The sequence below is a fragment of the Electrona antarctica genome, assembly GCF_951216825.1.
Source record: "Electrona antarctica genome assembly, chromosome: 14".
Lineage (NCBI taxonomy): Eukaryota > Metazoa > Chordata > Actinopteri > Myctophiformes > Myctophidae > Electrona > Electrona antarctica.
The window spans coordinates 25,044,165-25,160,482 of record NC_136795.1 but is presented as its reverse complement, the minus strand read 5'-3'; the positions used below and the strand labels follow the sequence as shown (position 1 = coordinate 25,160,482).

At 42.9% G+C, this 116,318-nt stretch overlaps 5 protein-coding genes across 7 annotated transcripts; 4 read left to right on the top strand and 1 right to left on the bottom strand.

The window, feature by feature from the left end:
* Window positions 1-1,780: 1,780 nt before the first annotated feature.
* On the top strand, window positions 1,781-2,828 carry LOC306936707 (hemoglobin embryonic subunit alpha-like). The gene is made up of 3 exons (XM_079520319.1): window positions 1,781-1,941; window positions 2,192-2,399; window positions 2,592-2,828. Exons 1-3 carry the CDS (start codon window positions 1,847-1,849, stop codon window positions 2,718-2,720), a joined length of 432 nt encoding a protein of 143 aa, XP_079376445.1. The 5' UTR covers window positions 1,781-1,846; the 3' UTR covers window positions 2,721-2,828.
* Window positions 2,829-6,441: 3,613 nt separating this feature from the next.
* nprl3 (NPR3-like, GATOR1 complex subunit) lies at window positions 6,442-29,351 on the top strand. Its single transcript, XM_079520469.1, has 13 exons — window positions 6,442-6,966; window positions 12,440-12,509; window positions 18,228-18,360; window positions 19,019-19,093; window positions 20,913-21,066; window positions 21,767-21,854; window positions 21,951-22,088; window positions 22,755-22,911; window positions 23,683-23,789; window positions 24,446-24,575; window positions 25,662-25,848; window positions 27,404-27,596; window positions 28,690-29,351. Exons 1-13 carry the CDS (start codon window positions 6,756-6,758, stop codon window positions 28,853-28,855), a joined length of 1,809 nt encoding a protein of 602 aa, XP_079376595.1. The 5' UTR covers window positions 6,442-6,755; the 3' UTR covers window positions 28,856-29,351.
* A 297-nt stretch (window positions 29,352-29,648) lies between these two features.
* On the bottom strand, window positions 29,649-32,347 carry mpg (N-methylpurine DNA glycosylase). Of its 2 annotated transcripts, none has more exons than XM_079520471.1 (4): window positions 32,196-32,347; window positions 31,813-32,035; window positions 31,285-31,489; window positions 29,649-30,475 (listed from the first exon to the last, which is right to left on the bottom strand). In XM_079520471.1, the coding sequence occupies exons 2-4, from the start codon at window positions 32,023-32,025 to the stop codon at window positions 30,069-30,071; spliced, it is 825 nt and encodes a 274-aa protein (XP_079376597.1). In that variant the 5' UTR covers window positions 32,026-32,035; window positions 32,196-32,347; the 3' UTR covers window positions 29,649-30,068. The 2 variants fall into 2 exon arrangements, with proteins under 2 accessions (XP_079376597.1, XP_079376596.1); XM_079520470.1 differs by having other exon boundaries at window positions 29,653-30,475; window positions 32,171-32,347.
* A 14,289-nt stretch (window positions 32,348-46,636) lies between these two features.
* On the top strand, window positions 46,637-114,875 carry rhbdf1a (rhomboid 5 homolog 1a). 2 transcript variants are annotated; one of them, XM_079520993.1, is made up of 19 exons: window positions 46,637-46,944; window positions 92,995-93,139; window positions 93,748-93,890; window positions 94,934-95,041; window positions 99,330-99,543; window positions 100,889-101,095; window positions 102,114-102,239; window positions 103,090-103,259; window positions 103,786-104,037; window positions 104,845-104,956; window positions 105,087-105,161; window positions 105,341-105,502; window positions 105,617-105,717; window positions 108,237-108,300; window positions 108,411-108,505; window positions 108,958-109,033; window positions 109,478-109,578; window positions 110,958-111,111; window positions 113,264-114,875. In XM_079520993.1, the coding sequence occupies exons 2-19, from the start codon at window positions 93,023-93,025 to the stop codon at window positions 113,681-113,683; spliced, it is 2,697 nt and encodes an 898-aa protein (XP_079377119.1). In that variant the 5' UTR covers window positions 46,637-46,944; window positions 92,995-93,022; the 3' UTR covers window positions 113,684-114,875. The 2 variants fall into 2 exon arrangements, with proteins under 2 accessions (XP_079377119.1, XP_079377120.1); XM_079520994.1 differs by lacking the exon at window positions 94,934-95,041.
* LOC306937116 (glycerophosphocholine phosphodiesterase GPCPD1-like) lies at window positions 53,775-55,799 on the top strand (the record flags this gene model as incomplete). Its single annotated transcript, XM_079520783.1, has 1 exon — window positions 53,775-55,799. Exon 1 carries the CDS (start codon window positions 53,778-53,780, stop codon window positions 55,797-55,799), a length of 2,022 nt encoding a protein of 673 aa, XP_079376909.1. The 5' UTR covers window positions 53,775-53,777.
* Window positions 114,876-116,318: the final 1,443 nt, after the last annotated feature.

Below are 116,318 nucleotides of genomic sequence, written 5' to 3'. Positions count from 1 at the left end.
GGTTTTTCCACAACTACTTTATCTAATCGCACAAGTTTTTGTTTTTATGTTTGTTTTATTAAGCTTTGTGTAAAATCCCAGATTGTTTTCATCCTATTTTCTGCTTGTGCATTTTGGAAGAAAATTCAATAAATCTGGACAGCACTGCTTTTACAGCTACTATATCTGTGTGTGTAAGTATAAGGTGGATCATGTGGTACTATAATTACTATTGGCATATTCAATATAACGAAGTTTGGTGAACATTTGTAAGTCCACCAGAGGGCACTGTAACGTCATTTTGTTTTACCTTGAGGCTTGAGTTGCGCACCTGCCGAAGGTAGACAAAAATATGGGCCGCCAACCACTTGTTTTGTGCATTATAATAGCCTACCAATGTTTTGTACATTATAATAATACAATAAAATGATCCAATCTCTCTAACCTCAATAATCTAAAAGGAATCAAAGAAACATTCATACAAACTTGCCATTCAAAACAATTACAAAGGATATCTTACAGCATATGTTGTGTGTTCTATCTAGATAGTAATTGCAAAACAATTATAAAAGCATGAAACATTGCTATACACTGTGGCCGTGAGTGGTCTGTTGCTGCTCTCATTTCCTTCTGCTTATTGGTTTGGTAGCATTTCATGTCTTGCCCATCATCAGCTTGAGTGCCATGGGCGGAGGTACTGTAGTTTAAAGATAAGCATTACGTTTATCGATTAGCATTAGTCCAAATATTGGGACTCGATGTCAATTAAATGATCACAGTCAGCAAGTTGGTTTTATTTCACCTGCATGATGAACCCAATAAACGTTTATGATGAGGATACTTTAATGATTAAAGTATATTATTATTGATATTGATTATCCTCATTTCTATCAATTTCTTCACCATTTCTGTTTGTGAAATCAAATTTGACGAATAGTGAATTAATTAATTAACAGTGAAATTAGGCTGTGTTCTTATACTGTGTTTATACTGTGTTCTTGGGTATATATTTATTTATTTCCCTTTTTTGCGGATAAAGAATAATTTCGTTTGTTTAGGCCTATAGTTATAATAATGACTCAACTGAAAAGCAGGCCTAATTGTTTGCAGTGCACTACTTTTTCTAACTCAGACTGTAGCCATGGAAATAATATTTCTAGCTATATCTCTTGTATTCGATATTTACAGAGAGAGAGAGAGAGAGAGAGAGAGATGGTTAAAGTTACTAAACACTACAGTGTAGTTTTTTGTCTCAAGGAGAGCTGCATGGGCCGTATACATAACAGCACAGTATTAGGGCTACACCTATATACCTACAGCCACAGGTCTGGAATTTTATAATTTTAGGGTTATGGCTAATTGGCTGTTGGTGTTATTAATTGTTTGACTCAGTTTGAGTCAATTCAAACAATGCAAATAATGAATTTACCGTACAGGCTATATGAATACAAACTCCTCGGTTAAAGTTAATTCTGACAAGAAAGAGGCAAAGGAGAAAACTGTGAAATTGTGGGGCATCAAGGCCACTAGTGTAGCCTCAGGGCATATCCGTTTTTGAAGGGCATAGGGCCAACCCTTCATTATGGCCTCCATGAAATCAGATCTACAAGCTCGTGCTGTGAGCTTGTAGATCGGCTATGATGTACAAGTCAAGTGTATGTAACACCTACGAATTTGGCCATGCACCAAATGGATATTTTTTTAGACGCCGAGGGGCCAGAGATAAGCGAAAGCCAATAGCACAGCAACGTCTGGGTGGGGTCTCCAAAGGGCATTGGCTGCTGCGGACAGGACGGCAACATATAAAGCATCGCGCACACGTTTAGCGAGTGCAAGACGTGAAGCAGACCCCCTGTAAACAAGCAACATGAGTCTCAACTCCAAGGATAAAGAGATCGTGAAGATCTTCTTCACCAAGATTGGCGCCAGGGGTGGTGATATTGGTGCTGAAGCCCTTGCCAGGTAAGAGAATTTAGAGCGAATAAAGTAGGCCTATATTGTGCTATCAAAGTTGTATGAAACTAGATTTTTCATTACACAGTCAAATCCTAAATGTTAGTTAATCTATATCCGTTTGTAAGAGTGTACACGTGTAACCATAATGGCCCCAACACTGATGCGTAATTTGCGCAATTACGCATTGTAATTCGCACCAATGTTATGTAATTGCAGTCTATATAATACATAATAAGTGTACCTGTTGTTCTCTTAGGACACTCATGGTCTACCCCCAGACCAAGACCTACTTTTCCCACTGGAGTGATCTGAGCATGACCTCCCCCCATGTCAGGAAACATGGTGGTGTCATCTTCAACGGCGTCATGGATGCTGTGTCCAAAATGAGCGACCTTAAAGCCGGCTTGCTCAATCTCAGCGAGCTGCATGCTTTCATGTTGCGTGTAGATCCGGCCAATTTCAGGGTAGGTGGTGTTCATGTATATTTTTAATATATGTATATCTTTACCCAAATGCATGCAGTAGGGTAATAACTAAACGTGAGCCCAATCCAAACGAAATATGAAGTCAAAGATTAGATGAATTATGTTAACATAGTGGTGGAAAGATGTGTATACCCAATACATAACAATATAACATATTTTATTTATTCACAGCTCTTCATCAACAACGTCCACATCGTTCTGGCTATCACATTCGCCGCTGATTACAACCCTGAAATCCACGTGAGTGTGGACAAGTTCCTAAACAGGGTGGCCCTGGCCCTGTCTGAGAAGTACCGGTGAACACAGCATTCAGAGCTTTGCACTATGATGACTGTTTGTGTTATCTTATCCACCTAATAGGCTGCCTATTAACACAATAAATCAATAAATGGAATTGTTTCACTCTGACTTTCGCATTGTTGGGACTTTTTTCCCCCTTCTTCAGTTTGATTGTTTCTATTGTCCACTTTATAATTCAGTTTGTGACTTTTTACTTGTGCTTCAATGTAGACTATATGGATTTTCAGTATATAGAAAGATCTTCTGCCTATATATTCATCTGGGACACACATAGTCTACACAAATGTATTTTATGTATAAACATGTATGGAATATATTCTAAGCCGGATATTCGCAAATAATGTATCCCACAATTGCGCTTATCTTTTCTTGATTTGTCACTAGACAAACTGCAAAAGTATGGTTGGCATGTCTGTTGGGGATATGTTTGGCATACGTGGTTGGTACAAATGGTACTATAACTTCACACTGCCTGTGAGACAGTGAGAGTCATAGCGCCTTCAACAACATCCAGAAGCTCTGTATTGGTAGGATTACAGACTGCCAGACAGTACGTCAGACTGCAGGGAAGCCCATGTCACAGACTACAGTAGGCTATATTACTTCTCAAAGTTTGAATTACAACTAAGGACCCCATAACTCTAGGAGTGCACTGCAATCAAATGCAACCAAATAGACCATTACTGGTCCATTTTGTTCCATTCTGTGCACTCTCAGTTACAGAGTTATCATGAGGAGTGGTGCATGTGAGCTGGATGCTATCCTGATGAACCCCTCCCAATCTATGTGATGAGTTGGTGGGATGAAGAGCACAGTCATCCACAGACTCCTCTTCCCCTCGGCTGTGCAACAAAGTCCCGTGATCAACGCACAGAATGCAGCCTACTGAGATCTAGAGTAGTAGTATTCAATGATTACACGTGACTGTGTCCATTTGTTTCAATGCATTGATAGCATTCGAAGCGGGTTCTTGGATTAATGACTCCATCTTGACTGGCTGGCATCTGACATGTTCACACATAGGTGTAGCCTGCTCTACCGCAGTTTCTCAAACGTTTTAATTCAAGGACCCCCCAGTTTGTATGCATTATTAGATCACACATGCACGGGCCCCATAATAGTCTAGTTGCCAGCCCATAGAGCCCCATTGTAAACCCGGACATGTTGAGTACACCACAGTTTGATGTTAGAAATGTTGATTATGGGTCCCCAGCATGTAGAAACTGCCGGATGCTAACTTGCATATGTTGAGCAATTTTCATAATTGGCATAATATGTGACCATACCATTAACAACCTATAGAAGGCAAACAATTCCAAATTTCATCATGCTTTATATGTAGTATGTGACATGTCAAACTAGGGGGTTTTCATGATGCTGAATCCATTCCAAGCATTCGTTTTGCAAAAAAACACTCCTTGGGCTATAAACGGCCATAGCTAGGCTACTTGTGTGTATTTTGTGCAAAACTAATGCTTGGAATGGGATTCAGCATCATGAAAAGTTGAAAACGCCCTAGTTTGACATGTCACGCTACATAAAGCATGATGACATTTTGATTTTTCCTTCCTTATATAGGTTGTTAATGGTATGGTATGGTCAGATATTATGCCAATTATGAAAATTGCTCAACATATGCAAGTTAGCATCCGGCAGTTTCTACATGCTGGGGACCCATACTAAACATTTCTAACATAAAACGTTGGTGTACTCAACATGTCCGGGTTCACATCTGCAGGCGAATACTGGACAGTCTTCACTTTCTGACATATTATTGTAGAAATTGTTGTTGTTGTTGTAAAGTTCTGAAAATAGACTACTTCAATATCCAATAGGAACTATGTCACCATTAGTTCAGTAAAGTATATAAAAGAGCTCAAAGGCTACATATTCAGTCAGACAACTCACCCCGAAAGTGAAGACAACTCACCCCGAAAGTGGCCGAAAGTGAAGACATCTCACCCCCGAAAGTGAAGACATCTCACCCCTGGTGAGTTGTCCGGACGTTCGGGGTGAGTTGTCCTGACACAACTCACCAAAAGTGGCAAAAGGGGTGAGTTGTCTTGTTACCCTGCAGGCTACTATACTATAACTCTGAGATTCTCAGACTGAGAGTGTGGCTAAATATAACCATATGGACCAACAAAGGTCTATTTGGTTACATTCATACACTCGAAGGCACATGAGAGCGAGCCAGCGCACGCATGCACACACGCACACGCACACGCGCGCACACACACACACACACACACACACACACACACACACACACACACACACACACAGGATAGAAAAAAGGTAAACATCAAAAGTTTAGAAAAACATCAGTTTGTACAGAAAAAAATTAAACTAAAAAAGTTGTGCTGTGTGCAGTGCAGTGTGCAGTGTGCTGTCCCATTTTGGTCAAAAGTTGTGCTAAAGTTGTGCTGTGTGCAGTGCAGTGTGCTCATCTCCACACTGGGGAATTCACTTCAGAAGCAATCGTTCGGTAAGGTCACTTTTCTCACATGCTAATGTAACTAGCAGTAGCCATATCATCATCGATATTGCTTTGCTATTCAGATGTAATTCAGTCAGTATAGGCCTATTAGATATGGCTACTGCTAGTTACATTAGCATGTGAGAAAAGTGACCTTACCGAACGATCTGACCATCATGGACACGCTAACGATTGCTTCTGAAGTGAATGCCCCAGTGTGGAGATGAGCACACTGCACTGCACACAGCACAACTTTAGCACAACTTTTGACCAAAATGGGACAGCACACTGCACACTGCACTGCACACAGCACAACTTTTTTCTTCTATCACTGAAACAGTGTTTTTGTAGATATGACAACTTTTTAGTGTTTTTGTAGAAAACTGATGTTTTTAGATATGACAACTTTTTACTAGATTTTTTAGTTTAAATTTTTTCTATACTTAACTTTTTTCTATATTTTTTTGTACAAACTGATGTTTTTCTAAACTTTTGATGTTTACCTTTTTTCTATATTTTTTGTACAAACTGCTGTTTGAACTTTGTTTACAATGTTTCTATATTTAAATAAACTACATTACATTTGACCGTACATTTGACTCTTGTGTTATATTCTTGTGAAATATTCAGTAAAGTATAGCCCAAAGGCTACATATTCAGTCAGACTTTTGGTGAGAACGTGAAGACAACTCACCCCGAAAGTGGCCAAAAGTGAAGACATCTCACCCCGGAAAGTGAAGACATCTCACCCCTGGTGAGTTGTCTTCACGTTTAGGGGTGAGTTGTCAGGACAACTCACCAAAAGTGGCAAAAGGGGTGAGTTGTCTTGTTACCCACACACACACGGCGTTGTGGCTGCCTGTCGACGGGAGCGGGCATGCATTTTCTGCACCAGGCCCTGCCAATTACAAAGTATAATTAGGCTAATTCTACGTATGCTTTGTAATTCTGTAGAAACCACACACTCACTGTTGTAATCTCTTCCTGCACTTGACATGAAAATATCCACGTTGATTGATCTACAATGTGATCCATGCATGGATTGGTTCAGATTTCAGAACCATGGTCAGCGCGCAGCGGCAGGCCAGCAGGGATCACAGCGGAAATCTTTACATTATAGGCTACATTCAGCCCTACATTCACTCCCTTCACATCCTTCGATGCACATGACAACATATTAAGACACAATTAATACATGGATAAAAAAAAAGGAAATAATTAGAATTAGAATAAGGTTAATATTTCAGGACAGATTTATAAAAGATTGCCTGTATTTATTTATTTAACATTTTATTTCATTCATTAATTCAATGGGTTCCTAGATTGGAATAATGTTGACACATCGTGTTGACAAAACAAGGAGACGGAACCTTGTAGACGAGGTCGCGTTTCAGTCGGAACACGTTTCACTGTGACACTGCAATGGTGGCTGTGTTGTTGAGTTGAGTTCTACACATTATGCTCCATGGTCTGTTGTACACTCATAAACATATGCAACCATTTCATAACAATAGCTGTGTAGCGGAGTAGCTACTCGACTGTCTTGCTACTTATGTATGCACGACGTTAGCAAGCATGCTAACATGATGTTCAGCCCTTCATCTGAGCTTAATGGGGACCGAAAGTCAATGTACAAACAGTCGCAAAACATCGGCGAAAAGACCAGCCCCATAAGCGTCATATTGGTTAGTTCTGGCAGCAGAGGCAACAAGTTGCTGTTCCGATACCCTTTCCAAAGAGTTGCTGAATGTCCATCATCTCTGACGGGTAAGTGCCATAATATTACCTACCGCGCCTAACCGCAATGCAACTTAGATCAGTTGTCAATTGTTTACATTTTCTGTATTTGGGGACGGTAAGGTAAACAATAGTCCCGAAAGGGGCTAGGTACCAGGGTTGGTAACAGGGGTCCTTGTGAGTTCCAGGGGGTCCCCAGCTAAATGATAGGAACCAAATGTACCCTTATGGTTCTGTAACTCGGAGGCCTCTTTTCTACGGGAGCGTACACAAGTTCCCTCAGTCCTATGTTCCTTCCTCAGCCCTATCTATGTTCCCTAAACCCTATGTTCTCTCATCACAAAATAGACCTTATGTTCTGTCAACCCTATGTTCCCTCATCCCAAAATAGATCCTATGTTCCCTTAGCCCTTTTCGGGACCCTTGGTTACCTTTTCTGAATTTTGTACGGCAGTACCCTAGGGTCCCTGATCGGTTATTCCACTCTCCATAGGACGCAGATTTACATACTCTCTGTTCACGGAGAGCCGCACCGCTGCTTGAGTGTTGGTGAGATGTTTCAAAGATGCATAACACAGCTATAGGAGACAACAGAAATGTGTGCGAAAGAGCGGTAATCGGAGTTGCCATAGTTTTTTTTTTTTAAATTTTGCTTCGCTGAACTTCTCTCTCTTCCTTGACTTCCTTATTGACTTCCCATTGTACCGCCTCCTGCACCGAGACTGGCTAGCTGCGCGTCCTAGTTACTGCCTCTGATTGGCCGACCGCGTGTATGCAGGATGTTTATAATGCTGTTGTGTCGTGGGAGGCGGGACATGGGAAGTGAGGAAGAGAGAATTTCAGAGAAGCCAAAACTTTAAAAAAAAAAGCAGCTTTGAAACATCTCACCAACACTCAAACGGCGGCTCTCCGTGAACAGAGAGTATGTAAATATGCGTCCTATGGAGAGTGGAATAACCGATCAGGGACCCTAGGGTACCGCCGTACAAAATTCAGAAAAGGTAACCGAGGGTCCCGAAAGGGGCTAATGTTCCCTCAGCCCTATGTAATGTTTTGACTCTTGTCTGTCTTCTGTCTTGTCAGATATCTTGTGTGTGAGTTGGTCATAGGCTAAGGAGGAACTGATTCAATTGTATAAGCCAATTAGGTAAAGTAACTTCTAAACAAATTCACACAGCACCACAAAAACTTGGCCACGGCAAGGAACAAATTATTAATTTAATTAAGTTGAAGATGACCAAATTCAGTTGGGCCAATATGGTATGGTGGTGAGCATGGTACTACAACATTTTGTGAACAGGCTGCATTTTGATATGGCTGTGCACTATTGAACACATTTTCTATTTCTAAATGGTCCCAACCCAACATTGTATGACGTTTTTAGTTATTCTAAAACTCAATACCTTGTCATAACCACTAACGTATTCGATCAAATAATAATTTGGCGATCAGTTATCTGAAATTGACAGTGCCTATGCATATAAAGGAAACCTTTTTGTGTAATGTGGAATCATGATCATCTCTCTCTTTCGCTCTCTCTCTCTCTGAAAATTAATTGGTACAGAACCCTAAAATTGGTTTGGAGCTAGAACCAAAAAATGGCCACCGGTTCCGTGGAAGCACCAAGGTTCCAAGAATGTAGAATGGAACCAGTTCTAGAACAAATGTTTTTTTGTAAAAAAAATTGGGGCCGGAGAGTAACAGGTCCATTTGGTTCCATGTTGTACACTCTCAGTGTTAAATTGATTACATTGATTTTACAATATAATTGTGGTCCCAGTCCCAGAGATAGAAATGCCATTAAAACTCAATGGTCGCCAAGGACTTATTTAACTTCTTTTTCATGATGTCCTGGAGCGCCAAGGACGTGTTTTTCGTGTTTTATAACATGGTAAAAAAAAGAAAAAAGAAAATGGGGGTCAGATAACTAATTGTGGTCCCAGTCCCAGAGATAGAAATGCCATTAAATGGGGGTCAGGCCTAATGCATGTGAACCTTTAGGTATCATGGTTCATGAATGCGCTGTCAAGTGTTGGTATCGTAACTTAGATGCAGATAGCATTATAGCATCTAAGGTGCTTACACACACAGTATACTGTTATCTTGTCATTTTCTCAAATAAAACAACCTGAAATTAAAGTTAACAAAACCCTTTTGCACTGTGTGCACTGCTGCAACATTCTACACTCACAAATCACTGCATTGTCAAGTAAAAGGTGTATAAAAAGGGTGAATTGTTATTAGGGATGTCAATTATCGATTAATTCAATAATTGATAACCTTATCGATTAACCGGTTAGTTGATAAGCTGTGTTTTTTTGTACATTTTATTAAAACATTTTTTTTAATCTAATTTCCCTCAATGACTAACATACAAATCTACATTTTGATCATATACAGAAAGAATACAAAAGGCATATTATATTCCTTAATTAAATATTTATTTGACCATTTGTATTAGGAATAAAATGAAATGAAAAGTGCACTGTCTTGTCTGTCACATCACATGCAAAAGCAGAGAAGTTTCTGTGGCTATCAAGGTGGGGACGGACTTTTTTTAACCGGCCCACTTGTGCGTTCCTCGGACAGCATTACATCCACAGAAAACCACACCCAATGATAGAACTGCAGAATTTTCTATTAATTGTTAACTGTTAGTTTAATTGAAGAATTTCTTAACGGTTGATTAATCGATTAACTATTTACATCCCTAATTGTTATTGTTTTCTCTTTGATGTACGGAACATATTATGATCATTATACTTGGACTAACCTTGAGTCACCAGGCTTAACTACAAACAAGACTCAAATAAACAGAACCCCCACAGAATGAACTACTGTAGGTAGGACTGCATCTATTGATACATTTCCTCATTACTGATTATTCATATTACTTTTAATCAAATAATCGAGAAGCATATTTATATAAAACAAATTATATACCAACAAATCGATACATTATCCACTTACAGGACGACTTCACCCATTTTAAATAATTAATCATATAATTGGACCTTAGTATGGTAAAAAGAAATAGTCTGCTCGGTAACATCATCGTTAGGCAGGTTTTCTTTTTTTCCTAAACAAGATTAGCTTTTTATTTAGATTTTTATTAATGCAAAAACCATTGTAGCATGCTAACTTTCCAGGAATAGAAAGCCTGCAGTTTTCTATTAGCTTAGATTCCCCATCAATGATGTCATTTGTAGGCAGGTGTCTGAACTGTCTACACCCCTCCTCTGAGACACAGATTAGGGATGGGAATTATCTAATAAATCATTAATTGATACATTTCGATAACCTTATCGATCAATTAACCAGTTAATCAGTTAGTTGATAAGCGCAGTTTATTTTTATTTCTATCCTAGAATCTTAATTTTCCTCAATGTCTAAATAAAAATCTACACTTTGCTGATATAAAGAAAGAATACAAAAGGCATATTATATTCCTTAATCAAATATTTATGTGACCATTTGCGATACAGGGCCAGGCAATGGCATATTTTATGAGGAATAAAATGAAATAAAGTGCATTGTTTTGTCTGTCACATCACATGCAAAAGCAGAGACGTTTCTGTGGCTACCAAGGTGGGGGAGACCTTTTTTACCGGCTCACATGTGCGTTCCTCGGCCATGCGCACGCAGACCGCATTACATTCATAGAAAATCACCCAATGATACAGTAGAACCGCAGAAGTTCAATTGATTAATTTCTTAACGGTGATTAATCGATTAAAACGATTAACTCTTAACATGATAACATCCCTAACACAGATTGACAAAATTGTACCATATTATCATGAGCATTAGTGAGGAGGACCAATTATACGAAGATACGAAGATAGATGGGTGAAGTCGTCCTTTAAGCTTTACTTTTAAACTTTGTCACACAACAGTGTCGTACAAAAACTGTGAAAACAGCAGATTTACAAGCTCTCGAGTCTCAATGCATCGATCACGTACTGTATCGCATTGCGTTGTGTGCTTGTAGATCGCAATTCTTAATCGGGACTCAGGGGGTCAGGCAATTATGACATAATTATCACATAATACATGTTGTGTTGTTTGTTTTCATTTCATTATTGTTGTCATTTCATCCTACGCCCTCGCCACCAAACACAAACTAATTGGTTCACCCCAAAATGTCCTATCTAAACTGTACACCCTGTCAGTAATCAGGAAGGCCACTCTGATTACACGGGACCCTCTCACCCCCACCACCAATCCTTCCAGTTAGGCCTACTGCCATCAGTTTGACGCTACAAAGCCATACTGGCTCTAAAAATATCGACAAAAATGTTGTGTTCACTCGGCGAGGATCACTTTGAATACATAAGTTGTACCAGGATCTGTGTTCTAACCTTTTCTTTTAGCACTGTTTTTAAGTGTGCGTGCGTGCGTGCGTGCGTGCGTGCGTGCGTGCGTGCGTGCGTGCGTGCGTGCGTGTTATCTAAACGTGTTTTAGATGGGCATTGCCTTGTCTATGACAGACAATGAAGTTATCTTGATTCTTGACACTTTTAACTGACACTGGGCCTAGTTTTGATTGATTGATTTGTATTAACAGTTTGTGAAATATGCACAGTTCGAGGAAAGCACAGTTAGCAGTCTGCTAAGAGGACTGAGATACCCAGAATCAGAACATTTAATGACATACAAATATACAGTACTATGCAAAATAAAATCTAAAGAAAAAAATATGTACAGTAGGGTTGGGGGGGGGTTCACATAAGTGCGTTTCAACTCTGCACACACAGTACATATTGTTTGAAGTATAATAATCTCCCCCACTGCAGGAGTGTAAATGCTAGAAACTATATGGTAGGAGCACTAGCCCCTCATCGTACGTCATAGGCCAGCCAAGTCTATGGTCTTTAATGTTTGTTTATGACAGTAAAATACAACATAAAATGTAATTTGGCTGATATAAATAAATACTGCCCTCGCTGCGCCCCTCCCTTCACACAAGTGTGATTTTCTTCTTTGGTTTAACCACATGAACCCTAGTCTCCCTTTTCTGGGGGTGAACATTCTGTGAAAATATCAGATCTTACAGTGAGATCAGGTATTTTCTGCCAAGATATTTTGTGTAGAGTGAAAACAGGAGAGGGCCTAATATAGACCTCTGGGGGACTCCAGTCAACATAGTAGTATACGGTACTTAAATTGAATTAATTCCCATTCATTCTGAAAGACCGTTCTCACATGGACCATGGACTCATCTTAAAATATTTTGTTCCAGGGAGGGACCCCCCCAAAAGCAAACATTTGATTTGTCTTTTAAAGGCAGCAAACAAGCGCAAACTGACACGATGAGAGCTTGTATATCTGCTTGTGCTACATTTTAATAGCTAAAGTATAAAATGACACAACTTTCCCGGTTTTAATAGGTTAAGTCTAAGCTTGCTCAAAAAGTAGTATTTCCACTAACTGACTTAAATTATCTCAATTTAACATCTCTGAAAAGTTGTATTTGTTTGTTCCTTTTCCTTTTGTCTCAAAGCAAAACAACGAAGTCCATATGCATTGAACACAACAGGAGATGTTCTCGAGGACCAGGATGGTGATTCAAGGTACTGTTAGATTCTCTTCACATAATGCTGTCGTGTGTGTGTGTGTGTGTGTGTGTGTGTGTGTGTGTGTGTGTGTGTGTGTGTGTGTGTGTGTGTGTGTGTGTGTGTGTGTGTGTGTGTGTGTGTGTGTGTGTGTGTGTGTGTGTGTGTGTGTGTGTGTGTGGGGGTGGGGGTGACCATTTCAACGGTTCGACTGATATAATTACTTTTGTTAATGTTTGAGATAATTGCTTTATGACTTTCTGTAACAACAAAACATTAACAGTACATTTTGTCAGCCTTGAGAGATGTTTCCTGCCATTATAGTTGACCCAGTCGCAGTTTATTTGCAAGCATCAAAACAAGTTAAGTATCACAAAAGAGAATTGAGTCTGCACATTGGTGATGCTGAAAAAGCTCTGCTCGTTTCCATCCATTCAGATCTTCATCAGGACGTTGACGACGCAATCCAGCAGAATTCTCTTTTGTAATACTTTTACATTTAGCCCTCTGCAGTAAACTGAAGTGCTCGACCCGGACCAATGATGACTACCCATCGCAGTATTTGCTCCGAGTTCTGCTTTGCTAACATAATATACTCCATCATCAATGCAGAGATTCCAATTTAAGTATTCCATCACCATGGAGGTGTCATTCCTGATGTTGGTGTGGCAGCAATATTCTGCAGTCAGTGTGTGTGACTAATGTGCCGGCGGCCATGACAGCCACAATTGGCCAACAAATCCTACGTCCTGCCTCCACTCTACAGATCAGAAATTACAAAAATAATGAAATATCATTCAAACGTTGCACACTTTGCACAGTAGGTAATACATTTTCAACGTAACATTGATGTGGCCTTTGAAAGGGTCAAAGGGTTAAAAAGGGCAGACGTGGTGCTAATTTGCATCAAGTGTTACGGAAATCCACCCATCTGTTCTAGATTTTGACCTGGACTGTGACCTTGAGTTGACGTGACCTTTTCAAGCTAAAAGTCAATGAAGTTTGGGTTGTGATGCTACGTGAGGGACACGGAGGGTCCCGGGTTCGCTCCCCAGCCCCAGTCTATGTGTTGCTGAGAAAGACACTATTAAAATCCTACCTAACTGCTCCCTGGGTGTCTAGCCGACTAGGAGTCTATGAAAGTGTCTGTCTCTGTGTCTGGAGCTAATCTTAAACCACTGCACCGATCAGCGTAAAATCTCTTCTGCACACTGCCAGTAGACCACAGAAGTAGATACTACAGACACAATTCTTTCACATGTTTTAAAGTTATTTAAATACTGTATTTAACATCAAAAATGTAAAATACATAATCAACAAATTATAACATAACAGATTAGCAACAATAGCAGGTCTACAGGTTTACGTGTCGCAAACCTGATTTTCTGTTCATCCTACGATGAATATATACTGTGGGCTATCTAGGGCCTAAGTGGTTAAGACACACCATCTGTTCTGTATATGAATTGAGATCTGTGCTTCACCCATGCAATTCATGCAAAGGGCTGTTTTCCTTTTTAACCCAGCTGACCATAGCAGTAGCAGGTGTACTAATCCCACATTAAGTCTGTAAAAACCCTTTGACGTTTGTCAGAACATTCACCCCTGCTTGTGTATCATCTCTTCGACTACTATGTTTTTCTCATTTATTTATTTATTAGATTTCAGGGCCCCAGCTTGCAGCATCCTCATATAATTAGGACCTGATATTGCATTTGTCAGCACCATACGGATCCTCCTCACTGGTCGATGCACGATGGTCTTCGTAGTTTTTATGGCTTATAGAGTATTTATTTATCTTTTTTTTTTAGACCTTGCTACTTAAATTCCAAACAATCGTATTTCTGCTCTTTAGTTCGGAGGCCTTGTTCTTGTCACAAGGTACACTAATTCCGCGTATGCTTTGGGCCATGGGCTTTAAGCTCATGGCTTTTAAAGGTTTTATGAGTTTTATTAAGTTGTAGTCTGACAGTGTGCCACTGAAATCTGATATCAGATATGATATGTAAGAATTGGACAAATCTCATTTCTTCATTGCTACAATTGATGTACAACACAAATGAAATGAAATGAAATATTTTTAACAAGCTTTTAAGGCTGTATGCATGCTGGGATCAACGCTGGCAGGGCATCCCTTCTTTAGATGTCATATTCAACTTTCTTCATGATTTGTGAATAGTTTATCCTGGCAATTGCTGAGATTAAAGCACACACTCCATATACAGAATGTGATATTGATTGTGGTGTTACTCTCACGAGGAAGCTATAGACAGTATGGACATGCATTAGTGTCAATTTTGAGTCCTGACAAAGAACCAAAGCTCTTTGTGAAGTGAGATATATGGTTTCAGAGCCTGGAGTTCTCAGAATTACACCACTGACAACAAGCACATCCTTGGTCACAACACTTGTCCAAAATAGCTTTATTTAAAAAAAAAAATGTACTGCTAACTTCTTTGTTCATTCTGCTTTCATGCCTTGGATTTAAGCACAGGTTAAATTGCAGAACAGTAAATATTTTCTGTATTATTGTTAACATTACATTCAGTGACGCATTTTCTTTTTTAAGTGTCACTTAATTTGACATCTCGGCTTATATTAGTCTTGACACACTTGCTTCTAAATAAGAGACTGCTTTGGACACAAGCCTATGAGCGAGTGTCATAACTCGTCTGTCATTATGTTCTACTTACCCATGTATTCTGTGTATTTCTCCACAAAATGCAGAAATATCAGTGACATGAAACGTCATTGTGCATTTTTTGGAGTACACAGAATACATAAGGTATTTTTATTGGGCTACCCCATAGCCAATGGTTAGGACACATGCTAAATGGGTGCAATGCTCTGATCAGCCAGTCCCTGGTTCGCTTCCTGGCTAGGCAGAATGTCACTCCCCTACTACTATTTCTCCTCCGCATTTCCTGTTTCTCTCCTCTGTCATAGTCAGTAAACACAAATAAAGGCCCAACAATATCTAAAAATAAGTACATAATACATATTTTATTTTGACACACTAAACATCTTCTCACATCAGGACAATGGGATTTAGCTTCGAAATTAGTGTAAAGTGTCCCTTTAACTACGTTGCTTTTTTAACTAACCCATTAAGACTGTCATTTTAGATTTCTTTCGCTATTCAAAAAAAGTGACAATTTGTGCAAGTCTTTGAATACATACATTTTTAAAGTGAACATTTTTGCCTCAAATCTGTGCTTCTGTGGGGTCCTTGGAAGAACACATTTTGAGATGGGGGTCTGCAGCAAAATACATATCATTTTGGGGGTAGAATTTAATTAAAATGTTATACAAGATTTTGGCACATTGGTAATTCACTTTAAAGTAAGCGCATGTTCAGCACGCAGGGCAGCAATGTCACATTGCCTCAGACAAACATGTTCAGCACAGAGCAGTATTGTCACATTGACTCAGACAAACATGTTCAGCACAGAGCAGCATTGTCACATTGACTCAGACAAACATGTTCAGCACAGAGCAGTATTGTCACATTGACTCAGACAAACATGTTCAGCACGCAGAGCAGCATTGTCACATTGACTCAGACAAACATGTTCAGCACAGAGCAGTATTGTCACATTGACTCAGACAAACATGTTCAGCACAGAGCAGTATTGTCACATTGACTCAGACAAACATGTTCAGCACAGAGCAGTATTGTCACATTGACTCAGACAAACATGTTCAGCACAGAGCAGTATTGTCACATTGACTCAGACAAACATGTTCAGCACAGAGCAGTATTGTCACATTGCCTCAGACAAACATGTTCAGCACGCAGAGCAGCATTGTCACATTGAATCAGACAAACATGTTCAGCACAGAGCAGTATTGTCACATTGACTCAGACAAACATGTTCAGCACAGAGCAGTATTGTCACATTGACTCAGACAAACATGTTCAGCACAGAGCAGTATTGTCACATTGACTCAGACAAACATGTTCAGCACGCAGAGCAGCATTGTCACATTGACTCAGACAAACATGTTCAGCACAGAGCAGTATTGTCACATTGCCTCAGACAAACATGTTCAGCACGAAGAGCAGCATTGTCACATTGACTCAGACAAACATGTTCAGCACGCAGATCAGCATTGTCACATTGACTCAGACAAACATGTTCAGCACAGAGCAGTATTGTCACATTGACTCAGACAAACATGTTCAGCACAGAGCAGTATTGTCACATTGACTCAGACAAACATGTTCAGCACAGAGCAGTATTGTCACATTGACTCAGACAAACATGTTCAGCACAGAGCAGCATTGTCACATTGACTCAGACAAACATGTTCAGCACAGAGCAGTATTGTCACATTGACTCAGACAAACCTGTTCAGCACAGAGCAGTATTGTCACATTGACTCAGACAAACATGTTCAGCACAGAGCAGTATTGTCACATTGACTCAGACAAACATGTTCAGCACAGAGCAGCATTGTCACAGTGACTCAGACAAACATGTTCAGCATGCAGAGCAGCATTGTCACATTGACTCAGACAAACATGTTCAGCATGCAGAGCAGCATTGTCACATTGACTCAGACAAACATGTTCAGCACAGAGCAGTATTGTCACATTGACTCAGACAAACATGTTCAGCACAGAGCAGCATTGTCACATTGACTCAGACAAACATGTTCAGCACAGAGCAGCATTGTCACATTGACTCAGACACGCAGAGCATCATTGTCACATTGACTCAGACAATAGCAGAGCAGCATTGTCACATTGACTCAGACAATAGCATAATGCTTGTTTGTTTTTTGTTTTTTTTATGTCCGTGTATGCATTTAGTCCAACTGTGTGTTGCATTTTCCCTTTTGTTTGTTTTTTTCTTCTTTTTATGGCCCAATTCCCATTTCAGAGAACAAACTCCACTAACTGATGAACAGTTGGTAGCAGGGTAAGACCAAATCATTCTAAACCACCTTTCCTACGTTTAGATCACCCCTGTCTTTTTTTTACCCTTTTCTTTCCTGTTTTGTGTCCTATGTGAACCCCAACCTCAATCTCAGAAAATGCTAGTAAATTACAGATGCAGATCCAAGAATAAATCAGTGCTTTGGGTATAGTAGTCTGTACAGTTGTGCCTTGTTTCCTGCTACATGCTTTGTTTGTTGACAATTCAAGGGTTGAAAGTTGTAATTCAAGTATTAATTATAATTTGTACTTCCTTAGTAGTGGTAGTTAGTAGAAGTTACTAAACCAAATACAACCCTAATGCAAACCAAATGTGAATCGAAAAAGAGCTGCTAATTAGTAATTACCACTTTTTGTCAAAAGGGAAACGTGCTTGGTGGGGTAAGTCTACGTGTTTTCGTTTCTTTGGAGGTTAACATCTTGATTTGTGTCCCCTTTGATCTGGCTTGCAGCATGAGCTACTTCAGTAAACCAGCATGAGTCTGTCACATTCCCTTTTACAGAGACTTCACTTCTTCTACAACGGGGCCTGTTCATCCTTTTCACCTCTCAAATAGTCATACGAGTTTAATTTAAAATTGATCAGTCGATCAAATCCCGGGCGGATCAATCTGATTAACTCAACCTGTCCTCTCATAGACGGGAATGTTTAAAAAAAAAACAATCCAACAGAGCTAAGTTGAATTTTCTCACTTGTCCCTTTTTTTCTACCCTCCACCTTCTCTTGCCACGCACCACAGTTTTATTTTTTTGGGTGAGGCTTTATTTAAGGAATGTTTTCCTCCTCCCTGCAGGTTCTCTGACATCATCCTTGCCACTATCCTGGCCACCAAGTCTGATATGTGCGGGAAGAAGTTTGAGTTGAAGATTGACAATGTGCGTTTTGTGGGTCACCCGACCCTGCTTCAGCATCCCCACATCACTCAGGTAAACAAGTACAAGTAACAGCAGCAAACATCTAAATGTTACCACATTTACAACTTGTGTTGAACCCTAGCTGCTAGAGTTCAACACAAGTAGTAAATGTGGTAACATTGAGGCTAGCAAACTTATTCTAGCCAGTGGTCACGTCATAATAGTGAACATTCAGCCTAAATCGGTGAACATCCACCCATAGCGGATCTACTAGCTGCTCTACAAGCTCACAGCGCGTTGCAACACGTTGCAACACGAGCTTGTAGATCGGCTATATTTGAGTGAAATTTGGTGTTGAGGGAAAAAGGAGGGGGCCATGTATACTTTTGTTGACCCCAGTCAACAGAAGTATATGGGATTTCACTGGTTAAATGTGGCACCGCCATGAATGTTCAACTACTTTATTCCTTTTGCACTATGCTAAATATGACCGTCAGACGGATCATTAGCTGGGTGAACCTCCATTGGCATTTTTGCCATGTTGGATCTCGACACCAGTGATTGAAAACCACACCTACAGAAGGCCTCATAAGATGGCTACACAAGTACACATAATGACTATTGGCCTAAATAGCTATTGGTAAAGTTTGCTCTGTGTATCTGTGGTTTAGTGTTTTGACACCATCATCTCATTCGTTTTTATTGTAACATTTGTTTTATTTCTGTGCAGGTTTCTAAAACAGATCCTTCACCTAAGAGGGAGATGCCCACCATGATCTTGTTCAGTGTGGTGTTTGCACTGAGGGTATGGAACAACTTTTATATTTCACTTAGGCCAGACTGTCTTTATAATCCTAATTGGTTACACAAGCGCCTTTGTGCTCCATAGATTACTCTACTGTAGAGTTTCCCAAACAATGGGCCCGGACTTAATTGTGGGTTGCGAGTAAATGTAACACATTTTCCAAGACAGTTGTGATGCGTTGGGAGCTTGTAGATTGGCTATTTGGCTGTAAAATAGGGCGAATAATTCATAATAAAGGTATGTACATTTGGGTCCCGGGGAGACACAAAATGTATCTTTTGGGTCTCGAGCTAATGCATTTGGGAACCGCTGCTGTACTGTATTTGGTATATAAAGTCTCACCTTCTGTAAATAATACCCATTTTATGATGAGCTGATTACATGAGACAAGTCAGCTGTGTTTGGGTGGGAGATGGGGTTATGCGAGGTCTCACGTTTCTGTCAGAGGGAGTGGTATTTCTTTGGCCTATATCTTTGAGAGTTAAGAAAGGCATGGCACTGCCCATCCCTGCCCAGCTTCAACTGGGTGACGCAGTCTCACCGCGTGCTGAGTCACCGTCCCCACCATGTGAAAGTGCTCTGTCATGCTCGATCACTGATATCTTGCCCAAAAACCTTTTCTCTGACGTGATACTGTCTACTCTCTGAGTAAAAATGTCATTCGTACAGCATTTGTACCACATACAAATGTTTTTGATATTGTAGGAATATAGCGCTTATTTTCCCAAATTGTGTGGGTCGCGGACGAATTTGTATGGGTCGCGAGTATACCCCTTTATTTTTTGTTTTCTACATTTTGTTTTTATTTATTATTTCAAAAGATTTTCCCCCAAATCTCAATTTTAGTTAAAAATTAAAAAAAATAAGAATTTCATAAAAAGAAAATAGCCTCAAGCTCACAACACAACTAAACAGTATTTTTCGCAAATAGAATGATGAATGTCAAGACAATGCATGATGATGACAATTTAAATTATCGAAAGCTGAAATGTTATTCATAAACTTACTATATTCAAATTAATTACATGTATAGCTCTCAAGTTACACATTTTAAGATATTCCCACTACAAAAATGTCAAATTAGATCTTTATGGTGAACATTTTCACAACTCAAAGGAATCGCAATTTTTTTTAACTGAAATGCACACAAATATTTTGGTTTTTAAAATAAATGATTTACAATAGTCGTAAAGTCGTTGGGTAGATGTCCATATCTCTAAAAACAATGTTTTTTGTTGTGGCTTTCGACTTTATTTTATATTTTTTATGGAGGGACAGACAGTAGGCTGACAGGAAATGGGGAGAGAGATGGGGGGATGACATGCAGTAAAGGCCATCGGGATCGGGAGTCGAACCCGCGGCACACTGCCAGACTGGATTACCAGCCAAGGTGCCTGGACCGCTGAGCCACGGCCCAGGCCTTATCTCAACTTTTAATTTATGTTTTCATAAAGTGATGCCCTACTTCGTCTTACAAGAATGTCACGCAAAAGTACAAAACATAGCTGATCTACAAACTCACAATGCTTTGCGGTGCATGCCGTTGAGCTTATAGATCTCCTATATGTTTTGCAATTTCAGAAAAAAAGTGAATGTAAAATGTGTTAAATGTGTCTGTGGGTTTTATAAACATTGAACCAATAAAAGGCATGAACAAGAGCTTGTGACTAAATAATAACCATCAATTGAAACACAGGTTATTTTTGTGAATTTCACGAAAAAGTAACAGTTTTGGACATAACAAGGTTTCCACCTGACAGTGACCATTACTTAAGTTACTTTAAAAACGTTATTGAAATGCTTTGGTCGCCCCCTACAGGCCAACGCTGACCCTTCGGTCATCAACTGCATGCACAACCTGTCCAGACGTATTGCCATAGCCCTGCAGCACGAGGAGAGACGCTGCCAGTACCTGACCCGCGAGGCCAAGCTGATGCTGGCTGTCCAGGATGAGATCACCACCATGACTGAAAGTGAGACACGTCGACAAAATATGTCTTATCTTATCTTAATATGTTTGTCGGCTACTTTTTCACACTGAGGAAAACTGAATAAAAACTACCGTAAATAAAAACTAAGCCATGATGAGTAAAACAGTTTCGTCAATAAATAATAACTAGACTAAAATGTTAGGGAGGGACTAGTGGAGAAGAGATAGAACTAAACGATAAGTCATTTTATGCTTGGTTGCATTTGTGAGCTGCCTTGTAGATCTGCTATTTTCAGCATGTAACCAAGTGTAAAATCAGCCATTACGATGCCATCATGGCCTGCCAGAATACATTTTAGTTGACCAAATCAACTGTAGATTTAGTCGACTACACACCTCCTGCCGAATGATTGCCTTGTATGACAAAAAATAAATAAATGAAAAATTAGTGTAAATCAGTTATAAAGCACAATGACACTTTGGTAGATGTTTGGGTTGTGTAGTGTAGTTAACTTGCTATTTGCTTCATATTGTAATGCATAATGTATGATTGATCTTATAATAGGAACAGTTAAAATTCTTGGGACTATATTTTTGAGTATACAAATTAGTGCTGCACGATTCTTGCTCAAATTTAGAAATTAAATCGCATAGGTGTCTGAATCTAGATCTCGATTTTTTTTGATTCATTGTGCAGCACTAATACAAATGTATGGCTGTCATTTATGTTACTATGATGCCAGCGAATGGAAGTGGAAGCCCTCAGTCCCCGTTCAGACAGATTCTTCCAAAATGTAAGCTGGCCAGGGACCTGAAGGAGGCTTATGACAGGTTGGTGTTGAAACATATTTTCTCTTCTGTCCATCATGCTCATGTACTTTTTCCTTGCAGTCATTCTGTACAACTAACTATCGTTTGCATTCTCAGTCTCTGTACGACAGGTGTGGTCCGCATCCACATTAACAATTGGCTGGAGGTGAGCTTTTGTTTACCTCACAAGATCCATCGGATTGGAGGCAACTATATCCCCCCTGAAGCATTGGAGCGCAGTTTAAAGGCAATAAGGTGAGCTTTAGCTTAATATAGAGGTTCTTCATCCACTGTCAGCTAGTAGTTTTAAGGTACAGGTTATGTGGTTTTCAGACCCTTTCGAAACTTGGTTACCTCAACCTAAGCCTGATTCCAAATTAGCTGACGGCAATGATGCATGTCCAAGTATAAATAAGGGATTACTTGTACAGCACAAATCTATGACAAATACAAACGTGGCTGCAAATGCTATGGTATAGTGCTTAAAGTTGCAGCACTATACCCCCCCGCCCAACCCTTTAACCTTTTAACCATGATGAGAAACAAGCAGTCTGGTTTCACTGAGGATTCTTTTCTGTGGCTTTGCCGCCACCTATTGTTATCTTTCAACATTACATGTAAAATATTTGCATTCCTGATTCTGAAGGGACTATAAAGTTTCAAGTTAACCACATCTCCTTGACTATGCTTGTAGATCAGCTATTTTCAAAAGATTTGTATACATTTGAAAACTTATGAGATGGGACATTCTGCACAATGAGTACTTTCCACTTTTGGTACATTTAGATACCAATACTTTCGTACTTTCACTCAAGTACATTTTTGATTAGCAGACCTTTACTTGTAACGGAGTGTTTCTACATTGCAGTATTGGTTTACTTACGTAACAAATGTGAGTACTTTTTCCACCACTGCCTCTAGGCCGTATCATGCGCTGCTGTTGCTGGACAGTGAGAAGGCTCTGCTCAGCCAGCTTCCTCTGGACTGCTCCCCAGCAATGGTACGGCTCATCAAGACCTGCTCGGCTGTCAAAAACCTACAACAGCTCGCCCAGGATGCAGACCTGGCCCTCCTTCAGGTACAAAGCAATACGTGGTCAAAGTATGTTTGATAGCACTCAGAGGAAGACCTGTTAGGTTAGTTCTCAAACTCTGCCCGAACCCGACCCGAAGTTATTGTTCTGTTCTGTTCTGTGTATTTAAGATGGTGCTAACTGGTGTTTCACTTTTACTCTGTGTAGAGTTTGCAAATTCTGCCCAAACCCGGGCCTCGGGCCAGATCAGTTAGGGCCGGGCCTTAATTTTCAGGCCGGTTGTGAACTTTAGTTGAAATGCGTCTGATGCTCTGTCTGAGAGGTAAATAAAGCTATGTGAAAAAGTACATTAATTGTGTGTTGGCTGTATTCTTAATACTGTTGAGCCATCTTCTAGTGCTTTCTCTTAATCTGCAGTATGTACATACTACGGTAGCTATACTACAGACCGCTATTAGGAAGTATGGTGAACGTGCAACGCTAATATAACTATCATGGAACTGATATTCAGAATTATTTAGTTGATATGTTCAGTCTGTGTGCTCAAAGTGTTCTTAGTGGCCTAGATAAAGGAAAAAAATAAATGTAACAGAAATTATTTGGCAGCTTACATTACCATAATGAGTGGTATCACACTGCCTAGTCTATTTGGCTATTTTAGCATTTATCTGCAATGGGTTTCTGGATAAATGTGTAGCAGCACTAGGTTTAAATATAAATATCATTTATTAATAGTTTTCAGTGTCATACAAATATAACAATATTGCTGTAAAATCTTTGCTTAGTTTTCACATTCTTCATTTTGTCTTCTTTCAGATCTTCCAAATCGCTGCTCATTTGGTATACTGGGGCAAAGCCATTATTGTCTACCCGCTGTGCGAGAACAATGTGTACATGCTGTCACCTCATGCCAATATCAGCCTGTGAGTTTGTGAGCAGCAGTCTGTCTACTCCTTCCCATTTTCTTCTCTGCCATGGCTCATTAGCTCTGCCAGCGCTGACAAATGACAGCTAATGAACCTAACAGAGTGCCTGCCCGTGGCTGTGCCTCTTATAGGTGCCATCAGTGTGTGTTTGATAATAGTAAATCATTTCCCCTCCCCTTTTCCTTGACAAATTGCCCTACAAAAGCTCATCAGTTAATCGTGATATTGGCTACTAAACACGCCCAGTGGTGTGATTTATTTGGACAAATTCAGGTTGGGCCACTGACACAATTTAGCAAATTTTCCAATGTTTACAAAGAACATAGTCATAGACCTTGCTGCTCAAATGTTGTGAAAAACAAAATGTGTTAACACATTAAAACCCGGGAAAGCATCTGTGATGCTTTTTCTGTGATGCTTTTAGATTTTTGCGTTGGCTATTCAAAAATGGCAGATGTACAAGCTCAGTGTGTCACTTTGTGGCGCACTGCAAACTTGTGCAACTGCTATTTTGGAACATTTTTAAAAAATCTTGAAAGTGTGAGAACTACTGATTTAGAAGGCTTATTTGTAGAATCGGCCTCAGGATTTTAGATGTTAATGGTAAACGAGTCTGTGTTGTTGCATAATGTGAGCCCCTTTTCCCTGTGTAGGTACTCACCTCTGGCTGAGCTGTTTGCCAAGCAGTTTCCCGGCCATGATCTTCCCTCAATGTTAGCCAAGTTCTCACTGCCTGTCTCACTGGCTGAGTTTAGAAACCCCCTGGAGGCTCCTGTGCAGGAGGTAGGATTATAAGAGAGCATCGATCAAACGCCACAAGATAAGCCATAGTTCTTGATTGGTTCTACCAGTATCTACCAGGCTAATTACTACATTTTGTCAGCACTGATATATGTGCCTAAGATCCTTTTGAATTAGGCAGTGTTCCTTGAGCAAAGATGATAAATTATGGATGACATAGTGAACAGCAGCTTCAGCCAACAGCCAACATTTTTCATTGGGGAAAAAATACCAGAGCAGTGATTCTCAAACATTTTAATTTCAAGGACTCCTAGAACTCTTGAGATTGTACAAATGTAACCAAATGGAGGTCTATTTAGAGAACCACTCTGTACTAGAGCAATGTCTTTTTCGTAGCATTGGAGGTCTTGCAGACTTCTGACTGGGTTGTGTTGAACATATGGAGAAGTTGTATCCTATTCTCTTTATTCAGACCGCAGCCATCTTGCCAGCAAGGTGATACCTACGTGACACTTCCTTCATCCAAACAGAAAAGTCCTCTCTAATTATATTAAACAACGTCAAAATCACCAACATTGCAGCTGTAGGGAAAGCTTGAATTATCCTCTTTCAATCTGTAAAGTGTTTGTTTCATAGAAGTCCACCGTGGACATTTTATGAGCTACTTCCTGTCAAGAAATTCCTTGCAGATGATTATTTTCTAAGTATCAGAGTATGGAAGCGCTCGTTATCAATAAAGCAACCTCCTGCTGCCTCCTGCATTATGTGCTCATTCAAAACGGGTGGTACGCATGGGCCGTTGAGTGATAGTCGAAGAGCACTTCCAAACTCCAGCACTTAGAAAAAAATCATCTGCAAGGAATTTCTTGACAGGAAGTAGCTCATAAAATGTCTACGGTGGATTTTTATGAAACAAACACTTTACAGATTGAAAGAGGATAATTCAAGCTTTCCCTACAGCTGCAATGTTGGTGATTTTGACGTTGTTTAATATAATTAGAGAGGACTTTTCTGTTTGGATGAATGGGCTGTCTATGGGAAGTGTCACCTAGGTATCACCTTGCTGGCAAGATGGCTGCGGTCTGAATAAAGAGAATTGCCTTGACTGTGATGATGACCTGCACTCAGGCCCAGTTGATCCAGATGGTGGTGTGGATGCTCCAGCGACGACTGCTTATCCAGCTGCACACCTATGTCTGCCTGCTGGTGCCCCCCAGCGAGGAGGAGCCGGGCCCAAACGAAGAGCCCCCCCTGGCTGCACGGGTAGGGGGCCGCAGTCTCAGCACGCCTGGCGCCCTCAGCTTTGGTTCCCCAAGTACGTACCCTTTCCAGTAATAGGTTATAGTACTACAAATATGATATTAAAGCACCACACCGCTTTCAATACAATATTGTGCACAGCTTCGGTCATATAGCATACATACTGTCTGTACCATATGTAGATCATTTTTCTGTTTATGCTTTACATTTTCTTTAAAGTCTTTAAACTTACCTGAATAATTGAGTTGATGTTTTTGGCTAAACATCATTGCACGTTTATAAATCCAGGACATTCAGATTTAATTTGTAAATCAAGCTTTGCTCCAGAGGCTTCTTTTAGCTGTATTCAAATCGATGCTAATTTTGACAAATAAGAAAACTTTAAACTTTAAACAATACAATTGACACTGGAAACCCAAATACACACTAGTTATGTAATTTAGGGTATCAAGTACATAAGAATCTAAAAAGTGTTAAATTAGTTCAAATCAAAACAATCTAGATCCAATTATGGTGGTTATGCTCAGATGGGTTTTTTTAACGAAAACTACGCAGTTCATTCTGCAAACCAATCATAAAAGCCTCTGCTCCGCTCTGCCTGTATGCGATAGTTGAGAGATTGTTTAACATAGCTTAGTTCAACGAAGCCATGGAGGTGTCAATCATAACTAGGAAGATGTCAATCAAAATGTGATCTTCCATGCCAACAGACCTTTTTTATGATTTCAAGTCACGTTTCCACTGAGGCTTTAATACTGTACAGTATGTTGGATTTTTTTTGTGGCTTTCGCCTTTTTTATTTTATATATCCGTCGGGATGGGGAGTCGAGCCCGCAGCACACTGCCAGGCTGGGTTGCCAGCCAAGGTGCCTGGACCACTGAGCCATGGCCCAGGCCTTGGATTACATATCTCAAGCAAATGTCTCAAAAAAGTCTCTTCAAAGTGATTCTAATATCCTTAGTGATGGTCAATGGTCTAACAGGCTTTGTTGTCTATTACTCAACATACATATTTCTATCCACTGTTGTGGTCTAGGGTTTTTCGGAGGGTATACCATAATTATTCCCTCCCACACGCACATCGCGCGCAGGTATCACGTGAGGTCACCAAATACTCTATTGCTACAGTAAGTTAATGTGTGAATTACGTCGAAACTCCCAATGGCCAGCAGTCATTATATCATCTCAAGACAATAGTTACACATCACCTCGGATGCCACATTATGATTGACTGATTGATTGAAAAATGTTATTCACAGTTTGTAGAATGGGTACATTTCAAACACACAAGTCAATACAAAAACTGCTACGAAGATAAAACCATGAAAAGCACTAAGACTTGTTATATACACTTCTATGAAAAAAAGGAAATCATCATATATACAGTTAAAGAAAGTAATTCTATGTAATGATAATATGATATTGATTCAATATCATATCAATCACATTAAGAACGCTATTTGAACTGAGGTCTACATTATTTCTGTCCCCATGGAGTCCCTTCTCCTACGTATCAGATACGCTTCTGATTTTTTTGGACGGTGTACCAGTATATAGTGTAACATGGTAGAACCCACCACTGAGTATGTGTGTTCACTGTTTGTATGTAGCCAGCAGTGATGACATGACACTGACCAGTCCCAGTATGGACAACTCCAGTGCGGAGCTCCTGCAGGGGGGAGACTCTCCTCTCAACAAGAGGATGACCGAGACACTTCTGGCCAGTCTGAGTGAGCACGAGAGGCAGGTCATCCTGAACATCCCTGCTGCACAGAACCCTGAGGACCTGCGCATGTTTGCCAGGTAGGGGGGTGTAGTCACCCAATACTTTTTTCTATTAATTAGACACCCCACGAAGCCTTGAATTCATGGAGATTTTTTAGTTTGAGCCAATAATTTGATGACCGTCTCCATAAATTCACGGCATTTTTGGGTGCATACTTAGTTTAGACTAGTCATTGGTTAGACATGGGTTAAGGTTAGGTTTAGGTGTGCTGTTTTGAGATAGGTTGTAGTTGTAGGACTAATGACTGGTCTAACCAATGACTAGTCTAAACCAAAAACTGTCTAAACTAAGTACTGCACCCATTTTTATGAGCTGAATATCAGTGTAGTTTTTTTTTTTAAACGATATTTCTTATGGCTTTTTTGCCTTTATTGATGGGGCATTTATTGATTGACATTGGCAGCAAAGGCCGACGGGCTCGGGACTCGAACGCAGCACGCCGTCAGGCTGGATTACTGGCTTAAGTGCCTGGACCGCTCAGCCACGGCCCAGGCCAGTGTATTTTGTTGTAGTTATTTTTTTAGGGGAAATTACCAGTAAATAGTTTTGGGAAAACAAACCATTTGTCAAGTCCCTTTAACAGCATGACTTACAGCATGAATTAAAATTTAAGAATGGCTTTAGAGTGTAATTGTGAGATCATATACGAGTTGTGAAGAGCAGGGGGGGGGGGGGGGGGGAACAATGCTTCAGCATTAAATAATGTGATTAGCGCCTTAGATGTGGACCAGTCAGTGGCCTTGTGGTTAGTGTCCGCCCTGAAACTGGGAGGTCGGGGTTCGATCCCCAGCCGGGTCATACCAAAGACTGTAAAAATGGGACCCAATGCCTCCCTGCTTGGCACTCAGCATCAATGGGTTGGATTGGGGGGTCAAATCAACTAATCAAATGATTCCCGAGCGCGGCACAGCTGCAGCTCACCGCTCCTTGGCTGCGGCTCACCGCTCCAAGAGATGGGTCAAATGCGGAGAACAAATTTCACTGCGGTAACGTGTGACAAATCGTATGACTTTGACATCAGTCTTATGGTAGATTTAAGGAGTTAATGATTCAGTGGAAAACACCCGTTCCAACCTTGTTGTTCTGCCTGTTTTTGTTGACTGTTCCCAGACTGCTGCACTACTTTCGAGGACACCACCACCTGGAAGAGATTATGTACAATGAGAACATGCGGCGGTCCCAGCTCAAGACGCTGTTCGACAAATTCCGCTATGTTCTCGTGGTGACCAACCATGAAGACCCCATCATCTCCCTCTTCCAGTCACCGATGGAGTAGGGCAGTGGTTCTCAAACATTTGCCAAATTGTCCAATAAAATATGAAAGAGACAAACATTGTAAACATAGCCTAACTACAAGCTCAGTTGTAGGCGTCAACCTATGAGCTGTAGATCGGGCTATTTTCACAACATTTATATGTGGAACCGAGTCAAAGGAAATGGAATGCCTCTCAACTCCTACAATTCCAAGTGCTTATCAGGGGGGGGTGTCCCCAGTTCAAATATGATTATTTTGGGGGGTGTCCCCAGTTAAATATGATTATTTTGGGGGTCACAGGCTCACGGCCTGAAAAGGTTGAGAACCACTGGAATAGGGTGACTGGCTCGAACGATGCAACCTACTGAGAAACATTTCAGAGCTAATACAGTACTATGTCATGGTCACAGCTAACTACTGTAGCTCAACAATCTTCTGTTATTTTGACCACGCCATCATTCTATGAGCTACGATGCAATGTGTATACAGTGTGAAACAAAGTATTTCTTAAGAGTCAATGTTTTTGTTTATATTAATAAATTATTTTATATGTACAAAACGCCTTGAACGTGGCTCCCATGTCATTTTCCCTGTCTCGGATGTGGTTGTGATTTCTACCCAAAAGAGGGGTGCACATTCTGTAATGATCATTCCAGGCCTCTAGCAAGCTCCCCAAAGGAATCCCCAGAGGTAAAGGTGAAAGACGGCAAGAAAGACTCCTGACATCAGACGAGCTGTTTTGGCTTTGAGGTAAGCAGAGTCCTCAGAGCATCTGTGAATTCAATGAGTCGGTGAGGAGAGGATTTCTCCAGAAAGAATGTTTATTAAAAAACACAGGTGGAAAACTGCACTAGCAAGTTGAAAATGCTCCTGTTTAGAACTCAACTTCATGTCATTACACCAGCTTCAAACATCTAGTTCACAGAAAATTAGCAACTACACAATGTGACATTGTGTATATTGAGCAATTTCTTCAACTTCCCAAAATCACATGTATGCTTCCATGTGTACAGTATGAGCCTGTGAGGACAAGGTATAAAAACTGCAAAAAATAAATATATGCAAAAGAAATTGCATTCAAACAAATCTTAAGACATTCTCCCATTTCCTTTCTTACTTGAGACGTTTCAGAAATCATTTCATTGGAACATTTTATTTACACTATTTTAGAATGTCAGTTTTTATTTGACATTTGTATGAACGCGAATAGGAGGCAGCAAGATTTCAAGAAGGTTCATTTTCCTGTGCCGTGTGACTGCAGATTTGAGTCCATTTGTCTTTCAGCATCTTTATTCACTACACTAACACATGGGTGCCCACAAAGGTAGAAACGCAAGGGTTTGGTAGCCCATTCCCCATGGGACTCGATACCAATGCGCGGTGCCGACACCAGCCCTGGGGAATCTGGTGGGTCGGTTTGGGGGTCTTCCTCCAGCCACACCTCCGGGTCTGAGGCTAGATCTTGACGGTCAAAGCTGCGGGGTATGTCCAGAGCCTGGCACAGTTTGGAGGGTCCATTGCACAGTTCCTTGTCCTTCAGCTGCCTTGCTCCCTCTCTGCGCTTGGCTGCCCGCAGCTGCCTCATGAGATGCTGGCCCTGCAGGGGCTCCAGAGAGCGCAGAAGCACAGCAGCACCTTCCCCTAGACAACATACAATATCGTCGCTGTGAAACATTGTACTTGTATGTCCAAAACTGTTACTTTTCAGGATTCGTTAAAAAATAGATATGCTAAGAATTTAAAAAGTGTTGTTTTGAGCTTGTAAATCTGCTAAGGTTGCTACTTTTGTGTAACACTGTAGACTAGTATGACGAAGCAGGGCATTACATTCCTCCCAAAAATCAAAAAGTTAAAATATAGAGATATGAGGTTTTCTCCCGACAGCAACAATATCCATTAGTCACCATGGCTCCAGTCAGTCTACTTCCTTTTGCCCTTTCTACATGAGGATACAAAAAAGAAACTACAATGGTTAGAGAGGAAAACATATAAAAACCTGCAATGCCTTTAATGTGACACTGCAACAATCCTTTTTCTGTATGATCTCATCTACATGAAACGTGGAGTTTGTTTTAACAGCCTTGCCTCAGTATGCCTAACAGACTACCTATTTTCAGTGGAAATGCATTGCACACCACACTGAATGTTGATGTCAAGAAGTTTAAAACAGAAAAAGGAAGCGCTGCCTGGGTTCAATCACAGTGGCTCAAAACTGTTCTCAGTGGATCATACATAGAAGCAAAGGAACCCAAAGTTCTGCTCGCGTTTCAACAGGGTCAGATGCGTCGGTCAGCTGTTGCCTTGCTCATCTGTAAAATAAATGTGTGTGTGTGTGTGCGCGTGTGTGTGTGTATATATATATATATATAATTATATTATTATTATTTCACCTGAAGACAGAGCCTCAGTATTTCTTTCCCTGCAGTTTGCCTCACAATTAAGTGTTTTACCTTCACTGGATACATTCATGCAGAGGTAGATGCCATAGATTGGGTACACGTAGATTGTGCCTGGCTTCATGAACATTGCAGTGTTTCTCTCTGTGCGTTTTCCTCCAGCTGAGTGAGAAGCTTTGTCCTCTCCTCCAAGGTAGGCCTCTGTTTCCACTATTCTTCCGCGTAGCTCTGTACCATCTGCACACCGGCGGACCAACACCTAGCAGAGTTTAAATGGTTACATTTCAGGTCCCAATTGTCTTATGGTCAATAATGTCATTGGAATAATTACATTGAGCCAGCTAGCTGTACTGGATGAAATGCATTAGTGCTCTTATTGGTGCATGAAAGATTCATTAAGGCCCCTGGAAAGTTACCATGAACATATGAGGAACAAAATTAATCTTAATAAAACAAATGTCCTTGCAGAACACAGATGGCATGTAAAGAAGTGGGAAAGCTGCCTTTCAGACGAGGCTGTCTCCGTTTCTGATGCATCATTTAGAGACAAAAGTGGAATGGAATTTGAAATGATTTTGATACCTTGCCAAGAAATGCTTTGGCCAGACTAGTGCAAGGTTGGTTGAAAAACTCGTCTCTGAGCCTGTGCACTTGCTGATCCTTTATGAAGTAAGGGCTATGGTGAGCCATCTCATCAGCGGCTGCTCCCTGGGTTTCAGGACTGTTCGTGCATGTTCTTCTGGTTTTGTGGTTGACAGCTGCTCCCGAGTCAATCTTCCTCTTACGTCCTACCATATCTTAAACACTTAAAATGCATATAGACTATATTAGCACATGGTCATACATAAGGCATGATGATTCATTTACAATACTTAAATAATAAAATGGAAACATTATGGGCCTGCCTGTGCATGATACATTATAATTTATTATAACTTACAGTACATCCGAAGAATATCACCTACTGTAGTAGACCACTCAAAATGTTGCCAAGTTACAAATCCTAGCAAATTGTATAATTTGCAGAGGAAACAGTCTGTGTCTGGTAGTAAGCTCTAATAATAACATGTGTTGTGCTCTGCTCAATGGTAGTAAACACAGTAACAATATGCTACGAGAGACGTCAACACAGGAAGTAAATCTTTGTTTTGAACGTCTTAAAGGGACCGCGTGACATTTTTCAATGACCCACTCTCTCCATGTTGATGGAGCTGATGGATGTTGCTCAGAAATGTACCAAATTCCGTGAATTACAATTTGTTGTCGAGTCTAATACATCTAGCCTATGTTTGTTTTTGTTTTGATTTATGTAGACAATAAAGTTGGTTTAATAATGGTTAACACAAAAAGGTCCTGGGGACTTGTTTTCATTGTGGTCCCTCCTATGTATTCAATTCATCATACAATTTCATCAACACATAGCCTATACTGTATAATATATGTACAAAGTAGAAATAAAACTGTAGGCAGTGAATGCCATCACCTTTCTATGGGAAAAGTGAGTTCACCTCCCCTTTTGGCCTCCTGAAAGATGGATTTTCAGGCTTAAACTTGAAGTTACCTGCTGCTAAACCCAACTCCTGCTTTGTAATAGCCTACTATACATACTACTATACATCAGTGGCTTTCAACCAGTGGTCGTTGAGGGGGTTGCTACAGTACATGATACATGCTATACAGTAAATGATAGAGAGTTGGTATAACCAAATGGGGTAAATACCAAAAATACCTTTCACTGCTTATACGTAGGCAATGTGTTGTCATCTGTTATCGTGGCAACAGGGCCCTTTATTAGATATGTTACTCTGAGAGCGTCGGCTACTGGCCTACTTGAGAACGATGCAACTTGGGAACCTAATAATACCCGTTGTCAACTTGTCATAGCACCCGTTTTAACTGTCTGTCTGTGTCCCACATGGAGATGGAGATCTCTGTATCTGCCTGTGTCTGAAGAGAAAATGTTATTTTGATTGTTTGCCTATCAATACAGCATTGAATTGTGCACAAAGTCCTATCCAACGACGACATATTCTTTAGTTTTGGGTCTGAGAGGCTAAATATCATGGTCTGTGGCTCAAATGCAGAATAAATAATTGTCCTTGATATGAAAAAGGTTGAAAACCACTGGCCTACTACATGCCCGGAGAAGGAGGAGGAAAGCCGGAGGAGACAGTTTCATTTTTGTGTGTTAATCTTTCGCCTATAATGACATGCCCAAAATATGGACACTATGCTTAAAGTGGTTAAATGGTCACTGCATGATATAGTGTTCCCAGTCTCTAATGGGATGCTGCTTCATGAAGATGAGCTGTCCCCATCAGTGTTTGATGCTTACTGTATGAGGACAGAGTTAGTTGAGCAAGACTACAACCCCCACAGCATTTGCCTTTTTCTGGTTCCTGGTCATGTCTTATCTTCTCAGTCTCATTAGAAAAACAGCCCACTCCATGAGGTTATAAATAGTGCTTTGTGTTCTCGTGCTTGCCCGTGCCCAGGAAGTGAATGGCGCCAGTTTGGCCCCAGGCAGATTTGGTCCGTGTACCATTCTGGAAGTATACCAGTGTGTATAATCAAACCTTTTAATTAATTGTCTGTTCTGGTCTTATTTTGTTTAAAATGTGCATCCCTCGACACAGGATTTGATAATCCCAGGCTCAAATTATTAGCCACCACCACCACCTGCAACCACCACCAATAATCATGATGGTATTAAAGAGCAGCTATCTGCACATACAAAAGGTGTTCACTGGAGCATTGGAACCCCTGTTTTGTTGTGGAGCATTTGCTGTAATGCTGTTTCTGCAGGGTGAACTATGGGTATAATGGATGTCTTAGACCCCCCCCCCACCCAAAATCACCACCAGCCGCTACTGGACATGACCTATACATACAACATGAGAAAGCTAACATGATGACTGATTCAAAACGATCCCCTCCTTTTATATCTCTGTTTATATCACCTTTTCACCGTGCAAATGGTATATAACTCGGTATAGGATCCTGTTCAAAATATGAAATGCAATTTCAAGCTGACTGTAACTTATGTGGCTCTGTTGACAGCCTTGGTTCCCAAAGGACCTCGGTCGACATGCCATGGTTTATGCTTATGTCATCAGAAGATTTGTTCCTATATAAAAATAGAAATGCGCTGCAGCAATGTAACTGGGTTATCTGTGAGCTTCTCTGTAGCATCTTCAAGGAAGCCTTTTACATTCCAAAGCCAGACTCCTTGGAGAAAAACAAATTGTACCTCATGAACCACTGACAGAGTTTGGTTATGTTGATGTGTGGGTCTCTGTCACATACAAGTCCAAGCCAGAATAGCAGGTTAAGATATGTAAAACAGAGTTGAGCTGAATCTCCATTTCATGACATAAAAATGCTTTACAGAACAAAATCCAAGCAAAAAATCTATAATAGCGTAAGCCAACATTAAAAAGAAAACAAATTTTTTTAAAGCATTGAAAAAAAGCCAAAAAAAAGTGAGTAGGCCTAAATGGATAGCAACAGAGATAATAACTTAAAAATGTCTACAGAGGCTGCCTGTCTAAAGTAGTTAAATTGTATCTGTAAAATACTGGTGTTTGTTGGTGTTACAGGTAGGCTACACCGCTACAGCCTCTGACATTGTATTTGTCTTGACCGTGCTTCTGCAGACGACCAGCAGTGATGGAGAAATCTGGGCCTTTCAGAATACCTTCAGCAGTGGTGTAGTCAATGCATCAATACTGCAATATAGAAATACTACTTACAAGTAAAAGTTCTGAATTTATTCAACATTTACTCTTGGTACTTTAAGTACCAAGAGTAAAAGTACTCATTGTGCAGAATGTCCCATCTTGTAATAATAATCAAAATCTACAAAGTAACTAACTAAAGTTCACAAATAAATGTAGTGGAGTAAAAGTAATTGTTTTGGATCTGAGATGTAGTGGAGTAGAAGTAAAAGTATTGGATATTGGAAATACTCAAGTATAGTAGAGATATAACATTGTACTCAAGTACTGTAAGGACTTAAGTAAATCTACTTAGTTACTTTCCACCACTGACTTTCAGTATAGTCACACTGCCACTGATCATCTGAGCAGCCACAGCTCGGCTGCATGGTTGCATGCTGGATTCCTTTCAACTCTGCCAAGAGCCGGAATAACGGTATACCTCTTAGCAGGGATGCCTGAGATTAATCTGTGTGTGTGTGCAGATGGAAAAACAGAATGCATCTTGAACTGCACTCTTGAACCTCATCCCCACAACACTGTGAGTCATAGATAGAATCCAACGATAAGAGAGCAGTTGAACTGCTAGAGATGATATAAACTCTAAGCTACAACATAGCCCCATGGAAGTAAATAACCATTATCTATTTATTGAATTTAACTATTTATTGTCGGTTTTACATGTGTTCTTTTGCATGATACATGATTTATTCGAATGCTAAATCATTCAATGTTATATATTTTTTTTAAACGTTCAAAACAGCTCTTTTAAACTTTTACAAGTTCTCTGTTGTTTAATATTTATATTCTTGTTCAAATTTGACTTATTTGAAGTTAAGCACAGAAAAGTGAAAATGTAGAGTTCAAGTTGCTGCTGCGAAGGTGTCTTTGTTCAAGTCCTATGAGTGGCATGCCCAGGTGTTCATCTGCATCGTCAGTGTTTGATGGCATGAATTATTAATTGGACCATCATTAATGTTTCATGTTGCGCTTTTCTTGTTTGCTGCAGAGGTGTCCTGTGTACTGCAGGTGACTGGGTAATCAGCAGGAGGGGGGGGGGGGGGGGGCAGATTATTCAATATTCAGTGTGATACAGTTCATAGTTTAGATACTATAAGAAGAAGCTTTTATTCTCTGGCTGAAATTGTGTGTGTGTGTGTGTGTGTGTGTGTGTGTGTGTGTGTGTGTGTGTGTGTGTGTGTGTGTGTGTGTGTGTGTGTGTGTGTGTGTGTGTGTGTGTGTGTGTGTGTGTGTGTGTGTGTGTGTGTGTGTGTGTGTGTGTGTCCTCTTTGTGGATAAGAGTTCCTCCTACGCTTGGTATTTAACGTTATTACAGTTCTATTCTGCATTCATTGCAAAACATCATAAATGTTGATGGGGGAATCCTGATCAAATCCATTTACTCTCAGTCAACACAGAATGCAGTAGTGAAACAACTGAAGAAGCTAAATTCCAAATTGTGAAATCTTAAAATGAATAAGTCAGTCACAGAATTTCTAAGTTCATACGATCAAAAAGGTACAGTCATTTGTTTCTCCCATTCGATTTATCAGTTGAGTTGTTATTGAAACAATCAACCCCATAGCCATGATGGTTCATGATCAAGAGGCTGATAAGACTTTTCCACATTTCAGCTCACACCTGTGACTCTCCTATTCAGGCTTCCTTCAGCCTTCTGCTGGTCTTATTACAAAAGGGAGTGGATGCCTGCTCAACAAATAGACTGTGACTGACCACATGCCGCCAAAGCTGTTTGACTTCTTCTCTGCTCTGGTACAGATATGGCAATAGACAGTAGTTTTACTGTTGCTCATAATGCTGATCTAAAGATCCCAATTTTGGGCCTGTCATTATAAATACTAGACCTGTACGTGCCCGTCGCAGTCGGCCACCGGCCTACTTGGGAACGATGCAACTTGGGAACCTAATGTTATACATTGTCATAGGACCCGTTTTAACTGCCAGCCGGTGTCCCACATGGAGATCTACATGTGTGTGTGAAGACTGCAAACTGAAAAGTGTACTTGGCAATCAATTCGGCCCACTGGCAGAGCCTGATTGGTTGAGCTTCAATTGGCTGAGGCAGAGGCTGGAAATTGCACAGGTGAAAGGAGTTGGCCTCATTAGGCCCACTGGCAGAGCCTGGCCCAGGTGAAAGGAGTTGGCCTCAGTAGGCCCACTGGCAGAGCCTGACCAGAGCCTTTTGTGGTGGTTCTGGAGAACCGTGGGTCCGACCGACTAGATACCTGTCACTGCACTCCCTGTGGGGGTGTGGAACGCGTGTGTCGAATGTGAAGTCGGTGGGTCAAACGGTTCTCGAGTTACGTGCATTACAACCGTACACACACGTACGCACACACATATGCACGCAGAGACGTGGCGCATTATAGTGTGTACCAAAATCTCCTGGAGGGGGCGTCAACATATGTGTCACGTGGTAGCGGCCGCCATGCTTGTCTGGTTTGTTTACATTGAGCGACTATCCGATGTGCTTGTATACGTTCTTTTTTTAAACTGACCTCACAATGGTGCAGACTTGCTAGTAAATAAGTGCCACAGCAGGTCACGTCGAGGGAATGAGCCAGAAAACTGAATTAGATTTTCAGCTTTCCACCATGGAGACAGCACCAAGGAACCCAGATTGATGAGTTTACAAAAAGACGTAGAATGGCTTGGATCTCGGCTGTACGGCGCTCGGGCGCAGAGACATAACGTTCAAGTATCTAAGCACAGCCGTGTTTGTTCACAACATTTTCCTTGTCCTTGTAATGTATTTGGGCCCGACGTTCTTTCTATCCATCCTGGTGTTGGTTCACTATGTTGTCGCCAAGAACGAGCTCAATATTTACAAAAACATACCACCATCACTCTATTCTGAGAATAGGGCCTAGCCCACGAGAGGGCCTAGCTTTTCAGACACCGCCCCCTCTTGGTGATGTACACGTTTTTAGAAACTATATAGTAGATAATATACACTGTATGTAAATATCCCCCAAATCCCAAACATTTTTGAGATATGAAGTGGTTGATTGATTGATTGATTGTATTGAAGTATTTATTAACAGATTGCAGAATTACAGTACATTTCAAGCACAACTCAATACAAAACTGTTAACTGTGGATGACACCATAAAGCATTACACTTGTTTACAATAGGGTCCACCATGTTCAATTCATCATAACATTTAGAGACGTTCAAATATACACTTCTATATAGCCAAAAACAGGAAATCATCATAGAGGAGGTAAAAAGGGGGGAGAAACATATACAGTGAGGGGGAAAAGGGGTGGGTGGGGGATTCAGATTTTACGAATTGCAGCCGTGCCCTTTGAAGGCGTCAAGGGATTTGCATGTCTTAATGACTATTGGTAGGGCATTCCACATTTTGGTGGCATCCTCTTCACACTGCACTGGCTCCCCGTTACAGCCAGGATCGACTACAAGGTCCTGCTGATCACATACAACTGCATAAATGGACACGCCCCTCCCTACCTACAGAAACTCATCAACCCTCCAAAAACAACCTCCACCCGCACCCTCAGATCTGCAAACAAATTTCTGCTCCAGGTTCCTGATACTAAACTGCGCACCATGGGGGACCGGGCCTTTTGCTCGGCACTGCAGTACCACACCTATGGAACAGCCTCCCCATGGACTTGAGAGTGTGGAATGTTTTAAAACAGGCCTGAAAACGTTCCTGTTTCGGAAGGCTTTTTCGTGTTGAACTGTCGCTTTGCACTTCTATGATTGATTATATGTTTTTAACCATGTAGCACTCTGGGATTCCCTGTGAATGAAAAGTGCAATACAAATATAATTAATTATTATTATTATTATTATTATTATTATTATTATTATTATTATTATTATTATTATTATAGGAGTGAAAGGCATTTAGTCCCTTGTTTGTGCCGAATCTGGGTTGCACATGGTTTGTCGAACTCCCCACCCATAACACTTATGGGTGTGGACTTCGTTGACATTAAGGAAGTATTCAGACAGGTACATGGGTATCTTTTTTGGGAAGTCTGGAGCTTTGTTTTAAGGGCCTTTGTGGTGCTATGGTACCAAGAGGCGCATGCATAGTCGAAGAAACCTTGTACGAGGGCTCCTGTTAGGGTCTTCAGGGTGTTTTTGTTGACCAGTGAGGAGATCCTGTATAGGAATCTTGTTCTTTGGTTGACATTTTTGATTACGTTGGTGGCCATTTTATCACTGGAAAGATTTGCCTCCAGGATGGAACCTAGGTAGGTCATTTCATCTTTTTGTGTGATAATATTGTCACCAACTCTAACCAAGAAGCCATCTGCTTTGCTGAGATTATTATTTGATCCAAAGAGAATGGATTCAGTTTTTCCCAGGTGTAAAGTTTGTTATCAGCGAGCCAGGTGCAGATTCTGCCGAGTTCAGAGCTGAGGGCCTTTTCAACATGCAGTTTGTTCCTGTCCGAGACCATCAGTGCAGAGTCATCTGCGAACAGGAACAAGTTGCAGTCACAAGCTGATGTCATGTCGTTTACATATATTAGGAACAGTAAAGGCCCTAGTATACTTCCTTGTGGAATGCCACTGGGAGGGGGGGGGTCAGTGTTCCGTTCACCTGCACCATCTGTTCTCTCCCCTCCAGGTAGGATTGCATCCAGCTCACTGATGTGCTATCAAAACCAATTGCTTTTAGCTTGTTAACCAGTATGGAGTGGTTCACGCTGGCAAAAGCCTTTTGGAGGTCCAGCATGACCATGCCACAGTATTTGCCAGCATCCACTTTTTGTTTGATGTGGTCGCTCAAATAGAGGAGGCATGTGTCAGTGGAGTGGGATGTTCTGAAGCCAGATTGGAATTTGTACATTAATTTTTTTGTGGCAAGATACTTTTCAACCTGGTTAATATTCCACAGGACATACTGTATATAGCAACAATTTGACCTTGGGTAAAGATACATCTCATTCGCATGATGGTAGAAGATGAGCAGCTTTTATTTATATTTCACCTTTATTTGAAATGAAATGAAATGATTACTATATTTACCCAGGGTATCTGGGCTAAGCTCAAGAACTTGTTTCCAGCCAGGCCCTGCTCATAGAACATTTCATCGTAGTGGTTCAATGCCTTGTTCAATGGCACTTCAGCGGTGGTAATTTTAACGTGTCGGACCGCTGATTCGAACTGGCGACCTTCCGGTATCAAGACCGCTCCGCAATCCGTTCGGCCACCGTTCGGCTAACTATAAGTCTCCAAGGGAGCACTGGGACACAACAAACAGCAGTGCAAATTAAAACAGGCAACACTAGAGATGCTAATAGAACAGAAAAACTGTTCTATCAAAGCTAAATGAACAGAAACAATAAACAGCTCAGAAATAAGATTGAAGTTTGGAATGTCTTTGATGGGGAAACTAAAAGCTTGATTCATACTTTGTCGTGTGGCGGAATATAAATTCAGTATAACCTACATGTCACACATGCATGAGCAATAACCACACCACTCTCTTAGCTGAAAAATGATCGCCGGCCCTCTATCTGGTTGGTTGACAAAAGAGGAAGTGGTTTATGTGCCGACTGACAGTGTTCTTTTGGTTAAACATCACCCTTGCAGTCAACCCTTTTATCTGGGCCTGATTGATGGTGCTTCAGGGGACCTTAAGTGCTCCTACAGGTTTGGTGTTGCTTCCTAATTGCTGTCTTTGCCCTGGTTCCACCCCACCTCTTTTTCTCAACCCCATGGGAGAGTTCACCATTAATTACTGCTACTTCATGGTATATCAATCAGGGACTCCCTGTTGGTCCCTGGCTGGTATTTACGTATGTTTTCATGCCTGTACATATGCAACGGATGAAGAAGTCTGAACAGCTCATTCCACTAGTAAAAATATCATCTTTTGCCTAATCTAGGACCATGCATTTGAATTTGTAAGGTTGTGATTTTTTTCATGCTGAGAGGAAACATTATGGGTCACCTTCTCAGAGTAAAATGAACACTCTCACTCATTTTGCAGTGTGTCTGATTGAGTTGGGAACCCAAGAGGAAGCTATATAGGCTTTGCTGGTATGAATGACACTATACTGTATGTAATGGTCATAAGAACATTTGCTAGATCTGTCTACTATTCATAGTGCCTTTGTAGAACGATTAGGTATTTTACTATCATTTAACTAAATATATTTAATAGTCACATTTAAAAGTTTAACAGTCAGTAGAAGATGTTGTTTATGACCGGGAAAGCATTTTTTTGTGTCAAAAAATTGGAGATACACAAGATCATATCGCATCACGAAAAATCATGACAACTTGGGAAAATCTTAATATAAATATATATTTTTAAGCAACATGTTTTTAACTCAAATATTTGCTTCTGGTGGTCCCTGGAACAAAATATTTGAGATTGGGGGTCAAATAGGGGGCTTATTGACATGAAAAAAGTTTTAGCAACAGGTTTTTCAGAAAACTGTTAGGATTTAGAAGACATTTGTAGAATTGGCCTCAGGTCTTAATGGTAGTAGTAGAGCAACCACAAAGAACAACAATACATTTTCCTTCCAACGGTTCTTAGTCATGAAAGGAGAGGCCCGTACTGTTCAGTGAAGAGGTGTTATAATATTTCAAAGGCATGCTTCTGACACCACCCATCTGTCTTCTGGTCAGTAGGCAGGCTCAGATAGCTTTGAGTCACACTGTACGGAGAATGATGACCTACCTGCTCTTAGCTATCAATACATTTTGACATCGGCTCTGGAGATTGTTTACGGGGTATTATATTAACCATTTTACAGTCCCTTTTCAGGCCCTGGAAGACGTTATGCCTCCCAAGACGCTACGGTTCATTGGACTGCAGGGCAATACCAGAAAGCTAACCGAATTAACCACTTGCATCCCTATTCCGAGGGAAACATTCGCTGAAAATACAAGCCGCTCTACAAGGTCACAACACGTTGTATTGCGAGGTGTTGTGAGCTTATAGAGCGACTATTTGGGGGACAAGGGAAAAATGAGTGGATAAAGTACAGAGCCAACCCCAGTCTTACTAATTATATTTAGGCATCAAAAGTTCACAAAGATTCTGCACACCCATGTAGCCTTTTGGAAAGTACTGTACGTCATAGAATATCACTATAAGAAAACAATAAAACATAGAAAACACTGCAATCCAAAAGAAACAAAAAACATTTTGCAACACTGTAATGTGCTATGTTCTTTGGCAGTGCAGTTTTGAATGGAGTTTTTTTTTAAACCACTCAAGCCCTATATACTTACAGCAGTTGACCGATGTCCCTCGGGGGTCTATACTTGGTGTGTACTATTGTACTATTGTACTATTTTCAGTGAGCGACACCGGCGTACAAAGTACAAACAAGTATAAATCACCCTTAAGGGACATTAACTGACAGATATACTGACTGTTATACGTTGTACTTTATAATGCACTTGTTTTGTATTCTGTTTTAACCTTGTACTTGTCCTACTTTCTGTGTTATCTTGTTTTTATTTTTCTATGTGTCAGGGTCGACTAAAGATGAAAATTTGCATTATGATTAACTCCTGTGTATTTACACTGCATTCTATCTGTACTATACATTACTGTGTTGTATTTTAATTCTCTGTTGATTAATGTACACCCTCCCTCCAAAATAAACCAATAAATGAAAGGAAAAAGATATAAGTTACATTCTGAACATTATTACACTGTACAGCTCTATTTGCACCTGCTCAGAGTTAAAGTAATACTCGGAACTTACTTAGCAGTGTTGTGTACACTTGTGAGGAGAGGACGATGTATCATGAGCAGAGGGTTGGATCCTGCAAGCAGACCTGAGGAGGTCGTTTTCAGTCTCAGAAGCAGCAGGTCCAAGAAGCTGGGCGGCTGGGCCTCTCTGGTGCCCAGCAACCATCTAAAGATTACAGTAAGTCCTGGCCTGTGGCCCCTGTCATCACATTGTTCCTCTCCTCATCCAGTGGTGCATGGAAGAAGTATACTCCCATCTTTTACTTGAGTAAAAGTATAGCAATACCACAATGTATAAATACTCAAAGCAAAGCAAAAGGCACATATTCAATGCGTTGCGAGCGATCTTGTGAGCTGGATCTTGTTTTCGAATAGAAAGTGGTCCAACATTCTCGATCCTTTCTTTCTCTCCTTTTCATTGCAGCATCTTCTCCTCTCTTTCTGGACTCGTCGTCGTTGTGCGGACGTGGCTGCATGCTGTCTTTATAGTTGTGACGAGGTGCATACGCCCGCTGTGCTGTGAATAACACTTAAAACTGGTGAGTGGTTACTGTGTGTGTTTTGTAATTATAATCTAAATCCACAAAGTAACTTGTAGCTAAAGTTCTCAAATACCTGTAGTGGAGTAAACAGTACAATATACTGTACCTCAGAGAAGTAGTGGAGTAGAAGTATATAAATTATAAAGCAAAGTATAGAACCTCAAAATTGTACTCAAATACAGTACTTTTATTTTACCACCAATGTAACCATGGGTCTCTGGTGCCCAGCAACCACATCTAAAGAGAACCCTGGCCTGGCCTGTGGCCCCTGTCATCACCTTCTTCTAAAGAGAACCCTGGCCTGGCCTGTGGCCCCTGTCATCACCTTCTTCTAAAGAGAACCCTGGCCTGGCCTGTGGCCCCTGTCATCACCTTGTTCTTCTAAAGAGAACCCTGGCCTGGCCTGTGGCCCCTGTCATCACCTTCTTCTAAAGAGAACCCTGGCCTGGCCTGTGGCCCCTGTCATCACCTTGTTCTAAAGAGAACCCTGGCCTGGCCTGTGGCCCCTGTCATCACCTTGTTCTAAAGAGAACCCTGGCCTGGCCTGTGGCCCCTGTCATCACCTTGTTCTTCTAAAGAGAACCCTGGCCTGGCCTGTGGCCCCTGTCATCACCTTGTTCTAAAGAGAACCCTGACCTGGCCTGTCGCCCCTGTCATCACCTTGTTCTTCTAAAGAGAACCCTGGCCTGGCCTGTGGCCCCTGTCATCACCTTGTTCTAAAGAGAACCCTGGCCTGACCTGTGGCCCCTGTCATCACCTTGTTCTTCTAAAGAGAACCCTGGCCTGGCCTGTGGCCCCTGTCATCACCTTCTTCTAAAGAGAACCCTGGCCTGTGGCCCGGCCCTGTCATCACCTTGTTCTTCTAAAGAGAACCCTGGCCTGGCCTGTGGCCCCTGTCATCACCTTGTTCTAAAGAGAACCCTGGCCTGGCCTGTGGCCCGGCCCTGTCATCACCTTGTTCTTCTAAAGAGAACCCTGGCCTGGCCTGTGGCCCCTGTCATCACCTTGTTCTAAAGAGAACCCTGGCCTGGCCTGTGGCCCGGCCCTGTCATCACCTTGTTCTTCTAAAGAGAACCCTGGCCTGTGGCCCCTGTCATCACCTTCTTCTAAAGAGAACCCTAGCCTGGCCTGTGGCCCCTGTCATCACCTTGTTCTTCTAAAGAGAACCCTAGCCTGGCCTGTGGCCCCTGTCATCACCTTGTTCTTCTAAAGAGAACCCTGGCCTGGCCTGTGGCTCGGCCCTGTCATCACCTTGTTCTTCTAAAGAGAACCCTGGCCTGGCCTGTGGCCCCTGTCATCACCTTGTTCTTCTAAAGAGAACCCTGGCCTGGCCTGTGGCCCCTGTCATCACCCTGTTCTTCTAAAGAGAACCCTGGCCTGGCCTGTGGCCCCTGTCATCACCTTGTTCTTCTAAAGAGAACCCTGGCCTGGCCTGTGGCCCCTGTCATCACCTTCTTCTAAAGAGAACCCTGGCCTGGCCTGTGGCCCCTGTCATCACCTTCTTCTAAAGAGAACCCTGGCCTGGCCTGTGGCCCCTGTCATCACCTTGTTCTTCTAAAGAGAACCCTGGCCTGTGGCCCCTGTCATCACCTTGTTCTTCTAAAGAGAACCCTGGCCTGGCCTGTGGCCCCTGTCATCACCTTGTTCTTCTAAAGAGAACCCTGGCCTGGCCTGTGGCCCCTGTCATCACCTTGTTCTAAAGAGAACCCTGGCCTGGCCTGTGGCCCCTGTCATCACCTTGTTCTAAAGAGAACCCTGGCCTGGCCTGTGGCCCCTGTCATCACCTTGTTCTAAAGAGAACCCTGGCCTGTGGCCCCTGTCATCACCTTGTTCTTCTAAAGAGAACCCTGGCCTGGCCTGTGGCCCCTGTCATCACCCTGTTCTTCTAAAGAGAACCCTGGCCTGGCCTGTGGCCCCTGTCATCACCCTGTTCTTCTAAAGAGAACCCTGGCCTGTGGCCCCTGTCATCACCTTGTTCTAAAGAGAACCCTGCCCTGGCCTGTGGCCCCTGTCATCACCTTGTTCTTCTAAAGAGAACCCTGGCCTGGCCTGTGGCCCCTGTCATCACCTTCTTCTAAAGAGAACCCTGGCCTGGCCTGTGGCCCCTGTCATCACCCTGTTCTTCTCCATATATTCCACTTCTCTCGAATCCTCCCAGGTGGTTGTGAACTCGCCAGTGCTGGAAATAGCAGATTTACAAGCTCACAATGTGCATTTGGAGCATATATCGATCGGCTATTTATAAAAAACATAATCTACATTAACCACTTCAGCTGAAGTGGTTAATGTAGATTATGTTTTGTGGGTTCCCACTGAGAACAGATTACATGGTCCATAGGCTACACCAAATCCTCAGTGTTAATGTATCCATTTGTAAGAGAGTACACGCTCAAGGTAAAATGAATACAGAAGAATCAAGAATCTACTGTGTGTATGAGTAATGCCATGGCTGGAAAATCCCTTAGTCGAAGTATGGGAGGAATCTTGGCTACAATGAAGTACAAATAATGGAATGCCACAGATTGTAAACATGATATCTTGGGCGTTGTGTCAGCATCTCTAAGGTACCAGTACAACAATGGTGATCCACTCACTGTTGAATTGATGAATTGTTACAAACTATATTAGTTTCTCAGGCATATTTATTTTGAAAACATCTATTTATCTCTGTGCTTAAAGGACCACTTCACCACTTTTCAGCCTATCTTCATATTTGGTCCTCACTAATGTTCATGACAAAAGGCAAATCCTGACTGAGTAGATGTTTTGTTTTGTATTTTATCATGGACATTAGTGAGGACCAATAATATGAAGATAGGTTGAAATGTGGTGAAGTGGTCCTTTAAGACCAGACCACTGACTCAAGTTTAAGAGTCACAATGGTTGATCTGTATTATCTCCTTCATTGTTAATCCATCATGGAAATGCAAGTAATGGTACATTCATTTCTCCACCTGTCTATTCATTTTGTTTAAGATAAGAAAAAAAAGATTTTTGACTTCTGACTTCAGACTTCTGCACTGCATTAAAATATTGTACAATAGCCTACAGTAAACCAGTGGTTCTCCCAGGGGTCCCCGCTATGATGTTTAATAGGAACCTAATAGACCCTGTAACGTGAGAGTGTACACATGGACGCTTCCATTTGGTTCTTGTATCGGAGTTATCTGGGGTCCATTAAATTAAAAAAAAACGTTTAAGAACCAGTGAGTGACCACTGCCTGCCTATAGATATTATTGCTTAGTCACACTGATTGACTGAGCTGCGACACCGCCCCCCAGGCCCCCACGTGCACCGATTGGCTGTTTGAGTTTGATTGACTCTCCTCTCGCTCGAACGTCTCCAGTGCAGGGCGGGGCTCGGGGTTTCCAGTGGAACTGAATTAAGGCTTACAACCGGCAGAAGGAAAACTTGCCCCGGTGCGGGTCCATGGAGTGCGCCGGGAATGCTCTGTCCATAGGCGGGGGGAAGACAACCGGACCGGCGTTTATATTTATACCGTATCCTCCTGGAATGTCTGCGCTGTCCCGGTCACTCATTACACAGTAAATCAGTAGATGTGTATTTTGTATCTGTTGGATTTATACATCTGATCTGCGATTTGGTTGGTTGGTAGAAGCAAATTATTCCTTGCTCCTGTCCAGGATGATGTGACAGCCACATCTCAGTGATTGGGGAGCGCCTTTAGAATTGGATTTACCTCGCCTGGCAACGTCCGAGCTGCTTATTTTAAGGGTAAGTTGTGTTATTTTATTAATGATTTGCATCGCCTTCATTGGAATATAAAACGTGAGAGGAGGAGGCTGGAGGCCAGTCGGTCGGTCGGTCCGGCACGAGTCACTCCTCACTCGCGTGCTTTCACTGTCGTAATCAGGCAGGGAGAAATATATCTTTGGTTTATGGTTGGTAGGTTGAATTAAACAGTCAGTTTATCAAGGAGGAAAACCAGCAGGGAACTGAATGGCATTATTTACCGGCATCAATTATGCGACAGGGTGTCAATTAAAGCTACTTATACTGAAGGCTGTTGTAGTCTGGCTGCTGTGTTATAATGTAATTGTAAAACACCTTGTAGTTGAATGTGTCTATATGTTGGTCCACAGGCGTTGGGATGGGAAATCACCTTAAAAGTATCCAGATCTAGCTATTGTGGAGGGGTTTAATAGAAAGAATGTGGTATGATAATTTAGCCAACCTTTCCTGTCTTCCTGAAACCAAGACCTGACTTTTAGCCAACTTGAATGCTCTGTCAGAGGAGAGGACTTTAATTAGTACCTTTATAAGGTTTTGTTGAACCACTAAACAATACAAATGCTTTGGCTGTAGACTGACAGGCAGAGGAACAAATATATACAAATGACTCTAGTCTAAACAATACAATGAAACCTATAGAGGCCAATTACCTAGTAATAACTGATGTAAGTTGTATAATCTTGTTTATTTGTTCTGCCGGGTCTGCCCCCCCCCCCCCCCCCCCCCATGACCATCAATCATAATGATATCATCATCATCATCATCATCAACAACAATGATGCTATTTATGTCTTCTATAGCGAACTGTTTCTCAACATAGGGTCCCATATCCATGCAATTCTGAGCATGTACAAAGAGGGGGGGATGGGGGCTGAACTTAATTATACTGGAACTATGCTCAGTGTTAATTTTACTCAGAGACCTTATTTCATGGGTCCATTTGGTTCCTTTTATTTTGTACAATCTCTGAGTTTTTACTGACCCGTAATTGTCCTTTCGGACCCCTGGTGGTCCACGGACCACCAGGGGTATATTGATTTTGGGGATTTTTATGCCTTTATTAATGATAGGACCGTAGGCTGACAGTGATAGTTGAGAGAGATGGGGAGTGACACGCACTGCAAAGGCGTCAGGATCAGGACTCGAACCCGCACCGCGCTGTCAGGCTACATTGTAGCCTAGGTGCTCTGACCGCTACGCCAGTGATACGTGCCGAGAACCAGTATTCTAGTGTTCAGTCTTGTGGTCCTTTTATTAGTGTGGCAATCAACACTATTGTTTTTGTTGACGTTTTATATAGTAGAGTAGAGTAGACTGTAGAGCAACCCCAAAACGTCTGGTAGAGACACATGATGGCAATGTAATACAATCAAAACATTTGAATGACACGTTGCGGGGCCTTTAACACAGGGTTCATCAATATGTCCACACACGTACACATGTGTCCGTGGAAAGACTTGTCGCCGTCTGTGGCACATTTTTGATTTAGCAACATTATGTTCTTATTTTGATCATACGACCAATTACTGAATGTCATTTGGAGTCCACCAATACAGTGGTTCTCAAACGTTTTATTTTCAAGGACCAACATTACTCTGAGAGTGTACAAATGGAAGCAAATGGACCGTAGGTTCCATTTGGTTCCATTTGTACACTCTCAGAGTTACCGACTTGCAATGGTCAATTTGGACCACCTTCAAGGAACCCTGAATGTCCCTCAACCCACTTTGAGGACCACAGCACGTATTAATTTAGGGCTAGCTCTGTTTCTGGTAATATTTGTAAGTCCATGGCAAAAATATTTTTTGGACAAAAATGTCTACCACAAGTCGGCATGGCGATGAACCCTGCTCTAACGCTATATTACCCTGGGAATTCGTTGGGCCAGAAGGACGGCCACAAAACACAGCTTGCGTCCAGGAAACCGCACTCACCAGAATTAGCACCTTTCTACTTTTATTTTATTCCAGCTAAACTCGTCGTTCAAACCATACCTGGGTTACTCTCAAAATGTGGAATTGAATTTGGAGAGAGATATGGAGAGAACAAATTAAACAAGATACAAAATATGAACAGAGCATGAAAGAGCACAGACTTCTCCTGTTAACCTCTTCACCTTCTGACCCTGGAACAACTTCAAAGAATGTTTTTTCCCTGTCAGAATTGTGGCTTTTATCTCACAGCAATGCCAATGACTCAAAATGTCTCATGACATGCTACACTAAACACCCGTTTCTTTTATTATACTCCAGTATAATAAATGGAGTTATGCTCCAGTTTTTGAGAAAAAGGGTTCTTTCAGTTTCCATCAAAGTGGTATTGTTTAGTATAACTTTGATCTCACTATTGCTCAGCATACGATGTCACCATTTCTATCTACTTGGTCTGTGTCTCAGAGGAGGGTTGTGGACAGTTCATAAACCTGCCTACGAGTGACATCGGAAGGCTGCAGACCTTTTATTGATAAAAGAACAATGGTGTCTATTTGGGGCGCATATGTTGGTCCAACGTACTAACAGTCCGACAACATGTGTGGCCGGTTAAGACTCACAAGTGGCTCCCCAAATGCGTTGCAGGATAAAACTCAACCGTGGCTTCCCTGTGAGGTTAGGGTTAGGTTAGGGTTTTGGGGTAGGGTGTCAGACTAATGCATGTAGGACTCTTAGTACGTCGGACCAAACACATGCATCCGTCTATTTTCAGCGTGATAACTTTTCAGGGCGAAAGTGCTGTAGTTTCTGCTTGGAAACCCAATTTGTGATGTCACTGGTAGGCAGGTTTCTGAACTGTCCACAGAGTGACAGAGACACAGGCACAGAGTGAGTAGATGAGAATTGTGCCATCTTATAATGAGCATTAGTGAGGACCAATTATCTGAAGATCAGGTTGAATATTATACTGTAGGTGAAGTGCTCCTTTAAAGGAGTAGTTCACCCAAAGAATTACATATTTTCTATCAATTCCACACCGCATGAAGTGTGATTGATAGAAAATACTGGTAAGTAATTTTTGGGGTGAACTACTCCTTTAACCTACTTGCATATTGTTGACATCTTAAAGGTCACATGACATTGTTCATTTTGTTACCATACCTGGCCACTCTAAACTGAACTGAGAGGCATTTTGTCTGCAGAGTTATTTTGGCAAACAGAGCATGGCAGCTCATGGCCCACTCTCTTGTGTGCCCAATGCCCCTGAAACATTATCTCACGGAGAGGGATCATGACAGGGGGTGATGTAATCACACCAATAAAGCTAGCGGTATGATGTGAGATGGTGATAGTCATACACACATCATATACTGTCTTTCCAGCTGGACTTAAGAAGGATTATTTCCACTGCGCATACTGTATATGTGTGCAGCTAAATGTTTGTGTACATGTGTGCACACATGTATATGTGATACATACAGTAGATGGAGACCGGCAGTCTTAGAAAAACACACACACACACACACGCGCACGCACACACACACACACACACACACACACACACACACACACACACACACACACACACACACACACACACACACACACACACACACACACACACACACACACACACACACGCACACCAGAGGGGGGTCTGGATCTATCCCTGGTGTAGGCAGGTGGATCAGCTATGCTGGCTGGCTCGTGTTGACTGGATGGTATGTGGGTGTTTCAGGGGACTGCTGAGGGGACACACTGAAGTCATGCCTACATGACTCATGGAGCAGTGTCTGTCTGTCTGTCTGTCTGTCTGTCTGTCTGTCTGTCTGTCTGTCTGTCTGTCTGTCTGTCTGTCTGTCTGTCTGTCTGTCTGTCTTTCTGGCCAAGTTCACAGTCCTGCACACAATTACTTGTTATGGCTAATTTGCAGTATACTATGTTTCACAACAATAATGGCATATTCTCAGCTGAAAAGATGCCAAACATACTGTACTGTCATTTTGGTCGTACGACAGGCTCAAGTGACATGGGATAAATTAAGCCATAGTGTTACGGTGAGTTGCAGAGTTGCAGAGCCGGTCACGTTATCAACCACTTTGCTATGACATATGTCTTTATTTTTAAACTGGTCTTTTTCAGTTCTTACCTTTTCTTTCACAGGCGTATTTGATTTCGAGTCCAACGGCTTGGAGCAAGGACTTTGTATGAGAGCGGTATGTTGATGTTTGTCATACGTGTAACTTAATCACTTCAAGATGGTGTGACTGTGTTCACAAGCAAGGACAGTCGTTTAACCAAGACCGGTCTCTCTTTGTAGAGTCGATGCTCCGGTGACAAGGCAATGCAACCTTTTTCTACAATTACACAAAGTAGTGGTACTGTATGCAAGTTCCTCGGAATTTCCTTCCTGTCAGGAGGAGACCTGTGTGTTTCTTTTTGAAATAGTTGGTTGCTTTCTTCTGTCTCTGTCTGGACAGAGCTGTTTCTGAGTTGTGCCGAAAACCAATGTGCTGAACAGTTCCATGTGTGCACTGCAGAGTGCAGACCACATGCTCCTCTAGATCAGCCACGGCTGCTTCTGCATCAAACACCAGTGTATCACATGCAACATTTTGAAAATGAGAATTAGGCCTGGGATGACCTGTCGTTCGCCATTCTATCGTCCTGCATATCATTTTGCTACAACTGTATAATAACTATGTTTACACAACATTTCACTACAGTCAGTAAGTTGTCAACATTTATCCTATAATATTTTTGGAATGTAATTGCATTTAAATTATTCAACATATTCATTAGTGTTTATATGGGCCTATGGTGATAAGGCTGTTATAAATAGACGGTAACCTTTCAAACTTCTTTGGTATCATTCATTGACGGCAGTGACAGATTAAGTGTAAAACTCCTCCACGGCTAAGATTCCAGTCGGTGTGTGTAGTCGTAAATCTAGGGCAAGGCAACAGTATCTCCTGCAGTCGAACATGCTAACCAACTTGTTCTGCTGCTCCAGAGACAATACGCGTGCTATGCCTGCTAAGTAGATCAGTTACAGCTGTTCCTACAACTGAAGACAACAAGGCTGCGCCTCTAAAGCATGTCAGGTATGACTTCACAGAGAGGAGTACAGTGATGCGAATGAGCGTTCAACCTCTGTTTCATTTTGGGTTGGGTTGATTGCTCAATCGGTATTACGCTCGACTTTGATGTGGCCGGAGTCGAGGGTTTTCACTGAGCTGTCAATTGTGGGAAAAGTGTTTTTTCCATGTCAACTGGAAATTACATGACAATGTCATTTCACAATGTTTTGAATGTCTGCAGCACGTTTTTAAATGCGCAAAGCAAGCAAACGCACACAATGAACTTGAAAATTCTGAAACTGTTACAAAAGTATTCCCACTGGCGCATTATTTTGTACTTAAGAATTGAATGACTTTAATTAACATTAATTATGAATGTATGTTGGTTTTTAAATTTGCATCTCTGTTTCATTGCTGTTTGCAAACCATTACGCGTTGCATGGTTTCAAAGTGCTTCCTCCCATGGCCTAATTGTTTGACTCAAAGTGGTTACTGCCTCTCCCATGGTCTGTTAAGGTGGCACGCTGGCGCTGCAGAGGCAGCCATGACAGCAAAAATCACTTGTGATGTAATGCTGTAATGCAGCAGTATAGTGTGGGGCTATTTCAGGTCTACTTCTGGTCTCCTGCACCCCAATCTGTCAGCGAGCCATTCCACTCATCTCTCAGTCAGCACCTCATCTGTCAAGAGGGAGCTTAGGTCACGTGTATTGAAGAAGGAATCCCAAAACTTTGATTCATGTAATACCTTGAAATTCCCTTTATTCTGTTGGCTAACATGACTTGTTTTTGCTTGTTGTACGTGTAGCGCAGTGCAGATAAACTTGGACTTTCTTGACTACAGCCCAACTCGGAAAAGACAATATCATAACTTGTTGCTTAAACATTACTGAAATGCCTGTATACCAAAAATTCATAATAAACAGATGTTTTAAAAAAAACGATGTTATGATATCCAAAATCCCAGATGATATCTATTATCACGCTATCAATATAACATTGATATATTGTCTGATGCCTGCTTCCTCTCCATGTTCTTCCAGTGGCGTTGGTGCAGCTTCTGTCTGTAGCTTCTGTCTGTGCAGTCTCATCCACTGCTGCAGGTCTACTGTAACTGTGTACAACCATTTTCATTTTGCTGTTCTGAGTTTATTTGACAGTCTGCCAAACTGTTCTGTCTCTGTAGCCTTAATTTCACTGTGACCCATAAAGACAGTGCACAGTCTGGATGTGACTCGCACATTACATGTTGGTTTACCTGGGAACTTTGAAGAAAGGATTGTGGGTCACTGGCGCCTAGCCAATGGAGCCAGGTTGAGCGCGTGCTCCCGCTGCCAACCATTGCCCGTTTCCCCCCTCCCTCCCCCCTATAAGGTACGCCCAAATATGGAGTGTGTTGTCTAACCTCAATGTGCCGTCATGGCATCAGGCGCAAACAAATCAGTCGGCTCTATGTATATGGGCAAAAAAGGGGGCATGCCCTTGTGTTGTGACACGAAAACAAGCCCATGGCCAATATTGATTACCATACTGTACAAGGAAATCCATTCCTGACATCATCAATCTTCACCTGACATCATCAACGGCTGGTATAGAAGCAACTAGTCAGTTTCCATTCAGAAGTTGACTGTAAGTGGCATAAATCAGCTTCATTTGAGGATTGTCCCTCTTCAAGGCAGCTGAGAGCCATCTCGGGGCTGCCAAAAGGTGGCAGCAGTACGTGGAAGCAGTAAGGGTCAGCTTGTTTGAACCATGAATCAGTATACATGAATCCCAACAAGCCTGTGTCCTTCACTGTGTCCTTTATGGAAACCAGTGAAGTGACTCTAGTCGTAGAAGGAGACACATTGCCAGGTGAGGTAATTGCTGTGGTGGGCAGCTCTGAAGCCCTTGGTAACTGGTCACATCAAAGAGCTGTGACTTTACAGCCAACTGATGGAGGCACTACATGGAGTACGACGATCACCTTGCCCAAAGGAGCTGTGTCAAATTATCGGTATTTCAAGGGCTTCTTCCTGAATTCAAAGAGTGCAGGCTGTAATGTGATAGTGAATAAGTGGGAGACCCATCAGCAGCCCCGCACCCTGTGCCCTACAGAGTCACACCTGAATGTTGACGACGGCAAGTTTGGAGTTCACAATGGTGAAAATCCATGTATAGACTCTGGGTGGCTGACATGCCAGACAGAGATTCGTCTGCGGCTGCACGATTCCAAGAAATCTCCAGTATCCATCACCAAGAAGAAGTACAAAAAGTCTCGCTTCAGGATCAAGCTAAAGTGGGAGGGCATTGAAGAGGAGGGGGAGGAAGATGAGGAAGAGGAGCCGCTCAGCCCTCCATCGTGGCAGAAAATCACCACCACCCTAGAGACCAGCAGCATCAGTAAGAAAGATTACAAGCCTCGCCACAACCAGCCAGAGTGTGGCTATGCCCTGGAGCCTTCCCAGTGGTTGGAGTACAGCATCCAAACCATGAACCCAGACAACCTGGATATCACCTTTGAGTTCTTTGAGGAGGAAATGGGTGAACATGTGGTCCAGGGGGACACCCACCCAGGACATGTGGGCACAGCCTGCTGCCTCTCCTCTAGCTTCCTAGAGAGTGGCAAGGACGTTGGAGTGGTCACGCTTCCTATCATGGGACGAAATTCCACTCAAAAACAAAACATTGGGAAAGTCAGAGTGGACTACCTTGTAATTCGGCCTATCCAGGGCCTGCAGTGTGACATGAGCAGCTCCTTCACTAAATACTTGAAGAAAAGCAGCACCCTGCATGTTGGCCACAGAGGAGCTGGCAGAACACGTGCAGCCGAGCACCACAAAGTCAGGGAGAACACCATAGCCTCGTTCAAACGTGCTGCTGAACATGGTGCTGCCTTTGTGGAGTTTGATGTTCACCTCTCCAAGGATTCCATCCCTGTTATTTACCATGACCTGACCTGCTGTATTTCCACCAAGAAGAAAAATGACAAGACTTCTCTGCAGCTGCTCGAGATGGCAGTAAAAGAGCTGACCTTTGATCAGCTACAACTTTTGAAGCTGGTTCATGCCACTGCCATCACAGTTAATGATCATAAAGATCACGATGAAGATGATGAAGATGAAGTTGATGAATATCAGCCCTTCCCCTCGCTCTCACAGATCTTCCAAGCTGTCCCCGAGCATGTAGGCTTCAACATTGAATTCAAGTGGATCTGCCAGAGGAAGGACGAATCCTGGGACAGCAATGTGTCATCGTACTTCAACATGAACACCTTTCTGGACATCATCTTGTCATGTGTTCTGCAGAATGCAGGCAAGAGACAAATAGTTTTCTCCTGCTTCAACCCAGATGTCTGCATCATGGTGCGCCAGAAGCAGAACAGATATCCCATTCTCTTCCTGACCCAGGGCGTCACAGACAGCTACCCAGAGATGATGGACGTCCGCTGCCAAGACACCCACATTGCCATGAGCTTTGCACAGAGCGAGAACATCTTGGGTATCTGCACCCACACCGAGGATCTCTTGAGGAACCTTGACTACATCAGTGAGGCCCAGGTGAAAGGCCTGGTGGTGTTCTGCTGGGGAGAGCACAACAATGACCATGAGACCAGGAAGACGCTGAGAGAGAAGGGTATCGATGGGCTTATTTATGATACGATCTGTGAGGACCTGGGGGAGCAATCCAACATCTTTAAAGTAGAGGAAGAGCACTCCCTGCAGGAGGTTATCACAGAGATCACAGAGGTGATCTCAGAGGTGATGATCACACCCGCTCCTTCTACACCTCACCCAGTTCAAAATGACCATGACTCTGAGCAGTCGACAGCAGTCAGTCTGACATGAGCAGTCGGCCACATCGAAACATTGATCATTCATTCCGTTCCTAGGTGGAAGGTATTGAAAGTGCATCAAATCGTCAATGTATGCAATTTCAAACTCATCCTTACTTGCCAATGCATGCATCGGTCTGCTGGCTTAGTCGAGGAAAGGTCCTCTATTGCTTTATGGAACATCATAAGAGAAGGGCTGACGTGATTTGCTAGTGCCCCTGGAAGAGACCTGGAGGTTACAGATGGAACGTGTCATTTGAATTCGCTCAGTGGTTTCTGATCTAGCCAGTAGCCACGTCTGAGAGCATTGACACATCTGGATGTCTGTCCCGTGTTCTGATCCTGCTTTGGATCTGAAAGGACTTGTGAAAAGAATGCAGAATCAAGAGTTGTCACTTAGAACTCTGCCAATTAAGTTCACACACAGATTGTGTTTTTTTTTAATACTCAAATGAGATTTGTTTTCAGTTTGACAAACGTTTTTGTGTTTTTTTTTTCCCCAGCAAAAATATTTTCATATTCAATGATTTATATTTTTAATATTAGCAATGCAAATCCCTCCGAATGGATTATGATTTGTATATTTCATATTTCTCTGGAAAAGCATAAAATAACATATTAAACATCCGTATATTGCTGATATTGTGGGTAAAATGTAGGATAGGCAATTTATAAGCTCTGAAGAATTTCACCTCCTTTGCACCTTTAAACGTGTGATGTGACAAATATACTTAAAGTTGGGCTTCAGCCTATTCCTTTTTCGCCCACTGATCATGTGAAATGGATTGGCCAAAGCATGTAATGATGATGTATGATGTGTTGACACAGTTTGTCAAGTGCTGTCCTTCATAGTTTATGACAAAATAAACCAATCATTCATTAATTCTAGAATGCAGTAACATGGTCTGGACCGATAATAATTAACTTAATGCAGACATCGGGCCTGGCCTGTTTTTATGGCGTGGCTAGCCGTCTATTGACAGTGTGTGTTTGTGTGTTTGTGTGTGTGTGTGTGCGTGTGTGTGTGCGTGTGCGTGTGCCTGTGCGTGTGTGTGTGCACGTGCGTGCGTGCGTGCGTCCGGAGATAATCTCGCAAACCGCTGGACCGATCAGCGCCAAACCTTGTGCAAGCTACTAACTAGTAGCCCTCGGAATGTTTTATACTTTACATTTTATCATGGAAGTGAATACGGTTATGATGGCACTGCAATGATGATGGTACTGACAAAGTGGAGCCAAACAAACCCAAGATCTGATATGTGGAGTCATTGCTGATCTTACTGAAATAAGGGATCTTGCCTTGCAAAAGACGACACCGGAAGGCGTGTGAAGTGAGGGTCGCTCTAATCATTGTACATCAACATCAAGAATGGTGGTCCCTATTGGCCAAGGGTTCCCACCGACATACCCAGCCGATTTGCTGGGACACATATGACGTAAATTCTCCATCCATTGTCAATGGCATTTAATGTTTGTGTTCAGACAACACAAACATTAAACACTATAGCTGTTTATAGAAGGGGCTAGCGCCCCTCAAAAAATGTTTCTGTAAACATTTAGATTCTAATTCCTTTTTACACCTCTTGAAAACAAGGCATGCAGCAGTGAGGCGTGAGGCCAAGTGAGGCGAAAGCCAGTCGCGTGGTTCAATGGCTGCGCTCACTGATACTTGGAATCAAATATAATCTAATAATAATTTAAAATTTGTATGTAGTACTTGACAATCAAAGTAAATTAGACTACGTCGACATTGAGTCGAATGTTAATTTAAAAATCACACCCGTGTGAACTGAGTGGTGTAAGGTTTTATATAGCATGATCAGCTGTGGTCTGACGTAATGTCTGACGTAATGAAATCATTATTATTATATAAGGTAAGGTATTATATAGCCTGATCAGCTCTGATCTGACGTAATGAAATCACACCCGGATGTGATTTCACAACTGGCCTTTTTTGTGCAGAAAAAATGACCATGGTTGCTACGGTCATCCAGTTCACCCGGGTGTGATTTAATTACGTCAGAAATTATTTTGAACATAGCAACCATGCTCATTTTTTTCTGCACACAAAAGCCAGTTGTAGGAGTGGTTTACACCACTCAAAAATGTTAAACATTGCACATAGTTAATAGCCTACTTGACAAATGAAATGATGTCAAACTACAATAAAGTATCTTGACTATCTATCTTGACGGTTTGCTGCTTCTATCTTCATTTCATATTGGTAATCGTTTCTTATTTCTTTTAAACCCCTGTTATGAGCATACTACTCATGCTTCTTAACGAGTGGAAGGGCCTCATAAAAGAAAGTAAAAACCAGTATTGATTCTCGGTAAAGTTCACAGATCAACTCTCAGGATGGGGCTCAGCCCAAGATACTAAATTCTGATTGAACTAAATAAAATGATTAAACTTCACACTGCCCTCTGAGTCCCTGGTAGTTAATTTCTAGTAATAAATGCGATATAATATATATCCTATTTTAATGGGGGTTATGAAATGTTCTAGGTTCTAATAATTACTTGCGCAAGCAGAGCGCGCAAGTAATAGTTTTCGTCCAGTGCTTCGATGCGTATGTCGCCGTTTGATGCGTATGCGCCGTGCCAGCGTATGACGTAATGACTACTTGTGCTTGGGCATTAGGGGGCATTACCTTTAATCATCCCGACACTAAAACATATCGTCATTACGTCACCATCGAAAACCATTTACACCCTGGCATTGGGTCCTTTAATCCACATCTTTATTACGTTACATTACATTGAGAGCTAGTTATATACCAGTTATACCCTGACGTCATATGCTGCTACGATACATACGCATCAAACGGGCATACGCAAAGTAACCACAGTATACCGCTAATCAACTTACAAATTACATATACATATACATAGAGGCATTTCCTTTAATCCACCCGACACTGAAACTTTTACCATACTTCACAATAGGCCTACTACTTTTTTACCTCCAATAACTAGGTACGTAGCAAATAGCTAAACCTAATAATTCGATATTTCAAACGTTCTTTCACAGAGAAGCTGAGATTTGACAGTTTGTACTTAGCGGTCGACAGTACTTGCGCGCTCTGCTTGCGCACTAGTAGGCCATTTATGGCCTACTTGTGTGCAACAAGCAAGTAGGCACTCGACAGAGTGCAGTTCTAGTTTGGGTTTATTGTTACTGGGTGTTTTGTGGTCCCATAGGTTGTGTTAGCTCTGAGATGGTGTTTGAGACTGGTTAACCCCACGGCACAACTCATTTTCAGCACTGTGGAAATGCAGTCTTTTCCCAGATGGCCAGTGCTTGGAAAATCAGCAATATTCTTGCACTTTGATCTTACCCTTTGCCAGTGTGTAGTAGTAACTTTGGGAGGGCGTGTCCACAGATAACCCAATAAACTATCATGTGTCTCCAGAATGGCACCATGGGAAAATAATTGTTTTTAACCCATTTTGGGTGGGAACCCCTTTTGGTGTTTAAGCTTTATTTTATACTTTAGCTATTGAGGAATAGCAGATCTACAAGCTCATAGCGTGGCACCGAGTGCCGCGCTATGTGCTTGTAGGTCTGCCATTTTAGAAAAATCGTGAACGTTTTTAACTCAAAATGGGTTAAGTAGTTATTTTTTGTTGTTGCATGAAAGGTACGCAGTCCCACCACACCTGGCTAAAATCTCAACCGAGATTGTTTGCATTAAGGCTCCGAAAGTCTGAATGTCTTGTCCTCTTGCACATTTCATATCATGCCTCAAGAAGAATTGCATCTGAACCCCAGCATCCCTATTGTGGGTGAAACATTCACCAAAGAATAGCAGATCGCAACACGGTGTAACGCATTGTGAGCTTGTAGATCTGCTGTTTTTGGCAGAGATTTGGTGTAGACGGAAAAAAGTGGTACAGATGCAACTCTGGTCCATTTCACTATGACTAGAGGGTTTAAATGGGAGAACAAAGTTAACCCTAGTCATCCAGTTCAGTTTTTGCTATTTTTGCATGGTGAGATTTTTCATGTGGATCACACACTGGTTATACTTTCTCTCACATGAACATCATGTCTGTATTGTGACGTACAGTATTAGTTTCTACTCTCACGGCACGGATCTCTCTTGTTCTACACACACTGTATAGTACTGTACTCTTTCTCAGGTCGGTCTCAGGCCAGAGAGCCATGTCTAGGAACACCCTGCCTGACACAATATCCTGGGACCGTTACAGTGTGTGTATGAGATTGCAGTTTTAAATAGGATAGCGTCCCCCTCCACTCCAGCTCCCCTGCTATCTTTGGCACCGCCAGCCGGCATGCCCAGGGGGCTGCGAATCCTCATTGTGTATGCCCGAGTGCTAAAACCCAAGTCGACTGTTCCCTGAATGGAATTGCACATGCAGTTATATCTGGGCCGTCTCAGCGGTCCCACCAACGTCACATACCACGAGCCCAACTCACTCTTAACAGCTTTTCCCAGAAATGAGGGTGTGTTTTGGAAGTCTTCTCTGACTTGGCCTTTGCTGGCTCTTTTTTTTTTCTTCCTTTTTTTTTTCTCGGTATACATATTTCTACACATCAAATGGGTCATCTTTTTCACGCGGAGAATTGATGAGTGCACTTACATTGTTGCCGTGACTGGGATGTGCTATGCTGCTGTTACAGTATTTGTAATGTTCAAATATGTGTGTTGTGAGGGATCACCATTCCTTGTTTCTTTATATTTAATCAAGCATATTTAAATGTTCTTAAAGTTTTTGATGTACAGTAGTAGATTTCAGCTCATCTATTTTGTACCATTTAGTGAAGGGATTGAAGTGGCTTTAAAAACCCTACTGTAGTGAAATAGCAAATTTACAAACTGTATGAGCTAGTAGATTTTCACAGAATGTGCAGCTATTATTGCCATATGTCTACCCTGTTATTGTTCATCTATTGTCACCTATTATGACATGTCCAGAATAGGAACACTAGGGTTGATGTGGTTAAACCCGCATTTTAACAAGCACCTGACTCTTTTAAGTCTGTTCTTTAGAGTGAATCAGCCCTCCTGTCTTTGTGTGCTGCTTCTGCTGCTCCGCAGAGCCAATGCCAACTTTCCCTTCCATTTGCCAGCTGACAAAAGCTCGGCATTGCCCCGCGCCAGGGAAAATGATGTAAAGCCTCACTCAGGCTGCCCAGATAATCACACCCACCTCGTGCAGTAGCCAAGACATCAATAATGGCAGTGTAATATCGGGCGAAACATAAGCACGGCATGCAGGGAACACAAACCTATTGAACAGTTAGTACGCCTAGTGGTTCCCTCGCTCACTGCAGGGACGTGACTCACATTCGGATTCACTTCACTCATTATGTGTCCACTAAGTCCTTACAGCCAGTATGTTTCCCTTTCGGCCATAGTTAGACCTTCATTTGAGAGTGTTTATTTAGATTGTCAAACCGTTTATAGAGTGAGGAAGTGTCCTCGTGTGTCTGCGCACTGCTTGACCAGTGGGAGCAACACTAAATTTATTTCCATGGACAGGCTGTGTGTGTTTTCGTAAGTTAAATCAGGGGAGTGAAGAAGAGGCCTCCCCCACACTGGCCCTGTGAATGTCCCAAGGGCGCCGCCGCAGCCTTCCCAGTCTTCCTGGCCTTCCTGTGCCTTTGTCGGGACTTTTCCACAGAGCTCTCAGTCTCGGCACAGCTGGCTACAGCATGGTTTCATTCCTCCTCGTTGTACTCTCTCTCGCTCTCTCTCTCCTTGATCTACAGGGACCCTGGCCTCACCTCCGGGGGGCGTTCCCCTCAGGTTACGCTTGCTTCCTGACTGTAACCTTTATCAGAGCAGAATGTATGTCTCTTGCTAACCAGCGAGCGAGTACAGGCGGTGAGCGTGCCTTCAACTGTTCTTTTGAGGGACGATCAGCGAGTGGGCGGCAAGTCAAGGACACCGAAATGAAACACATGGCCCAAACGAGGCTCTGGTTATTTTACTGGCTAAACAGAGATGGTTCCCATAGTACATTGTACTGGATGACTATCTTCTACTCTTTGTGCTCTACGATACACATTGTAAATATTACATGAAATAAAAGTGAAAAACCTTTGACACAAGCTATCATTATTATATCCTCCCTGTTGGCTAGGAGGAGAATAGTATCGTTATAAGGCTATTCAAGATGCTCCTTCAATGGATACACATTTGCCGAAAGGCACTTACATACACTGCTATAACTGCTTTTCAGCGCATAGTAGTTCTCAATTGTGTTTTACACAAGGACAGACATTTGACCCCATCTATGACATCACGACCTAAACATATTGGATAACGTAATGTATGTATACGACTCTAGCTGTTGTTCTTTGTCCACAATCTGTGCTAGAATGCCTTGTGTCACTCTGCTGTGTCCCATCCATCCCAGAATGCCTTGTGTCACTCTGCTGTGTCCCATCCATCCCAGAAGTTGACAATGAAAGGGAGCATAGTTTAAATGGTTAATTGTGCACATTCCATAGCAGTCAGCAAGCTTGGCCTGAGGGTGTATAGTGGAAAGTGTATGTGGGATTGTGTACACAGGTAGTCTGGGAGACATGGTGATGGGCACAGCACATATTCTAGGTGTGAGTAAGCACCTCTGTTTGTCATGTTGGTTTGTGCTAAATGCCAAAGAATACATTAGAGTTGATTTTCATGATGTCTATCTGTCACTACTGTTCCTCTTTCATCCAGCCATTTGCATGGATACAAAAGTTGTGTGTGTGTGTGTGTGTGTGTGTGTGTGTGCGCGTGTGTGCGTGTGTGCGTGCGTGCGTGCGTGCGTGCGTGCGTGCGCAGCACTCAGATTTCTTGTGCGCATTGCCACAGGACTAATATACAAGCGCACAATTATTTTTGTATTGTGACATATACTTTATTTTAAATATTTTACTTGTACTTTAATGGAAGTCAATGGGGCTTAGATTGCCTAAATTTGGGCATGGATGGCATACATAATGACGCCAACAGATCAAAATACTTCCAGATGGGTATCCGTGTGCGGTGCGGATAATTATATATGGGGGTCCTTGACATTAAAATGTTTGAGAATCAGGGATTTAAACAACATTAGGAAGCAAGCCCAAATAAGCAACTAGACTTTAGCAACAAGACCAAAAAACCCACAACTACCAATATTTACAAGCAAAGCCACTTTACAGAAAAACAAGCAGGAACATAACTGTAGGCTTATGCAACAGCATCCAAAACCACATCCTCCTACCCCGTGCATCATGGAGCATTATGACCTCACAATGCCTCCTACCCCGTGCATCATGGAGCATTATGACCTCACAATGCCTCCTACCCTGTGCATCATGGAGCATTTTGACCTCACAATGCCAGTGAGAGAATTGTGCTGTTACATGATGACATAGAGCAGTGGTTTTCAACCCTTTTTATATCAAGGACGGGTCCATTATTTATTCAGCATTTGAGCCACGGACCACCATTTGACGAGATTAAAGACCAGTTTTCAGTAAAGAGGTAATCACCGAAACGGTGGTTAGTAAAAACAGAGAGATGTGTTGTGTGAGCGGTGACCACCGTGGCGTGACATCATGTTTTCGGTGGTCACCTCTTCACCGAAAACTGGACTATGAGTAGGCCTTCATCTTCTCAAACCCAAAACTTAGCATATTTTGTTGTCGTTGATGTTGGTACCATAGGAGAGATAACAGGCATACGATCAAAATAACAATTATTCTACATTCTCTAATTGTGTATACTTCTTGTAAATTAAGTAATACAGATGTTTAACAATAATGTAACTCTTGAGAGCGTGAAATTAAACAAAATGGACCCAGCCATTTGGTTTCATTTTACACTCTCAAGAGTTAAAGATCTATAAGGGTCCATTTGGTTACCAACACTCCATCATTTAGCTGGGGACCACCTGGAACCCCCTCAAGGACCACTGGTGGTCCCCGGACCACTGGTTGAGAACCACTGACATAGAGAATGTGATCTCTGTAGGGTCCTGAAAATGCTTGTGGCCCACCCATCTGACCAGCACTCACTTTACCTATCGGCTGTGGTCAGATGGGCTGGCCACGAACACTTTGGAGATTTTCAAGTGAACCCTGCCTGATCCAGAAAAGGTTGAGAACCAATGCTGTATGCCAGGGGTCCTCAATTAGAAATGCTGAAGGTCCACTAATCATTTTTGAAAAAGACTAAGGTCCGGTCCCATGAGTGCGGCACGGGCCACGCAGCGGCCAGCAGAGAGCAGGGCTCTATGCCTGTTTAGTACAGTCACACCAAGTCAAGCTTATACAAATCGGATCCCCTTCCAACCAACCAATCCTGGGGTGCAGAGTATGGAAATAAAATGTTTCACAAATATTCCCCTCCAAAAATTCACAGAAAATGAGAGGTATTGTGTTGAGGCACAAAGAACACTTTTATTTTGTCATGTTTTTTGTTTTGTTTTTTGCCCATGGTCCACAGAGAGGTGGTCCGCGGTCCGGTCGTGGACCGCGGTCCGCCTATTGAGGACCCCTGCTGTACCTATAGTATACGACCAGACACAATCACATTCAATTGCTTTCGGCTGCGGAAAGTCTTGCTTAACGATATCCACAAGTCTTGTACTGTACCGCCTACAAGCAATTTAATCAAACTTTAATTCACACATGTAAAACTTTGACAATCCATTCTGCTCCGTAGGGAATTAGCCGGTACATTTCCATGCCTAATTTGATTCAACGCTTTCATAATCCTTTCACACAGTGGACTGGCTTAACCTTTATGGTTAGGTCTAATTAACTATTTTTACTCTTCCCATGTCTCATACATTTTAACGAGGCAGCGTATTGGCTCCACAGTAGCAGCTTCTATATCTGTGGATGGATGTGACCTCCACATGTACGGAGTGGGTTCACCCATGAGACCCACCATGGGGGAGGGGACAACAAAAACAACGTGAGCTCTGGGTGAAGAATGGGGAAGAGCAATGCTTCCAGTTTTTTATGTACTTTTTTATTATTTTGTTTTTAATTCTAACGACTAAACCGATTTGTGGGGTTTACTACACCTGTAGTTTGATGACTGCATCATGCACGGTTGTTGATGTCATCACTTTGAAACAATCTGTCCTCAGACAGAAAACACATGTCTCACAAGACTCACAAGGTGAACAAATGCATTACCAGCCACGCTGTCACAGCTGGTAAAACATATCTCCTTGAAAGGTCCTGACCTGTACACAGTAGACAGGTGAATACACATTATTTATTGGCGGCATTGATTTTTTTTCACCCAGTGAAGGATGTGTTTGCACGTGTGTGTGTGTGTGTGTGTGTGCGCGTTTGCGTGTGCATGTGTGTGTGTGTGTGTGTGCGCGTGCACGCTGGTTTTCACATCACAGCACTTTGTTGTTGGACATGGAAACGCCGATTGGTTGAAAGGTCACATGGTTGCTGGCCCAGGCAAATTATGTATGTACTATGTATTATTATTTAGAAGAGTAACAAGTAGACCGTCATTTGAATATGTGAAAGTTGTTTGTAAAATTTGTAAAATGTTTGTAAAATTGCACCAGAATAACAACAAAAATACACAAAACCCATTGGACAGAATAGGTCAGACATCGGTTCTAGAGAATGTATACTTCATCATACAGTATAGGTGTACGATGAGTACCGTGGGCAAATTTCCCAAAATATGTATTGATTTTCAACATAAAAAAAAGCAAAAATAGCAGATCTACAAGCTTAACCTGGCTAATTATTTGCCAAGAACTTTGTACAGGGCACTCTTCATGTGTAGTTCTCAACAGAAGCCCCACAGCTTTGCATAGACGTCTCACAATCTGGCCCCTCATTGCCATGCTGGAGTGGGCGGCAGGCTGCATGTGGGGGGGGTCACTGAAAGTGGGTTACTCTCTGTAGTGTGTAGCACGTCGCTGTGAATGTGTACATCAACCAGGCAGGGGTGGGGATGTACGTGGTATGTTCCACGCGTGCGACGTCGTCGTCAATGAGTGCCCGTGCTCGTGCACGTGAACAAGTGTTTGTTGTTTCCGTGGTCGTGTCGAGCGGACATGGAGAAGCAGTGGTGGCTTCCTGCCCGTCTCTCCAGATCCTCTCTGCTGCTCTCCACTTCCTTCCTCCGCAGCCTTTCTCTTTAAAAACCAAGCAGTAATGTGACCTCGCCCCGCTGGCCGGGGGTCTCCCAGAGAGGATGTGAAGTGAGGTGACAGAGACCATGTACGTCTTCTTTCCTTTGTGGAGATATTTTTAATACTAACGATAAGTTACTGTACTGCCCCACGAGGATAAACTTAGAATGTTGATAGTAGTATGCAAATAGATCATGTCCCTGTGTCATGATCCTTTTCTGTCTCTGGTGAATACACACAATACGACATTTGCAGCACTATTAGACCCCATGAATAGTTAAAACTATTCATGGGGTCGATGCCTCATTCATGCAGGTTGATGCCTTTTATTAGTGGTGAAAATTGTGTCCCGAATGAACTGCATCGCTTTGTTGCCACGCAATATTTGTGTTCTGTGTGAAAGTACTTGACACAAAAACAAAAAAAAAATACATTTTGGGGCAAATTAATTGCATGAATAAAACATCCCGACCCATTGTGTAATGACCTTTAAAGGCCATTTTATCCATGGCTGGCCATGGCTGGCATACACTATAGCCTTATGCCTCATCATATGATGAGAGTGTATAACAGATTTTCAATAAAAAAAACATTATTCAAAATATGTTATTTTCGGTGAGCGAAATGATTTACTGCTGTACGATGTGGTATAAATTAGAACCGCTGGTTCTCAAACTGGGTTTCCGGGGACCCCCAGGGGTCCTTGATTGGGTTCCAGGGGGTCCTCCCAGGAAAACGAGGAACACTTTGAAAAACATTCAGCTATAGCTTGTAGAACCGCAAATGTTGACAGATCTTGTGGGCGTTCCTGGCACAACGTCTTTTCAAATGGGGGTCTGCGGCCAAATGCATATCAATGTCGGGGTCCTTGACGTGATAGTGTTTGAGAGAACCATTGAATTGCACTTAAGCACCGGACCGTCTCTGCTCCAGCATCACGGGGTTTACCAGTCATGCGCCTCACAGCGAGTAATTAACCCTAAGGAGAATCTGCTTAGGCCGCCGTTTCAATTGAGGAAGGAATGAAGCCCCTGCAGCCTCAGCCTTGCTATTTTTTTTTGCCTTTTCCGAGTACGACCGGTGGCTGCACAATGGCCCTCGTTCAGCCCCTATGCACATCAACCGTATGCAAGGCGTACAATGCAGCCTTTTGTAGGCCTTGATTCAGGCTGATATCATGCTGGAAACTATTTAGATGGGGACGATCACATGTTGTTAGGGCATGCTGCTGCCGAGAGTCCCCTCTTAGTCACTTAACTAGGAGAATGCCGAGCCGCCTCGCAGACAATAAGGTACTTGTGTGTAGTTTTTTTTCTCTGTTTGACGCATCTGGAAATGCAGGGATGGGGTTGGGGAGAGAAATGGTTTGTTTTCCCTCTGCCGTCTGAAGTTAGCCTCTCCTCTTAAGACATAAATCTAAAGATGCCGCTTTGGACTCGGGGAGGTCAAAGGGTCAAGCGTGCACGTCAACCTTTAACAAAGTAAAACGCTAATGTTATTGATCTCCTGATAATAGTGGGAACATTTGAGCCGACCTATATATCAGCGTTTTTTTACCTTTTCTTTTGACGACTGCTGATACCGTTATGTAGCCAATGTTTGTAATATATATATACAAATCTAAATATCTATCAAAACGTTTTTAAATATGTTTTGCTTAGAAGTTAAATGTTCTCAAATAGAAACTCAAATAATAAATAATATATATTTTTTCAAATATTGGTCAAAACATCTCTCTCTAAAATCTGGATCAGCAATAATGACCCAATAATCCTGCATTGATCAAGCTCCAAGAGAACATAAAACAAAGTGTGTTTGGGATTTTCATTGCTAATCAAGTTAGGCTGCTTTCACAGCTCCTTCATAATTTGCAAAAGTTGTTAAGGGAATGAAGCACGTCTATATTCAATTTGGCAAGGAGGGATTCAGCTTCATTTATTATTATGCATTCTCCAGGGATTGTTGTTATTTTTATAGCTAATGAATGATAATATAGCCTGAATCTTCCCCATGAAATTGGATGTTATTAGATTGGCTGCATGTTACTGCAGACAGAGTGAGATAGAAGATTAGAGTGTATCCATATTGTTACAGTGTCATTGTTTGGTTTCATATGACCAACTGCCCTCACTTAACGTCTGACCCAGTTCCTTGTGGCCTCCTGAGAGAAGGGCCTTGTCAGTAGTATCACACACATGTTGAATTTCATTAATTCATCTCAACTCTTTAACGACCATGGAGTATAGGACTAGTGCCATGGGCAGGCTGTTGTCAACCATATACAGCTGTTTTCTCAACGCAGGGTTCAGGGACCACCAGGTGTCCAAATGGACCCTTTTACAGGTCTGTAACTCTTGAGTGTAGATATGGAACCAATTGAGTGGTTGGATTTTTAGGCAGTGTGGATTGTGGTTCCCATGCAGAGCAAGAACATCATAGCAAGTTAACTAATTTGATGCATATCAACGTTGAGTAGAAAGAAGAGGAAGCAATGTGTGGTCCATAGTTATCAGTAACTGCAAACAGGTGCTCGAGGTCACTTCGTGCTGCACTGCAAGCTTTATACATCTGCTGTTTTTGAACATTTTGGTAAAAAAGAACTACTGATTTAGAAGGCATTTTGTAGAATATTCGGGCCTCGGGTCTTAATGGGTCAACTCTGAGACGGTCCATTTGGTTCCATTTGTAGTACACTCTCTGAGTTACTGTGCAGACCTGTAAGCGTCCATTTTAGACACCCCGGTAGTCCACCAGACCCGACGCTGAGAACCAGCGATCTGCTCTATACAGATTCAGCAGTCTCCACACCCTGCCTAATGTGCAGGTGGATGTGGGAACAGTGGGGCGGCAGTGGATCAGGGGTAGAGTGGCCAGTAGAGCAGCCGGATGGGAACCAGTTCGATCCCAGGCTCCCGTGAGAGTTAAGGTCCTTGCAGACTGGACGCGTTTTTTTTTGGAAAACCGGCGGAAAAACGCTGCTAAAAATCCGAAAAGCGCGGCAGTGTGCAGGGACCTTAAATGTAGAAGTGTCCTTGAGCAAGACGCTGAACCCCTAATTGCTCCTGATGTGCAGGTTGGTGCCTTGCATGGTTACTTTACTGAATGGGTGGTGAATGTAATGAATGGGTGAATGTAATGCACAATCTATGTGAAGTGCCTTGGATAAAGGCGCTATAAATGCACCATTTACCATTTATGTACTGTACAGTATATCGAGGGCTGGGACAGAATCCCACAGTCCCAGGTGAAGGGCTTCCCTGCTGGATCTGAAACTGTACACTCTTCTAGAGATGACTATATGCTGTGTGGAGCTCTATGTATCTGACAGCTGGACTTTCCAGCTCTGTTAGCCTACAATGTTCAGCAACTATTTCATCCCAGAGGGGAGAGAAAAGGCTGTTTCACTTTGAGTTAAGCCCACCACAACAGGGTTTAACCTGATCTAACAAAAGAAAGCCCTCACAGTAGAGAGGCGAGATTCTTGATGGTATTAATCATGTATTAGAGCTGTCTTGAAGGTATAGGGATAAATATAGCTCGGGCCCGCTGAGATTTGCTGTTGGCTGCTTCCTCTAGATTAGAAAGACAAATACAGCAGGCGGTGTGAGGCGACATGCAGATCCATTGAGTGAGACTTCTTTTTCCCATCAAAGTGAAAGATAAGCCTTTGTAGCATCTATTTGTAGTTTTGTAGAGTCCTGGGAAAAGACACACCATAGTCAGTCAGAAACAGGCCATATGGAGCTGTATCTGGCATTCAACACTGGCTGGCACGCGGTAGAATCCCAGTGTTCATTTATCCTCACTCCACAGAGTGTACTAATGGAACCAAATGGACCCATTAGTACACTCTTCAGAGTTAAAGGACCACTTTGGCCATTTTCAACCTTCATTTTAATTGGGCCTCACTAATGCTCATTAAAATATTACACCATTTCTGTCTATTCACTCCAGTGTCTCAGAGGAGCGATGGCTGTGGACAGTTGCAATACCAATGACATCATCGGTAGGCAGGTTTGGACATTTCAAAACAAGATCTCAAACTTTATTATTATTATATGTATTAATGCAAGAACAATGGCTTCTATTGCAGCATGCTAACTTTCCAGGAAGAGAAACACTGTGGTTTCTATTAGCTGTGTGAATCCCCAATCAATGATGTCATTGGTATGGCAGGTTTCTGAGCTGTCCACAGCCCACCTCTGAGACAGAACTCTTGAAATCGTGCTGTCTTATAGTATTAGTGAGGACCAATTAAGTGCTCCTTTATATAAACACTAAGAACTGTACTGTGTATGACTATATGAAGTTATGAACACGATAAATAATTCACCTGTGCAAAAATATTTAATCATTGGAGTGTTATAGTATAGCATGAGAGTATCAGTGGTGTAAAGTAACTAAGTACATTTACTCAAGTACAATTTTGAGGTATTTCCAATTTTCTGTACTTTTACTTCTACTCCACTACATCTCAGAGGCACATTTTATACTTTTACTCCACTGCAATTATTAGAAAACATCAGTTACTACTTGTTACTTTGTAGCTTTTGATTATTGTTATTACAAAACATACACCAACCACTTCGGTCCTAATTCAACTTTGGCTATTTGAAAATACCCGATCTACAAGCTCACAACGCGTCTTGTAGATCTGCTATTTTCAATAGATCTTTATACATTTTATACATCAGAAAAACACATTCTGCATAATGAGTACTTTCTATTTTTGGTACTTTAAGGCCACAGGTGGTGAATATTAAACCTGCCGTCAGACAACCTTCTTTCTTCTAACTGAAGCCATACTGCTGTCCTTTCATTTCCCCGTCCCACAATAAAGCCTCGCGTCTCCGGGCGCTTGTCAACGCGTCATTTCCAAGAACGTTTTCTTAATTGCAACCTATGCTGGTACATTCCCATGAAAAGATCACAGCCGTTTTCTTCACCCAAAATTGTACATCCTCGAATGGTTCCCCCTCCAAAAGCTCTTCTGCTGACATTGTTATCCTCATTAGAACTGAAGATAATTCTTCACTCTGCAGGAGAGAGGAATGTGTGAACTTAATGACTAGTTTTCCACACAGCTCCAAACTGTAAACCTTCACTCTGGAGCTTTTACAAAAACCCAGAAACGACCCCTCACCTCCACATAAATATTTAACTCACAATCTCATTTTGCAAATAGAAGATAATAATAATAATAATAATAATAATTATTATTATTATTACATTACATTACATTACAGTCATTTAGCAGACGCTTTTATCCAAAGCGACTTACAATAAGTGTATTCAACATAGGTAGGGAACAAAAACTACTAATCACCAGAAGTCTTTAGTGCATTTTCTGCAAAAACAAGCAACCAAGAGTATACCTAGCACTAAGGTAAAAGTGCAATATATCAGCTACCTATTTCCTTAAACAGATGAGACAAAATAGCTAAATCAAATGAGCATGAGCTAAAACAATTAAGTGTATCGACTAAACAAGATCCAATAAACAATACAACAATAGAAAACAAGCGTTCGTACAACTAGTTAACAACAAGTAGGTCAGGCAGAGAGGAAGGGTAGTGTTTCCTGAAGAGGTGGGTTTTCAACCTGCGGCGAAATATGGGCAGTGACTCTGCTGTCCTAACATCAGTGGGAAGTTCATTATTATTATTATTATTATTATTATTATTATTATTATTATTATTATATTTTGTGATGAGTCACAGCATCATCTCAGGAAATCCCATTGGGTCACCTTTTCACTTCTCTGGTCTGCAGGGATTGTTGTTGTTATTTTTTATAGCTAATGAATGATAATGTAGCCCAAAATCTTCCCCATGAAATTGGATATAATTAGATTGGCTGCATGTTACTGCAGCTGACAGAGTGAGATAGAAGATTAGAGTGCATCCATATTGTTATAGTACTACTACTACTACTACTACTTATGACTGATTTACACCTGGCTATGCACTGTGTCACATACCAAAAATAGCCTATATCTACAGTACAAGCTCACAATGAATGTGCTTTTAGATCGGCAACCAATAAATCAGGTTTATGTTACTGCCCACACCTGCCTTGCACTGCCGTTTCTTTTTGACACACACTGCAGGCTTCTGTTAGGACCCAGGCGATAACGGGGTTGGGGGGTGGGGGGAGGGGGGTTTGGTGTGGAATATAAATCCTCTTGGAGCGGGAGGAGAGATGTTGTCAGTGGACGAACCACAGGTCAGAGGGGGTGGTGACAGTGAGGGCGAGACGCCCTGTGTTAACATTTAACCACAGTCTGGTCCTCAATGACAGATATTTCAACTGCAAGACACTGAGCAAATTGTTCTGGCCCTGACGCCAGGAATGTGAGTGAGTGAAGGTGAGACAGTCGCTTGGAATGGTGCGGACAACAGAGTGCGTGTCTGTCCACAGTTTCCGTTTCATTTGTGTCAATTTAGGCACTTAGCAGCAGAAGCTTCCAAGCAAAGTGCAAAGGTCAGCCTAAGTGCCATGAACTTTTGTCAAACAACAACAAGGTGAAGGAATAATAGCGCTAAGAGAACAATTATGAGCTGCAACTAAATAGACTGACAAGTAGATATACTAGCTAGCATCTTATGTTTATAACATAACATGGTAAACAGAAATGGTACTTATCACCAATGGACAAAGTTGTTATTTAGTACCTTTGTCAAATGGTGCTATATATAACCATTAGAGGTGCCTACAGTAAATGTAGTCGAGTACAAACAGCATAGTGGCTTACACTTGAACCTTAGCATCCCTCTTCTGGGGTGTACAGTCGCTGAACTCAGCAGAAGGATGCGTTGTAAGCTTGTAGGTCAGCTGTTTTCTGCAAATGTATATATATAGTGTAGCCCGTGGAAATCCTTTCTACTAAGTATATGTAGAGGGTTCAGAAATAGCCTCTATTGTAGTTTTGCACTAAAACATACACCCCCCATTTTTAAAGATTTATTAGAACTATTCTAACATTATTGACACTTTTCTATGAGATGTCACATCTTATTAGACTTCCTAGTCAATAGATGGCGCTCATGCGCTTCTGTGAATCATAGAGGAACTGCCTATAGTCTCGGTCCCGCACATGCGCAGTCAGTAATAAACCGCTGCAGACCGAGCTACGCAACACTAAAGAATGTGTCCCATTCCTCGTTTTTCACAGGTATAAATATAAATATCTAAACATTCCTAATGATGTTGAAACTACTGTGAACTGTCAGTGACATGTTTAGTAACGTTTTGAGTGTACTTGAAGTGAGTTTGGACCAGTAGTTTTATTGTTTTGATTGAGTTGAATAATGGCTGCTGCCAGGTAGTTTGCAGGTAGTGTTACACTGTGTTACCACACAGACGCCACACGTGGTGCGCATGTGCGTGCGCGCGTGTCTGAATGCAAACGTGTTCTTTTGAATGTGTATTTGAGCTGATGGTGTGAATGAAGAAGAGTATTAGATTCAGTAAATGTATTATTGTTATGATACAGTATTAAGTGTGTATGTTGAGAGTAAGAATACAGATTGATATTGTGTCAAAAGGGTTATAAAGTGCACAATGCTTTATTTTTGGTTTTATGAAGGATACAGTTTATTTTTGATTTATTTGGTTTATTGTCTTTTGTACTTTTGGAGCTATTGTGAATTAAGATGTCTGTTGTTATTATTTTGATACTGAATGCAAATGCATGTTGATATATTGAGTCAGTAATAAACCGCTGCAGACCGAGCTACGCAACACTAAAGAATGTGTCCCATTCCTCGTTTTTCACAGATCCACAGCGCATTCAAGCCTGTGTATCGCTTGTACCGACCCAGACTCCCCTAGGTCTGAGGCCGGTAACAATTGGGGGCTCGTCCGGGATTCAGCGCCACCTAGCTGGGAAAGTGGGAACTGCCACGGAGAGAACCTGTGTCTAAAGCTTCAGGGAAGGCTGCATTGCTGTGCGTCATCCAGAGAGTAGAGACCACGGGCGCTAAAGATGGCTACTACCACAACCCCACGAAGGATGCTGATATTCACAATCCAGAAGAGACTCTTAGCCTTGAGTACCAGTCAGCTACAGACTGTTGCCAGTGCTGTTGATGAATACAGAGACGCTGAGGAGCTCGCGGCTTTGAGTGAACCAGAACTGTATGATTTGATTGTCGACTACCTGAAAGGTGACAAGTTGAAAGAAATGGAGGATGAAGGCATGTCACAAATCCTTCCCCTCAACGACATGATCGATGACATGTTCCGACTCCTGGATGGAAGAGGTACTGTGGAAGGAGCGGACGTGAGAAGAGTGGTTGAGACTGCACCTCTCCAGACAGAAGATGCAGCGACTCAACAGACCAGTTCAACTACAGCGACCATGGACAGTCACCTGCTGTCCCCACCCAGGGAAAGAGACATTCACGCACCTCCACCGACTATGGACAGAGACACTAGCACACCAACCAGGAACCTTGCCACTATATCGCCAGCCAGATCCATCACCAACAGTGCAGGTGGTGCCCCTCCTGGCCGTGCAAGTCCGTCCTCCAGTAGTGGTGAGCAGGTGGTAAGATTGACTGATGTAGCTGCTCTGTTTCCACGCAGAGAGTTTAAACTTTATGGTGGACAGATTTCTGACACAGGGTCTGAAATGTCATTCAGTAGCCTTTGTAAACAGATGGATGAAGGGTTACATGAAGGGTTTAGTGAGTCAGAGGTTATCCGCACTGTGCTTAAGATCACTAAACCTGGTACATTCAGAGAAATGTTAACTAACAAAGATGACCTTACTATGAGTGAGTTAAAACGGTTTCTCCGTTCCCATATCAGAGACAAAAACAGCACTGAGCTTTTTCAGGAGCTTAGTACTGCCAGACAGCAAGACAAAGAGGGCCCACAGCAATTTTTGTACAGAATCATGGGTCTAAAACAGAGAGTTGTTTTTGAGTCACAACAGCCAGGTGCAGATTTTTGTTATGACAGAAAGCTTGTTCAGGGTACATTCCTTCACACACTCTACCAAGGGTTGAATGAAAAAAATAACCATGTCAGATGTGATCTCAAACCTTTCCTCACAGACTTGCAGGTTAATGATGACCTTCTCCTAGAACAGATCACTAAGTCCACCAGTGAGGAGGCAGAGAGGTTAAGACGCCTTGGTACTGTGATTAAACCCCGACCAGTGACTGTAAGTACAGCTCAGACTGAGCAGACTGACCAGACTAAACAGACCAAAGTTGACTCTGAATTACAGGCTAACCGTGCTGCCATTCTAGAACTGACCGCACAAGTGTCCTCACTGACCAAACATTTTGCCCAGGTTCTCAAACCCACAGAATCTGCGACTCCTGTGAACCCAGATCCACCCCCGAACCGACCCTCAATTCGACCCCAAACAGCTGAGACGAGGGGCCGATGTCAGGACTGTGTGCAAAAGAACATTAAACATTGTCCTCACTGTTTCATATGTGGTCAGGAAGGACATAGAGCCGTTGGCTGTCTGCAGAGAAAGGCATCGGGAAACGAGAGGAGGTCACTGGTGTGAGGCTGCCAGTGACCGTCGCCAGTAACAAGTCTCCAGTACAGGTTAACTCAGTTGAAACAGTAAAACCAGGAAAACCAACTACACAGTGCCAGCCAACACCAAGAAAACGTGTAGCACAACTAATTGGCAAGCGATGTATGGTCTCATGTACAATCAATGGGGTCCCTCTCCAAATGCTGCTCGACTCAGGGGCCCAAGTGACTATGGTGGGGAGAGCGTGGGTAGAGGAAGCATTGCCTAGTGTCAAAATACAGCCACTCTCATCCCTATTCACAGATAAACCCCTCAAAATATCTGCAGCAAATGGCACGGCGGTTCCCTTTGATGGATGGGCTTACGTTGACTTACAGATACACAGTGAGAACCATGGACATGCTGACATACAGGTGCCCATATTAATCAGTCAGAACTGTGTTAACTGTCCCCTGTTAGGTAGCAATGTCATTGCAGAGATGATCAAAGAGAACACAGAACAGGTGGATCTGACTGCAATACTGAAGGAAGCCATGAGTGTCAGTGAAAGCACAGTGGAAACCCTTATTTCTGTTCTCCAGATGCTGCCCCCTGATGAAACACCTCCTCAGTACACTGTGCGAGTTGGGAAGAAAGGACTAACTATCCCTTCTGGTCAAATATGTGAGGTGAAGTGCAGAGTCAGAGCATGGCCCCGTGGCGGAACAATGCTATTTGAGCCGAGCCCAGAGAACAACTGCCCTGAGGGTTTAGACCCCTTTCCCACTTTAGTAGATGTCCCCAATGGCTCATCTAAAACCGCCAAAATCCCTATTCAGAATTTCACTAAACATGACATCTATCTGTCACAGAGAACCATTTTAGGCACACTAGAGGAAATTACTGAGGCCAAACCCATTAACCATTCCTCCAACAACCCAAAGCCCATAAACCGTTCCACTGTTCAAACCTGCTCCGCTCTGACTCCAGATAAATGGCACCCACCTATTGAATTGTCACACCTCGAAGAGGAGGAACAAGAGATAGCCAGAGACATGTTATACGACGAGTCAGATGCCTTTGCAAAGGATGACTCTGACATAGGTTGCATCCCAAACTTGCAACTCAAAATTCAGCTAAATGATGAGACACCAGTCCAAAAACGCTACAATGCAATCCCGAAACCCCTGTACAGAGAGGTAAAAGAATATGTGCAGAACCTGCTTGACCATGGCTGGATAAGAAAGTCCACTTCACCGTACTCATCCCCCGTGGTTTGTGTCCGAAAAAAAGATAAGAGCTTGCGTCTATGCATTGACTTCAGGGAGTTAAACCGCAAAACTGTCCCTGACCGTCATCCGCTCCCACGCATTCAAGACCTGCTGGATAACCTGGGAGGCTACTCCTGGTTCTCAATACTCGACCAAGGCAGCGCGTACCACCAGGGCTTTGTTGATGAGAGTTCCAGGCACCTGACCGCTTTTAGTACCCCGTGGGGATTATATGAGTGGCTTCGCCTACCCTTTGGCCTTACCAACGCCCCAGCGGCCTTTCAAAGATGTATGGAGGGTGTCTTTGATGGCATGAGGGATGAATGCTGTTCTCCCTATTTGGACGACGTTCTTTGTTTTTCTAAATCATTCCAAGACCACGTGGAGGACCTGAGGCGAGTGCTCCGCCGCCTGCGAGAGCATGGCATCAAGTTACGTCCAAAGAAATGTGAGCTGTTCAGACGAGAAGTGAGATACATCGGACGCCTAGTGACAAGTGAAGGTGTCCAGATAGACCCTAAAGACCTGGAAGCAGTGCTGCAGCAAAAAGAGAGAGAGCCAAAGAATGTGGGAGAAGTCAGAAGTCTGTTAGGTTTCCTAGGCTATTACAGATCCTACATACAGGACTTTTCCAGGATTGCACGGCCACTATTCAAGCTTGCAGAGGGTTCCAGTCTGCCCAACCAGAGACCCGTTAAAGATAACAACAACATTGCACACAAAAGAAAAGTCACAAAGTCTGGCCAGCTCCCCTCTAATACACCTGTCCAGTGGACCCCCGAACACAGTGCTGTCGTCTCTCGCCTCGTAGACATGTTGACCAATCCACCCATTTTAGCCTACCCAGATTGTAATTTGCCCTTTGTGTTAAATACTGACGCATCCAATGAAGGTCTGGGGGCTGTGCTCTATCAGCAGCAGGGGGGGAAACTCCGCGTCATCGCTTATGGATCCAGAACACTCACGCCTGCAGAAAAGAATTACCATCTCCATTCTGGCAAGCTCGAGTTTCTGGCTTTGAAGTGGGCCATCTGCGATAAATTCCGGGATTATCTCTACTATGCACCCACGTTCACAGTGTACACAGACAATAACCCCCTTACTTATGTGTTGAGCACAGCCAAACTCAATGCCGTCGGACATCGCTGGGTGGGTGAGTTGGCAGATTTCCACTTCACCATAAAATACAGGCCAGGCAAAGCGAATGCTGACGCAGACACACTGTCACGGTACCCAGTAAAGCTTCATGGTCACATAGGGGAGTACACTGAAACTCTGCCCCCAGATGTAGTTTCCACCATATGGCAGGGGAACAAAGCAGTGGCGGAGAAGGATGTGCCATGGATGGCTGCACTGCAACTCTCTTCTGGTGGTGACGACGATCCCCCTGTGACAATCCCCACTATCACCCCAGAAGACATCAGAGCTGCCCAAAAGGAGGATGCAGCAATCTCTGAGGTGATGACATTGAAGAGGAGGGGATGGAACCCCAATGACAAAGACAAAAGACAAATGCCACAAGAGACAAGGAGACTAGTACATGAATGGAACAGACTCAAACTGGACAAAGGAATTCTATACAGGCAAGCAGGAAAATGGAAACAGCTTGTTCTCCCCAGTAAGCTGAAGTCTACTGTGCTCAAACACCTGCATGACGACATGGGTCATGTCGGGGCTGACAAAGTTATCCACCTGGCAAGGCAAAGGTTCTATTGGCCATTCATGCAACGTGAAATAGAACATTATGTCATCCGCCAGTGCTCCTGTATTAAGCAGAAACGACCCACCATCCCAGAAAAAGCACCCATGGGTTCAATCACGACCAGTGCCCCATTTGAGCTTATTTCTATTGATTACCTCCACCTAGAGCCAAGTAAAGGAGGCTTTGAGTACATTTTAGTCCTGGTAGATCACTTCACACGCTTCGCACAAGCCTACCCGACTAAGAATAAGTCAGGCAAAACAGCAGCTGAGAAAATCTTCAGTGATTTTATCCCACGATTCTCTTACCCTGAAAAGTTACACCATGATCAGGGACGGGAATTCGAGAACAATCTATTCCAGCGACTCCAACAGCTGTCTGGCATTTCCCATTCTCGAACCACCCCATACCACCCGCAGGGGAACCCGGTGGAACGCCTGAATAGAACACTGTTACAGATGCTCCGCACTCTCCAAGAGGAAAGAAAAGCTGAGTGGAAAGACCACTTGCCCCACATCGTCCATGCGTACAACTGTACGAGACATGAAGCAACTGGCTATTCGCCATTCTTTCTCCTCTATGGAAGATCCCCACGTTTGCCCATTGACTTAGTCTTTAATCTGAGAACGGAGGAAGAAGTGTCGAGTCGACAGGAGTTTGCACAGAAATGGGCTTCTCGGATGCAGGAGGCTTACAGGATCGCCTCGGAGAATAGCCAGAAGAGCTCTGCAAAAGGAAAAAAATACTACGACCGTGGTGTTAAAGGGATTGCACTTCAGCCAGGAGATCGTGTGCTTGTCAGGAACCTGTCCGAGAGAGGTGGACCTGGCAAACTCCGTGCTTACTGGGAGGAGAAAGTTCACAGAGTCATTGAACGGGTGGGAGACGGGCCTGTGTACAAAGTTCAAGCAGAAAAGGGAGAACGAACTATCCGCGTTCTGCACCGTAACCTCCTGTTATCTGTAAATGACTTGCCATTCGAACAAGATGAGCAACCCTGTCATGCGCAAAAGAAACAGAGAAAGCAGAGAGACAAACAGACTAACAACAGAGAAGCAGCTGAGCAGGAATCGGATGATTCTGCTGAAGAGGAAGGATATTCCTACAACCTCCGACCGTTACCTGTGTACACAAGGAGGACAGTCAGACATCAGGCGCCTCAACCTGAACCACACAGTCATCTCAGAGCTGTAGCACCAGAATTCCAACCTCTGAGACAAACAACAGAACCAGATGATATGCATCGGCAGGAGGAAGCTGTTCCAGTTGTTGTACCAGCATCAGCACAAGCACCAACACCAGCTGACACGCTGCCTGCTGAGAATGTCCAGGAACAACCTGTGATGGATGACAACGAGGGTGATACAGGTCCAGGGGTGCCAGGGGATATGGTTGAACCTGACATAGAGCCACGAGGTGGAGAGGAACTGCCCGCGAGGAGGTCCACCCGGACTGTAAAACCCAGAGACAGATTCACATATGAACATTTCGGACAGCCGTCATACCAGAATTGGAGGCCCGAAGCAAACGCCATGTTCACATGTGTGCCTTACCCCATGACCCCTTACCCAGTCCTGCCCCAAACCTACTACTACCCTACCCCAACTGAATGGACTTATTAGATTTAGGACAGAGGACTTACATAGGATTTGACTGACATTCACTGACTTGACAGACTTTGACTAACTCCAATGAACCTCACTAAACACTACACAGACTAGACTGATGACCTTTTTCCTAACTATGACTTGACTACTTGTTGTTGTTTAGTTCTAGATGTCAGGAGACATCTCTTAAAGCAGGGGAGAGTGTAGAGGGTTCAGAAATAGCCTCTATTGTAGTTTTGCACTAAAACATACACCCCCCATTTTTAAAGATTTATTAGAACTATTCTAACATTATTGACACTTTTCTATGAGATGTCACATCTTATTAGACTTCCTAGTCAATAGATGGCGCTCATGCGCTTCTGTGAATCATAGAGGAACTGCCTATAGTCTCGGTCCCGCACATGCGCAGTCAGTAATAAACCGCTGCAGACCGAGCTACGCAACACTAAAGAATGTGTCCCATTCCTCGTTTTTCACAGGTATAAATATAAATATCTAAACATTCCTAATGATGTTGAAACTACTGTGAACTGTCAGTGACATGTTTAGTAACGTTTTGAGTGTACTTGAAGTGAGTTTGGACCAGTAGTTTTATTGTTTTGATTGAGTTGAATAATGGCTGCTGCCAGGTAGTTTGCAGGTAGTGTTACACTGTGTTACCACACAGACGCCACACGTGGTGCGCATGTGCGTGCGCGCGTGTCTGAATGCAAACGTGTTCTTTTGAATGTGTATTTGAGCTGATGGTGTGAATGAAGAAGAGTATTAGATTCAGTAAATGTATTATTGTTATGATACAGTATTAAGTGTGTATGTTGAGAGTAAGAATACAGATTGATATTGTGTCAAAAGGGTTATAAAGTGCACAATGCTTTATTTTTGGTTTTATGAAGGATACAGTTTATTTTTGATTTATTTGGTTTATTGTCTTTTGTACTTTTGGAGCTATTGTGAATTAAGATGTCTGTTGTTATTATTTTGATACTGAATGCAAATGCATGTTGATATATTGAGTCAGTAATAAACCGCTGCAGACCGAGCTACGCAACACTAAAGAATGTGTCCCATTCCTCGTTTTTCACAGATCCACAGCGCATTCAAGCCTGTGTATCGCTTGTACCGACCCAGACTCCCCTAGGTCTGAGGCCGGTAACATATAGAGCCCATGGGAATAATGTTTGTAGAGCACCGCTCTACCACCCCAAAGAGAGACCTTGTGTGTAACTAGAAAACAACGGGCTCCTACACAGCGGGACGAAGGGACTTCCTGGCTACAAGGAGGCTCAAAACAGATGACGAAAGAGCATATGACAGTGACATCGTCCATTCCGCGATGCCATGCTGAAAGGTTTTGGCGTCGCGTGCCGGGGGAAGGCTATGCACTGGAATGGCATTCGACCTCCAGAGCTTCTTTTTGTCTGTGTGGACTGTGTGATGACTGGGTTGGATTAGCGAGGCAGACAGTAACAAAAGCAGGCTGGTCGGGTCCAGAGAAGCGGGTTATGGGTGGATGGGGGGGTGGCACAGCTTGCTCGCATTGGGGGAATGAACTCGTGAAGTAACATTTCACATTCCGGATGGTTTCTCTCAACACTTTAAGTGGCAGCACATGTACAGTACAGTATGCATGTCAGCCCGCAGTCGTGGTTGGGATGTACTGTAAATGTGTACACAGTCAAATCCAGAGGTGGAAAAAGTACTCAAATGTTTTACTTACGTAAAAGTATCAATACGGCAATGTAGAACTACTCTGTTTCTGTAAAAGTAAAAGTACGTTAATCAAAATCTACTTGAGTAAAAGTACTAAAGTATTGCCATCAAAATGTAATTAAAATACCAAAAGTAAAAGTCAACTCATAATGCAGAATGTTCCATTTCAAGTTTTCAAATGTGTAAAAATCATTGGAAAATAGCCGATCTGCTGAAGTGGGTAATGAATATATCTTTAATATTAATCAAAATCTACAAAGTAACCTGTAAAGTTTTATTTAAAAAGAATTGTAGTGGAGTAGAAGTACAATATTTGTAGTCCTCCTCTAAAAGTACTGGATATTGGAAATACTCAAGTAATAAAAGTAAAAGTAAAGAAATCACATGCGTGTGAAGTGAGGGTCGCTCTTATCATCATACATCATCATACATCATCTCATTCCGGCCAATCACAATTTGCGTTCTCACCTTCGTCTTCAATGTTTGTATTACATAAACACTCAAAGCTGGCAATTCATTGACAATGGCATTCAATGTTTGTGTTAACACAATGTTTGTGTTTCCCTCAAAGCTGGACATAGGAGGGGCTAGCACCCCCTCAACAATACCTCAAAATTGTACTTAAGTAAAATCAAAGTCAAAGTCGTACGATTAGTCACACACGTTACCACAGTGAAATTTGTTCTCTGCATTTTACCCATCTCTTGGAGCGGTGAGCCGCAGCGTGAGCCGCAGCGTGAGCCGCGCTCGGGAATCATTAGTTGATTTGACCCCCAATCCAACCCCCGACCTCCCAGTTTCAGGGCGGACACTCTAATCACAAGGCCACTGTCTGGCCACAGTACTTAAGTAAATCTACTTAGTTACTTTCCACCACTGACAAAATGTAACCATTTTGGTTACATTTGTACCCTCACAGAGTTCAGTGAGCAGGGAGCATTTTGCGTGGGCGGACCTACTGTATAGTGTCCCAGAAGTAGTTTCACACAAAGAATGAGTCATCATCACAGTCACACACACGCTCTCACCGCAAAGCGGGCGGGCGGCAACACCACTACCACAGGGAGGGAAACGCAAATGGTTCTGACAGTCTTTGAGCCTGTGCAGTGTGTGTATACCACTCACAGCAACAGCGGTGCAACAACAGCCCGGTTGAGGCGTAGCGGCAGACATTAATTTTGATTACTTTTGCCATCAGTTCGACCAGCAGGGTTCCTAATATGAAGTGATCCAGGGCACGGGAGGGGGCATCGACCAAAGGCCTAGGCCTTCAGATTATATCCAAGAATAGATGAGATTTAAGAAGCAGGGAGCAGGGGAACCTAATTATCGTTTCTCCCCTCTGTCTTATTTGATTCTTGTTCCCAGAGAGCCAGAGCTGCAGGCTCCGGCTGATTGAACTCGGCCTCTGTTGTGCTCTGTATGCAGAGTATCAACTTCTCTGCTTCCATTATGTTCCCACAAAGCCTCTCCAGCAGCATAAAAGCTCATTTATACCTTGTTGTACGGCCGTGTCACTCTCTGAAAAGAATTGAAGAACTGAAAACTGACTCGGTTGAAGTATATCCTAAATCAGGCTTAAAACCTTTTCTTCCTCGTGTCTATTGTCTCGTGCTCCTTTTAGCCCTTCAAGATACAGTATTGTCTCTCTGTATGAGGGAAAGCTCAGGCAATTAGACTCCATATCCCTTTCCTATCCATGACATCAGCTATAAGCACGGTAATAGAGAACGCAATGATTGGTAAAACTACTGTATATAGAAGCAAAAGAGAAATTCAGGCTATTATAGATGAAAGAAACCATGGTGCAACCAAAGAATTGTACAAAACACAGTAGCTCAATAATTCATGCACACTGTGCTGCAAACATTTCAGTACTTGCACAATGTGTATAATATGACAATTTCACATCGCATGCTAACCACTTGTCTTTCATTCATTCTATCATGATGAATAGCAAAATTTGCCCATTTACATTAAAAGCTCATTTGCAATTTTGACCCCCCCCCCCCCCCCCCCCTATAATGACATGCCCAAAATAGGGACACCAGAGGTGGCTAAATGTCATAGCAACTATGGATGGGTACAGTGCATGTTTTTCAATGTGTAATTCAGCTGATCAGTAGGTTGTGGGAGCAGTTTGTCTCAGCTCAGGGCGAAACCTCCTACATTGGACCGACAAACAACCGAGCCAAGTGCCTGGGAGGCGTGCGTCTCTCTTGTCCTCCTCCAAAGTCAACATGGCAGCTGAGCTGGCATGGGCCTGGGACTCGTGTCTCTCAGGAGGAGGGTAGTTGGTGTACTCAAACAGACAGTCATGGCTTTGACAGTGCACTGCCTGTCTCACAGGGAGCAGGGAGATTCAAAATGTCAGTCATCCCCTCCTGCACAACGGTAATTATAAAGTACCTGCAGAGGAGGTACAAACAACTGAAGGTCAGTCTGAGAAGAACTGGCCTTCAGACGGAGGAAGTCCTTCACAAGACCACATGATATCCTTGGAGGTAAAGTGTGTTGATTGAACTCCATATCTGGCCATCATCCAGGCTCTCTTTTCACTCTCTTCGCTCGTTATCTGCTCGCACAGACAGTCGAGTGCCACAGTAAAATAAAATAAATGGCTTAGAGCGGCATACAGTGCTCTAACTGCAAGTGGGTATAGCCATGTGGATATTCAAATCCTTGAACCTCACCAAGTATTTAACTAATCCACTTGATTGTGTTATCTTAAGGTCGGAGAGGTCAAATGTTTGGTGCTGAAATGGTGCAGTGCACGTACGGTATGGCAACAATTCAAGCAAGGGTTTGCCAGTGTAATAGTTTCCCCACAATGACTATACACAGTCCCAGGCTTGTTTTGTGACCCGCATGCTCACTACTAATCTAATCTGTGCTCTTAAAGGGGATTTGTTGTGACTTCCAGACACGGATCTGAAGAGGGAAAGCGCCCACTCCTCCCATCCCTCGCACTGTGCACACCGCAAGATTAGTTTCCTATACCGTCATCTTTACATGCTAGCGCACGCGAGAAACTAGCACTTCCTACACAATCACTCAACCCAACGCCCACTCCTCTCCTCTCCAGGCCTTGTTTTTAATTCTGAGTCTCTTTTAACATCGGGGGCCATTTCTATCCATTAGCTAGAGGGAGACAGACGGGCAGACAAAACATAGAGGACAGGCCGAGGTCTTGCAGTACCAGGTGCCAGTGGTGGATAAAAGTACTCGCACGTTTTGCTTAAGTAAAAGTATCAATACTGCAATGCAGAAATACTAAATTATTAGTATCAAAATGTACTTAAAGTACCAAAAGTATGCAGTACTCATTATGCAGAATGTCCCAATATTCAAGTATTGAATATTGTAAATACTCCATTAAAGTAAAAAATACCTAAACATTTTACTTAAGTACATTACTTAGTTAAATGGTGTACTTAGTTACTTTACACCACTGCCAGGTGCAAGGCTGGAGATGTCCAACTGCCTTAGGTAGATACGCTAAAACCTCAGTACTCTCGCTCTCTCTCTGAGTCGACTGAGTATCTCTCTCTCTCTCTCTCTCTCTCTCTCTTTCTCTCTCTTTCTCTCTCCTCTCTCTCTCCCTCTCTCTCTCTCTCTCTCTCTCTCCCTCTCTCTCTCTCTCTTTCTCTCTCCTCTCTCTCTCCCTCTCTCTCTCTCTCTCTCTCCCTCTCTCTCTCTCTCCTGTCTCTCGGGAGATTCAATCTATTGTATTTCATGCCGCACACATTCTTTGTGGTAAATTAAGTCTTCAGGCCATCATTTCCTATATAATAATGACTTGGTAAATGGGCTGCAGTCATGCAGAGAATAGCGCTGGTTTAGTATAAATGAAGCTCAGCTGTCACAGGTGAGGCTTTGAGGCAAACCTTGAACTCAGCTGCCTTTGTGGGGGGAGAAAAAGGCTTGGGTGGGCCAGGATGCCAGGATGGGGGCAGTGCTGTTTCATTGTGCACTTGTAAATTGCAGATTATTAGAGCATTGCCTGCCTTTCCTTTTTCACATTCATCATAGTTTAAATATAGGACTACTAGGTCCCAATTCACTGAATGCCTTGTTTAACCACTTTAGACCCTACCGACCCAATTTCGGGGTATTTCATTGTAAGACATTCGAAAATAAGTAGTTATATTCTCAGCATTTACGGTCCACGCTGTGAGCTTGTCATTTTTTAAATAATTTAGAAAATGTTTGTGGTTAAGTGTCAAGTGATTAATTGGTTAAGTTGTAAAAACATCCCAGTTAGCTGACAACATGACAAACAATGATGTACGACGTGTTTCAATAAAGGGAAAGATTTCATAGACAGCATAGTGAGGCTGAGTCAGGACGGAAGCACATTACGCTTCAGTTGTTGTTTTTAGAAATAGAAAGTTATGAATTATTCACGATTCCCTTGTGTCGTACATTCCAAAAATCACCCACCCGGGGACCCAACCTGAATTTGTAATCATCACACACGGCATTCCATACCCAGCATTCCACAAAATCTCCGGGTGAAACCGAACCATGCTGCAATAATGGCAGTGTGGGAAACACCCACACCGTCGGCTACGACAAAAATGGACAGAAGCTGGTTAGTGTCGTCTGGGTACTGTCTGGAGCTCTGGTTCTCAAAGTAGGGTCTGGGGACCCCTCTTTGAGGGGGTTCCAGGGGGTCAGTTAGGAACAGTTTAAACACAAAGCCCTATGTTATCTTTCGGCTGTTGAAAATAGGCAATCTACAGTACAATCCAGCCAGTACAGTATGGCCTATATTTGAATAATGTTGACAAATCTCCTCTTATGGGGGTCCCTGGCACAAATTCATTTCAGATGGGGGTCCGTGACATGAAAATGTTTGAGACCTACGTGGTCTAGTGCTAGTGCTAGTAGACACAGGGCGCTAGACTGAGAGTGGCTGACACAGTCTCAGCGGGCCAGGCCAAGTGGGGCCACTGAGCACAGCGCTCCAGGCGAGTCGGCGTGGAGACCAGTGTTGCCATGTCTGCTTATTATAAGCGAATTTGGACTTGTTTTTTTGCTGCGGATTGCGTTTTTTTTGTTGTGTGTAGTTGCTTATTTTGGTCTTGCTTCCAAACGTTTTGATTATTGTTTAAAACAAAACAGTGGTTCTTGTTTCATGTCAAGGTCCTACAAATGATTGTGTATAATTTTGCCAGGTACTGGCACAAATTATGTGTTCAAATGTTAAAAAATATTCCACATTTTGCACTTTTTGTCAGGTGAAACCTGACCTAACATCGCCCATGAAATGTAAGTGACTATTTCACCAACTCGCCACCTTTCGCCACCTAGTTAGACTGATCTGATTGGCTCCTCTTGCCAATGGGACACCAACCCACGGCAAAGCTTCCTTCTGGCCAATGGGAAGGGGAGGGTCAAATATCCCTGCCAGCCACGACGCAGGGTGCAGACAGACAGGCAGCAGAGATAAGCATGCTCAACACTCACGAGGTGACGGGGAAGGAAGAGTATCGATATAAAAGCGGCTGAAAGGTTGTGACACAAACATACACGTTACTAAAATAATGATGAGACTAATATGGGGGGGGACAACACAACGGAGACAGCGCACGCAAACAACTGCCGCGAGGCGCGAGGTTGTGACAAAACATATACACGCAATAATCATACTAATATGGGGGGGGGGGGGGACAGCGGAGACAGTGCTTCTTTCACCTAACACATTTCTCTATGTGATCATTTCTTGTTTATATCCTCAAGGTTATTTTGAAAATAGCATATCTACAAGCTCACACGCGTGAGCTTGTAGATTGTCTATTTTCAAAAAGCTCGACGCGTGTAGGTTTGAACTTTGAAGTGTTCATGTGGCCGATGGTCGCTTCTTTTGGGCTGGTTTTCGGTTGCTTATTTCTCTGGCAAAATCTCAGCGTGGCCAGGCGGGACGGGGACAACAATCACAGAGGACGGTTTTAGGAAGAAGCGCTGCTTATAACGTGAACAGGCAGGCGCCACGAAGCATGACCTCATTAATCTGGCTAGTGAGAAGTCCGGATCCCTCATTCCTGACTAGCAGCGCTTCCTGCCTTGCCTAGGCCGAGGTTCTGCTTTTTCCTCTTTCGTCCTCTCGCTTTTCCTGTGCATGCTTCTGAGTCTCTCTTTCTTTCAGACGCGCTGTGTAGTATTGTGCTAGCTTCGTGTGTGTGTGTGTGTGTGTGTGTGTGTGTGTGTGTGTGTGTGTGTGTGTGTGTGTGTGTGTGTGTGTGTGTGTGTGTGTGTGTGTGTGTGTGTTGTGTGTGTAAACTCAATAACTAATTTTCACTTCACTGTTCAATACAGTTGAAACTACAGTATGCAGAATCAAGCAAACATTGCCTCATGCAGGATATTATGAAGAAAAAAAAGAGTCCACACATTTTGTTGGTCCAATGCTAGAAAACGTAACGTAAGTTTTGATACCGTTGTTGAAACTATGCAGAATTAAGCAAACACTGTGTTTAATTACTTAACAAAGTGGCAACAATTTCATATTCTTCGGCTCAGTGCTGCTGCATTTAATCCCATTATCTAAAGTGCTGCGAGCACCATTTGACTAATAAGACACATCATGCTGTTTTACCCCGTCTGAATAGCCAGTCGCTTATATTATTCCAATATTCACTACAAGCCATTGTGACTTCAGTCTCACTCCAAGCCAGCGCAGCGAGGCTTGACGCTGGAAACAATAGAGGGAAAAGATGCTATTCACTGCACAGCAGAGCCCCACTTATGGAAAAGCTCATCTCGCTTGTGCCTGCCTCATTCCTACTTAGTTGTGCGTGGGTGTTAAGCACCAACACTTGCAGATCTACAAGCTCACAATGTGTCACTCTGCGACGTGCTTTGAGCTTGTAGATTTATTATTTTATTTTTGTGATGCGATACCCGCACACGGCTAGCTATAAATCCAAGCCTTACACATTGCCCCCTCACTTTTTCTCTCTCACGTGGAGATTGCAGAAGGTCACGGCAAACTATGTGACAAACAAAATGCCAAGTTCACATGATAACACAATGTCTTCTCATCAGACATGCCTCGTGTCACAATGCGAGGAACACCACCAGTTCCTGCATTTCACAATAATGTGCGCACGCACGCACGCACGCACGCACGCACGCACGCACGCACGCACGCACACACACACACACACACACACACACACACACACACACACACAGATCGCATTTCATCACTGTAAAATCCTGAGTGCATGTCATAAAGGGATTCGTTTTTTGGACTTAGCGTTAAATTAACACTCACAATTCTACAGTGATCTCTCAAGTAATGTGCGATGTAATCACAGAAGCCTGACAATGGACCCAGATAGAGCATCCCGATGTAAAATCAACTGCACATATAACACTGTGAAACACGTGCGTTAGGTAACTCCAAGCTCCATCTGAGCTCCATCTGTGAATTAATTGTACGTACGGTACGTGGCATTTGATCTTATTATAGCACATGCTGCTTGCAGCCTTGCAACCAGGGACAATATTATCAAGCTCAAAATCTGAAACGCTGCCGATATTTAGTAGATCAGGGAGTTTGACTTCTGTGACAGAAACGGATGAAAAGTAAACATGCCTCACGTTTGAACGTGGCTGCAGACCTAGTTATTGTAGTAATGAGGATGCGCATAGGGATCTCTAGGGACAGCAGTGGATTCTCCATTCCATAACATATTAAATTGTATCAACAAAGAGATTTCAGGCTGTTTCCTCTCCAATCTGGCCTTGCAGTTTGGATGTATGCCACACTTGCACACAGTAAAAGTGTATAAATGTACCCTCACCCTCACGTCAATTCAATTCTGTACCCTCTCGGAGTCAAATGAATATTCCCGAATTTTATTGCATGCATGAAATATTCTATGAATTGTAGCTGCAGGCCAGGCCAGGGCCCTGGGGTGGACGTGCCGAGGAGTGCCGTTCAAGCTGTCTTCTTGACCCAAGTGACATGTGACAAGCTGTCACACCAATGTAACCCTTCTGACATTAACAAAACAAAAACACACGACGCACGCACGCACGCACGCACGCACGCACGCACACACACACACACACACACACACACACACACACACACACACACACAGACAGCAGAAATATCCACTGCAGCTGACCCAGAGATCAAGTGTCAGGGGGGCTGGCTGGCAATGGCTAAGGGCAGGGTGGTTGTGTGGGGCTAAGGGCAGGGTGGTTGTGTTGGTGGGTGGGACTAAGGGCAGGGCGGTTGGGTGGGTGGGGCTAAGGCCAAGGTGGTTGGGTGGGTAGGGCTAAGGGCAGGGTGGTTGGGTGGGTGGGTGGGGCTAAGGGCAGGGTGGTTGTGTTGGTGGGTGGGGCTAAGGGCAGGGCGGTTGGGTGGGTGGGGCTAAGGCCAAGGTGGTTGGGTGGGTAGGGCTAAGGGCAGGGTGGTTGGGTGGGTGGGGCTAAGGCCAAGGTGTTTGGGTGGGTAGGGCTAAGGGCAGGGTGGTTGTGTGGGTGGGTGGGGCTAAGGGCAGAGTGGTTGTGTTGGTGGGTGGGGCTAAGGGCAGGGTGGTTGGGTGGGTGGGGCTAAGGCCAAGGTGGTTGGGTGGGTAGGGCTAAGGGCAGGGTGGTTGAGCGGGTGGGTGGGGCTGCTGTCTGTAACTAGCAACGGTGGACAGGGTGGTCAGGTCATGGAGGCATGCTGGGGTTGGCTCATGCTATACGTCTATAGGGCTGTCATGACACTTGCGATTATCAATTTCATTGTTGATGTTTTTGCACGACAACAACTCTGTTTGTTTTTTTAAGGCTCGTAAACAAAAGTTGCACATAAAAAAGAAATCGCTGACATATTTAATAACTCCACATTCAAAAAGTTTTGAAAATGCTATTTCCGCTATTTTATTTTTGTTTGTGTAAATGTATGAAAAATGTTGAATAATTGTGAGCGGTCATGCTCGCTGCAGACCTGTGTTTCGTATACGTTAACCTCTTACTCTCTGGTTCCAGTTCGGAGTGAGAGTGACAGGTTTGTTTAGGGCTCACAGGCCAAGCTTTCCTACTGTCACAACAGTGTTTACTAAATGACAGCATGCAGTGCCAGAGTTATGAATAGTTTATGGGGACTATAAATGGCCAATTCCCAACGGTGTACACGCTGTGTATTTATAGAGCAGCCAGTTGCAAATGTACGTACTGGATGAAAAACATTGGACCGATATGAATAACATCCTGGAGTCAGTCCATAATATTAAGGCCTTTATTCAGACACAAGCAAATACGATCCTTCATCGGCTGAACCATTTGTTACGCCGTAGTCGTCTGTGACAGGGTCTTTGTGTGTGTGTGTGTGTGTGTGTGTGCGTGCGTGTGTGTGCGTGTGCGTGTGCGTGTGCGTGCGAGAGAGAGAGAGTTAATCTGGCAAACCGCGACTGGACCTTTCAGCAGCAAACTTTGTATGCCCGTGGCAGCAAGAATTAATAGAAATATATGTTTTGTAGTTTTTGAAATATTTTGCACAACGGATGGAGCCACAGCGTTTCATCATACCTAGCAATATAACCATACGTAGTTATACTTTCGTCGTCTGTTCATTTTACGAAAAAATACAAAAGGTAAAATATGGAGATAGGAGGTCTGTATTGTCGTGCAACAAGCTGTATCTGTATTTACTATCTTCCTGCTCCCAGACATCTTTCTCCACAAGGCCTTATAATATATTTCCAAATTATAGCAGGGTCTATCTATGTGCCAGGTTTCATTATCAGCAGAGGACAGACACCGTGTCATTGTGTAGCAATATCCTCCTCTGGGGAGTCAATATGAAGGAAACACGGTGGCACCGTTCATAGTGTACTGATGCCAGGACACATCATTAACTTTCTCTACAACTAACTTTCTGGACCACATCATGCAAACCAGCTACAGTACATACCAGTGGTGGAAAAAGTACTCACATTTTTTACTTAAGTAAAAGTCTCAATACCGCAATGTTAGAAAAAGTCTGAAAAATTCTAAATTAACTTGAGTAAATGTACAAAGGTACAGTAGGTATTGGTATAAAAATTTACTTAATTATGGGGAAAGCATACATGGGAAGGAGAACAACATTTTACTGCAAGTGGGAATTGGATTGGACTTTAATCTCTAGCATTTAGGGATTCGATTTGAGGCTATAAACATCCCGACTCCTGTAGCACATGTACTGTATACACTTTGTTGTTAAATGTTTTCTGTGTTCTTTTGAAAACTGGCCTTCTGGTGAGTGGTGGTCCCTCAGCAACTGTTACTAATACTAGAGATATCCTAGATTAGATAAGTCAGGAGACTTTCAGTGCCCTCTTGTGTGACATCTCTGTAGCGCAAAACAACATACTCATGAGGCAAAAGAGGCTGCAGCTAGCACATGTTAGCCTGGTTAATAAACCAGACCGAATCAGCCGTTGGCAAAAAAAACGCCTACCAGCGGATTACGGTCTGGCGAGGCTCAGTAGCACGCCTCTTTCCTACAGCAGAGAACAGGTCGGACCAATCGGGACACGGTATGCAATATAGGCGGGCTTTGGTACAGTGACGTTCAATGCTTGAGACCTTTGACTGACAGTAGCTCTGACCAATTGCGTCAAAGAGAAAATGTTCCCCGGGAAATTAAATCCAAGTGGAGCCAGCCCAGACTGATATACCGCGACAGTGTTGTGTGATATTAGTCTGGCTTATTAGCCAGGCTAAGCACATGTGAATGCCGGGAGAATTTGTTGGAATCATTGTGATACTCATAAATAGCACTGTATTAAAATACAATCATGTATCATATACTGTGGTGGTTCCCAAACTTTTCAGCACGTGTCCCAAAACAGAAGTTAGATATTCGTCCGGGACCCAAACTAGTGAAAATAGCCGATCTATTCGTGCCACATTGTGAGCTTGTAGATCGGCTATTTTCACTATTTCACTAATATTTGTTCTAATTTATGGAATTTCTTAGAATTTTATTTAATTTCTTCATGACATTACTGAAAAAAGAATCACTGGATTTTGTTATGAATTCATGAAAAGTTTAGCTTTTTTGGGAATGTTTTATCTGTTTTCTTTTGGTCTTCTTAGCATCATCATCATCATCATCATCATCATAGTGTCCTCATTGTGTCTTGTATTCTGTGTGTGTGTGTGTGTGTGTGTGTGTGTGTGTGTGTGTGTGTGTGTGTGTGTGTGTGTGTGTGTGTGTGTGTGTGTGTGTGTGTGTGTGTGTGTGTGTGTGTGTGTGTGCGCGTGTGCGTGTGCGTGCGTACGTGTGTGCGTGCGTGCGTGCGTGTGTGTGTGTAGCTGGCAGGCGTGGCGCGGGGCAGGGAGCATGGCTGAACCACGGCGGGAGAGCACCAGCAGCCTGCAGAGGAAAAAACCTCCATGGCTCAAACTGGACATTCCCATGGCCGCCGGCTCCTTCGACGAGCCTCCCACCTTCGTTCAGGTACCCTCATGTCTCTCAGAGCCCACATGGTGGTGTCATTAGGACATTGTTCACTGTAGGATCCACTGTTTCTGTTCGTGTTTTGTTAGTCTCGTGTATATACAGCCAGACAACTGTTCCACAATCTCCGTATGCTATATACTGTAGTCTGGAACTACACCTCCCGAAATCCGAGAGAGGACGCTGTCATCTGTTCACCAATTTGTTAGCGAAAATATATCTTAAAGATATCTTTACATTGCTTTATTTTTTTTACTTTCCATTTCTGTTGAGCAGCAAGCTATATAATTATGCTTAGAGGATTTGTATTTGGATACATTTGAGCGACTGTAAAGACGAAACGGAAGTGGGGAGGAGGTGTCCTATCCGCTTTATCATATGATCATTTTCAGAGCTTCCGTGCTCCAAACTGTATGACACAAGCATTTTGTCATTCGAAAATTGTGGGAGGCAACAGTCTGGCTCGCAAGACTAGTGTTTTGTTTACTCTGACTTCCTCCATCGAGTGCTTCCTCCATCTGTTTCTGTGACCTCCTTCATGGAGAATGCCTTAGGTCTTCACTTCCCTGTGACAGCATGTGATGTGTGCGTGGTTGTTCTCCATCCAGCCGGTGAAGAGACAGGGCTTCCTGCGCAGCATCAGCATGCCAGTAGAGACGTCTCATCTCCAGTCGCCCCCGCGCGATCTCTTTGACCACCACCGCCGGCCCGTTTTGCAGCGCCAGTCATCCATCACACAGACCATTAAGAGGTAAAAGACACTCAGATAAAACGCCAACTGCATTTGGTTTAGCATGGACTGCCGACAACCACCCGTCCCACATGGTCTGTGTTCTAGAAGAATCATACTGTAGATGTCTTGTTGTATATCGGACAGCATACAGCAATCTTGTTTTGGATCCGGTAGTCAACAATATACAGTAAAAAATGTGAAAAAAGTGTTTACTCTAATTTAACTCCATAGTGTAAAAAAAGGACCGTTGCGGTTCCATTATTTTCGTTTTTGTTGATTGAGTGATGAAAGTGTATCAGCATGCGGTTGTACACATCAGAGAAGATAACAGGAGGAGAGCCACATGGATTGTTCCACTGCATATTGATTTGCCCAAAGCCTTTTGGGGCATCATGTTGCTCATTATAGTTGAAGTGAGGACAGTGGAAGTGCAACACTGTCCAACCTAATCTTCTAACATTACTCCAGTGATGCTGTGAGCCTTTAACTCTTTCCTAAGCTGTTTCTCTTTGCATGATGACTGTGTCTGCATGGGGTGAATTCATAACTTCATGTGATCTTTTGAATTTTAACCATCAAAAGGTCTCTATTGAACCCATTAAGACCAGGAAAGCATCAGTGTTATCTTAGATTTATTTGGCTATTCAAAAATAGCAGATATACAAGCTCATAAATATATAAACAAAACAGTTTCAGATGGGGATCTGCGGCCAAATACATACCTGTGTACTTGTGGGGGTCCTTGAGATGAAAACGTTTGAGTACCACTGACTGATATAGCAACATACTGTAGGGTTTTCAGAAATAATTGATTTAGAAGACATTTGTAGAATCGGCCTCAGGTCTTAATGGGTTAACATAAAAAAAGTCTCGATTTAACAATGATCTGCTTTTCTTTCTCTGCACGACGGACGGTCGTCCAGCTGCACTTTTTTTCCTTCTCACTGCCTGTCCTTGTCTTTTTTCTGTCCTTCCTTTCCTTCCTTCCCTTTCCTTCCATCCTCTCCTCTCTCCTACGGGGGGCGACTCTCTCCTGCTCGCCTCCGTCCGCCCGACCACAGCAGCAGGAGGGTGCACTTTGAGCGGATTAACACGGTACCCATTAAGGGCCAGCGGGCCGCTCGCCGCAGCGCCAGGAAGTACCATTCGCTCTCCAGAACGCTGCTCAGGTACCACGGGAGGAGGTCCCTCCCCTCACAAGACTGGGCAGGGGTTAGCGTCAAGGTCAGGCTCAAGGTCAGGGGCCCTGGGGCAGGATCATTATTGAGGAAAAATGGGGCGCATCTTGTAATGTGATATTGTGATAATATGATGGATGCCACTGTAGATAAGGTATGTCATTATAGGGGAACATACAAAAACAACAAAAAAAGAAACGTTCACACATTTAAAAAAAAAATCACAATAATGGCAACTTATTTCTGCAGTCTTGAAACGTTTTTAAAGTATACATTTGGTTTTAAGGTGTTAAGAAATGTTTGATATGCTTTTATTTTAGCCTGACCCATAAATTCTGCCATCAGCTCTAGTGCTGGTAAGCTACTGTGCCAAGCATATACAGTAAGCAAAGTGATTATATTTTATGCTTTTGAGGAGGTTCCGCTGTGCTGTCAAAGTGTTATACTGTACTGTCACAAGCATCGTAGACCGCTCCTGTCTTCCTCAGGATTCATTTCACTCCTGAGTGTAAACATGGACCAGCGAGGGTCATTTTTGAGGGGCGCTAGACCCTCCAGCTTTTGTCCCCACAAAATGTCCGCAACACAATCATTAAATGCCATTGACAATGAAAGGAAAATTTACGTCATCTTGTCCCTACACGTCTCATATTTGCCATTGACAATGAAAGGAGAAATTTGGTCAAATGTCTGCCAAATATGACGTAAAATCTCCGCAACACAAACATTCAATGCCATCGACAATGAACGGAAACTTTACGCCATCTTGTCCCTACACGTCTCATATTTGCCATTGACAATGAAAGGAGAAATTTGGTCAAATGTCTGCCAAATATGACATACATTTGTGGCAACACGCATTCTGATTGGCCAGTATGAGATGATGCATGATGATAAGAGCGCCCTTCACTTCACACGGGTGTGATTTTTTTACATTCAGGACTTGACTGTAGTGTGTTGTATTCCTGGTACCGCTATGAGTCATCTCACTTACACAAGGGATGCTGGGTTTAGTCAGAACAGGAGTCGAAACCCTTTGCTGCCAAAATCCCCCTATATTCTGAGCTAAAGTAATGGCCTGGACAGGAAGCTGTTGTGTGTAGTCACACAACAAGGGACCACACATCATCATGCACATCTGTCAAGCAGCATTCATCACTGAGGGACTGTTATTGCATGGGACTGGAGCTCATTAGCAGGCCCAGGTTTAAATGCTGTGGGTTTGGTTTTGGCTGCCAGGCCAGCCCAGACACAACTGTTTAGACTCTAGAGGGTCCGAGGGACACAGATCTGATTAGACCGGGATGGGATGTGACTTGACGTCCAGGTGTTCAGTGAAGCTGGGCTCTATTTATAGCCGGCTGGGGTCAGCGAGGCCATGGCCACCGCTGTGACGAACCAAGGCACACACAGCTGCCATGTATTGTTGCTGTCGGGTGGAAATATGTCATACCGTGCCCGGGTATGTCCAAAACCATAACCTTTTAAAATGACTATTTAAAAAAATAATATGAAACAGTGAAGCTCACATCGTGTCGCATCGCGGCCCATTGCGAGCTTGTAGATCTGCTAAATGCACTACTTGTGTGTGACACTTGTATGATGAAGTAGGGTGTTAACATACCAAAATATATAAAAAGTTGAAATATGGAGATGGTGGGTTTGTGCCTGTCAGCAACGCTATGTACATTTGGGCTAAACACAGAAAAAAGCACAACCAATTATATTATCCACAGAATTGCGCAATGTAAAGGAGGCTGAGCGTTTTTATGAGCTACAAAATTGTGTCCCAATTTCAATTTGAGCGAGTCACGGTTTTCCCTCCAGATCTTGTGTCATTTAGTATGCAGGCAGCAGGGGTTAGTCATGCTGTCTAGCTTTTACTTCTACCCGCACTATAGGCAAATATTCTACTCCACTACAATTATTTGAAAACTTTATAGTTACTAGTTACTTTGTAGATTTTGATTATTGTTACAAAACATACATTAACCACTTCAGCCCTAGATACATTTCGGCCATTTGAATATATCCGATCTACAAACTCACAATGTGTTGCGATGCGATGCATTGTGAGCTTGTAGATCTGCTATTTTCAAAAGATGTGGCCACATTTGAAAACTTGGGGGACATTCTGCATAATGAGTACTTTCTACTTTTGGTACTTTCAAGTACATTTTGAAGCTAATACTTTTGTACTTTTACTCAAGTACATTATGAATTCTGGACTTTGACTTATTTTGATATTTTTTATATTGCAGTATTGATAGTCATAGGCCTGACTCACACCTTTCGATCTAGCATACAACATTGATGCATGCTAGATGTACAGATAGGGTTTGTTTACATCTTGCCCCAATGCATTTCCAATGGAAGTCACATGGTTTGACACAACATTTGTGTTGTACGGCTTTCGGCTGTGTTTCGACTGCCCCCCTCCCCCTCATACAACCGTACAACACAAATGTTGTGTCAAACCATGTGACTTCCATTGGAAATGCATTGCGAGCTTGCATCAGTAAACAAGTCTCATGCATCTAGCATCCAACAATGTTGTATGCTAGATGCGAAGGTGTGAGTTACTCAGTGGTGGAAAGTAACTAAATACTTTTACTTAAGTACTGTACTTAAGTACAATTTTGAGGTATTTGTACTTTGAGGTATTTGTACTATTTCCAATTTCCAGTACATTTACTTCTACTCCACTACATCTCACATTTTGAACTTATGAAATGGGACGTTCTGCAATACTTTTAGTACTTTAAGTACATTTTGATGCTGATACTTTTGTACTTTTACTCAAGTACATTTTCAATTCCGTACTTTTACTTGTAACAAAGTACTTCTAAATTGCAGTATTGGTACTTTTACTTAAGTAAAACAATTGACTACTTTTTCCACCACTGGTCTTACTTAAGTAAAAAATTTGAGTATACGTTTTCCACCACTGCTGTCTAGCAGAATGGAGGGCACTGGGACTTCACACGCGTCCCATGCAGCTGCTAATTAGCTAGTTTAGAAACAGCTTAGCTTGCGTTCACTTCCTCTGTAAAATGTTTCTTTTTTTTCCACTTCCTGGCCTCAGGGCGTCAGAGGGTTGTTTGCTCTGGTACTTATTAACGACATGACTCTGTTACTGAGGCATTCTCTGAAACTGCTCTTCAGAATATTGTTCATAAATACATAAACAAACAGACAAACATAAACACGCACGCACACACACGCGCGCACGCACACACACGCACGTGCGCACGCACACACACACACACACACACACACACACACACACACACACACACACACACACACACACACACACACACACACACACACTTGTTTTTATTTATAATATATATTATATATATGTACAGTATTTATATATAAACCTTTGATAATTTGATATACAGCATGCTTTAAGATAAGTATGTAAGATGCCGTGTTCCATGTGAACCATGTGTGTGCGTGTGTGTCAGAGTGTGTCTGTGTGTGTCAGTGTGTGTGTGTGTGTGTGTGTGTGTGTGTGTGTGTGTGTGTGTGTGTGTGTGTGTGTGTGTGTGTGCATGTGTGTGCATGCACGTGGGTGCATGCATTTGAACGTGTGTGTGTGTGTGTGTGTGTGTGTGTGTGTGTGTGTGTGTGTGTGTGTGTGTGTGTGTGTGTGTGTGTGTGTGTGTGTGTGTGTGTGTGTGTGTGTGTGTGTGTGTGCATGTGAGCCTTCCATGTGTGTGTGTGTGTGTGTGTGTGTGTGTGTGGCTGAGTGTGTGGCTGTGGCTGAGTGTGTGGCTGTGTGCATGTGTGTGTGTGTGTGCATGTGGGTGCATGTGTATGTGTATGTGTATGTACTGCATGCATACTGTATGCGTGTGTCTGTTTCTCAGTATCTGGACATGAACTTGCCCAGGCATATTCCCCAGGTTACCGCTGAGAACTTCTCCTTTTGGTTTGGTCTTATCAGTGCATTGCATGTTTGTCCACTCCATCGATCCTAGGAGGGACATCTCGTTGGCAACTTTTACTGTACTACTGTACTGTACCAGATTATACATTTTACAATTTAGGCATCTAGCAAACGCTCTTAATCCAGAGCTTTTGGCACTTTAAGTAAATTTTGATGCCAATACTTTTGTACTTTTACTCAAGTACATTTAGAATTCCAGACTTTTACTTGCAATCTAGCATTTCTAAATGACAGTATTGATACTTTTACTTAAGTAAAACAAATGAGTACTTTTTCCACCACTGGCTGAACCGACGGTGTTTGTTTGTGTTGCGTCGTCAGGGGCACGGCGGATTGGTTCGGGGTGAGCAAGGACGGCGACGCCACACAGAAATGGCAGAGGAAGAGCCTGCGCCACTGCAGCCTGCGCTATGGCAAGCTCAAGCCGCAGGTGATCCGAGAGATGGACCTGCCCAGCCAGGACAACATCTCCCTGACCAGCACTGAGACGCCGCCGCCCCTCTACGTCCCCTCGTCGCAGCATGGCATGCAGAAGGTACTAGCGATGTTTATTCCATTTGTTCTCATACAGAAAAACTGCCACATGATTAAAGGATTAAACACTTAACCATATACATCATTGGCCTGGGCCGGCCGAGCGGTCCAGGCACATAGGCTGGTAATCCTATCCTGACAGCGTGTTGCGGGTTCGAGTCCCGAGCCCGTGTGTATGTGTGTCTTCCCCCCCATCGCTCTCCCACTTCCCTGTCAAACTACTGTAAATATATCAATAAAGGGCAAAAAGCGCCAAAGGATATCTTAAGAAAAAGAAAAAACACATATACATCATTCGGCCCGCTCCCCTTTTCCCTCTACACCAAATCTCTTTGCTGAAAGCAGCTTGCCTACATGCTTGAGCATTCTGATGCCTTGTAAACAAACTATTTTTGCTGAACATGTGTTTTCAACTAAAAACGTTTAGGAAAATCTACAGTATAGATCAGAGTTGGTTGTCATATTTCACAATGGCCAGCTTTGAGGATTTTATCGTTTACTCCTATACAAGGGTCAGTGTGAATGGCAGAGCGCAGAACCCTGAGTACTGGAGCACCCCAGGGCTGCGTTAGCTCACCTGTCCTTTCTACTCTGTACACAAATGACTACTGTAGAAGTGGCAACCCAAATAATTACATCATAAAAGTATCGGATGATACTGTCATCTTAGCCCTTCTGGATAAGGATATGGATTTAGCTGACTATTTCTTAGAGGTACAGAGCTTTGTAAAAGTGGTGTGATGACAACCATCTTGTTCTTAACGTTAAGAAGACACAGGAGATGGTGCTCGACCCCAAGAGTATTGGTGACCAGTGACACAGGCCTGTGGTCATTCATGACTCGATCATCTCACAGGTCTCCTCATATAAATACTTGGGCATTTGGATTGACAACTCACTAACTTGGAATACACATGTGGACAGTCTCTGTAGTAAGCTACAGCAAAGACTGCACTTCCTCCACCGTCTCAGGGTTCATGGTGTTGACCAAAAATGTATGTTTTTTTTCAACAATGTATTTATTTTCCTTTTTTACACACAAATGACAATACAAATATACAAAAAAACAACAATGAACATTACAAGACAATTACTGATATAAAGAAAGCAAAACAACAATAACCAAAAAACAAAACAAAACTAAAAGAACAACAACAACAGCACTACTCCTCTTCAGCTCCCAAAAATGTATGTTAGTGTTCTAACGATCGGTCTTGGAAAGCCTGGACAGGCTCAAATAATTGCGATTAGGTGGTTATGTAATAATTGTATATCCCTCTCTTTCTGAGCTGTTTCGCTGTGCTCTAACGACACCTGCTTCCTCCATTGTGTGTGTAACCCCACAGATTGTGGACCCGCTGGCGCGCGGCCGGGCCTTCCGCATGGTGGAGGAGGTGGACGGCTACAGCGTGCCCCAGACCCCCATCACGCCCGGCGCAGCCTCGCTCTGCTCCTTCACCAGCTCACGCTCAGGTCTCAACCGGCTGCCGCGCCGACGCAAGAGGGAGTCCGTGGCCAAGATGAGCTTCAGGGCCGCGGCCGCTCTCGTCAAGGTGAGCTGCTTGAGACTGGTGACAAAGACAATTGTGTGCCAGCCCGGTTCGGCCATGTTGAAGGTAGAAGGGCTCGTCGGTGCTCAACACCGGACAACTTACATCAGAGAGAATAATACCTGAGCACTTCAGGAGAGACTACCCAAATAACATGGCAGCACTCGACTGTTCCGCATGTGTTTATTATTTTGGAAGGGTGACTGACATTTCAACCTTCCTCTTCAGTCACCAAACGTCAGTCACCAGTCGAGTACTCCAGTATATTTTATTTGGGTAGTCAGGTATTATTCTCTCTGCCACTTTGACTAGTCTCAGACAGAACTAGAAAAAGTTCCCCTCGGGGCACAGGTCTCCACTAGGCCAGGTCAGGTTGTGGCCTCCTGGTGGCGCTATAATAGGCCAATGTGAAAAGGGTGCCATTTCTTCTTACGTCATGAATGGCAATTGGATGATTTGAGGCATTTTGTTCCAAAAATGTGTTTTGCAAAAATCCACCTGTTGGTGGCGCTATAACAGGCCAATGTGAAAAGGGTGGGATATATTCCTCAGCCTAGTAGGAAAGTCAGTGAAAGATTTCAGGTAAATTGCACGCTGCGTTCATGATTTGAGGCTTTTTGTTCAAACGAGCCAATTCAAAGTTTGTTAGCCAATTAGGATGGAATATGAAATATCAGACAGATCCGTCTTGAACACATGACTATAGAGATACTGTGTAACGATTTGCGGGATTTGTGGACAGAATCTAGAGGAGTAATATCAAAAAACGGACGGACGCACACACACGGACGGACGAACACACACACGCGCAGACGGACGGACACGGATGGACGGAGAGCAATTTGACACATTAAAATATCTGTCTAATATAAATGCACGGAATCTGTGGTTGCCTGCGTGTGTGTGTGTGTGTGTGTGTGTGTGTGTGTGTGTGTGTGTGTGTGTGTGTGTGTGTGTGTGTGTGTGTGTGTGTGTGTGTGTGTGTGTGTGTGTGTGTGTGTGTGTGTGTGTGTGTTTGTAGGGGCGCTCCTTGCGGGACAACAACACCTTGAAACGTGCACACAGGCGAAGCTTCACCCCAGCCAGCTTCATGGAGGAGGACGTGGTGGACTTTCCTGATGAGCTGGACACCTCCTTCTTTGCCAGGGTAAGATGTACTGTACTTTACTGTACATTAAGGTTGAGTTGTGTTGAAGGCAAAACAATAAAGGACCAACAGCACAACCCAGAGGACACTGTGAGAAGTGCATTTTCCTTTATTTAATCTTCTTGTTTTTTCATTTTATGTTTTTTTCATAAATGAATGATCCGTCATATGTGTCACGATACATTGCAGTGTGACGTGTTGTGACCTTGCAAGAAGAGAATACCGGCACTAATAATAATAATTAGTTTCATAAACTCCAACTCCAGCATTCAAAAACACTGAATATATATAGTTCAAAACACTTGTCGTTCCCCACACAGGCATGCTCAGGCACGTCCCTCACTCGTGCATGACACAGTGTATATCCAAACTGTGAGAGATGTGTTGCGGAGTTTTTGATTTTTTATATCATGTTGCAGCTGTTAATCATGCACCTCTTTTTTAAAGTATTCTCTACTTTTCATTTTTTTATCCTTCACTCACCTTGGAATGCAAAAAAACCAAAACCAAAAACTCCATTATATTGAAGTGCTCCACATACAGTTTTTAAATGAATATTTAACCAATGAAAAGTATTTACGAGAGCTTGTAACTAAATAAAAATGTAATTGGATCCCTTGGATCAGTGCATTACAGTAATCTTTGTAATTGTTCGATCTGTTAGAAATATACCCAAGTATAAATCAAGTGCTGCTTCGCAGCAGGCCCAAAAGAGAGCGAACACAGGTTATTTTCTTCTCTTCTTTTTTCTTTTCATTTCCTGAAAAGTAACCGGCAGCAGCACGATTATACAATTCCCAAGCCGTGTGCTCAGCCGTGTCGCGTCCTTTGTCTGTCCGTCCACCTCCAGGACATCATGATGCACGAGGAGCTGTCCACCTACGCTGACGAGGTGTTCGAGTCTCCGTCAGAGGCGGCCATGAAGGAGGCGGAGGCCGGCGGCGGAAACAATATGGATGAGACGGAGCTGACAGGCAGCGCCCTGGACAAGAGCGAGCTGGAGAAGAGCCACCTCATGCTGTGAGTTCCACCACGTCTGTCACACAGTCTGTCTGTGGTCTGTCTGTCACACAGTCAGCGGTTGGAGAGTAACTATGTGCATTTAATCAAGTAATACCTACCTAAGTACAATTTTGAGAGGTATTCTTTGCACTGTACTTGAGTATTTCCGTTTTTACTTCTTCTGCACTACATCTCATCTCAAATATTGTACTTTTACTACACTGCAATTTTATTCATTCAAAATGTATTTATTCTCAAATTTACACATTGTCGTCGAGTAATACAATACAGCAACATTACTGTTGAAAATTACATCAAGGAATTGGGGAAATAAAAGGCATACATGTGAAATATAAAAGTTATAAATATAATTGAGAACTAAATTCCAAAAACAATTACACATTGTGGAGACCTGTTTGGTCAGGGTTCCAAAACAAATCAAGTGTCAATGTAACCACTCTATGAAAAGTGTAGTTACTATTTGCCTGAATTAGAGACATGGCTTGATGTCTGTGTCTTTCTTGACGTCTCCTGTCCGCTGCAGACCTCTGGAGCGAGGTTGGCGGAAGGCCAAAGAGGGAACCCCAGGTCCACCGAAGGTGCCCTTGCGGCAGGAAGTGGTGAGCGTTAATGGCCAGCGGCGAGGCCAGCGCATCGTTGTACCCGTCAAGAAGCTCTTTGCTCGAGAGAAGAGGCCCTATGGGCTCGGCATGGTGGGCAAGCTGACCAACCGCACATACCGCAAACGCATCGACAGCTATGTCAAGAGGCAGATAGAAGACATGGATGACCACAGGTACGATGATATTGATTGCTTTGATCCTCTCGCTTTCTCTACTTCCCTCAAATGATGATGATGTTGATGAGATTCAGAACTCCTTTTATTTGCAACTGAAATGACTTGACCACTTGTTGCCTGTTGCTAGTTGGTTAGGGCATTGGTTCTCAAAGTGGGGACCCCCAGGGGTCCTTTGGGAGGGGCGTTCCAGGGGGTCCCCAGCAAAATTAGTTAATACAGCATCACAATCAGTTTAAGGATTTTATCCATTTATACATTGGCTATTCAAAAATAGCAGATGTACAAGCTCACAGCACGTCACTTAGTTTTTGAAAAATCTTGAAAGTATTTAGAAAACCATAATTTTGGATGGATTTTTTAAAAACATAATGGTCTCTTCTGGGGGTCCCTGGCACAAAACATTTTCAGATGGGGGTCTGCGGCCAAATTAATATAATTTGGGGGTCCTTGACATGAAAAAGTTTGAGAACCTCTGTGTTAGGGTTCATGCTGTTTATTCTGATCTTGCACTCGATAAGTCACTGGATAAATTGTAGTGTGTTATTAGTGTTTTATTAATCAAGGTTCAAGGTTCAAGTTTATTTAGTGTCCCCGAAGGGCAAATTGGGTTGCAGCATAGACGTACATTAAACAATGAGACAGTACACATAAACAAACAGTTCACATAGCAGATCATACCAAAGTACAAAGGTGCACATAACCATTAAAGTGCAGGCGTTAAAGTGCTATGCGATAGTCATATAAAGGGCGAGTGCATAGGCATTAGGCACGAGACAAATAATGTACATGTTGTGTTTCCACTAGGCCTTTCTTTACCTACTGGATCACTTTTGTCCATTTGCTGATCACTATCTTGGCTGTATGCATCTATGGTATTGCACCAGTGGGTTTCTCCCAGCACGAGACGGTTGATTCTGTGAGTCATTGGCTCAGCCTCGAGCAATTCCTTACGCATATCACTCTCTCGCAATGAGTTATTTTATTTCCTATTATAACACTGTACTTACTCTTTGTAATTCATTATTATTATTATTTTTCCTTTCTAGGTTTTAAGAAACAAAGGCGTGTATGAAAATGTTAAGTTTGTACAGCAGGAGAACTTCTGGATTGGGCCGAGTTCGGTAAGAGCAATTTGTACTGTATATTGCACACATTTTATTCAACAGTAGATATATATTATACATTATACAAGTACAAATACAGTAACCGAAAAAATGACATAGTTAAATATGCACAAATATGAATATAACATCCTTTGCAGTTTATTCGTAACTTCCTGTTATAATCTCATCACCATCAGGAGGCTCTGATCCACCTGGGGGCCAAATTCTCTCCCTGCATGCGGCAAGATAAGCAGGTCCATGATCTGATCAGGGATAAGAGAGCCATCGAACGCAACTCTGCCTGCTGCGTGCGGAACGATCGCTCTGGCTGTGTCCAAACCTCGGAGGACGAGTGCTCGGTTTGTACTCAAAGCTTATTCTCTAGTAGTCTGTCTGCTTCGTACTAATGCAATGCTAATACTTTTGTGAGTGAAGTATTCAAATGATTTCCCTCTGTGTGTTTTGTATATCAGAGTACTCTGGCTGTGTGGGTGAAATGGCCGTGGCATCCCAGCACTCCACAGCTAGATGGCAAAGATAGACAGCACGGCTCTGTGTGTCATCAGGACCCAAGGTAAGGCACGTTGTTTGTTGGAACTGTGATGTTAGACATTTCCAATTAGGGAAACTTCACTTTAAAAGTGCTACCAACTCTTAATTTCTGGTTGGAAACTTTGAGCTGTTTCAGAGCTTTGACTTATGCTGTGACAATGTTCATAGGGAAGGGTTCAGGTGTTGTAGCAGCAACGGTAACAGCAGAACACGAGATGGCCACAGATAAGAGTGGATAGATGTGAAAGACAATAGACTATATAGACTTACAGTATGAGTCTGACCGTAGCCATCTGCTCTTGGTTTGACTCTGAGACCGATTCTACACATGCCTTCTAAATCAGTAGTTCTCAAACTTTTTCATAATGCAAAATTATTATTTTTCAAAAACCTTCTGAAATTGCAAATGTACAAGTGAGCTTGTACATCTGCTAAAATCTAAAATGACGCAGATGCTTTCTCGGTCTTAATGGGGTAACATAATGCATATTCTATCAATATTAAATATAAATGTGCAGTATATCACCAGTGAATATACTATGCATGGATGTACTGCACATCTCTCACCAATAAATATATGAATGTGCACAGCCTACACAGCATATCCAGCCCTCCAGGACCTCTTCGCAGCACTTGCTGCTCAGACTCTGCTTCTCTGCCCCCAGCCAAGCTTATAGGCCTGCAGAGTGTCTAGTTTTGAAGATACAGACTCTGCTAAGCAAAAGTGAACAGGGCCAAACTGGGCTTATTTCGCTGTGAAAGTGACATTTAGGCACGGAGTTGGAAAACCTTGTCTGAACCCCTCCATCCTTCCTGTAGCTGCTCAGACTCTGCTTCTCTGCCCCCAGCCAAGCTTATAGGCCTGCAGAGTGTCTAGTTTTGAAGATACAGACTCTGCTAAGCAAAAGTGAACAGGGCCAAACTGGGCTTATTTCGCTGTGAAAGTGACATTTAGGCACGGAGTTGGAAAACCTTGTCTGAACCCCTCCATCCTTCCTGTAGCTGCTCAGACTCTGCTTCTCTGCCCCCAGCCAAGCTTATAGGCCTGCAGAGTGTCTAGTTTTGAAGATACAGACTCTGCTAAGCAAAAGTGAACAGGGCCAAACTGGGCTTATTTCGCTGTGAAAGTGACATTTAGGCACGGAGTTGGAAAACCTTGTCTGAACCCCTCCATCCTTCCTGTAGCTGCTCAGACTCTGCTTCTCTGCCCCCAGCCAAGCTTATAGGCCTGCAGAGTGCTTGTGTCATCATGTGTCATCATGTTGGGACTCTGTACAAGTGTATCGCTCTATATGTAAAGTGCTGTGTGACAAGTTGATGTGATTTTGCACTATACAGGTATAAATAGGTATCCGGAGAACTCGCCAGTTTACCAACTCGCCGCGATTTAGTTTTGCTTCACCTTCATTTAAATTGCATTGAATTGAGAGAGAGAGAGGATAGTTGTTTAGAGTTACTGTAACACTAGAGAAAGTAGGAATGCTAAAAGTTTAAACACCAAAGTACCGAAACAATGTAATTAATTAGTAAACAATTCCTGAAATGGTAGGCCTACTTATCATTTGTATTCACATACTCACCTTTTTATCATCATCTAGCTGACCATTTAATTGCAAAAAATAATTTGATCACTTTGGAAATGAACTATAACATCTGTGAGTTTGACATACTACACTGATGAAGACAGCATGTTAGCATAACGATGAAGACATTGATGAAGGATTTTCGCCATGGCGACTTGGTAAAGTAGAGTTCTCTGGTATCCTATAAATACAATTTAATGAAATTGATTCACCATCAACAGTGGATGTCACGTGAGACTATACAGTCTCAAGACACTGATAGTGTCAGCTGTTTCAAGAGTGGGTATCTGTATTGAATGTATAATATTCAAGAGATTGAACGTGTACTCCCAGGAACTTATAGGTATTCATTCACTATCTCCACCTTGGATGGTTTTGGGTGTTCTGTTAGTAGTCTACCAGCAAGTCCTTAAGCAGACTTTCACATGTAAAAATAATTAGCTGAATAAGCTTAAGTCGTTGTTTAAGACTTTAGTTTAAGTCATTTGTGAGATTAAAGGTGATTTTCTTTGGTTAAAATAAGTATTAAAAAGCTCATTATTGTGATAATACTCATTGCTATAGAGTGTTCAGTAACAGGAGTCTCAGTCAGTGTAAACAAGTGGAATTGTAAGTGATGACACAAAGAAATGAGCAGACACAATTGGAACTGGAACACTAAAAAAATAAGCTGATAAATGACTACTTTCTCCTGATTGGCTGAAGTTTTGTCACCTACTTGAAAATGTTTTTTCTGTTTATTAAAGAGCTGGCGAGACAGGGAGACCCCTGTTATTGAACAAACACTGTAGTCTATAGCATTGATTACTGTCAGAATATAGTGATTTAACCTTTTGTTTTAACCAAAACATCTGCACCACTACATCTGAACCACTGCAGTAGCTTCACTGTAGTTTATGTAGCGTGACTGGTGTTGCATTTTCATAATGTGTTATTAACTTTTGTCATCTGATGTCAGGATATGTCTTGAGCCTGCCTCAGTATCACCTCATGAATGGCCTGATGACATCACCAAATGGCCGGTGAGTAGAGGGGAAACCTGTGAATTATTAATACATACCATTAATATAGCACTTTGGCCTCAAGTAGTGAAGTTACTAGTGATTTGTGTTAACGACTGTTGTTCTTTCAGATTTGCACCCGATACAACACAGGGAACCACACTAACCTGCCTCACATAGACTGTACCATCACAGGCCGGCCCTGCTGCATTGGAACCAAAGGGAGGTGAGGAGAGTTCACGTGTAACTACATCAGGATATTTCACTTAGAAAAATGTTTGCGTTCATTTACTCTCATACTGTACAACTCAGGCACTTGTGAGCCTTGGGATATATATATATATTAAACGAACCAAGGACAGGTGTTTTAAATGAGTCTAACATGGTTAAAATGGAGTTTGAAGTTACAGGAAAGGGGGCGTTTCTCATAAAATGAATATCAAATAGCTAAAGCCAGAGCAGATGTTGAAATGACCCTAAACATGTTTGAAAGTAAAATATCCCTTTAAGTCTAATTGACGCTCCTTTGTGTGACATAACAGTCTGATATACAAGCTAGCAACGCATCACATCAATGACGCATTGTGAGCTTGTAGATCAGGTATCTTTGGCTATTAAAGTATGTATGAATCGGGCTTCATCGTGCGATTATTTACTGTGGTTGTTTCATTCTTCGAGGTGCGAAATCACATCTCGGGAATATTGTGACTTCATGATGGGCTACTTTCACGAAGAGGCCACTCTCTGCTCTCAAGTAAGTCCCCTTTGTATTCCTCCTTTTGCTTTATTCTTGTATTTCTCTGGCCGTTATTGAAGTCTTCAGCACACGGCCAGGGACAGTCTAGCTGTCTAGCTGTAGCTGAGTGGGTAGAGAGGCTGTCAGTGAGGTGTGCCTGTGCAAGTCACGTACTTAACCCCTAACTGGTCCTTGTGTGCCATATTAATAGCACCCACTGTGCCTCCTAGTAGTTAGGATGGGATCGGTACATTCAGAGGATGAATTTCCTGTATTTCAAAAAAGAGAAGCAATCTTTAGTATTGTACCTAAAGTGATTTATACCCTGTTTGATCTAAATGTTTTTAGCAACAAGATAGTCAATTATTAGCACCTTGTCATTTCAAGTGCCGCTGTATGCAGATTCTGTGTGTAAAATCACCACATGCAGCCTTTCACGTGCCGTGCTGTGTCCCTCATCAGGTCCACTGCATGGATGACGTCTGTGGCCTGTTGCCTTTCCTCAACCCGGAGATTCCTGACCAGTTCTACAGGCTCTGGCTCTCACTCTTCCTTCATGCTGGGTAAGTGGCTGGCTGACCCACAGCTTTGCAAAGTGGATCCCTGTGCAGCCACTAAGGGGTGCCAAGGAGGCCAAATGGAAAGTAGAGAAAATGTATAAAAAAATATATACAAAGATATTTTCTGAAATAATGAATGAATGAATAATTAGTGATAGTGGACACATAGGGACACAACAACATAATAATGGTTAGGTCCATATGTGCTAAGTAGCCTGCTCAGAATTACTACTACATTACTATACAGTGGTTTCCTCGCTGCATGTTCATGCTGCCTCTTAGGAGTCGGCGGGGCTAATTAAACAAAGTGCCCTCTCTGCATGCTCTCATTAGGAGTGTCAAGGAGATACAGCCTCTTGATGACAGAGCCCTCACTGGTTGGCTGCTGACTCTGTTAGACAGGCGGATTAACGTCACAACATTTTGTGCTTGTTTACACACAGTGAAATCCTCTGCGTTGAATTAACAGAATTACTCTTAACGGGTCCATTTGGTTACATTTTGTACACACTCAGAGTTACAGTTACATGGATAAATTAACACTGGGGATTTTGACTGTGCCTACTCACTCACTCACTCACTCGCTCGCTCGCTCGCTCGCCCGCCCGCCCGCCCGCCCGCCCGCCCGCCCACCCACCCACCCTCTCACTCACTCACTCACTCACTCACTCACTCACTCACTCACTCACACACACACACACACACACACACACACACACACACACACACACACACACACACACACACACACACACACACACACACACACACACACACACACACCAAGGACTTCAAGTACCTTGGCTCATGGGTCAACTCATCAGAGCAAGATCTTAAAGTGAGGAAGGCACTTGCCCTGAGGGCCCTGGATGGCATGGCCAGCTTCTGGAACTTCAAACCAAACTCAGCTTCTTCTATGCAACGGTAGAGTCTGTTCTCCTATATGGCAGTGAATGCTGGACCCTGAAGCCAACCCTGCAGAAGTCTTTAGATGGGTTCTACGCCAGAATGCTGCGTGCAGTACTTAACATTAGCAAGAGTACACATGGTACCAACAAGAATCTGTATGATGGAATGCCAAGGGTGAGCCAGAAAATAGCATACAGAAGAATGAGACTAGCAAGACACTGCCAAAGACACGAACCAACACACGGGCACCGGTCACGAGGACGTCCCACATTATGTGGATGTACTCAAGAACGACACAGGAGCGCAAAGCACCAACGAGCTGGCCAGATGTATGGAGAACAGGGATGACTGGAAGCGACGATGGAGGGCTGGTCTGAGGACGACCTACAGTAGAGAGAGAGAGAGAGAATCAAAGGAAGGATAAAATGCTGTACTAATCCGTTTTGTCCCGTTTCTTTGCATTTTCGACCCAGAATCCTCCACTGTCTTGTGTCGGTGGCGTTCCAGATGACCATCCTGAGAGACCTGGAGAAACTGGCAGGCTGGCTGCGCATCTCAATCATCTACATCCTCAGCGGCATCACTGGCAACCTCGCTTCCGCCATCTTCCTGCCCTACAGGGCGGAGGTAATCACTGCTCCATCACATATACAGTACCATCTTCCTGCCCTACAGGGCTGAGGTAATCACTGCTCCATCACATATACAGTACCATCTTCCTGCCCTTCAGGACGGAGGTAATCACTGCTCCATCACATATACAGTACCATCTTCCTGCCCTTCAGGGCTGAGGTAATCACTGCTCCATCACATATACAGTACCATCTTCCTGCCCTTCAGGACGGAGGTAATCACTGCTCCATCACATATACAGTACCATCTTCCTGCCCTACAGGGCTGAGGTAATCACTGCTCCATCACATATACAGTACCATCTTCCTGCCCTACAAAGCGGAGGTAATCACTGCTCCATCACATATACAGTACCATCTTCCTGCCCTACAAAGCGGAGGTAATCACTGCTCCATCACATATACAGTACCATCTTCCTGCCCTACAAAGCGGAGGTAATCACTGCTCCATCACATATACAGTACCATCTTCCTGCCCTACAGGGCTGAGGTAATCACTGCTCCATCACATATACAGTACCATCTTCCTGCCCTACAGGGCTGAGGTAATCACTGCTCCATCACATATACAGTACCATCTTCCTGCCCTACAAAGCGGAGGTAATCACTGCTCCATCACATATACAGTACCATCTTCCTGCCCTTCAGGGCGGAGGTAATCACTGCTCCATCACATATACAGTACCATCTTCCTGCCCTACAGGGCGGAGGTAATCACTGCTCCATCACATATACAGTACCATCTTCCTGCCCTTCAGGACGGAGGTAATCACTGCTCCATCACATATACAGTACCATCTTCCTGCCCTTCAGGGCGGAGGTAATCACTGCTCCATCACATATACAGTACCATCTTCCTGCCCTTCAGGGCTGAGGTAATCACTGCTCCATCACATATACCGTACCATCTTCCTGCCCTTCAGGGCTGAGGTAATCACTGCTCCATCACATATACCGTACCATCTTCCTGCCCTACAGGGCTGAGGTAATCACTGCTCCATCACATATACAGTACCATCTTCCTGCCCTACAGGGCTGAGGTAATCACTGCTCCATCACATATACAGTACCATCTTCCTGCCCTACAAAGCGGAGGTAATCACTGCTCCATCACATATACAGTACCATCTTCCTGCCCTACAGGGCGGAGTTAATCACTGCGCATATACAGTACCATCACATATACAGTACCCCATCATACTGTAGGGTCCATGCACCCTCTGTACAATGTACGATCAATAATTCCAAAAAAGCCCAAATGTACGATAATTTCGCCACATCACAACCGGCTTTTGGCTTTTCAAAATAAGCCAGGAAATAAGGAAATCTGACCCGTGATCTGTACCTACTCGGAGGCATTAAAAACACTGCTTGTGTCTTTCCAGTCTGGTTTCAGGCTTTTATTTGTGTATGGTCCAGGAAGTTGCCAGCTTCCACACAGCATATGCGTAGGGAGTCCCAAACAAGATTGTTTCTTACAATATTTTCGCGTTTTTGTGAAATCACATACTGTACTGTACTTACCGTGTGATTTCTCTTTTTTGGCTGTGTACGATAGTATTCTTTTAAATACGATAATTTTAAGCCTCCAGTATGATAATTCAACACTTTCCATCAGGCAACACTGGGTCCATGTACAGTACCACATATTACTGTAGGGTCCTCATCAAGGTTCAATAGTTTTTTTAACCCATTTTCTCCCCAATTTTTCTCTGCTTTTTCTTAACGATTTAAGCCCTTTACACATCTTAGTATGACAAAAATGGCCCATCTACAAGCTCACAATAATGCAACGCAGTGAGGGTGAGTGTGTCGATCTTCTAATTCTGCTATTAAAAAAAAGACACATTTTGGCCAAAATACGGACACCAGGGTCAACATGGTTAACACATTTTTCAACTGTTAAATTATTATTTAACATACATCTACAACTACATTTCCCAAAAGTAAATTTAATTCAGTCTGACCAGGAGCAGGGACAGGGTAACACATATATCCCCACTGCATATCACTGGGTAAGGAAAAGAATGATCTATCGATCTACAAGATTTTTCTTAAAGATTGTTTGATTGCAAAGTTGCTTGTATTTTAAACTTCTTGTGCGAGTTATTTGGTTTACTGGTCTCTTGTCTCGCCCTCGTTCCCAGGTGGGCCCGGCTGGCTCTCAGTTCGGCATCCTGGCCTGTCTGTTCGTGGAGCTGATTCAGAGCTGGCAGATCCTGGCCCAGCCGTGGCGTGCCTTCATCAAGCTGCTCTGTGTGGTGCTCTTCCTCTTCGCGTTCGGCCTGCTGCCCTGGATCGACAACTTCGCCCACATCTGTGGCTTCATCTCCGGCTTCTTCCTGTCGTTCGCCTTCTTGCCCTACATCAGCTTCGGCCGCATGGACATGTACCGCAAGCGCTGTCAGATCATGGTCTTCCTGGTGGTGTTTGTGGGGCTCTTTGCGGGCCTCGCGGTGCTCTTCTACGTGTACCCCATCAAGTGCGAGTGGTGCGAGCTGATCACGTGCATCCCCTTCACGGACAAATTCTGCGAGAAGTACGACCTCAACGCTCACCTCCATTGAAGCTGGAACACATGGGAGGAGGAGGACATCAGGTACAGAGACGTGGTGGGACCCGACCGATGTCGTCAGCCGATCGGTGTCCCATGTCTCTGCTATGGCCTCGTGTGGCCGGGAGGCAGCGGGAGGGCTGTTATTGCTCCCTTTCTCTGTGAACTGAAATATGCTTGTAATTCTATTTTTAACTCTGTCTGTATACTTAGATATGCCACACGATGTCACCCTTCATACTTCCTGTAATCACGTTCCTTACCCCCCCGATTATTGTTACTCCGTTACTGTGCAGTGAACCCAGGGTATGATGGCACTTCCACATCTTGTAAACCAGTGGTTCTCCAAAGTTGGGGTCCGTGGACCCATAGGGGTCCTTGATTTGGTTCCTGGGCGGTCCCCAGCTAAATGATTGATATTTGCAAACCAAATGGAACCCTTTTCACGTTTGTAACTCTGAGGCCCCTTTTCCACCGGGGTTGAAACGGTTCAGTTCTTCTTTTTCCTGCCTAATATTGAACCAGTCCAGAGTGTTTACACTGAAAATGAATTGGTTCAGAACCATAAAAGTTGGTTCGGAGCTGGAACCAAAAAATGGCCACCGGTTCCGTGGAAGCACCAAGGTTCCAAGAACCTAGAATGGAACCAGTTCTAGAACCAAAGTTATTTTGTACACTCTCAGAGTGATGGAGGCTCTGTGGCCTGATGCATACCAAACTGGTGATGCTTGAAAAGAATAATAATAATAATTGTTGAGAACCACGGTTATAAACACTCTGTCCCTGTGTGTGTGAGGCAGGGATTTAAGAAGCCAACACTGGCACCACAAAACAAAACAGAGGGAATATTGAATTTTACATTCACAACCCAGAAGTAGTTTATTATTATTATTATTATTATTATTATTATTATTATTATTATTATTATTATTATTATTATTATTACCCTTATTATTATTATTATTATTCAGGCAACCTCATAAAGAACCAGGGACAAACAAAATCAAATATTAATACCTTTGGTGCCTTGTTGATAAATGTACCAACTACTGCCATATTTTTGTTACATTATGCTGAGCACTCAAATGTTTCCTTTATTTGTTTATTGCTTCATAAGAAGTGATGATTGTTTTAAACGCGGTAGTGTTTTAGCTACCTGTCTACTCACATGTAACTGAATACAACAGTAAAAGAAAAGAGAAAAGAATATCTATTACAGAGATTTGTCTGAACTTGTGTCTTTAAAATTGTATTTTATTTATTTTTTCCACAATGTGTTTCATCTTTTTGAGTGGTGTAAACCACTCCTACAACTGGCTTTGTTAGTCTGTGCAGAAAAAATGAGCATGGTTGCTATGTTCACCCTGTTCACCCGGGTGTGATTTCATTATGTCAGACATGATTTCATTACGTCAGACAGGCTATATAAGACCTTACACCACTCAGTTCACACGGGTGTGATTTTTTCATCTACAAGCTCACGACATCATGTTGTGGAGCAATCCATTGTGAGCTTGTAGATCGACTATTTTTTGTCATGAACACGGTTTGAGCAAGTGCCTTGAGATTTGGTTTGGGCACCAAAAGTTTGAAAACCCCTGACTGAGTGAATTTAGAGCCAATATTCTTTTTGTGTTTCACGACTCACAAATCTCACAAAATACAAGTTGCAAACTACAAATCTCATTGTAGTTTGTACAAAATACAAATACTGTAAATGTGGGTAAATTCTTGAACGCACCAATCAGATGTATGCTACCTACGAATCTGACTTTTCAGTGTGTTTTGCCTCGGATGGGCATGCTTTTAAGGTTAAATTTAGACTTCTTTAGACTTCTTTCCATGGGGCAAAACCCCATGGAAAGAAGCAGTCCCTGGTACCTACAGCCAAACAGAGGAAGACGGCGGCGGTTGTTCACAACTAACTAAATCAGTGATCATCAAGGTATAGCCTTTTGCAGCCCATACTTGGAGAGGACGCAAGCTGCAGAATGGCAATGCTCAGGTGAGTATAGCTAATAAAATGTGTTCATGGCAACTATAATGACAATGATAAAAATAAACAGATTTGATTAGTCACTTACTTAAAGAAGCGCACGTACTCGTTTCGTGCACACGCCCGCGACTGACTAGACCTAGATTGTGACCTAGATTGTGTTGGAGCAGACCTGTCGTTGATCCAGACCCTCATGAGCAGACCTGGAGCAGACCTGTCGTTGATCCAGACCCTCATGAGCAGACCTGGAGCAGACCTGTCGTTGATCCAGACCCTCATGAGCAGACCTGGAGCAGACCTGTCGTTGATCCAGACCCTCATGAGCAGACCTGGAGCAGACCTGTCGTTGATCCAGACCCTCATGAGCAGACCTGGAGCAGACCTGTCGTTGATCCAGACCCTCATGAGCAGACCTGGAGCAGACCTGTCGTTGATCCAGACCCTCATGAGCAGACCTGGAGCAGACCTGTCGTTGATCCAGACCCTCATGAGCAGACCTGGAGCAGACCTGTCGTTGATCCAGACCCTCATGAGCAGACCTGGAGCAGACCTGTCGTTGATCCAGACCCTCATGAGCAGACCTGGAGCAGACCTGTCGTTGATCCAGGTCGATAACATCTGCGTCACACGCTGCCCATCTGAAAGGACCTTT

Bases quoted from the DNA above. Each gene is read 5' to 3' on its own strand.
- nprl3 (XM_079520469.1), top strand. From the start codon at position 6,756: ATGCACGACGTTAGCAAGCATGCTAACATGATGTTCAGCCCTTCATCT. The intron at 6,967-12,439 runs GTAAGTGCCATA...TTTGTCTCAAAG, and splicing joins ATGTCCATCATCTCTGACGG to CAAAACAACGAAGTCCATAT. The intron at 21,067-21,766 runs GTGAGACACGTC...CTATGATGCCAG, and splicing joins GATCACCACCATGACTGAAA to CGAATGGAAGTGGAAGCCCT.
- LOC306936707 (XM_079520319.1), top strand. From the start codon at position 1,847: ATGAGTCTCAACTCCAAGGATAAAGAGATCGTGAAGATCTTCTTCACC. The intron at 1,942-2,191 runs GTAAGAGAATTT...TTGTTCTCTTAG, and splicing joins GGTGCTGAAGCCCTTGCCAG to GACACTCATGGTCTACCCCC. The intron at 2,400-2,591 runs GTAGGTGGTGTT...ATTTATTCACAG, and splicing joins TAGATCCGGCCAATTTCAGG to CTCTTCATCAACAACGTCCA.
- mpg (XM_079520471.1), bottom strand. From the start codon at position 32,025: ATGGTAGGACGTAAGAGGAAGATTGACTCGGGAGCAGCTGTCAACCAC. The intron at 31,490-31,812 runs GTATCAAAATCA...AAACTCTGCTAG, and splicing joins CCAAAGCATTTCTTGGCAAG to GTGTTGGTCCGCCGGTGTGC. The intron at 30,476-31,284 runs GTAAAACACTTA...TATGTTGTCTAG, and splicing joins CATGAATGTATCCAGTGAAG to GGGAAGGTGCTGCTGTGCTT.
- rhbdf1a (XM_079520993.1), top strand. From the start codon at position 93,023: ATGGCTGAACCACGGCGGGAGAGCACCAGCAGCCTGCAGAGGAAAAAA. The intron at 102,240-103,089 runs GTAAGATGTACT...GTCCACCTCCAG, and splicing joins ACACCTCCTTCTTTGCCAGG to GACATCATGATGCACGAGGA. The intron at 109,579-110,957 runs GTAAGTGGCTGG...TTTTCGACCCAG, and splicing joins TCACTCTTCCTTCATGCTGG to AATCCTCCACTGTCTTGTGT.